General features: G+C 43.4%; 1 protein-coding gene across 3 annotated transcripts; it reads left to right on the top strand.

Annotated features, from left to right (window-relative positions):
• The first annotated feature begins 58,804 nt into the window (after nucleotides 1-58,804).
• Nucleotides 58,805-135,695, top strand: FGFR3 (fibroblast growth factor receptor 3). Of its 3 annotated transcripts, none has more exons than XM_073342754.1 (18): nucleotides 58,805-58,891; nucleotides 60,020-60,271; nucleotides 88,978-89,241; nucleotides 96,843-96,896; nucleotides 105,768-105,937; nucleotides 110,902-111,025; nucleotides 111,472-111,662; nucleotides 117,907-118,051; nucleotides 121,001-121,182; nucleotides 122,187-122,332; nucleotides 122,439-122,560; nucleotides 124,202-124,312; nucleotides 125,494-125,684; nucleotides 127,199-127,321; nucleotides 128,491-128,561; nucleotides 130,021-130,158; nucleotides 132,188-132,293; nucleotides 132,590-135,695. In XM_073342754.1, exons 2-18 carry the CDS (start codon nucleotides 60,091-60,093, stop codon nucleotides 132,752-132,754), a joined length of 2,484 nt encoding a protein of 827 aa, XP_073198855.1. In that variant the 5' UTR covers nucleotides 58,805-58,891; nucleotides 60,020-60,090; the 3' UTR covers nucleotides 132,755-135,695. The 3 variants fall into 3 exon arrangements, with proteins under 3 accessions (XP_073198855.1, XP_073198853.1, XP_073198854.1); XM_073342752.1 differs by having other exon boundaries at nucleotides 122,184-122,332; XM_073342753.1 differs by lacking the exon at nucleotides 58,805-58,891 and having other exon boundaries at nucleotides 59,658-60,271; nucleotides 122,184-122,332.
• Nucleotides 135,696-144,179: the final 8,484 nt, after the last annotated feature.

Raw genomic sequence — 144,179 nt, 5'->3', positions numbered from 1 at the left:
GTGTCATTTTCTTATGCAGAAATGGTTTTGGCTGACCAATTGCCAGCTGGATTAGAGATGGGTTTAAGCCACAGAATTCAGATCCCAACCTGTAGTTTGAACACTCCAAAGTTGGGTGGTGTTTGGATCTGGGTTTGCCATTATAGATATCAAGGCCAGTTTCAAAGTTTGTAGACAGGTTCAGATTTGCATTTTGAGAATTCATGGGGTGTTTTTCTCTCCAGGATGAGCCACTGGATTGTAAGCATCTTCTACATAAAATGTTTGTAAAAGAATAATTTGAACCAAATTCATCCTTGGCATGACTGCATTAACATCAGTGGAACTAGATCCAAGAGCAGCTAAACCCTTGGTGTTTTGCACAGAGCAAATATCAGGAGAGAAATGCAACAGGGAAACCCATTTGTATAGAACTTGGATATAGTTTGCTGTCATGAATTGATTGATTAAAATTGATTGCTGCATTGATTATAGCTGCCTCTTGCAATTCAGCTGGTTCTAAATTTTGTCATTAACTTACCAGTCAGACCAAATTCATTTCAAGGTTCACCAAGATTCATGAATCTTTCGAGGGCCAGTTACGCAAACCTTGCTGATGTATGGCTTTGCAACCAAAGCCTGAACAAAACTTGCAGTTCTGTATGGTTTCAGTGAAAAGCTAGGCACTGTGTGGCAGGTTTAACTGATTTTTTCCTTCAGACTGAAACATGGGAGTGGGTGCAAAGCTCCAGGGATGAACCCTAAGGAGAATGTTTGCAAGGGACCCCTGTGAAGTGAAACACCTGAGTTTTGCACAGCATGAGCTTCTTTAGAAATATGATGAAAATCCCAAATCATTTCAATACACCAAAGTGAACAAATTGCAGTTCTGACTGCTAATCAGACCCAGTCCTGCGGGGAGCTGAAACAGCACCTGAGAGTCTGTGCAGCCTCCACTCCCACAGAAGCTGAGGGCATGCAGCAGTGTGCAGGATCAGGCCCATTGTGAAGCTGTTCTATGATATCAATGATTTCACTATGGTCTGTATCCTGACATCCTTACTCAATCAAAGTTCCCTTTGGGCCAAATCCTGAATTAGATTTGACTCAGCTTTTACCGATGGTAATCTACCCAAGTAGGAATCTTGGGATTTGACCCATTGATTTCAGTGGCAGTTTACTTCAGTGGGAGTTTTGCTCGAGTACATGCTGAGAAAGAACTTCAGAACGTAGCCTTAGAAGAGGTAGTCGCTGTAATTTATGAACTAACAAAGCTGTGCAATGCTGATTAGACTGGAGGGCATCACAGTCTCATACTATTTACTTATCAGACTTCTTGACGAATGTTGATCATGATTTCCCCCTTCACAATCAAATGCCAAAATATAAAGGCATTTTTGCTTATCTGACTAGTGTGCTTGCATAGCAGACTAGTCCAAAAGCCCATTTGACGTGGTACATCCTCCAGTCGTGTTCATTTTGTTGTTGTTGTTCTCTAGAGAAAAAGGATGGTCTTGTGGCGAAGGCACTGGCCTACATCTCAGGAGACCTGCATCCTGTTCTTGGCTCACCCACAGACTTCCTGGGTGACCTTGGGCAAGTTACTTAACCTCTCTGGGTATCAGTTCCCCATCTGTAAAATGGGGATAATACTTCCTTTCTCCTATCTGTTGTCTATTTAAACTGTAAGCTCTTGGGGGCAGAGACTGTCTCCCTGTATGCATATGTAACCCGTGCCAGCTTGGTATGGTGCTCTGTCCCCCTCTGGTGGCACCTAGACTATCTAGAGATTAATGAGTCTGCTCCAGCCTTCATTAAGAGCCATATGGCTTTTAATTCATGTAGTAGAGGCTCATACACTGAGCTTCAGAGGCCTCAAGATCGATCCTGCTCAATGACAACTGTGGTCTGTCAGCATTACACATACCTCTACTATGGGACCTGTCCTGAGAGGGTGCCCTTTTGTACTATTGTAATACAGATAACAATCATATTTTATAGGAAGCAACTTTCCCTGGGCTTTAACTAAAGCTCTGTTGAGTGTTCCCATTCCACAAGACTGGCACGCTACCAACGCATATAGTACCTCCTAAGTGAAGGAAACAATATTTGGTTTGAATACGTTTTAAAAAAAACACACTTGTTGGCAAATTGCTCCTTATCTGTACCACAAAGTCAATCAACACGTACAAGGTAGATGCAAAGTAATTCTAATTCTGCTACACTGAAGACTGTGGCTATTAGGTGGGGCATGCATTTTAATTTATTTCAGTAGTGCTTCATCCTGCTCCAAGTGTCCCAGATAAGGCACTCAACATCTAATGACTGGGAGGAAGGAGTGGGGAAGAATGTAATGTGTTTCCAATATAATATGGTAATTTGTACTGTAACATCACACATGTTACAACATGTGGTTGATACCTGCAGAAATTGAACAGCAAACATCCACTCTGAATAGGCACAAACACCTGCATACTAGAATCTCTATTTCCTACTAAAGCAATTGACTTAGATTCTGACTCTGGGCACAGCCCTTAGAAAAGGCTTCTCTGCGGACAGCTCCACCTTGGGAGTAGACCCAGGACAGATTGTGTCTGAGGCCATGTCTACACTACCATTTATGCCAGCAAAATTTATGTCACTGAGCGACATAAATTTCACCAGCATAAGTGGCAGAGCTCTCTCCCATTGACACAGAGCGGCTACATGACCAATCTTACAGTGGCACAGCTGCATCGGGTACAGCTGTGCTGCTGTAAGCTCGCATGTGTAGACATGGCCTTAGATATATACCTCTAAGTCACAGTTCCTCCCCTGCTTCCTCCGGCGGGGTAGTAATTGACTGAATGTCATTACCAGCAGCAAATTACTACCCATACTGCACTAGTTTGGCTGTGCTGCTCAGTGGGGAGTGGAGCCATGTCTCTGCTCGTTCCTCATCTCACCCACCATGACCCACTTGCTCCAGAGAGGGAGTAAGCACATGAGTGGTCCCACTTAGTCCTATGCATCTGGACCCAAAGTCTGGGTAGCCGGCATAGGGGTGTAAGTGGGAATTCTTTTTACTGTGTGTGGTGCATCGTCGCAATCTAAACCTTAATAATAACAAGACTTTGTGCTCTTCAAAAGTATCTTCTATCCAAGGTTCTCCGAGCACGATACAACCATTAATAGTGCAAAAGGGTCACATGGCAACAGTGAACCTAACCCAGAAGTTCTCTCTGTCTTAAGTACTTATTGCTGGTAGCATCTGAGTATCTCACAATCCTTAATGTATTTATCCTCACAACATGCCTGTGAGGTAGGGAAGTGCTGTTTCTATTCCATAGATGGGAGACAAAGTGACTTGCCCACGGTCACACACTCAATTTGGGGAGGGAAGGAACCAAGCCTGGATCGCCTGGGTTACATGTGAGCACTCTTAGGCCTGGGCTACATTTGGGGGGCGGGGGGTTCGAACTAAGATACAAAGTATCTTAGTTCAACTTACCTGGCCATCCTCACGGCAGAGAGTCGACCACGGCGGCTCCCCCACCGACTTCACTTACTCCTCCTGCCGAGGTGGAGTACAGGCTTTGATTCGGGGGATCAATTTATCGCATCTAGATGAGACGCGATAAATCGATCCCCAATAGATGGATCACTACCCGCCAATCCGGCGAGTAGTAAAGACGTACCTTTAGAGTATCTTGCCCTCTAAGTCGGAAGAAGTTTTGGATGAGCACTCAGGTTTTGTGGTGTTTGTCCAACTATTGGGCCTGATTCTCCTATTACTTAAACCAGCTTTTCACTTGTACAATTCTGCTGATGTCTGAAGTTACTCCTGATTTGTACCAGTGTATGCAAGATGAGTCAACTGAAGCAGGTGTAAATGAAAAGTAACACTATAGAAGTAATTGGAGCAGTACTCGTGTTACTAGGCCTGGTTCTAGCACTGTAGCTCCAGTTACTTCAGTGGAATGACTCCTGATTTACCTCTGTGTAAGTGGAAAGGAGAATCTCTGAATATGTTGGGTCAGATCCTGAGTCGATGTAAACTGGAGTAGCTCTGTTGGGGAGCCATGCCAACTCATCCAACCTGAGCATCGGGCCCTTTGAAGTTCAGCTACCACTGCTTGATCACCATGCTTCCTGATTGCCTTTATTAAGGGTCTTTTCTATGCCATATTAGAGGACGAAATCTGTTTAGGAGATAGATTGTTCTCTCTTGTTTCCTCTGTAGGCAGAGTGGTGTCTTTGTTGCCACTGTGCAAAGTAAACATTTTTTTTCTGCAGCTGAAAGCCCAGGGCCATTTGGGCAGGGCTGCCTCAGCTCTGTCTTGCTGAGGCATTTGATTGAATGCTAGGAATTTAATTTGCCTCAGAGTTACACCCCATAAATGACTTTCTGTTAAATGTTTGAGCTGTTTGATGTACAGTTTTTTTAAAGACCCAACACCATTTTAAAAAAACTTTTAAAACAGCAAACAACGCAAAATGCTGTGCACCTGGAATACAGTTTTTCAGTGTTTTAATGATCACACCCACATACCTGAATCTCTTGGTAAATCCAAGCAGGTGCACCCCAGCTAGAATAGTGTTCTCCCCATAACAAATGCCACAGCAAGCATTCGTGCCCCATGTTTATCAGAGAGACAGGCTCCCGGACTCTGTGCTCCCACAGTGATTAGATTGTACTGTTGAACCAGTGGTGTTTGGACAGCTATGCGTTTAAATCATCAGAGACAGAAGACAAGCTCCAAGAGGAGAGCTAGCTATTCACGCTGCACAGGGCTGATAAGAACAAGAGTCTGGTTGATAAACCTGGAGAGACTGCAGGAATCTGTCAAATTTTGAAATGTTAATTATGTCACCATGAATTTCAAAAGAGGATGACACTGAGGTACTTGGAGGGTTCTTTTAATATTCTGGTCTCTGTCCCACTGGTGGAAATCCAGGAGTGCCAGTGGGACTACCCCAGAATTACATTGTGGTAAATGGGTCAGAGTTGGAAACTTCATCTCTTTCATTTAATCTCACTTGATCCCCACCACATATCCACCTGAACCAAGGTCAGTTGGAATTTAACTACAAGCTGGTTTCATTGCAATAAGGTTTAAACGATGTTTTGAGGCCATAAATCAGTTCAGAATCTGCAAGGAAGTTCTGACACAAGGGTAACCAGTGAGAGGCCTATGGGTGAAATAAAATGCAGCCTGCCAAGTCCTACAGAATGGCCTGTGGCCACCCTCACCTCAAATACAGAAGGACAGACTGTACAAAGTACAACTCTCCATATTCAACACTCCATCTGGATCAAAGCACTCTTCACTCAGCTAAAAGTGCCTTTCTGGAGCCTGTAGTCTTTTGGGGCTGAAAGCAGTTGCAATCTGTTCCATTATATGAGTTAAAATCAGCCCCCAGCGAGTTGTCAATGCTGCCCTTCATTGGATAAAGTTTGGATAAACCCCACTTCTGGCAACATTAATATATTGTGTGCACATGTGAAGGTTTCCCAGGATGTAATCCCAGCATGAAGCATCTCCACTGATCTATGATGTAAGGATATTGAATTTGCACACGCTCTCCAGAAACAGGCTTCCTGTGTTAGACATGCAATGCAGCCTTGGGCCCATAATACAAGCCTAGGATATAATGCATTGAGAAATGGACACACTTGAGGCTAGAAGCTATGATCTTAGCAGAATGGCTCCCTGGAGATTAGAAGAACAGTGTCTGGTTTTCCAGACTGACATGAAAACTCACAGCCACCAGCCATGCCTTTGCAGCAGACAGCTGTTGACCCCTTGCTCTGGGCGAGTGTTCTTTCCCGTCTCTCCTTGACCTCTCATACTCTTGCGAAAAGGCCCATTTCCAGTTCACACTGCCCAACCCTTATTTTTGTTTAATCTACATAAGACTTGATTCTCCATTACCTTGAGCCCCTGTGTTGTCATTTGCACCAGCACAAACTGAGGGGTTGAAATGCTGCCACTCTGATTCAGCAGCATTTTACACTCCCTATGCACTGGGGGAACTGATGATACAAGGTGCAGGGCAATAGAGAATCAAGCCCTTACCCAGGATGGTGAAAATTACACCTCCCAAGTGCTTTGCCAACATGAGTCATGACCTCGCTGATCCTCTCAATTCTCCTGTGGGGCAGGTAATTATTATTATTTGCATTTTACAGAAAGGGAAACTGAGGCTGGGAGAAGAGAAGTTACCTAAAATCACAAAGTACAACAGGGATTAGAAGGCTGGGATTCCTGACTCTGACTCAAACCCAATCCACTCGACAAAATTGCCTCTCAATGTACTACAGTAATAGTATAGTAAGTCTGCACAACACTAGCGCATACTGTAGTGTCCCTAGAGTGTTTCTGAACCATTGCTAGAAACCAATATTGTATTTTTATAAGGGAAAAGAGCACAGTTAATACACTAGCTAATTAAAAAAAACACCCTTTTAATATCTGTCTTTGTGACTCGTCGTTGGAGAGCTGGCTGTTGTTGCTGGAGTGAAATTTTTTGCTGATTAGTCTTCAAGGGCTTCCCAGATAATTAAATGAGCTGTAGCTCACGAAAGCTCATGCTCAAATAAATTGGTTAGTCTCTAAGGTGCCACAAGTACTCCTTTTCTTTTTGCGAATACAGACTAACACGGCTGTTCCTCTGAAACCTGTAATTAAATAATGATTTCTCTCACCAGTCATTCCAAGTGACGTGAGAGCCTGGCAAAGCCAGCTAGCATGGAAACCGGGTATGTTTTCCCAAGCCGGATAGGAGCTCAGCTATTCCCGTGGCTAATCTGGTGCTTAAAACCAAGCCGCAGACACTCTGTACCAAGGAATAAGTTGTGTCACCGTTCACAGTGCTCCAGGGGTTAGTCAGGGTTTGCCAAAGCCAATCTGAAAAACTCAAATGAGGGCGTGAGGGTGGGGTGGGCCTGTGCAGATAAATAAGGACTTTGGCCCGAGCCTGTGAACAAATCAAACCTTTCCTGAGCTTTGTAAAGGCACAATTACATTCAGAATAAATCTGCCTGCCTCCATGCTTTCTGGTTTTGTCCAGCACTGGTCCTATGCTGCCCTGGTGCCTGGGAGGAGTTCACTGTGAGCACCTACAAAACTAACTCATTAGCTTCCTTCAAATCCCCCCTTCAAAACTGGACTTTTTGCGATGCTTACAAAAAACCGCTTCATAATGGTCTGGCTGCTAGCGTGCAGAGACCGCTGCCTGTCGTGCTGACGAATATTGTCTCATTGTTTCTTTACACTACCAAAAGTAAGAGGGAAAGCAGGCCCTTAGGGAAGCAGCATGATCTAGTAGAGTGGTTTTCAAACTGTGGGTCGCGCCTCTGTACTGGGTCACGGAATGTAAGGCACTGGGTCGCGGCGGCTCTGATCAGCACTGTCGCCCAGGCCATTAAAAGTCCCGTTGGCAGTGCTGCCCAGCTAAGGCAGGTTAGTTCCTACCTGTTCTGACACTGTGCTGCATCCCGGAAGCAGCCAGCAGCAGGTCCAGCTCCTAGGCAGGGGGGTGCGCACACGGCTCCATGCTCTGCCCCCACCCTGAGCACTGGCTCCGCAATCCCATTGGCCGGTTCCCGGCCAATGGGAGCTTGGGAGGGGGGCAGTGTTTGCATGCCTCCGCCTAGGAGCCGGACCTGCTGCTGGCCGCTTCTGGGGCGCAGCATGGTTTGCGGTGCCAGGACAGGCGGGAAGCTTGCTTCTTCACCCCGGCTGCGCTGCTGACCAGGAGCCGCTGAAGGAAAGCCCGCGCCCCAACCCCCAATCCCTTGCCCCAGACCTGAGCCCCCCCCTCAAACCTGGAGCCCCTTCCTGCACCCCAAACCCCTCATCCCTGGCCCCACCCCAGAGTCTGCACCCCAGCCCAGAGCTCTGACCCCTTCCTGAACCCCAACCCTCTGCCCCAGCGCCCCCAAACCCAGAGCCCCCTCCTGCACCCCAAACCCCTCATCCCCAGCCCTACCCTGCTGCCCTCACCCCCTGCACCCCAACCCTCTGTCCCAGCCCTGAGCCCCTCCCACACCCCAAACCCCTCATCCCCAGCTCCACTGGGTCACAGGCATCAACAATTTTCTTCAATTGGGTCACCAGAAAAAAAGTTTGAAAACCACTACTCTAGTAGGACTGGATGGCAGGAACTCCTGAATTCTCACCCTGTTTCACCATGTAGCCATGGGCAAGTCATCTAAACCCGAATTTTCAAACTTGGGTGCCTAAGTTAGAAACCATCATACCTATTAAATACTGTAAGTAGCTTGATTTTTCAGAGAGGCTAAGTACATGCAATTAGTGAAGTCAATGAGAGCAGCGCATCGCTTAGTATTTCTTAAAAAATCAGGCCATAACTTACATCCATATTTACAGGTTTCAGAGTAACAGCCGTGTTAGTCTGTATTCGCAAAAAGAAAAGGAGGACTTGTGGCACCTTAGAGACTAACCAATTTATTAGAGCATGAGCTTTCGTGAGCTACAGCTCACTTCCTCAGATGCATATCGTGGAAACTGCAGCAGGCTTTATATATACACAGAGAATATGTGTATTTCATATTCTCTGTGTATATATAAAGCCTGCTGCAGTTTCCACGATATGCATCTGAGGAAGTGAGCTGTAGCTCACGAAAGCTCATGCTCTAATAAATTGGTTAGTCTCTAAGGTGCCACAAGTCCTCCTTTTCTTTTTTCATCCATATTTAGTCTCCCGAATACTCTGCGTGCCTGACTTCGGCACCCATCTTTGAAATGTTTGGCCTTCACCACCTTCTGTGCCTCAGTTTCCCAATAGGTAAACTGGAGACGATGATGACCTACTGCTCAGAAGGGTTTTATGGGGTTTAATTATATAGGGCCACAAACATTACGAAAGAATTACAACTGCCCCACAAGCTTGGCATGAATATATCAATTTAACCGGGGCACAGAGAGGTGAAGTGAGTTACCCTAGGACAAAGCAAGTCAGTGGCAGAATGAGAAATAAAAGCCAGCAGTTCTGATTCTCCTTCCCCTGCTCTAATCACTAAACTAAGTTTGTTCAAAATATCAGGCAATGTGGTGGGGGTGGGGTAGGAAGCTAGTTGATAGGAGGACGGTTTGGCTCAGACCGCTCTCCTAACCTGCAGACTATGGAAGCAATGTGCATTTCAAAACATTCAGTGAAAGGGGGTGGGGGAGAAGACACGTTTCCCCCATACAAAAACTGCATTCAAATAACTTTTAGAAGGACGGCACTCAGCCTGACAAAAGCCAGGAAATTCAAAGCAAAGGGTGACACTCTGTCTTTAACTTACATTTTTATGCCTTTTATTCCTTTCTTCTCCACAGTGCAAATTAAGGACAGGGGGTCAAAACCGTGCCTTGTGGAACTTCACTGAAGTCAATGAAGTTCCACAAGGAATGATTATGCCCTGCATAACAGGTCAACATTTCTGGGCAGTTTTGAAACTGAAGCTAGACCTTTCACTTTCTGAGCACAGATTTCCTCCTTAGCCTTCATTCTTTGTGAGGGATGAGATGTTAACTTTACTAAACTGCTTCTCCTCAGTGTGTCAGGGCGGAAGAATCTTCCCAAAAGGATTTTTACTAGAGTGCCTCACAATTCCTTCCTTCTGGAGAAGGGTTTGAGAGAGATGGAGGTGCTGGGAGATAGGAATCGAAAGGGGACCTTTCATGAATTGATAACATTCCCTTTGATCTGAGAGGAATGAAATAAGACAGAACCTTCTGAGATAACCTGGGGAAAGAGAGCAAACCAGAGCCCACAGGCTGTTTCTACAGGGGTATGGAGAAAGAGGGACCTTCGGTTAAACATCAATGCTGAGAAACACTCAGACTGAGGTGCCCAGCTGGGAGATTTCTTACCTACTGACCTTTTTAGTCAGATAAGGTATTTTTTTCCATCTTTTGAAAACACAAATACCTCCATAACAGTAACATTGAGGCTTTGGCTGAAGTCCCAAAACATCAGGAAGAAATTCAAAGCTAAGACTCAAACACCACTCGTAATTCATCTTTGCCTACACTAGAGAACCACTCTCAGGGACAACTGCCCACACACAAAAGAACCCCAACCTGTTTACATGCTTTCTAAGAACTCTTTGAATGAGCTTTGAGCAGGTTTAAGAACCAGTTCAGTCTGAGCCGATTTATTGCTAGTATAGAGCTGAAATAGCTCAAGTAGTCCTGCTAGCCCACTACCATGCACAAGTGGCCTTTTGGCATTTCCTAGAATCCACTGTTTCTGACATCTGTGCCAGGAGCTGTGGTATAGGTATCCAGAGTGCCCTGCAATTGAAATAGTTTAGAACAGTGCTAATGTGAGCATGAAACAAAAGTGTGAGGGTTCTAGCCAGCTGGTTCACACTGAATAGTGTTTAAACCAGTTCTGTCCAAAGAGTTCAACTGCAAACAATTTAGTGTAGATGCAGCCATTGTGCCTGGTGCAGTATATATGTGTTATAACATTATTGTTTTGAGCTGTTTGAATACAGGTTACACAGGAGGAAGGTTAGAAAATGGTGACATATTAGGGCCCAGCCAGTCAATTCTGATCTTACTTATACCAGCTGTAGTCTGCTATAACTTGTATATTTAATTCAGTGGCATCACTCCTGATTGACACAGGTGTAAATAACAACAGAGTCAGTGGGGTTAGTAGCTGCAGCATATTCTTCCTTAGTCCCTGTTGTGCTGCTATCAGTCATTGAGTTTTGTTTTGCTTTTAAGCCAGATCTATACTACAGACTTTTGTTGGCAGAGCTGTGTCAGTTAGCGGTGTGAACCCTCACTGACATAGCCAGCAAAAGTCCCTAGTGTAGGTGCATTTCTACCAGCAAAACTTATTTTAGCTTCTCTAGTTTGTGTTACTTGGGGGCGGGGGGAGGGAATAAACAGCGGCAAGAAGCGTGCAGTTTTGGCAGGTATAAGCGGTGTCCATACTAGGAGCACTTTGTTGCCAAAACAAACTGGTATAGCAATATTGGCAAAGCCTTCCACATGTAGACCAGGCTGGCCTTAGCAAAAAAGGATATGTTTCAGCAAAAAGAACTAGCAAATGAAATAAGCCCTTCTTTTAGGAGAAACCTCATCGAAAGGAATTGCTTTGGTTTTGCAAAGAGGGCGTAAGGGTAAAAATTACTGTAGGTCAAATTGTGGGCTTCCCAAACTTGACTGTCTCTTTAAGTACATCAGGGAATGTCTTCAGTGCTAGTAGCAAAGCAGCCAGCTTTTCCTCAGTTAGTTCACCAAACGCTGCTCTGGCATCATGACTGTCATTAGGCATGATCCATGGTGCCGTCTGCTATTAAGAGTGAATCTCCACTCATCTCATCTGGTAACATTTATAAAGTAATGAAGCTCCTGCTGTTATAGGAACAACATTGTCTTCAGCCTGTTTTATTTTTTAACCACTGGAAAGAATTATGGGCAAATCCCTTTGCATTAATAAAGCGAAAGAGAGTGAGATGCAAGAAATAATTAGCAGAGAGAACATACATTAATAATTTTTGATGTAAAGCCAGGATCACCCGTGCTGTATGAGCTACATATGTCAGATCATGCAGCTGCAGCAGCCATAAAGGATACAAAAGCAAAGGAGATCTCACACATCAAAATAATGCTACCCTCAGTGCCATAAAAGTGTGGTGTCAAAAAGGCTAGAGATTTTACACTTAGTGTCAGTGCTTTATAGTCATTAGCCTAATTACCTGGGTGGTTTTACCACCTTTACCCTGCTAATTGGCCTAAAAGCCAAACAGAGACATCATTACTTTACACAAGCAAGCAATTATTGGGCTATAAATGCACCCAGGGTTTGTGTTCTCTTAGTGTGTAGGCAGCAATCCCAATGCTTTCTCTCCATTTGCTGTCTGTGACAATAACATGGATTACAAATGCACTTGACTTTAGCTTTGTTTACAAAGAGGTTTCAAAGCTGCTGATTTGTTAGAGAAAATGGACATTTGTTGCCTCCCATAAACAGATTAAGAAAAATGGCATAAATCCAGGTTCATTTGATGTGCTGGTTTCTTAGTACCAGGGTAGCTTGGCTTGATTTTTGGTTGGGCTTGTGCTTCCCCGTGTATTTTGCTTTCCTAGAAAGTGACAGTGTGCTGATGTACCCAGAATGACATGTTTATAAGAAGCCTATGAGAAACTTTTTCTTTCCAAGCAATTTGGTCTCCTCACAGGAAATATTAGCAATAACTGCGAAGAATTCTTATTTCCCCGAGTCCTGTGAAATAGATTCATAGTCTCCAAGTCTGCAAGGGACATTGTGATCATCTAATCTGACCTCCAGTGTAACACAGGCCACAGAATTTTACCAAAATAATTCCTAGAGAATATATTTTAGAAGAACATCCAATCTTGCTTTAAAAATACAAGATACAAAAATATATCTGGTTCATCCAAAAGAGAAGTTTCTTCCAACATTTTTACAACCTACACTTTCACACTAGCTATTTCTGCTGCAACTGTGCTGGTTTCAGGGCAGGCAGAGGGATAGCACAGGGAGCTACTAAGACTCAGCTGGCAGCCAGGAAAGGAGGGTCCTAGTGCTTCCTACCTGCTCTCCATCCCAATCCCAGGCACCATGGCAGCTGCTCCACCCTCCCCATGCATGTACAAGTTTACATGCAGGCATTAACCCCTACTAACCCCCTGTTCCACTACCATACATGGTTTATAAACAAACACAAGTAATGTACTTCATTGCTTCTTGCACATCCATAAAGATCAACTCTGTTGTCCTTGTTCTTAGACCTGATGCATCTTACAGAGATACATGCTCGCTGTATGGGAAATTAGAGCTGACCCAAGAATGACAATTCTATTTCACAGCAACTTCTGAGGTTTTAAAATTTATTTTCATTCTACTTTCAAAGTATGTGGGATATGGGAGACCCACACAGAGCAAGGACTTGAACCTAGATCTCCCACATACCACACTCAGTTTCTTGCTCTCTTTCTGACCCAGAGAAACTTTTTCAATTAAGTGTTTGTTCAAATCAAAATATCTCCAGAAAACGTTTCTGTTTCAGTGGAACAGAGTATTTTGACAAAATTGCATTTCTGCAAAAAGATTCCAACCAGCTCTACCTGAAATCAATAACTTAACAGGTACTAGCAGGGACCATGTTAAGGACATCTCAGTCTTTTGCTCTCTGTTATTCTTATCATTACGCTTTGCTTTTTAAGATGCAGAAAAATATGTGAAAAGGTGAGGAGAGTAGAGGAGATAGGGACAGGGGTCCCAGGCATAAATATCTGAATCTCCTGATGTTTGAGAATCTTCAGATCTGGAGCTTTGGTGCAGGCCTCATTCTGCTCTATGCTGGGGCTAGATAACTCCAAGAAATCCGAAACTACATACTCATGTGGCATCCATCCGTATTGCATCTGGTTTACTAAAGGCACAAGAGCGTGTGCATATGAATGCAAATGCACTTTGGAGATGTGTGAAATAAAAAATGTGAGCTCCTTCAAAATATTTGCAGACTAAATTAGTATCATTATTATTTAATGCTTATATTGCAGTAGTGCCCAGCGCCCCCAGTCAGGCCTGGGAACCCATAGTGCTAGGGACTGTACAAACACATACAAGGATGTGGTGCCTGCCCAAACAAGCTTGCAATCTAAGACAGATTTTGGATGAGACATAAGACTAAGGTATCGGCCACTTGTGGTCATTGAAGAATTCACAGCAATTTTTTATAAGCATGGGGACATTAAGGGAGATGGCAGGTGTTTATAAAGAGTAGGTTTATCCTGGACAAACCAGGGGATTATATTATACCCGCTGAAAATTCAACACATACCTTCCATTAGAAATGGTATTTTTCAATCCCAGGGCTAAACTGATGTGTAGTATTATTGTGAGCCATTTGATAATTTGTGCTTTTTGCTAGAGCTAGGGGTATCTTAGTGATGAGTGAAGCGATCACTCTAAGCCACTATAACTCTTTTCCACCTCACATGATTTGGCGTTCTGAGGTTTAGTCAATGGGAGTTTTGCCTGAGTAAAGTTAGCTTTGAAATCGTGCTATCCATATAGTGCCATTGATTTTTAGCAAACTCCCCATTGGTTTCATTTGAGGAATTCTAATTTGCTTAAAAATTGATGGCACAATATGATCCATTATTATTCTCTTACACGTGAAACCTAAGTCAAATATTCAGCACTTGGTAAATGATTCCTGCAGTGTAACCCTGGATACTTAACTACTATTTACTTTATTTAGGTCCTTGTCTGTGCAGTTTCCAGAGTTAGCCAAGTACTTTTTTTAAAGTTCTGCAAATCCATTTAATATGTTTCCTTAAAAATGAATCAGAATTATTTTTAAAAACATTTTGTAAATGACATCTGTAACATGCAACAGGATTCCCGCACCCCTAGGAAAGAGAAACTGCAACCATAGTGACAAATCACTCTCTGAACAGTATCTTTTTTAAACAGCGCTGAGAAAATAAAGTCAATTTCCAAGTCTAAGGAGAATTTACACGTGTTTTGGCATCAAAGGTTGATATGAGCATATCAGCCAGAGACTGTCATGGTATCTAAGAACCCATGTATCAGTAGCATGATAACATTGTGTGGTTTACAGCTGTGGCAACAGCTGCATATTTTCTGAATTAACCTAGGCTAGGATTTATATAAACTATCCTTGATAAGATCTGACCAGAGTCCCCCTTTGAAAATGTGCTAAGATCGTGTTCAGCTACAGTGGGTTTCCCTTTTACAACATCTGATCTTCCAAAACACAGAATGAAATAAATCAAAATGAAAGTGATAGCAAAATATGCCTCTTGTGTGGCATTAGAAAGTTATATTTTATTGGATGATGATGATTTTAAGAAATTGCACAAAAAACGAAAACTTTAGTAAAGAAGGTAGAACAATAAAGATGTCAGGCGGCTTCTTGGGAGAGGGCTGGTATGTCTTGTCATGCTTGGACATGAACAGGGGAAAAAATGTCTTTATTACCCAGAATGGTAACCTTGAAGTGCAATGGCTGCCTGATCCTATAACTTTCCCATTAGAAGAGGGCGCCCGCAATCCTACTGAGGCACAATAAGTAGATTATGAGACTCCTTTTGTTTTGCTAAGCAGCAGCTTTTCTTCACAGAGTATCACAAAGGTGTGTCCGGGCCTCCTGAATGGAGCCACTGTGACTGATATGTCGATTTGTTCTGTAGAGCTGAAGAGAAGAATTGAAGAAGACAGCACTAATGTTCACTAGAGCAGTAGGGGGCGGGTGCCAGAGCAGCCTAAATTAGACTCATCAGTATTGAGGCTCTGCCCATTGTGTCCCAGGCTATAAAGCTGTCAGAGGCTAGCACATTTGAATGTTCTCCCATTCCTACATTGGCACTTTCTCTGCTCTCAGCAAAGAACTAAGCCCCAAGGTCTTTTGTTTTCATGAGAAGCCAATTGCATCTAAATTTATAAGGTCTTTTAAAGCTCTGGTATGAAAAATAATTTTGATTTGAAATTTAAAGTTTTTGGTTTTTTTAATTGCTAAAGAAGCAAATTGTGAATTTTAATGCTCCTCCTCGAGGCTATTATCTTTATACACAGACAGGAAGTCAGTCAAGATACACACCGCATCACAGTTATGGAGCTGTGGTCTCTTCGCCTTGCGTATTCATTCACATCTACACACCTTATGAAAAGGGAATGTCATTACAAATTAGAGCTGGGCTTAGAACCAGAATCAAATACCCCTGGTGTTGAGGGGATGTTCAGATTGGTTCAGGCCCAGTACTGTTCTAAATAGGCTTCTAATCAACCCTCCTGCAGCCAGTCCAGTGCCACTGCCAGACAAACGGATGAATGCTGAGAAAGTATTAGTGACAGGAGAACCACCTACAGGTCCAGGCAGTGGCTTTCAAAGCTGTCCAATGGATTGGATACCCATTTCTTATTAATTTTTAATGACCGCTGGGCATCTGTAGCCTTGAAGCAGCTTTGAAGATCCTCAGACATACAGTTCTGGGTCAGATAAGCACCTGAAAGCTTGCAGGTTCCTCTGGAAATAATGAGCCTGCACAACAGAGGTGTCAATTTCACAAGAGCACCCTATGGTGTGAGATGGCTGCTCCTTCCGGCTTCTGGCTGGGCTGGAAGAACCTGGAGAACAGCCCCTCTCATGTTGCTTTGGCACCGCTGTGAACCTGGCAGCACAAAAATGAAAAACAAAGCAGTAACTGTACTTTTCTGACCCTCTGAAAAGCTCCACTTTGAGTTGGATTTGAGCTCCAGCTGCAGCTACAATTCGGGGGTTCTTGGTCCCACTGGGTTTGTCTATCCCTTGTAGCTAGGCAAGGTAGGGTCTATTAGTAGTCTCTCCCTGGTGTGCAGCTAACCACACCTATTCATTTGTGATCTCCATTCTAGAGATCTCCATGCTGGGCCACCCTTTGGGCCCACCAGACAGAAGCTTCACCTGGTGGACAAGGAAGTGATCTGACTACTTGACAAACACATTATTCTAGTGCTCCACTAATGCACTGGCCTCTAATTCACTTGTGGGTATAGTTCCGGGCATTGCTATTGACCTTTATGGTTTTGGTCCTACCTGTCAGGCTCTGGCTTCAAGGCAGTCAGTCCTGGTGGTCAGAGCTGGAGTCAAGAACAGGTACAAGGGTCAAAGCCAGCTGTAGAGTCAGGACTTGGCAGAGGGCAGTACTGAAATTGAGGTATGGGGATAAGCTCTGGGTCAGAACTGAGATCACAGCCCGCAGACAAGCCAAATCAAGATCTTAGTTGGAGTCCAGATGCAGGCCAAAGGTCAAAGCTGGGTGGCAGTCAGTCCAAGGGTCAGGAGGCAGGTGCAGGGCTGAAGAACAGTTGAGTTGGGTCTGGGCAAGGCTGAAGTGGGCTGGAACAAGGCATGGTCAAGAACAAGAACTGGATCAAGGGCAGGCTGAAAGCCTAGGGCGTCTGTAACACCCTGAGGCAGCAGGAGGGTTCCTGGCCAAATAGTTCTGTTGTACAAACTAACTTGCCGTTCCTGTGGGGTCAGTGAAATACCTGTGCCTGGGAGTTATCTGACCCAGGCCCTGCCCTGGAATAGGCTGCTGCAGCATGCCTGAGTGATGAGTCACTGCAGGCTCTGTTGGAGGGGTGAATTCCGGTATCTGAGTAAGCAGCCCTGGTCTGGCTGCAGGTTTGTCTCTCACTAGCTCTCAGAGAAACTGCCTCTCTGACTATGCGCCAATGCATCTGCCAGTAAACTCTTGATTTAGGCAGCAAAGCACTTGAACACATGCCAAAGTCCTGTTGACTCCAATGGATGGCTGCAACATGTGTGTTCAAGTGCTTTGCTGAATAGGGGTGGGATTACTCACATGCTTAAATGCTTTGCTGACTCTGTGTGTTACTGTCTAGGGCAGTGGTCTCCAAAATGGGGGGGTGCGCAAGACGATCGATTGGGGGGCGCGGCAGGAGGAGCACCGCCGAAGGGGGGAAAAAAAGGGGGTGGGGGGGCTGAGTCCTCTAGCCCGTGGAGGAGCCGGGGCAGCCGTGCAGCCAGCGGCCAGAAAGAAGCGGTTCTTTCCTCCTTCAAAGCGCCGCTTCTCTCCGGCCGCTGGCTGCGCGGCTGCCCCTGTTCCTCCTGAGTCCTCCGGCCTGTGCACACAGGGCTGCATTCCGAAAGGGGCTTTAGAGCTGCAGGCCGGGGCCCCCTTAGCCCAGGGCCCTGAAGCCCCTAAAGCCCCTGCGTTCCTGGTGGCCCTGTCTGCCGGGGGGGGGGACAGCTCCCAGAATCGTGGCCACGCGGAGCCACCTGCACACCCCCGGCACCAAACAAGAGCTGCCCCAGGTAAGTGCTCTGCACCTCCTGCCTGCCCCAGCCCTGAGCCTCCTCCCTCACCCCCACCCTGAGCGCCCTCCCGCACCCTAACTCCCTCCCAGACCCCGCACTGCACCCAGAGCGCCCGCTGTATCACAAAGTGTCAAACCAAGATTTTCAAAACTAATAAAGCATATTCAATCACATTGCTCTCACTAAAAATATTAATCATAATTTTTTTAGTGAGAGCAAAAAGGCTTTGTGTGCAGTTAATAAATAAATAAAACCTATTTTTTTAAATATTGTTTATTTCATCTTTATCTCATTGTTTTTTCATTTCTATTTTTTGTGAATGTTTTATAATTTGCACAGTATATTAGTACAGTAGTACATGTATATAATTTATACATAAATAAATATACATATATTGGGGGTACGTGCTCAAAAATTTTGTACTGATAGGTGTGCGATCAAAAAAGTTTGGAGACCACTGGTCTAGGGGGTTTCAGGACCAATGTTTGATTGTCTAGTGGACCCTGGACTCTGGAATTCTCTCCTCTGTTGGTCCAACAGGGGCAGTTTTCTAATCCTCAAGCCCTGATGGGGCAAATCCTATCTGTTTAGCTGGGCTAACAAGATGAGAAGAGCAATATTAGACTTGTGGTTATTACAGCAGAATCTCTGGTACTATTGTTGTTATTTATGTGTACTGTGATAGCTGGGCACTGTTAACACACAGAACAGAAAGGCAGTTCCTGCCCAAAAGATCTAATTCTATATTAATGTGTTATTGTCTTTACCTGCACACAAAGATGCAGCAACAAGCATGGTGTTAAATCATTACAAAAGTTCTTCTATGTGCTTCTTCAGAAGGTGGAAAAACTCGTGTCTTTTCCCCACTTTGTGTCACTGAAATGAGGACTTTCCAGATGGTTTTCTTCTTGCTGTCCAAAATCCTCCTCTCCTTGTTTTTATTTTCCTCTCTCTCTCCAACGCTGCTCTAACCTTTGCTCTAGGCACTCTCCAGCAGGAGTTGGGGAGCAGCTAGCTGCCTTCTGAAAGGGCAGCAATAAGTAACACTGTTTGCAGTCAGTGGGCAGCCTCTATGTCTTGGCAAACACCCCTTAGAATCTCAGCATTTGGACAACAATCTTTTAAAAATGTCTCTGCCCAATACTTTCCACGGATTCTAGCAAAAAGGTTGTAGGCTATTTCTGACACCTGGTGTACCCTGTTCGTTAAAATAAAGCACTGGCTGGGTTTGGGTTTGTTTGTTTGCTTTTCCCCTACAGTAACACATGCAAGAAAATATCCCAGTAATGTTCCTCTGGGAGAGGAAGCTGTCTACCTAGAAGCCCCAAGGAGCTATTTGAGCTTATGCTCAAATAAATTGGTTAGTCTCTAAGGTGCCACAAGTCCTCCTTTTCTATTTCCCATGGTGTCATTTTTTGGTGTATTTGCTTGCTCTGTTTGAGCCCTTGTGGATGGACAATGCCCCCATCTCACACACACCCTCCTCTGTGGGTACATAGGGTCCTGTCTGCAGGTCCTTCTGCACAGGTGCTCCAGCACATCTGTAGAGCAGCAGCTCACTGGGGTCTAAGCAGACAGGAGGCAGGCAGGTCTGGGCTGATGGAGCCACCTCTGTCAGAGCCCCCAGCCATCAACCCTTCACACAGAGGAGTGAAAGGGCTGCAAAGCCAAATAGCCAGGGAGTGCTTCTGCTGCTGCTCCTTAGCCTAGAGTGGAGGAGTGCTCCCTATTGCCTCTTCAGAGAACCCATAACCCCACCCTGCCCAACCAGCTGGGATGGGTGCTGGGAAGAGGCATTGTCATGCAATGCCCACACTCAGTGGGACCTGACTAGGACAGGGGCCATGTCCAGAATTCCACTGCAGTATTTGAAAGAGGAAAGTTGCAGGAACAAACAGACTGTCCTTCCCAGCCCATCTTGTGCTTTTGGTGTCAGACTTCCAGAATATAAAGAAAGGGCCACTTCTTCATTCTCTTGGAAAGAGAAACACCTGCCTGCACAACAGGAAAGATGGTATACACACCATGTGTGTGTGAGCGCATGACTCCCTGTGAGCTGATTTACCAGCCAGGGAGGGGGGAAATTAGGTCAGTGTAAGGGTGTGAAAAGTTCACACCCCTGAGTGACGCAGTTAAACTGACCTAATCCCCGGTATAGATAGCATAGATAGAATTCTCCCGTCGACCTAGCCACCGCCTCTCGGGGAGGTGGATTACCTGTGCCAGCAGGAGAAGTCCTCCTGTCGGTATAAGTAGTGTCTTCACTGAAGCGCTACTGTGGGTCTGAGGAAGTGTTGTAAGTGTAGACAAGTCCCTAGCAGTTACTGAAGACTTCTAGGTTGCAGCCCAAGGATGCTGTGGTACTTAGAGTGGGGCCCAGTCAGGATTTGATTGAAGGAGCCTAGGTTATTAGGTCTGTCTGCACTTTACTCTTCCTTCTTTTCGAAGCTCTTCTGAAAACCTGATTGCCCTTAGAAAAAGCATCATGGACTGTGATGTAGTTCTGGGCTTTACTGTAGCATTACCTAAACTGTACGATAGGGTCAAAGAGTGCACACCAAGCAAGGTACTAAGCCCCACCTGAGCAATTGACGTCAGTGGGAGATGCCCACAATCAGTGCCTTGTGAGATGAAGCACTTTGTTCCTGGAAGTGACTTCAATGCGGGTATCCTGCAGTCCTCACTTGGATGACACCCCAGCAGAAAGCAGGATCGTAGGCCACACAATCAAGCCCTGTATTAGTTCTGTGGAGCATCTGGGGACATATTTTGCTGAAAGATACTATCTAAAATAAAACATGCTTATCTGTTTGTTTGTATTCACTTTCTTGGCAGATAATTGGTGGAGGGCGGGAAAGTTTGGCTGTTAGAAAACAAACCCAAATCTCTATTGTTAGCAAGGAAAACCAGATCTAAAATAAGGCATAAAACTTCTTAACCAACAAGCTATTTAATTCAATGGGAGTAGGCTAAAAATTGTGAAGCCCTGCTCCCAGCACACTGAATGCAGCCTTTATAAACTAAACGAAATTTAAAAATGGAGACATCTAGTTGTTTTCTTTCTTACCTTTTTATGCTGGGGGGGGTAATAGTGATCATATTTCCTTCTTTTTCTGATATTTTTCTGTAAATAATAATTGGTTCCTTTGTGCCGGCATTTACACATTGGGAGTTGCATGCAGTGTTTTCTTGGAGGTGAAAAGAAAAAGGGAGTGATTTGTTTCAATGGGTTATTGTTGAGTGAATGCAAATGTCTGCTACCACTGGAGCAAATAGGAGTGGGGGATTAGGAGAGGGGAGTTGGTTGAGTGGCATAGGCCATCTGTCCTGGTCCTGAGAAAAGAGGATTCTCATTTGCAGTGTATGTTAATTAGCAAGCTGATTGGCTCAGCTGTCACCTCTGTAGATTGAAAGCACACAGGCACAATTAAATGCATGTCCTTATACGTTTATCAAAGCACATGTTTTAGGCTGCACTGTTTGAGTTGTAATTTTGTCGTCTTAGGTGCTGGGGTGGTTCTTTGCTATTGTGCCTACAAATATATATAAAAAAAGAAAAGACATTAATTAAGATGTGATCTGGACTGTTTGCTCAAGCGTCTCTGGCAATTGCAGGCTGCATTCTTTAATGCACTCGAAATTACTCATTTGCATCAATAGGCATTAGCTGAATTTATTTCCATGCAAATGTGTTCCCTTGATGTTTCTGCACAAAGTGCTGGGCATGGAAATATCTGTATGGCAGGCTTGGGCTCCTACAGCGTCTCCATTCAAACAAAATGTCAATATCTTACTCCTAAAAGGACACCATTCGTTAAAATAAAGCACTGGCTGGGTTTGGGTTTGTTTGTTTGCTTTTCCCCTACAGTAACACATGCAAGACAATATCCCAGTAATGTTCCTCTGGGAGAGGAAGCTGTCTGCCTAGAAGCCCCAAGGAGCTATTTGAGCTTATGCTCAAATAAATTGGTTAGTCTCTAAGGTGCCACAAGTCCTCCTTTTCTATTTCCCATGGTGTCATTTTTTGGTGTATTTGCTTGCTCTGTTTGAGTCCTTGTGCATGGACAATGCCCCCATCTCACACACACCCTCCTCTGTGGGTACATAGGGTCCTGTCTGCAGGTCCTTCTGCACAGGTGCTCCAGCACATCTGTAGAGCAGCAGCTCACTGGGGTCTAAGCAGACAGGAGGCAGGCAGGTCTGGGCTGATGGAGCCACCTCTGTCAGAGCCCCCAGCCATCAACCCTTCACACAGAGGAGTGAAAGGGCTGCAAAGCCAAATAGCCAGGGAGTGCTTCTGCTGCTGCTCCTTAGCCTAGAGTGGAGGAGTCCTCCCTATTGCCTCTTCAGAGAACCCATAACCCCACCCTGCCCAACCAGCTGGGATGGGTGCTGGGAAGAGGCATTGTCATGCAATGCCCACACTCAGTGGGACCTGACTAGGACAGGGGCCATGTCCAGAATTCCACTGTAGTATTTGAAAGAGGAAAGTTGCAGGAACAAACAGACTGTCCTTCCCAGCCCATCTTGTGCTTTTGGTGTCAGACTCCCAGAATATAAAGAAAGGGCCACTTCTTCATTCTCTTGGAAAGAGAAACACCTGCCTGCACAACAGGAAAGATGGTATACACACCATGTGTGTGTGAGCGCATGACTCCCTGTGAGCTGATTTACCAGCCAGGGAGGGGGGAAACAACCCCATCTATAGAGCACTTCAGGGATCACTTCACTGTCAAAATAAGGTCCCAAAACAAGAGCAAATAACCTTAAAATACTGGGCTGCGATAACCAGAGGCGTTCCCACGGTCCAGCAGCCGGGAGGGGAGAGGACATAGCCTTCCTCTGGTATAGCTCTTCCAGGCGACACTAGAGAGGACTTCCTGGACTCTGCATCCTCTCTTGGCAATTGCTTCTGTCTAAGAGGCAGGAAGTTTCACATCTGGTCTCCTGCTTGCTGCTAGTCATGTATCCTGCAACTGCAGCTTCCAATTTCAGAGTGCCCAAGGGCCACCAGAGCCCTACTGGGAGATGCTTATGCACCCCAAACCTGAGTGTCCTGGTCCCCTTTCCCATCAAATACCTAGTCACTTAAAAAGAAAAGGAGTACTTGTGGCACCTTAGCGACTAACCAGTTTATTTGAGCATGAGTTTTTCTTTTTGCAAAGACAGACTAACATGGCTGTTACTCTGAAACTAGTCACTTAAGGGAAAGTTCACTGAGCAGGGAGCCATGAGGCCACAAGTTCATGGGCTGACTGTATTGGCTATTTCCAGCCACTTGTATTGTTTTAAAACGTGATTGTAATACACGGACATATTAATAGACACACAATATATGCACATAAATACCCATCCATGTATGTAAAGTTTTCCAAATCATGTAGGATGATATGGGCCAAAATGTACCAAATAAGTGTGAAATCTTCTATTAATTAGTAAAGCTAAAGACTTTGCTCCTCCTTTGGAGAGCTTATCATAGGTCACTAATTTAGAGCTCGGTGCAGAGCTAGTGAAAGAACAGCCTATGGTATTTGTGACTAAATGGGGCTTATCCATGGCACAGACCATCAACCATATTCAAGCTTGGAGATGGAGTCCCTCTGTCTGATTAGCTCACTGTTTACAGATCTGGTTCTAGGGTACTAGGGGCAGGCAACCAGGGTGGTCACCCTAGGTGCCAACTTCCAGGGAGTGCTGTACCATTGTGCCACTTGGCTTTTTTTTTTTTTTTTTTTTTTCCTCAGCCGCTCAGGGGTGAGCATCAAAAATGTTTTCTGCCCTGGCTAGCAAAAAGCCTAGGCCGCACCTGATTGCATGATCTATGAAAGCCAGGTTGGAACTGGTGAAATTTCTCTCCCTCGGTTACTGATGATGAATCCCATTAGGAGGGAGACCCAGGAGAGCGGCGCTGAGGTGGCCATTGATGGATGAGGTGTGCTGCCTTGTAAGTATGCTCCGTAATGGAGTTCCTCACAGACTAAATTCCATTTTAGCTTTTTTTTTTTTAGTTGCACTGTCCCTTTTTCTAATGATTCATGGGTGCTGGCCAAGTATGAAATTCCCAATCCTGTTTACTGGCAAAATTTGCAGATTTTTTTGGTTTTGTTTTTTATTTTTAAAGTAAAGCACTAAATCAGCTATATGTAGGGGGCTGGCAGATGGCTAATGCACTGTAAGAAAATGGTAATTGTCAGGATTAGAAATCTTAAAAGGGAATTTAAACAAAGCTCAGTGACACTTGATGTGATTGATCTCTGGAATTATATTTAAAATGTTTAAAAATAATGGCCAGAGGCCTCATCATGGTAGTACCTCAGTACCTCTCATGTGAGGCAGGGCAGTCCTATTAGCACCATTTTACAGAAGGGAATGAGGCACAAAGAGACTTGTTCAAGGTTATATGAGAAATCGGTGGCAGAGCAAGGAATGGATCCCAGGTCTCCTGAGTCATAATCCCGTGCCTTAACCACCACACTGGTGTTCCATGCAGCCTGCAAGGATCAGGGACTGGGACGGGAAGGCTATCTCCTCTGTGGGCAGCTGGGATATGTCGTGTATTGAGCAGATCCTGGGACAGGAAGTGAAAGGGGGCATTGGAAAAGGCAAAGTGCCACCTTCTTGGCATCGTTTCCCCTCACCCAACCCCACAGAAGCCCCTCTGTGGGTGCGTCACGAAGTGGAGGATCCGTTAGTGAGAAACGGGCAGGCTGAGGGGGCAGCACTGCTGCTGCATCCTGGATCCCGTGGGGTTTGATAAGTACAGTGGACCCTGTGATCATTAACGTACCGAGCAGCCCTTTGTGGAACTTTCCAGGGACACTGGCCCGTGGGAAGCCCTGCTGGAGCTCTGCAGCCTAGGCTCCAGGACGGAAACAGGGAGTAGGTACAGGCCCTCCTTGTAAGAGTCCCTCTACTTCACTGTATCTTGGATGATCTTCAGGCTTAGAAACCAGGAGCCAGTTCATCCAGAGGAGACTCAGGGTCTGTCTAAGCTTGTCTAAAACGTATTTCTATTTAAATCTGTTAACTAACACAGCTAAAAACCCTAGTGTAGACAGAGCAAGATGCATTTTCACATATGTCCGCTAGTCCAAGTGGACCCCAGGTGGAATAGTGGGTTCATTCCAACCAGCTAACAGATGCTAAAATACAGCTTGTATTGTTCTATGCTAGGGTTTTAAACTGTATTAGCTCAAATGTTTTAAAAATACGCCTTTTATCCTAATTTACACCAACCCACTGTATGGAACTGTCTTGCTTTAGTCTAACAGTTGCAATGGACAGTGAGAAATAAAACTGTTTTATTAAGAAGTTTAATGCTCAGCACCATGCTGAATAACATATCTATTTCGCCGTTGCAGTTGAAGGTAGAAGCATTGCTCCATCATCAGAACAAATGTCACTGTATGATCAGTAAAAAGAACAAGGAGTACTTGTGGCACCTTAGAGACTAAAACAAATTTATTTGAGCATAGGTTTCAGAGTAGCAGCCGTGTTAGTCTGTATTCGCAAAAAGAAAAGGAGTACTAGTGGCACCTTAGAGACTAAGAATGCATCCGACGAAGTGAGCGGTAGCTCACGAAAGCTCATGCTCAGATAAATTGGTTAGTCTCTAAGGTGCCACTAGTACTCCTTTTTTATTTGAGCATGAGCTTTCGTGGGCTAAAACCCACTTCATCGGATGCATGCAGTGGAAAATACAGTAGGAAGATATATATAGACACAGAGAACATGAAAAAATGGGTGTTCCCATACACACTATAACGAGAGTGATCAATTAAGGTGAGCTATTATCCGCAGGAGAAAACTGAAACCTGAATGATCAGTGATCCTGAGGCTAGAATACCTATGTCACAACTTTTGAGACCTGCCTGCTCTGTGGCGATAATTAACAAGTACAAAAAATGCTAGGTTGTTATTACTAATTGCACAATTACTTGATCTACCTCTGGCATTAACACAACACTAACACTGCCTTGTGTAGCCATTTACATGGCACAAATGGAGTGCAAAGTGGGTGTAAATCGATACTATCAATGTGAATGTGGAAGTCTGATTTACACTCACTTTATCCAAGTGTTAATGGCTCCACAAGGCAGTGGAGAATCAAATCCCTCTATTTTGGCTGCAGGACAATATCACAAAGAACAGCAACATAATTTTCTCAGTACTTTCTCACCCTGCTATCTCTGAGGGACCATTCCAAGGAGCGAGACTGTCAAGCAGACACACACACATATATGCTCTTTTTCCTCAGAAACACTTGTTGGGTCACCTAAAGTATTCACCCCTCTTGGCTCCTATCTTACACAGCAGCTTCCAGTTCATTTGTCTGCAAATTGGGATTCATAGTCACTTGCATTTCTATTTTGAATCCCTCCTTAGAGCATCCATAATTTCCCTTTTGGAAACAAAGCAGAACAGTTGCAAAAAATTCAAAAAAAATAAACAAGAGAGAAAAAAACTCTTAAGTCCCTCATTGAGAATCAAAGAGTTAAACTATCAAGGGAAGCTCATTTCATAGAAAACCTAGTGGAATTACTTTGAAAGCAAATTGCCCAAGGTATTCCAAGAATGTTGATATCCAAAGCTGTCATAATAGTTGACCCTCAGATACATAAATATCCATCCCTTGGGCATAGTCATGGCAATAATATTAAAAGTGAAAAGAAAAAGAAAACACTTGTTGTCTTTCAGAAAGAGGGGAGTGGTGTTTTACAGCAGGGATTCTGAGCAGAACATGCAGTGAAGGGAAAGTTTTTTGTTTTTTTTTTAAATAAGCTTCAAGCGCTTCCAGTCAGGAGTCTTTCATCTCCAGCTCTGTAACCATTTAAAGATGAAAGTCCTAAAGTTTCACTGGGAGTGATGAAAAACATTCCCTGGGGCCTTGCTTAAAAGTTTTGCTGTGCTTAAGAGTTTTTCCTCATACCTAAATTATAGGCAAAGAGCCAGATCTTGGAGGAGAGGCTCATCTGCACAGGTTAGGGTGTGTGCAAAAGTGGCTTAAAGCTCACATTTACACGACTCTGAACCTGATCCCCCTGCACCAAGTTAGAGGTGTAAATGGCCCCAAGAGACAAATCTGCCACTGAGGACTGGCATAATACCAAGGCATCCTGGTCACTTTTCCCTGCTATTCCAGCAGCAGGGGTGGGGGGGGGGGGAGCATAAAAGAATCTCTAGGCTGTCTACACCATCACTCACATGGCCCTGCTCCTGCAATGAACTGTATTCAGTAGATCCCTTTGAAATCACTGCAGGATCAGAATGAGGCACTGTATATTACAGGGGGAATTATCTCCTCTGACTGTGGGGATCTGATAATTTTGCTATATGTGACTGAGAAGATCATTTTCAGTAACCTAAAGTCTGAGATTTGACCTTTGACCCTTGTGACGGGGTGAACTCCACCCACACTGGATGGGGAAGGGTTGACTCCTCACTGTGGGAAGAAGAAGCCACACCCCCATGTCCCTACTGGGCATGCTCCAGGTGTAGCACCAGTATAAGAGGGAGCAGCCCATCTTAGTCTGGGCTGACTGATGGAGAGGAAGGATGCTCCTTGCCAGCTCCTGCCAGGATCCACTGGATCTGCAGACCAGGGAAGCCAGAGGTGCCGAGATCCAAGCAGATGTCCAGCTACCTGTGGACGCCCCAGGGAGGTCTGAGCAACAAGGGGTCACACCAGCCGAGGAACACAGAGACCCCGAAAACACTCAGACTGCTACTGCAAGTATCATAGTAGGAATACCGTGGGGGACTAGCCATTGTCCCGATGATGGTCAGCGTGTTGTGAATGGATCCCCACTGACCCAGTAGCAGACACACTCCCCACTGACAGGGCTGGGACCCTACCCTGGCTGTCACCCATCCCTCCCGGGTGGCGGCCCACATGGTCCAACTGGCCCGTAGGCCATACAGCCTCACCCCAGAGGACAACCCTATTAACTCTGGCCACTAGGCCATACAGCCCTGCCCAAAGGGCAATTCTATTGACTCCAGCCACTAGGCCATTACAGCTCTGCCCCATAGGGCAACTCTGTTGACTCTGGCTGCTAGGCCTTGCTGCCCTGTAAACCCAGGGTATTGCTATTGACTCTGGCTGCTAGGCCTCACTACCCTGCAGAGAAGGACTACCCCACTGACGTAGGTTACATGACCCTACTGCCAGCGGCGTATTAACGCCTAGGCTGACTAGAACTAGGGCAGCAAATTTGCAGGGGTGGCAAATTTATAATAGCAGCTACAGGCTGCTTCCCACCATGCTGGTTTGCAACCTCCGCCCCTGGCCCCACCCCAACTCCACCCCTTTCTCGCCCCCCTTCCCCACCCCCTCCCTGCCCCTATTGGTACCCTTCCCCAAATCCCTGCCCCGGCCCCGCCTCCTCTCCTGAGCGCACCGCAGTCTCCCCTCTTCCCCCCTCCTTCGCGAAGCTGTTTTGCGTACAAACACTGGCAGGGAGCGGGGAGAAGCAGGACCCAGCAGTGCGCTCAGGGGAGGAGGCGGAGGCAGCGCGGAGGTGAGCTGTGGGGTGGGGCTGGGAGCTGCTGGGGGCGGCAATTATTTCAGGGCCTAGGGGCGGCAAAATCATTAATCCGCCACTGCCTACCGCCCAACCCTGATGCCAGTTTGAGACACATAGGCACTGAGCAATTGAAGCACTCAGAATCAGGGCTGCTTTTGCAAATGTTGGCTATTAAACTATTCAGTGGATTCTCGCGAATAACAATTCTGTTCTCGGAAACCAGGATCAGTCAGTGTATGCTTCACAAACAGGGGGAAAAAGGAAGAAATTCATGGGATAATTTATTCAAAATGAATAATTCAGCCAGCAGTAGTGACTACTCCACAGATTGGGTCAAAAGTTGAGTGCTTGAATAAATGAATTGCCCTTTCACAAAAATAAAAAGCAGAAATTTCAATATTTATCATTTGCAGACACACAAATATCCCAGAACAACATTTTATAATGAAGGAGAGCATTCAAATTCTATTGATAACCGGCATTAGAAAAGCAAATAATAACTGACTGGCGCATGTTTATGTATGAAAAGTGACTTTTCAAACAAACTGTCAACAGTGGGCTACGTTATGAGGCTATTAGGAAATAGAAACTCTGTAAATAACTTTCCGACCCTGGCAATTATTGAGCCTGGTGCCAGTAAATAAGCATCGTCTTGAAACACAAACTAAGCTGTTGTGAGTTCTGAGATACATGGTGAAAGCAAGACTGAAAGGTTAGTGATCCACAGCTGAGACCAGGGGAAGAGCCGTTGAACCGGACATAAAAGTGAAAGCTTTCAAAGACATCTCAGTATCACAAGCCTAAAGGAGTCATATCAATCTATGGATTTGGTATAAAATATATTCTAAAGTGAAGGCTTATGAAAGGCACTGGATTGACAGAGTGGGAGACTGGAGTCGTCTTTTCATCCAGGTGGAGCCCAGGCAGTGCTTTTGTAAGAGTCTGTCTCTCTAGCTTGGGTTTTATTAGAGCTAGCAGAAAAACAGCGGTGGAGGGAGGGGAAAATCACAATTTTGGGGGGACATTTTTTGTGTGTTTTTCGAATTTAAAATAATTCATTTTTTTATATTGCACCCGTGATACCTATGAGGTATTTGAGCAACTATCCTTCTACACCCCACCAGCTTACAGAGACCGTAAAGTCTTTGGGTCAGGCGCCATCATTTGTTCCATGTTTGTACAGCTCCTGTCACAACGGGGTCCTGCTCCATCACTGGGGCTCCTAGGTGCTACTACAATACAATAAATAAATAAATTAAATTAAATAATAGCCCCATGAACATAAGAACATAAGACTGGCCATACTGGGTCAGACCAAAGGTCCATCTAGCCCAGTATCCTGTGTACCGACAGTGGCCAATGCCAGGTGCCCCAGAGAGAGTGAACCTAACAGGTAATGATCTTGTGATCCCTCTCCTGCCATCCATCGCCACCCTCTGACAAACAGAGGCTAGGGACACCAGTCCTTACCCATCCTGGCTAATAGCCATTAATGGACTTAACCTCCATGAATTCATCCAGTTCTCTTTTAAACCCTGTTATAGTCCTAGCCTTCACAGGTTGACTGTCTGCTGAGTGAAGAAGAAGTTCCTTTTATTTGTTTTAAACCTGCTATCCATTCATTTCATTTGGTGGCCCCTAGTTCTTATATTATGGGAACAAGTAAATAACTTTTCCTTATTCACTTTCTCCACACCACTCATGATTTTATATACCTGTGTCATATCCCCCCTTAGTCTCCTCTTTTCCAAGCTGAAAAGTCCTGGTGTCTTTACTCTCCCCTAATATGGGACCCGTTCCAAACCCCTAATCATTTTAGTTGCCCTTTTCTGAAACCTTTTCTAATGCCAGTAGAGCTTTTTTGAGATGAAGGGACCACATCTGTACGCAATATTCAAGATGTGGGTGTACCATGGATTTATATAAGGGCAATAAGATATTCTCCGTTTTATTCTCAATCCCTTTTTTAATGATTCCTAACATCCTGTTTGCTTTTTTTGACTGCCGCTGCTGCACACTGTGTGGACGTCTTTAGAGAACTATCCACGATGACTCCAAGATCTTTCTCCTGATTAGTTGTAGATAAATTAGACCACATCATATTGTATTTATAGTTGGGGTTATTTTTTCCAATGTGCATTACTTTACATTTATCCATATTAAATTTCATTTACCATTTTGTTGCCCAATCACTTAATTTTGTGAGATCTTTTTGAAGATCTTCACAGTCTGCTTTGGTCTTAACTATCCTGAGCAGTTTAGTATCGTCTACAAACTTTGCCACCTCACTGTTTACTCCTTTCTCCAGATCATTTATGAATAGGCTGAATAGGACTGGTCCTAGGACTGACCCTTGGGGAACACCACTGGTTACCCCTCTCCATTCTGAAAATTTACCATTTATTCCTACCTTTTGTTCCCTGTCTTAAACATGCCCCTCCCTATTCTAAATGGACCACCACTAGGGTTGAGAAGGAAATGTGTCTCCATGACTGTTCTGTCCTTAGCTGGTAAGCTGAGGCTACACCAACAAAGCTGATTATTAATGCTAGTTATGCTGTGAGCTGCTTGTTTGGAAGGAACTGATGTGACACCACCAAATCATATCTCACTGCCCTCCAAAGCACTGCCAGACAGCAGTGACTTTTGGTCACTACTGACCTGGTGCTAAATGAAAGCAGTAATTGAGCAGTCTGTATAGCCCATTGCACATACCCTGGGCCATCCAGCTTCAATCAGGCCATGATTCGTGTTTATCAAATCTACATTTTCAGTAGGATAAATTACCAAACTTGGAATAAGCAGAAATACCTAGGCAGCCTTTTCATATTGTCTATATCACAGCCCCAGCTGCTAGGCACTATCCAAACACATACAGAGCTCTGGGCCCTGAAGATCTTACAGCTTGACAGACAATGGGTGAGTGAAAGGAACTATCATAACCATTTTACACATGGGGAACTGAAACACAGTGAGACATGTCTTCACTGCAAAGTTAATTCAGGCTCTGTCCCCGGTGTTGCCTCTAATTCTCCTCTTAGCCACACCCCAAACTCTCTTGGCCAAGTTTAGCATTGCTTTAAATCTGAGCTAGCTGGGGGTATAGGATGGACTAACCACTCAAGTGCTCATGGTCCTCCAGTGCCTTCCAACAATTCCTCCCCGTGTGCCCAGAAGGACAGAAAGAAAAGGAGTACTTGTGGCACCTTAGAGACTAACCAATTTATTTGAGCATGAGCTTTCGTGAGCTACAGCTCACTTCATCGGATGCATACCGTGGAAACTGCAGCAGACTTTATATACATACAGAGATCATAAAACAATACCTCCTCCCACCCCACTGTCCTGCTGGTAATAGCTTATCTAAAGTGATCATCAAGTTGGGCCATTTCCAGCACAAATCCAGGTTTTCTCACCCTCCACCCCCCCACACACAAACTCACTCTCCTGCTGGTAATAGCCCATCCAAAGTGACAACTCTCTACACAATGTGCATGATAATCAAGGTGGGCCATTTCCTGCACAAATCCAGGTTCTCTCACCCCCTCACCCCCCTCCAAAAAACACACACACAAACTCACTATCCTGCTCGTAATAGCTCATCCAAAGTGACCACTCTCCAAGTTTAAATCCAAGTTTAACCAGAACGTCTGGGGGCGGGGGGGGCGGTAGGAAAAAACAAGGGGAAATAGGCTACCTTGCATAATGACTTAGCCACTCCCAGTCTCTATTTAAGCCTAAATTAATAGTATCCAATTTGCAAATGAATTCCAATTCAGCAGTTTCTCGCTGGAGTCTGGATTTGAAGTTTTTTTGTTGTAAGATAGCAACCTTCATGTCTGTGATTGCGTGACCAGAGAGATTGAAGTGTTCTCCGACTGGTTTATGAATGTTATAATTCTTGACATCTGATTTGTGTCCATTTATTCTTTTACGTAGAGACTGTCCTGTTTGACCAATGTAAATGGCAGAGGGGCATTGCTGGCACATGATGGCATATATCACATTGGTGGATGTGCAGGTGAACGAGCCTCTGATAGTGTGGCTGATGTTATTAGGCCCTGTGATGGTGTCCCCTGAATAGATATGTGGGCACAGTTGGCAACGGGCTTTGTTGCAAGGATAAGTTCCTAGGTTAGTGGTTCTGTTGTGTGGTATGTGGTTGTTTGGTGAGTATTTGCTTCAGGTTGCGGGGCTGTCTGTAGGCAAGGACTGGCCTGTCTCCCAAGACAAATTCTCCTACAGTTCACTGGGAAAGATTCATAGAGTGGTTCAGCTTACTGCAGCACAAAGACCCATGAGATATGCCCCCTGAAGTCTATGGGGGAGTGCAGCACTAATGAGGAAAAACAGCTCAGATATGGCTTTATAGGATGGCTACTCAGATCTGTGCTAGGCTAACCATGGTGTGGATCACCTACATTAACTCTGAAGACATAGCCTAAGTACCTTGGCCACGGTTACACTGGAAATTCATGGAAAGCCAGGAATTGAACTCCATCTTCTGAGTTCTTGTCCGGTTACTATAGCCACAGAATATCTATTCTCCTAGATTGCCAGGCCGTAGAAAAACAAGAAGGGTTCTTGTTTGGTTGTCTTTTTGATAAAACACCATTTTTCTGATTGGCAATAAGAATAAAGTATTGTGGACGTAAGAGAGGCTAATGCTGGCCTTTCCTTACAGAACTGATACAGAGGGGAAAGTATGATCTAGTAACTATAGCAAGGGGCTAGGGAATCAGTAGAAGTCTGGTAGAAGCAGTTTAAAAAAGTGTTAGCTGTAAAAAAGTTTCCTTTCAGTTTTATAGCTTAATCCACCAATAGGAGAAATATTCCTAACTTCCAGCAAACAAGAATGACTGATTTTAATGGGAATCAGCACCAAAATGAAGGGCTTGCTTTGTAAAATACGTAATATAATCTCTCACCTATTAAAGGCCTGTTTCTCCATTGCCCTGCGCCTTGTGCAGTTATTTAAACTGGTGCAAAGTGGGTGTAAAATGCTACCAAAACAGAATTTGCTACTCACTTATGTCAGTGCTAGTAATATACCCCCACTTGAAACAGGTGTGTGTGACTACTCAAGACTTCAGGCAAGGCAGAATTAAAGAGGCAAGATAGATAAAGAGCAGTTGAGCAGTGGCCTAGGACTTGGGAAACCCAAGTTCTGGTCCCTGTTATAAACCTCCTGAGTGACCTTCAGCAACTCTCTATGTTTCAGTCCCCCATCTGTAAAATGGGGTGAATCAGATTTCCCTGCCTCACAGGAGTGTTTTGAGGACAAATTCATTAAAGATTCTGAGGTGTTCAGATGCTGTGGTAATAGAAGTCATATAAGTACTTAAGACAGGCCCTATATATATATTTTTTTAAGTGCATGAGGTGTACATGACTTTAGAGACGAACAGTAAAAACTCGGCAGCAAGTAAGGTGTGGCTCTGAACTTTGCCTGAGGTAATCTTAAACTGTTTGACTACCGCTGAATTCTTCAGTTACCATACCGCCTAATATTCCACGGATTGTCAAGGGGATGTTGCAGCTGCATAGTAGGAATGTGTAATGCCAGCAATAAAAGGGTTAACTGGCCCTCCGGCCATATCTACACATTCCATATAGTGTAGCAATCTACTGAAATGTTCAATACAAAAAAAAAAAAAAAGGTACACTTAGGCTATGGCTACACTGTGCAGCTTTTAGCGACATAGCTGTGCCGCTATAGCCATGCCGCTAAAAGCCGCGCAGTGTAGTTGCTGTTTGTCGGCAGGAGAGAGCTCTCCTCTCGACAAAAAACTTCCAGCCCCACCTCATGAGCAGCAGCGGGTTTGTCGGCAGGAGAGCGCTCCCGCTGACAAAGCGTTGTTCACGCTGGCGCTTTTCGTCGGCAAAACATTTGTCGTTCAGGGCGGGGGGGTTAACACCCCTGAACGACAAAAGTTTTGCCGACAAAGTGCCCATGTAGACATACCCTTACAGTGTGTATAAACTTTCCATTTATAATCACAGTAGAAAATACATTACTAGCATGCCAGGGGGAAAGGGCCTTCATAGTACTTCAAGGAGCCATTGGGTTGAATCATTTTGTTGCTTTGTTCAAAAGAAAATTCATATTTTTTGTTTTATTTTTTTCTGTTAATATTTTGGGTAAAAAGAGAGTGGGGGACAGTAGAAGAGAAGAAGTAAAGCAGGGAGAGCAAGATCTGGTGAATGAGACATCTGTCAGAGGGGAACATGGCAGCAAAAGGTATCCCTGAAATAGTTCCCTTAATTCATCTAGACTCTAGAGCCTTGTGTTCATTCCTTTCGGGGGAGATGGATACTCCTCTCATTAACAGTGGGGTGGCCACACAAAGGTCAGCGGAGTTGCACCGGTGCAGAGCAGGTGGCCATAAGAGGAGAACTGGGCCCAAGGAGTTGGGCAGCTGTGCCCATGGGGCGATCTCTGTTTGGAGAGGCAGTGACTTTGGCCCCCACAATGAGCCACGTCTCCGCGAGTCATTTTAAACCAGCTTTAGTTAAGATATTGTTGTGCACACCTGCTGTGCTGGGTTCTGCAGGCTGCTGATCTCACCTGTGAGATGCTGGGTGTCCTCAGCTCCCATAGAGGTCAGTGGGGCTGAGGGTGCTCAGCACCTTGCAGGGTTGAACCCATTGAAGTCTCCAGTACTTGATACAATGTTGCCTTAAGCAATTTTTAACCTTTCTTGGATCGCTCGTTTCTAAGGCAGCTGCCCTGCCCTACTTGTGGAACAACCACCATTAACATGCTCTGAACCGTGTCACAGTGTTGTAAAAAAAGCAAACGTCATTCTGGGGTGTATCACCAGGAGAGTTGTGAGCAAGACACAGCAAGTAATTCTTCTGCTCTACTCCACGCTGATTAGGGCTCAGCTGGAGTATTGTGTCCAGTTCTGGGCACCACATATCAGGACAGATGTGGACAAATTGGAGAAAGTCCAGAGAAGAGCAACAAAAATAAGGAAAGGTTTAGAAAACATGACCTTTGAGGGAAGATTGAAAAAACTGGGTTTGTTTAGTCTAGAGAAGAGAAGACTGAGAGGGGACATGGTAACCGTTTTCAAGTATATAAAGGGTTGTTACAAGGAGGAGGGAGAAAAATTATTCTCCTTAACCGCCGAGGATAAGACAAGAAGCAATGGGCTTAAACTGCAGCAAGGGCAGTTTAGGTTGTACATTAGGGGAAAACTTCCTAACTGTCAGAGTGATGAAGCTCTGGAATAAATTGCCCAGAGAGGTTGTGGAATCTCCATCATTGGAGATTTTTGAGAGCAGGTTAGACAAACACCTGTCAGGGATGGTCTAAATAGTATTTAGTCCTCCATGAGTGCAGGAGAGTGGACTAGATGACCTCTTGAGGTCCCTTCCAGTCCTGCAGTTCTGTGGTCCGTGCTAATGCCAGGACAACATGCACTGTTTAAACAACGTTTTAATGCTTCTCTCTAGAACATTCATTGTTCTTTGTGATGTTGTAGCACCCAGATGTGCACTGGGTGCTTCACAGAACCTGTGGAGAGAGCCAGGGGCAGACTCATCCCTGCTTTAGGGCTGGGGCCTGCACAGAGGGAAGGTGGGTGGTGCATCCCCTATTCATGGACTCCCAGGTTCTGGATCCAGTACACAAAGAAGACAAGAAGTTGGTGTAACTGGGTACCTGGGATTCCTTTGGCATAAAGAGGGTACCTTGGTGGTGCTGACCCAGTGTAGTTGCTCTGTGTTGCCTTCCCCCCCCCCCACTACAGCCTGTCTCCCGGCATTGAGGCCATTTGGGGGAGGTGGCTGAGGGAAAGAGCGTGTGACTGTGGGAGGTGTTGCAGCAGGGAGCAACTTAGAATCATTCTGAGACTGCTCCATGCTGTGCCAGGGGACAAACCAGTCCCAACCAAGCCCAGGATCAGAGGATATAAAAGCAGTATAAAGCCACCTGTGCATCTCATCCATCCCCAACTGCACCAGACATATCACAAGCACAGCCGAGCAGCTGGCCTCAAGGATCTCTCAGCAGATTCAATAAACAAATGCAGAGAAACTGAAGAGAGAGATTTTATAGATTAAAGAGAACGACTGTGTCTCCTGTAGGTAAGGCACCTGATGCAATGTACGTAATGCAGTGTGGGTCTGAATGGAGGTCAGTCATGGGTGTGTTATCAGCTTAATGGGCTATCATCTTTTATAGCCAATAAGAAAGGAATTGGTCTCTGTCTGATGTATTTTCGTAAGTTGTCCACATCATACAAACCACCAAAACTAGCACCTTTTGTTGTCAGGCTCAGAATAGAGAGGCAAAGGACTCAATGGTCATGGAAACTAGCCTGCTTGCTCTAACAAACTTATCACAAGGCATCAGCAAGGACCTGCAGCAGAAGCCCCACGACATGAGGAAAGGCCCAGCTGTGTCTGCCACTAGAGGGAGACATGGCTGCAGACACTTGGCCAGCAAGGTACATCCCCTAAGATTAGTCCCTCCTGCTGGGGTTGAGGCACAGTGACATGTGAGGAAGTTTGCGCTGCTGTTTGCCTGTTTTATGCACATCAGTTTCCAAGGTGGCGCGCGTCAGGTACTGTTTATGAGCATAAGATTCATTTCTTTTAAAAGAAAGGAGGAATAATGTCCTGTCAGTGGATAAGCTCACACCAGTTCATTCCAGTCTGTGAGTGAGAGAGAAATGTGTCCATGCCCATATCAGTTTTGTACCTGACTTTTCCTGTCTCTGCCAGAAACACGCTCCTTGCTACTACAGCTAATGCTGAGCTGCAAATATGTCCTCCCCAGATCAGGTTTTGTTGTTTGCATTGAAGAAATGTATGTTGTGCTGGGTTGCTGTCTGGCTGCAAATAAAGGAGGAGTCCTTTAGCTTCTGCTGAAAGAGGGGAAATGGATGGCTCTGCTTGTGTACACAGATGACCCAGATTTTTGCAAACAGCCAGCAAAATGTGACAGGCAAATATATCCAAACCAAAATAACTACAGCCAAGGGAACGACTATGCCTAAGGAATCGTTCAGTGATACCAACTAACTAATGATCTCATGGAGAGCATCATCCTTCTTACTGGAGCACCATCCATTACTGCACTACTTACTTTAAGCTAATAAGAAACCTCCTTTCCCGGCTGAACTTGTGTGGGCCCCAAAATGCTGAGTGGGTAAATAGGAAGGAGAGAACAGCACAGTACTCACAGTAATACAGGAGGGAGAGGTCCACTGAGGTTGGACTGGGAATCTCTAGGGGAGCATGGAGACAAAATGTTTCTTGTATCTCAGTTATCTGCTGGGAGCCTGATGAGGGCTGTAGCGATAGGTTGTTTATAGATGGCCTTTACAGCCTGCCCTGAAGGGCCTAACTGGTGCACTTGTGCCCTTTGCATAGACACCTTAGGGTGAACAATGCTGCCTCGAGCTGGTTCGGCAGAGGGGAGGTTGGCGGGGGGATTTAGTCCTTTGATTACTGGCATGGTGGACAAGGCAAGGCTCAGCAGTAGGAGACCATGCTCTAAAAAGTGCAGTGCAGCTCCAGCCACTAGCCCACACACAAACAGCACCGCCACAGGAAAGGGAATCCTCATGGCCATGTTTAATTATTTCCCCTTCTTGTGTGTGCCCAAGAATTAAACAGATGGCAGAAAACAAGCCTGTCAAGCCACATAGAAGACACAGGACAAAAGAATAAACCTTCATGGAAGTCCAAGGGCACTGGACTAGAATCCACAGCTTTGTTTCCTTGCAATACCTGGGTGACTCTTGGATACATGTTTGGCCTCCATATGCAAATCTATAAGACCTTCTCAGCTGTGGCTCATTACAAAGGCACAGCCTGTTTCTGAATGGAAACTGTAGCAAAAAAGAAAATAGATCTCTGGATGTAAAACTTCTGACATCTTGAATTCATAAACTGAGCGACAGCATTCTTGTGCAGAGTCTGAGGGTGGCCTTTTCGGCACGACCCTCTTTTATACCAGATGAGTCTAACCTCAGTCAGGATGACTCCAACAAGTATCATTATGCTAAAATGAAGAAAAGAACATAACTCAAGTCTTCACTATAAATTACATAAATGGGGGTGGGGGGGTACGGCGCACAGGGGACTAAGACTGCTGCCATCAATCCATGCTTAAGAAATGTCCATTGACTCTGTGAAGGGCTCCTCATTTCTTGGCTTATGAAGAAGTCTCCAGAGATGGTAATTCTGTGCTAGAGTCAGACAGCTTTGCTCACAGAGAGAGATTTTCCCAGTGAGTGAAATGCCCAAGAAAAACCCAGTAAAACAGTAAAAATACATTATAGAAACAGAAGAATAAACCAGCAAACCATCCTGTTCCACCTATTGTATTACCAGACCACCTCCATTTTGCACAGGACACCCAGAGCCTCTCTTGTCAAGAGCCAGCACTGAAGTCAGGCACAGAGTGAGTGGGCTTCCTTTTAGAGTAGAGCTAGGGGGCACAGAGTCCCTAGTCCTCCAAGATACATACCCTCCTTCTCAATGATGCAGTGACAAAAAGTTCTTGGGCTCCTTCCAACCCCCCAGAGAGGGAGCATCTCCTTTTCTCTTCCATTTTAACTCAGCGGAAGGATAAGAACAGTTCTCTCCTCAAACAGCAGGTTCCCTATAGCAGATTTCCATGGGTATTTTGAATGCAGAACAACAAGGATTGTGCATATGCATGCTTATCACCTTCATACAGAATCATGTGAAAGAAAGAGATATGGTAAGAATGTCTGAGTAAGCATTTGACAGGGAGGTGGCCATGTGATTAAGGCACTGGGAGATCTCGGTTTTATTCCTTGCTCTGCTACAGACTTCCTGTATAACCTTGGGCAAGGCATTTAAATCTCTCTGTGCTTCTGAAAAATGGGGATGACGCTTATCCATGAATCCATCAATGTTGGTGAGGTGTTCAAATACTGCGGAGGTATGCCACCCTAAGTATCTGGATGCCCAGCATGTAAGGACAATTTGCAGGAGTCACCTGAGAGAGTGCTTAAAGAAAAAGTGACTTTATCTAATATGCTTATCGTGACAGTCCCTCGTTACCATGTGGAGGGAAACTGCCCTGATTTGATCTAATCCTAAACAATGTGTACCAGCCCATACTCTCACAGTAGTAGCAGGTTTCCTTCTTAGAGCTTATTCTGAAACTCCTCCAGCCTACCCCAAATCATGCTCCTCCGGCTATTCAGCTAAGGCATCACCATTTCCCAGCAGCTTTCAGTGTCTTCCCTAATGTGACCCAGTTTGGGTTCAGTGACAGTACGCACTGCCAGCAGGGCAGTTCAGCTAGCTCAGTCTGTGCTAGCAGTTTTATTTCACGATTGTTTTTTAAACTATCAGTAAAGAGAAGTGCAGGCAGCGCACGTCATTTTCCCACCTGAGCAGTAAGACGGAAGGCGCCAGCTACCCAAGATAAAAGCGCACAGAGCTGTGGTTGTGTGGGGTCCACCTACTGTCACCAGAGCGGTAACCATTTATTCTTCGTCTGTTCATCTCCTTTGCTCCATCTTTCCTCATACAGTTTAGTTGTTCACCTCATTCAATGAGTAAATCGTTCCCCTTTTCTCAATACTCTTATTCCTGTGAACCACATTTTTATGCTGGGTAGTTCGTTGCAAGCATAGGACTGAAATAATGGTTTATTGGCTGCAGCAATTCTCACTAGGTAGCTGCCTTTGTTTAACTTGAGTAAATTAGGACATTTTTCCTAACACCATATAAACAGAGATTTTTATGGGGTGGAGGGAGGGTGTGCCTCCTTGAAATCAACTTTCTGACCTAAAGCCAGAAGTGTTTTAACCTGAGACATTCCCAGAAGTTATCAAGAGACTTCCCCACTCTGTGGCATTCCCTTCATCATTTTGTAAGGTGAAATTGTAATTTTCAACCTATATTTTCTTCCAGAGTAGAATTTATACTAGTCATAGTAATAGTCATTAGCATAGCTGTCCATTCCTTGGGAGAGACGCATTAGTTGGTTTTCTTTCCCTCCTAGCAAATGTATCTTGCTGTATTTTAGAAAAGAACAACTATTAAACAGTTTTACTCAGAGAGATGCATCCTGGTGTCTCTCATGAAAACCAGGCTACAGCCATATTAGGATGCTCTTTTGTATGCTTCTATAGGCATAGTTTCACATGCGGTTTTAACAGACATGGTTTAGCACAGGGGTTCTCAAACTGGGGGATGTGACCCCCTCAGGGGGTCATGAGGTTATTACATGGGGGGGGGGGTCATGAGCCGTCAGCCTCCACCCCAAACCCCGCTTTGCTTCTGGTATTTATAATGGTGTTAAATATGTAAAAAAGTGTATTTAATTCATAAGGAGGGTTGCACTCAGAGGCTTGCTGTGTGAAAGGGGTTACCAGTACAAAAGTTTGAGAACCACTGATTTAGCACACGTGGCCTTATTGCAGAGCGGCAGTGTATGTAAACTGTAATACAATTTTCAACAAGATGGTAGCTGTCTTTCAAATGGGGTCAGGACTTGGGTTTCCAAGAAGCTCAAAGCCCAATATACTAGTAAACATTAGGTAAGGTACAGAGTTCAGTATCATGTGCCACACTGGTAACTTTCTGGGAACCCAGAGGCTTTATCTAACCTCCATAAAATGGAGTCAGTGGCAGATGGCCCAATCTTCCATGAGGAGCTGGGGTCCTTGGATGCTGCTTGGCCTCAAGAGCCATCTTCCATTTGGATCAGATTGGGCAGTGCATGCTGGGACTTATAATTTCCATGGGCTGTGCTTCTGTATTGAAACAGAAGACAGCTGTGGCCCACACTATGGGTCACCTTTAGCCCACGGATTGCATTCTGGCCACCCATATTAGATGGACAATTTACAAAGCTGGAGGCTTGGGGGGTCCCCTGAGAAATAAAAAAATGAAGAAATGTTGGAAATTCTGGCAGCTCTAAAGATGAATTTCTTTGTTGTGGTGCCCAACACTGGCACAGCATGTCAGCCACTGACGAAAACTCTGCACTCCCTCAGTAAAGGACCACCAACCAAGAAAACATATTGAACTATGAATGAAATTATTCTTCAGCTGTCTTAATTATACAAGTGAGGCCTTCCATAGCTGTGAGGGTGAGCCTTACCACCTGATATCCAACCTTCTTGATAAAAAAGATTGACACTTTTGCACCAGTGAAATTGAAAAAAGCAATGTCTTGGGACCAGAGTCTGATAGACTTGCTCATGTTGATTAGCACCTTACTCTGGAATTGTTCCCATTAAAGTCCACAGAGCTTTTTGCGGAAGAAAGCGCTATTCATTGAAAGTTAAGGTGACACAACTGGGCCCTCAGTACTTACTTGGGTGTAACTGCTTAGGTCACTTTGGCTTAAAACAGTGGTCCCCAAACTGTGGGGCGTGCTCCCCTATGGGGGTGCAGAGGAACGTTCATAGGGGTGTGGTGGGGCCCGGGCCAGCTCCCGCGAGTACCACCTAGCCCCATTCTGCCAAGGCCCCGGCTGCCACCTGCAGCTCCACTCCCGGCCCCAGCTCCACCCCCAGCCTCAGCCACCAGCCGCAGCTCTGCTCCCTTGGCCCTATTACCCCTGTCCGCGCCCCTAGACCCGGAGCCACCACCCCACTCAGCTTGGGGACTACTGGCTTAAAAGGACTTGTTAAATATACTTTATTTACCACAGCTATTGTTGAAGTAGCGATCCACTCTGCAACATCTTGAAGTATTATGGTAGGCCAACAAGAATAATTAACATCAGAAAGCCTTTATATAAAGGTACAGCTTGAGCAGTTAAATGAAATGCAGACTTAAACAAATGATTTAACATAGACAATGGTGTCAAGCTGAAAATCTACCACAGGTAGAGACAGACATCTAAATGCCTCCGAAAGTAAATGCCTCCAGAAAATACTCTGTATTAAATGGAAATAAATTTATAACAAATGGTGAGACCCATCAGAGCGTTCAGCAACTCTTCATTTCCAATGTTATCCAGAAAAGAAAATGGGACTATCAGGGACATGTGTTAAGAATGAAGCGAGAGCATCTGCCAACACAGGAGTGCCATTGGGCAGCTGAAAGAACATGTGACAGACAGAATCCTTCCATCAAACATTACTTAAGAGGGAGGAAACTTATGGGATTTAACATAGAGGGTGTGCAAAGCACAGTCCAGCATAGACAGGTATGGCAGAGCATTGTTTGTGCCCTAAGTGAGGTCCAGTGGCACAGGAAAGATTCAGATTGCTAAAGTCCTGCAAATAGGTAACTGGACTCTCCAAAGGATTAAATGAAAGAATGTCATTTTTCAACTTCTTTTAAAGAGACCCACCTATTTGAATTTCTTATTCTTGAACGTAGCGCCGTATCTCAAAAAATTCAGAACTAAATGACTGATATTCAATCTACTTTTTTAAAAAGGGCAGTTTGAAAGTGTCTTCACTAGATGCTAATTTCCTAACTATTCAGAAATTTGAAGTCTAGGCTGTGAGAAATGAATGGAATGCAGTGGCCACTCTTTCCAGCTCGCCAAGTGCCTTAGGCCCCGCCCTGGACTTCAGTGGGGCTCTCGAAAGGGTTCAGGGGTCTGCCCATGAGTTCAGGGTAGGACTGGAGCCTTCAGTAGTTAAAACATATATCCATTGTATGCATGATATTCCCTAAAGCTGGGGTGCTTTTAAGGGTGATCACTGTGCCTTTACTCTCTCATTCTTGATCTTATGTGAATTACAAATACTGTATTGGTGTAGCCTGACTGACTGCCTCAGGGAGTACCTGTGCGATTAGAAAAACTGTCAGATATGCAGATGTCTGTTATCTGTAAAGGTATCACCTGCAGAAAAATACTGAGCCTGGAATCTCAGGCCTTTGTTTTATGAAAGAGATAGCATGCCCCAAGTATGCGGTGTTTTCTCTATACATGTGCATTTTGTACTTTGCAAGTTCTGTCTTTGAGAGAAGCATTATCAAAATGTTGCCAGTTTAAATTCCATAGAACAGATCCTCAGCTGGGGGAAGTCAGTGTAGCTCCACTGAGGTCAATGAAGCTATACTGAAACACACCAGCTGAGAATCTGGCCCTGTTCTTTATGCAGTTCAAGTACTGGTGATAAATGAAGGTCATTTAAAATGCCATTATCAGTTTTACTGGAAGCAGGCTGATTGTGAAAAGAGAATTTGCAATGCTGACAAATTCTAAAGAATGCCTCAGTAGAATACAACATTAACTGAAAACCAGTAGGCCAAATCCTCCCCTTACTTAGAAATCCTGTGCAACTCCAATGAAGTTATATGAGGGAGGTATAAATTGATAGAATTTGACCCACAGTCACTGCTTTTGTGGTGCATGAGAATGATCCATGTTCACAATGTATAAAGAGATCCAACTTTCTATATGTGTATTAGCTATATGGTTTGCCAGATTTCTGGACAAGGTACATATGTTTTCCATATTGGAGGATGAAGACATTGCATTAGGACACTGTCTCATTTGCGTTGTTTTGTCATCATGTTGTAATGACTCTGGAAACAGTACTCATCTTCCTCTTAAAATCTTCTGTGCCCTGTTAAACAGTTGACACATTCCATGCATCACAGAGGTGGCTGAATTGTAGTGATGGGTGGAAATGATTTCCTGTAAAGAAAATGTAAGTATGGGTTAGTTTCCTCTCTACGGTCTCCCTCTGCCCACCCCACCCCCACTGTCTTTGTACCCTTCCTTTCTTCCAAAGATACGTTTAGATGGGACAGAGGTCCCGTTTATACTGTAGACTTGGACTTGACAGAACCTTGCTCTTAGGATTTTGGCCTCCTGGGGAACTGAAGTTATAATACAGAACACAGAAAACACACTCAAAATAACACCAAATGATTTCAGCAAGGCAATAACTATCTGTTAGAAGCCACCTACCTACTCTGAAAATCTCAGGCAGGTTTTCTTGGCTTTCTTAACCCAGATCCCAGATCCCCTTATTCAAAGGTGGTCTTGGGACACTTCAATATTACCACCTTACAACTTTACACCCCCTATTGCAGGTGCGGTTAAATAAAAGATGCATAAAACAGGGTAGATAACACCTCCTGGAATCAAATTATTTTTTCCAGATTATGTGACATTTTATGGCCTGGTTTTTTAGTTGGTAGTTAGTGCCTCTTGTCTAGTATCAGACAGATCCAGAAGAGTGTGTGGGTCACATTCTAAATATACAATACATACAGAGAGAGCCTGGGACATTTTTGAGACAGGTAGGGAGATAACTATGGAATAAAAGAACTAGAATCAATCCAAATGATTATGTACACAATAATAATACTTTATAATATTTTTCATCTCAAATGATGCATACAGCATCTTTGCCATATTAACAGTGAAAGTTCCAAGCCTTTTTTGTTTTTTTTTCCCCCCAGTATGATTCTGTTCTGGCTTTTGAAGAATATATTTCTCCATAAAAATTTCACTGACTCAGTTCAATTTGGTTCATGGATCTTTTAAAGTTTTCCAACATCATCAAACATAAAATAAACATTCATGATGTGAAAGGCTGCTTGATTTTTCAGGTTTTTCCTGTCCATTCACAGGAAGAAGCATATATTTACCATTTTTGTGTGTGGCTACAGTGAGGGCCAGGCTGCAAACGGAATGACACTCACATTCTCAACAAGTATCGACAATTTCTCAAGCTTTACTGGTTGTCTGTCAGAATGCCTCATTGAACAGACTATCTCACACAGATGTTGCAAACAAACTAGGTAGCAATTTCTCAAGAAGAAGAAAATCCTTCTTCCTGCATAGATAGATGTAGAGATGTGCAGTACGGTAATGCTGATATTCTGAAATGACTTACATGCTTCTAACTCCACATTGATTTGAGGACAGATCGACATGCCAGGGAGCAGGAAGAAAACAAGGGGAAAAAAAAGAAGACGATAATGAGCAAAGAATTTGAAAGGTAAATGATTGTTGTTGCCCTTTTTGGCCAAGCAGTAGCCAAAATTTAGGACCTTGCAGTGTGGTCTCCATTTGGATGAGAAATTGGTGACATGGAGCCAGGATATGTTCTTTGTGTAATGTGTTTATTTACACCGTGGGCACACATCCTATTTCCCTCCACAGTGGTAGGAACAAAACAACACACATGACACAGCTCTCTTTGTACAGAAGCCTCAGACCAGCTACTGCTGACATCTCTCTTGCTTCTTTCTCTCCAGAGATCCATACAGACTCACAGCAAAAAGGAGAATCCTCTCTGCTAACTGCTGACACAATAATTTTGTCCCAACCTTCAGCCTCTGGCTTTGAAATGCAAGAAATCCTGTTAGCTCCACATTCCCCTCTCAGCTGGCTGGTCTTGCCAGGTGGATCCAGACATCAGCACCGTCCTTTATCTGCAGCTGTTTTTCCTATACAAGGTAGCTTCACGCACCCACTTTAGTGAAGCCTGTGAAGCGGACCATTAACACCTCTTTCATAATGTTATTTGTATATGTAGAACCTAGAGTACCCAACTAAGTTCAGGGCCCCATTGTGCTAGGTCCTGTACAAACATGTAGCAAGAGCCATTTGTTGCCTAGAAAAACTTACAGTCTAAAAACAGACAAAGAATCAGAGAGACACAAAGAGGGAAAGTGAATTGTCCAGGTTTACAGTCAGTGGCAAATCAGGGAACAGAATTGAAGTCTCCTAATTCACAGAGCAGTGATCCACCCAAGTGAAAGTTACATCTGCCCATGGCCAGCATTTAAAGCACCTTTAAGATTTCCAAGGTTAGTACTAGTTGTGGCTGACATTTTCAGAAGGTCTTTACCAGATTTACCCAGTGTATTGGCCTGAAATAAAAAAAAAAAAGAGGTGGAAAGGAATGTTAGCTCATCTAGCGAATGCAGGGTTGATTCCCAACAATCTATATTTCCCAGTGCTTTTCCCAGGCCGATTGTAAATGACTTAACAATGGGGCTTCCTTCCCTCAGAGTCTAATAGAGCTCACCCTTGGCACAGTTCAAGAAATGGCTTCTGTGTAGAGTCTCTCCCTCCAGAGGCCTGCACAGACTCTCTGCTAACTGCCTGAACAATAATTTTATCCCAGCCTTCAGCCTCTGGAAATGCCAACAACCCTGTTAACTCCACACTTTCCTGTGGGCTGTGTGATCTTAACCAGGTCCCTCTGTCCTTCACCGTCATCCTCGGAGACAAAGCAAACTCTTATCTGTGAAGAGCAGCAACCCCAAAGCTTTGGATCCTGAGAGCTGGATCATGTCACATTTCTCATTCTGAAAGGATAATCAACAAGAGGGAATCCCTTTCCTTGGGAATACTCCCAGTCTTAGGGTATGTCTACAATGCAATTAAACCCCCCAGGCTGGCCCATGCCAGCTGACTCAGGCTTGTGGGGCTCGGATTAAGGAGCTGTTTAATGGCAGTGTAGACATTAAGGCTTGGGCTGGAGCCCAGGCTCTAGGACCCTGCAAAGTGGGAGGATCCCAGAGCTCAGGCTGCAGCCTGAACCTGAACATATCTACACTACAATTAAACACCCCTTAGCCTGTGCTCTGGGAGCCCGAGTCAGAGTCAGCTGGCACAGGCCAGCCATGGGTGTCTAATTGCAGTGTAGACGTACCCCTAGAGTCCATCTGTTACGAGAAGTTTTCTAGGCATTTTGCCTGTTTTAAGAACAAAAACTGTCCATTTTTCGAAAAGGCTGTGGTTCTGAACACATCAGAGCTACATGGACAACTGCCCTTTCCCACTGTCATCTTTCATTTCACAGCCACTTGCAAGTCTGTTTACTCGTTGCATACTGTGCTATAACTTGAGCCATAAATTACATCCATAGGAAACATGTTAGAGTATCTAAATGTGTCTTGGAATGCACGGAAATACCTGTCAAAACACGACTCTTGTATCATTGTTAATTCTACTAACATTCTAACTTTTCCCTTGTTGATTAACTGGCTCTGTGTAACTCCTTACCTGCCTCCTGTCCAATTTCTATGTAACTACTGCTTTCAGCACCACAAATATTTTTTCTCTAAGTGATGAATGAAATAATTTATGCCACAATTACTACATAGAGGCCTTTCAGTGTTGCACCAAGCCAAACCTCCAGGACCACAGATTGCTTTTTTTGTTTCATTTGATCTGGACATACAATACGCTGCATCGACAGAATCACATAGAAGCCACTTCTGCTGATGTTCAGGAGCAATGAAGACTTAATATACCCTGGTTATGACAGTGCTGTATTTGATGTCATGATGAGAGCAGAGGACTGAGAGCCAGTTAACCTCTGTGTGCCTCAGACTAACCACATGTAAAGTGGGGATAATACTTATCTGACAGAGACCATCATCTGAGAAGTGCTTGATAATTGCAAAATTGCTAGACATGAACATGGGATCTGTAAAGTCCACTTTTATTGTTTCATGCTGCAGAGCCAAAAAAACTCTCTTCATGATCATTTGATTTTAAAAATGGCTTGTATATTTAATATACTAACATGTGTCCAGTATTCATGGTAGAATCCACACACCCTCTTGTCACAGTAGTATACTCCAAGCAGGGTTTATACTGTGCTTCTAGTCAAAATTAACCTGCCACAAGAATTACCAAGGAGATACACATACAAATCAGCCACTAGATGAGGCTGGGATGGAGTCAGACACTGTACTGTATTGGCTCTGTCTTGTGGGAATACACTGTCAGTATTAAAGTGGCTTTAAGAATGATTGATTTGTCCCAGCGTTCAAGTCCTATCATAAAGTAAGAAAAAGTGCCACTGAGGAGAAAAGCTCTGCTGGAAGCAGTAGAAATAACATCATCATCTTGAGTAAAATTCTTCAGTCCCTAATAGATTAAAGACCTCAAATGGTTATTAATTATTGATAATTATTGTTTTAATTAAATGGCCAGTGTACAAACTTTAATAATAACTAATATTCCTCCCCCTCCCAATCAACCCACACTGTGGAGAGGAGAAGTTCCCCTGAAAATCCACAGTAAGGTGATTCCAAGGGAGAAACCAGTTAAGCAGAGTGTTTCCCTTGTAATTTACATAGCCATCTTCCCTTTCTTAGCAAAATATCTGAATGCCCAAGGAGCATGTGGATACAGTAAACAGGCTGAAAGGTTGGAGGGGGAGCCAATGAGCAGCGGCACTAAGCAGCAGGATGGCAGAGGAGCTGCAGGTAAATTAAGGCTGCACTGACTGACACCGTCTGTGCTTCAGAGTCGCAGCCCTGTTAGTCTGTATCCGCAAAACGAACAGGAGGACTTGTGGCACCTTAGAGACTCACCCATTTATTTGAGCATGAGCTTTCGTGAGCTACAGCTCACTTCGTCGGATGCAATCACGAAAGCTCATGCTCAGATAAATGGGTGAGTCTCGAAGGTGCCACATGTCCTCCTGTTCGTTTTACTGTCTGTGCTGTGATTGCCAGACACAGTCACCAAATGGGTGTCAGTCAGCACTAATGGCAGCACAGCCGCTGCCCCTTCGGTGCTGGCTGGGTAAGGTTGGGGCTGGAGGGGAGTGTGAATGGGGAGTCCCTCTATCCAGCTGGGCAGGATCTTTGGAGATGGGCGCCTGGATCTCCATAGCTCTCCAGCCTACCGCTGATGATATGGATAATCCTGCCACTGCCAGTTCTGCACCTCTGCCAGTTCTGTGGATTAGGACAGAAAATGCTTAGGCCCCACCCACTTTTATACAAGCGAGGAGCATGTGTGGGATGCTGAGGATGACTTACTGATGAAGATTTCAATAAGGGGCTGGGCAAACTGTGTCGACAGAGTCTGTGCATGGCCTCAAACCTCATCGGAGCGAGGTCCACATCTCCAACACACCAGAAGGCTGCTTGAATCAATACTTGAGCTGGTCCACAAAGCCGCTACCCTCTGCTCCTTTAAATCCCGCCTGAAGACCCACTTCTTCTGCGTCACCTACAAGAAGTGAGGTGGATGAGTGGTCTGTTTGCTTTCTTCCTGCTCACTTACTGTATAAAAAAGGGGGTCCAATTCTGGGAGGCAGGTGACGGTGGATCTGGAGCTAGAGATTGTTGGGGAGGAAAAGAGTTTGAGAGGAAAGGGAGAGGGGCTCAGTTGCTGGAGGAAATTTAATGAGTTTATCTTAGAGCAACAAACATCCAACAAACATCCAACTAATAAGCTTTAACCTGCCCAATCACTTTGCTGGCGTGTTGCATCCTCTTCCCCCTCCTTTGTCTAGCTTTTCAGACTGCATGTTCTTCAGGGCACAAAAAATACTTTGGACATTTAGGGCTCTACCTCCTTATTAATAATTAATGAAAATAAGATGGAGCTTTGTATTCTTGCATCTGGGACTGCACCACCATGCTCAAGAGCAGGGCAGTGGCAATCTCCTGAAGTGTGGTTTAGATCTCCTCTACACCAGGTAACAGTGCAAATATGGAGTCACTCCTGACCAGTGGAAGTGCTTAAGTGTGGCCACTGGGCTCCCAGTAAATGGACAACATTGACCTTGGTTTAGGAAAGTTTAGCAGATCCTGCTACAATGCTGCATTAGTCTCATAGGGATAGGAGTACACAAGTAGTCTGCCATTTCAAAAAAATATCCCCTGCCCCCCCCAAAGTAATTCTGTCTCTATGGCTATCAAAGGGAAATGTGGTGATCAAGGCTCATTTGAAATGAATATACACTGTGCATGGTGTATATTTGATAGGTCTGTCTGGCAGAAGTATCTTTACGTTCTTATTCCCCAAGCCTAGAAACAGAAGATAATTTTCTTCTAAGGGCTTGATTCACTCCCAGGCCTCTGGTAGCAGAAGCTGGTAGGATCTATGCTGGGGGAGGAAGGTATCCTACAGTCACACGCTCTAGGGGCCCAGAGCCAGCCCATGGCAGTGGAGGAGGTGACATGGCCAGCGTCCCCGGGAGATATGTTGAAGTAGGATTACTTCAGTATCCAGTTCCAAATCTTTGTTTTTCAAACCCTCCAGAGGTTCTCTCCAGCCTTGTGTCTTTCTCTTCTTCTCCCCATTTCCTCCAGTCATCCAGCACTCCCCTCCTCTCTGCCCTTTCATACTGTCTCACTGCTGCAAGAGCCACCTCCTCTGCAGCTGCTGCAGAAGAGCCTTCCTGTAGCTCGCCAACTCATCAAAGCCTTATCCTTTTACAAAGCTCATCTTAAAACTAGGGCTGTCAAGCAATTAAAAAAAAAATAATTGCGATTAATCGTGCTGTTAAACAACAACAATAGAATACCATTTATTTAAAGGTTTTTGGAGCTTTTCTACATTTTCAAATATATTAATTGCAATTACAACACAGAATACGAAGTGTACAGTGCTCAGTTTATATTTATTTTTGATTACAAATATTTGCACTGTAAAAAACAAAAGAAATAGTATTTTTCAATTCACCTAATACAAGTGCTGAATGCAATCTCTTTATCATGGAAGTTGAACTTACAAATGTAGAATTATGTAGCAAAAATAACTGCATTCAAAAATAAAACAGTGTAAACTTTAGAGCCTACAAGTCCACTCAGTCCTACTTCTTGTTCAGCCAATTTCTCAGGCAAACAAGTTTGTTTACATTTGCAGGAGATAATGCTGCCCGTTTCTTGTTTACAATGTTAGCTGAAAGTGAGACCAGACATTTGCATGGCACTGTTGTAGTCGAAGTCGCAAGATTTTTAAGTGCCAGATGCGCTAAAGATTCATATGTCCCTTCATGCTTCAACCACCATTCCAGAGGACATGCATCCATTCTGATGATGGGTTCTGCTCAATAATGATCCAAAGCAGTGCTCTACTCTATACCTCATCCCTCTTAGATTTTGGAAGGCACTTCAGATTCTTAAATCTTGGGTTGAGTGCTGTAGCTAACTTTAGAAAGCTCACATTGGTACCTTCTTTGTGTTTTGTCAAATCTGCAGTGAAAGTGTTCTGAAAATGAACATGTGCTGGGTCATCATCCGAGACTGCTATAACATTAACTGTATGGCAGAATGCAGGTAAAACAGAGCAGGAGACATACAATTCTCCCCCAAGGAGTTGAGTCACAAATTTAATTCATGTGTTATTTTTTTAACAAGCATCATCAGCATGGAAGCATGTCCTCTGGAATGGTGATTGAAGCATGAAGGGGCATATGAATGTTTAGCATATCTGGTAAATACCTTGCCATGTGAATGCCTGTTCTCACTTTCAGGTGTCATTGTAAATAAGAAGCGGGCAGCATTATCTCCCGTAAATGCAGGCAAACTCGTTTGTCTTAGTTATTGGCTGAACAGGAAGTAGGACTGCATGGATTTGTAGGCTCTAAAGTTTCACATTGTTTTGTTTTTGAGTGCAGTTATGTAACAAAAACAGCTACTTTTGTAAGTAGAAAAGGAGTACTTGTGGCACCTTAGAGACTAACACATTTATTTGAGCATAAGCTTTCGTGAGCTTCATCCGATGAAGTGAGCTGTAGCTCACGAAAGCTTATGCTCAAATAAATGTGTTAGTCTCTGAGGTGCCACAAGTACTCCTTTTCTTTTTGAGAATACAGACTAACACGGCTGCTACTCTGAAACCTATATTTGTGCATTCTCACAATAGAGATTGCACTACAGTACTTATATGAGGCGAACTGAAAAATACTGTTTCTTTTGTTTATCATTTTTACAGTGCAAATATGTGTAATCAAAAGAATAATATAAAGTGAGCACTGTACTCTGCATTCTGTGTTGTAATTGAAATCAATATATTTGAAAATGTAGAAAAACATCCGAAGTATTTAATACATTTGAGTTGGTATTTTATTAACAGTGTGATTAAAACTGTGATTAATCATGATTAATTTTTTTAATCGTGACTAATTTTTTGAGGTAATCACATGAGTTAACTGCGATTAATTGAGAGCCCTACTCAAAAAATAGCTCTTCTCCCTGATTTAGGCTTCTGACTTTCCCTCTGTTCATCTGCCCTTATTTATTACACAGTTTGGGCTGTGTGAAATAACTTTTATAAGACAAAGTTGCATTCTCACAACCTTTCAAAGTTCCATGTTTTTCATTTGCAAGCCCAGAGGAAATCTTAGCATGGTAGTTTAGCCTTATATGATGTTTACTCTGACAATCATTTGGACTCTTACTCTTAGCAACAATGAGTAACAGCTTGAAATTCAGTAAACCTGTTTGGAATCTCAATCTCTCAAACTGACGAGTTCAATAAAAATGGTTTAGCCATTTTCACATCCGTTATTGATACAAATGGATGCTGACATGATCTGTGGCAAACTTACTTCAGTATGCATTTCTATTATGCTAATTTTCTCCAACGCTTCAATTCTAAAAGTTAGGAAACCTTGACCTCTTCTCAAGCAGGCTGATGAAGTTCTGATTTTTGAACCAGTATTTTAGCCCAGTCTGATATTTAGCTAATGACTTTTTATCAGTCTGGAGAAATAACTTGTTACTGTATTATGTAGGTATGTATTGAGTGCATCCAAGCCTTCCGGTTATGACAAGATTTATTTTGGCCAAATTCATTGTATGTACATAATCTGATGTGATTCTGAGGTTTATGCAGCTGTGCCTCTGTATAATCCTGAAGCACTTGCTTCAATACATTAAAATGTTCATTAATATTTAACCTGTTTCAATGTTTTGTTCATCCTCCATATTGATTCACACTTGTTTTCTGTATACTAAGGAGACTAAATATGAAAATGTGATGATCCACTGAATGGGCTATTATATGATAGATATTACATGATGAGATACCAACCACTGTGCTACCTGGACACATTTTACAAGGCTTAAATTAGGTCCATTAACATTCCAGGTAAGAAGAACAAATCACCATACTCCTCTGCTGTCCACAGCTTTTCATCTGACTATTCAACTAGGAACCCAGGAATTAATAGTTTAATTGATTAAAAAGACCTGAGCAGACAGCCATCTTGCATCTTTCTCTTTATGTGACCAGATTCATACTTAAGCATATTTCTGCAGAGAGTAATTCCAGATCTGTGGGCCCGTGACTGAGAAAGTCCTGCCTCTGCCTGCTATGAGCATCATCCTGGGAGCATCAGGTTCAAAGGACAGGTCTTGCAGTGATTCAGAGACAGTGAAAAGAAAAGGAGTACTTGTGGCACCTTAGAGACTAACCAATTTATTTGAGCATAAGCTTTCGTGAGCTTTCGCTGAATGCATCCGAAGTGAGCTGTAGCTCATGAAAGCTTATGCTCAAATAAATTGGTTAGTCTCTAAGGTGCCACAAGTCCTCCTTTTCTTTTTGCGAATACAGACTAACACGGCTGCTACTCTGAAACCAGAGATAGTGAAGCAGTCCTTGAGGTAACATGGGCCTAGGACTTTCTTTATACCAACTGGTAACTTGAATTTCACTCAGACATCAATTGGCAAGCAGCACAGAGACCTCTTGTCAGCCAGCCCCCCCTACAGAAGACAGGCAGCTGCATGTCAAGCGAGCTGGAGTTTCCAGATGACTTTCAATGACAGTCAGAGATGCAGCCTGTTACAATAGTCCAACCAATAGGTTATAAAGATGTGGATGAAAATTGCATCTAACAAGATAAGGGGCAATGTCTTTGCCAAAAAAAAAAAAATTTCTGGGAACTAAAGCAACTTGGAAGTCAAGGAGCCGTGTTGTGTCTAGTAAGAACTCCAGTCTATTTGATGACAATTCGACAGACGCTCTCAACTGAGGGAACAGTTGTAGATTTCACCAAGTCCTCAAAGCCCTTCCAACTGCCAATCAGTATCACCTCCACCTTGCCTGAGTTGAATTGCAGTCAGATATCTTTCCAAATAGATCCTAGTTTTCACCAGACATTGGGTTGCCAGGAGACAACAAGGAGATGCACAGCAGAGTGACATTGGTGTAGTTATGACACTGCTGCAACCCTTATCATCTCACAATCTTATCTAGCAACTTCACATAGATGTTGAACAAAAGAGGTGACAGGATTGAGGATTGCTGAGAGTGGTCAGGAATGAGGAGAAATTACCCACCACCATAGGCTGAGAAAGGAATGAGCAGAACCACTTGAAGGCTATTCTATCCACTGTAACAAGTGCCAGCAACACTTTGTGATTGGTTTCAGAGTAACAGCCGTGTTAGTCTGTATTCACAAAAAGAAAAGGAGTACTTGTGGCACCTTAGAGACTAACCAATTTATTTGAGCATAAGCTTTCATGAGCTACAGCTCACTTTGTGATTGACTGCGTTAATGGCTGCTGAAAAATTGAGAAGTGTCTTCTTTCAGTAAGGACAGCCAGCGTTCATCCCTTGCCTTCTGAACCCTGATCAAATGGGATACAAAGAGCTTTAGGACATTAAATGGTTGGGAAGCTAGCCAATCAGCATCTTCTAAATGAGTTTTCTTGATAAGGGGTAGTTGGCGAATTGAGAGGTAGTTGGCCAAGATGCTAGTCCTTAGATTTGATTTCTCTAGTGGCTGCCTGACTATAACTTGTTTCAGAGCTGTCAACAGATTGCCCTCAATAGGAGGCATTGACAGTTTCTTCCAGGACAGGGTCCAGGCATATTAATATGGTGTTAGAACAAAACATTAATAGGATCTGTTGCTGAGAACACTGGCAACATACTTATGTCACGTATTCACAAGAACAAATGCAGCCCTTGCTCTAGCTAGAGCATCTTAAAGTGACTTGATTTTCATCACAGACAACTGTGGATATTAAAGGGCACTTAGAATACTAATGTACAGTCTGTGAATGCACTTTCTATAAAGAGTAAAAACTTAACAAATGCTTAATAATGTTAGTGATTCCTACAGTCTGATAAAGGAAAAAATCCAGTATATTTTTCTTTGTTAAATGTAGCAATAAATTAAGATGAAAGGTACACTCAGTATATCTGTTTGGGGATAGATACTATGTGTCTTTTGGCATAATGACTTCAAAATAAATTCAGAGTGTTGTATAGTGTTTACATGTGCATATAAATTGACTTTTTAGTAAGAATTTGACCAAGATACAAGTCAGAATCTTAGGTTTTAGCTGCATACACTTCATCTAGGAAGCTGTTACAGTTGTCACCACAGAATGCAGTGAGGCAGTTCCCAAAAATCTGTGCTTAAGTGGATCTGCGTTCCACCATTTCAGTTGAATGTACTGGGGGCAAGCTTTGATAAAAGGGAAACCTAAAAATATCCTGCTCTGGGGAAAACTACAAACTGTGAAAGTCTTCTTAGAGGACTATCTCAATACCACTTTGATTTTCTGTTGCAAAGAGCTCCCAAAGTGTTTAGTTTTCCTCCATATGAAAAACAGTTCAAAACCATTAATGTGTTGAGTTTATATGATTGCATGTTCAGATCTTTACATATCTCAGCTAGCATAAGAGGCAATCTCCCAATTCACTATGTTGGGATCAGATGTTATATTTTCTAAACACAACTCTTGCCCCAAGACTCTGTCAATAACCCCTTTCAGGGTTTATCTTGATCCAACATTTCAATGATTCAAGGTCACGGTAGAATTTAGCTTCATCTGACGTGGCAGCAGGATATAGTGTGCTGTGCACAGACCTAGGAGCAAGGAATTCTTTGTGCTGTCTCTAGCTGCCTTATGTGGATTTAGGAAATTTACTTAACCTCTCTGCCTCAGTGTCCTCATGTACCATGGACCATAATAATTACTGAAGTACTATGAGGGATAATTAATTGTGTTACTGCTCTCTGTGCAGCGCCAAATTCTGTACACTAATGATACATGTAAATGAGATCAGAATTTGGCTCAATGTCTTCAAAAAGACAAGGGCCTAGACATCTTCAAAATGACCAGGAGATCACAATGTGCCCCTTTCTGTGCTATGTTAATTTATTATTGTCATTGTAATTATTGTACTATTTATTGATTTTCTGGCACCAAGAACTTAGCATTTGTGAGCGACGCCATCTTGCAACTTGACACACCAGCAAATGATCTTTGTGCCTGTACAATAACCCTATTTTATTAAAGTGTGATTCCCACCCCACCATTGTTTTCAGTTAAAATTCATGTTCTCACATGAGAGGGCTGCTGAGATCTGGGGTTTCCTTACCCTAGACCCATATCAATTTTTCCTGACATGGTACGACAGTATTGAGACATCAATATCTCTGTGACTGATAAAGGTATCTTGACAGAATCTGATCTCAGTTACAATGGTGCAATCTCAGAGTAATTCTGCTGAAGTCAAGAGTGACTGACTCCAGACTGGCAAAGAGATCTAAACGTGGATCATCATCTTTAATTTGGTTTACTACAAGGAAATCTCAAAGCTGCCAAGTGCCAAAACATTTGCCTTAGATTTTTACAATTTTGACAATGCCCTGTATCTATTTGCTTTAAGAGGTTAACTATTACACCCGCTTGCTTTATTGGATCCCCCAAGAGCTTTCTCAGCTGATGTGGATAATATCTTCATCTCCCTATCTCAGGGATTTACTATGTCAAGAGGATTAAGACAAAACTATGACTTACTCCCAGCACAAAACAATTTGAATCACCTCTTAGCTGTAAATGATGCATGACAGTGAGTCAATTGTGGTATATTACAGCGCCTGAGATGATTATGATATATTTGTAAGATTTTAAACTAATTTTAATCTCTCACACATGTGGTGAAGAGGATGGTCTGCTGAAGAGCCTGGCTTCATTCTGGAGGAGCTGATTATGCTGAGAAGAATCTGACTTTATTTTAGGAGAGGGTGGAGTCTTTGAAAACTATGGCTTTCTGGAGGCTGTGCTTCTAATGTTACAATGCTCAGAAGCAACCTAGCAAAATGCTTTTGTCTCTTTTTGTTCTCCTCCTATTAAAAAGATACTAATAATTAATAAATCAGTGTAGCTGATGCCCACCCACAGTTTAGGAAGTTGTAGGACAAGTGATATGATCTACAAATATTTCTCTAGTGAAGATAATAACATGGGGGAAAAAAGTGTGGGATAAAAGAATAGACTGTCCCTGTTAAATAATAATAATTAAGCATAAACAATGAAAAATAGCACTTATGTAGCCTTTACTGTTGGAAAGCACCATATAAATATTAAATAATCAACTCTCATAACACCCTCTGTGTGCATACTGAGACTATAACAGCCTTTGAAAGGATGTTTTCTGTCATTTTATAAATATATATAACTAATGAGACAACAGAAGGAATCACTCAGACCCAAACATTTCTCTTCCCCTTCCCAACCCTCCTCCGCCCCACTCAGCAGAAGATGACCTCAAAGGCCTTTTCCAGCTTGGATTCCTATAACTCCATCAAATCATATGATGTAAGCAAAATAGTAAGAATAACAGGAATCAGCAAGGAGAAACTCCCTCTAGTCCAGTGGTTTTCAACGAGGGGTACGTGTACCTCTGGAGGTATGCAGAGGACTTCCAGGGGGTACATCAACTCATGTAGATATTTGCCTAGTTTAACAACATGCTACATAAAAAGCACTAGAGGAGTCAGTGCAAACTAAAATTTCATACAATGACTAGTTTATACTGCTCTATATTCTGTACTCTGAATTGTAAGTACAATATATTCCAATTGATTTATTTTATAATTAAATGGTAAAAATGAGGAAGTAAACAATTTTTCAGTAATAGTGTACAGCTGACACTTTTGTATTGTTATGTCTGATTTTGTAAGCACATACAGTAGTATTTAAGTGAGGTGTTGCTTGGGGGTACACAAAACCAATCAGACTCCTGAAAGGGGTACAGTAGTCTGGAAAGGGTGAGAGCCACGGCTCTAGTCTATCACCCCTGGCGGTGCAGGACTGTTCCTCATAGCATATTGTGCAGGGCTATGTCCATTCCAGTTTCAGGGGTTCCCAGAGATGTGGCACTCTGCTTGCTGTCTCTGAGAGGGAGCTTAACAGTCTAGCTCTCTGCTCCGTGTTTCCAAACCAACTCGTTCAGGGCCGTTGGGATCTGGGTTCTGGTCCAGCACATGCTCCGGGACTGGCGTTGGAGGGGCAGAGGGGCAGACCCAAACTCTCCCCAAGCTGGGAGGGCTCTGAAGTCAGCGTCTTGCCCAGCGCTTAATTTGTGCCAGGGCCAGGCGTGGCAGTTCCTAGCCCGGGCACCTCCGGGCTTGGCAGTTCCTAGCCCCCGCACCTCCGGGCTTGCTGCCTCAGTTATGAATGAAAAAAGTGGCTTGCTCCCCAGCACCTCTTGCCTTACAACTGACGCACTGCTCTTGCCGCGAACCCCTCTTTCAGGGCACCGCCGCTGACTCACTGGCCGGGCTCTGACGGCTGCGGCCCCACACGTGCCCTGCCCGGCCGGAGGGAGCCGGGCCGGGCCGGGCTGGGCTGCGGGCCCGGGGGCCGACGGGCTGGCGCGGAGGGGAGGAGCCGCCCCCTGCTCGGGGGCCGGGGCGTGGGGCGGAGCCGCCCCACCCCCGGCCTGGCAGCCAGGCGGGGGGAGGCGGGGTCAGCGCGGCGGCTGCTCCCCTGCGAGCGGCCGGGCGGCCGGCTCAGACGCGCTGGGGCTGCGGGAGGGAAGAGGCGGCAGCGGCGGCTCCATGAGCAGGCGGTGCCGGGGCAGGGAGCGCCGGGGGCTGCCGCGGGACTCGGGCAGGTAGGTGACCCGCGAACAGCCGGGCTCGGGCTGCAGCGGGAGCGCGGGGCACCGTCCCTGCCCGCTGGCAGCGGGCTGGGCTGGGCAGGGCAGCCGCCGCCGGGCGCCGCGTCGGGGGGCAGCTCCGCTCCCTCGGGGGCTCTTAGCGGCCCCCTCCCGGGGCCGGCTCGTTCTCCCTTTGGGGGGCCTGCATTGCAGCCGGTAAGGGGGGGTGCTGGCAGGGACCCCCCAGCTCCTTGCACTAGCTGGCGAAGGGGCTGCAGCCCATCAGCCCCGGGGATCCCCAGGCGAAGCCCCCGGGGCTGCTTTGCAGAGATCGAGGGAGCGCATCGCTGCGCCTGGCAGGGGGTTGCTGGGCTCTTGCCTGGGACTTGCGGGCTTGTTTTTCAAAGGGAATGAAAAAGAAAAGTTTCCCAGGGACGTGCGAGAGCTCGCAGCGCCTCTCTGTCGCCTCGCCGCTCCTGGTTGTGCGGCGAGAGATGCAGCCCCAGCCAGCTCGTTACAGTGTAGCCTCTCTCGAGACCTTCCGAAACGGGAGGGGAGCGGGATGGGGATGGAGGTTTCATTTGCACATTTTAAGAACAAGGCAGAGCGCAGCTTGATTGGGTTACATTTACCTTTGCTTTATTGGGCCGCAAAAATGGAAAGCTGGTAAACAGGGAAAGAAAGACAACCGAGTGCAACTTCTGTGCGTTAAAAAAAAAAAAGGTAGAGAAGCAGATTTTCCTTTAAAAGAAAAGGACAGATTGCAGCGTTGACTCACAAAAGTCTAAGGTAGTTTTTACACACCGCTAAAAAGCAGACGAGCTGGTGTCGTTAAGTGGCTTGCATCTTGGGTACACGACGCCGAGGAACAGTGGCGGCGGTGTTTCAGGCGATTGCCCCGTTAGTACGTGGTAAAGCAGCTCAGGGAAGGAGCTTTTGCGTGGCTTGCAAACTCGTGTACCCCGGAAAGCTGTTCATCGGGTGGTGTTTTTAATACCAGTCCTGCAACTTCTGCGCTTCAAAGAAGACGCGGCTGCAGATCGCAGCGCTTCCACGTGAAAGAGAGAGTCTGTTGCTTTAATTCTGCGGTGCTGCTCCCTGGGACTCACCGGTCTGCGCGCGTGTCTCTCACTCTCGTGGCAGGGCATTGGCTGGGCAGCAGTGATCCCCATCGCAGCCGGGACCCCGGGGAAGGGACAGCATGCGGCCGGAGGATGTCTGAGGCTGGCTGGGGCAGTTTTCATACTACTCTGCTTTCTCCGAGCGTTGCCAGAGGAATGATTGCTGCGTGGGGTGCCTTCTTTTGCTTTTACCTGGTGGTGACTGTCAGCAGCCTCCCAGAAGCCAGGCTGCCCATCTCAGACCTAGAAGACAGGATCACTCGGAAACCAACAGGTAAGGGCAGCTGTACAGGATGCTGGGTGCTGTGAATGTTGGTACCGGTCCCATCCAGCGGTTGGGTTTGCTCTTGCAATCTTCCAGGGGAGGGGGAATGGGGACAAATCTCCAAGGAATCCTTGTTGCTTTGCCAGCTTACTTCACCAGCAGTCATGATAAATGCACAAGATTTCCATCTCCTTGTGCAATTGCAATCCTGGTGTTCTCCCAGGCAAACTAAATGTAAACGTTAAAGCAGCAGGAGGAATAGCCCTGTTGCATGCATCTGAGCTGCACAGCTTTGCAGGTGCATTGTTTTGGCAACACAGTTCCAAAGTAAAAAGAACAGGAGGACTTGTGGCACCCTAGAGACTAACCAATTTATTTGAGCATAAGCTTTCGTGAGCTACAGCTCACTTCATCAGAAAAGATTTTGGTGTTTTGTTTTTCCGGCCACCTTCATCTGCATGGGCACACCAATGAGAACTGGTGTTACTACATTAATTGATAACTGAGGCTCTTCAAGGGGTAAAAATTAAGATATACTAAAACTGCAGTGAGTTCCACCTATACCAGCCAACAAACCCCCTGTCCTAAAAGGTGATTTTTAATTGTTCACAGGGTTTCCAGTAACATTGAATTTGACTTTCAGTTGACAGTCAGGTTTTTTTTTTGGTAGCTGCTTAAGAGCACTGTGACAGAGGTGGCCCACAGATAAAGTGAATATATGTCCATCCTCAGCAGAGTGATAGAGAGGGCTAGACTGTATAAATAATGATAATCTTTATTTATAAAGAGCCATGCCCACTAAAATTCTGGTTAGCAAGAAATATAAGCACCTTTTAAACTCACATAGAGTGACTACCATGATGTTTTAAATATTGGAGTCCAAGGTCAGGATTTAAACTTCAGTTAGAAATACTGTACAAATCCACTGTTCAAACATGCCCTCATGATCTATTCAACTTGTGAAATGTGTCCCATGCACTTTGTAGTGTTTGCTTTGTAGTTGGATTTTTGCTTATAGAGACTAGGAAAATAGTGAGCAAAAACAGTTATTAAAAGTGGTCTCATTTAGTGAGCGGGCTTGTTTTGCTTGCTGGCTGGAGTCATGACATGTACCGCTGTTACAGATTTGGTTCATGTCAAAATTACTAATCAGAACTTGGAAAAGCAAAGATAGTTACATGGACACCATACCTCTTATTCTGTATTAATTTAAAATGTCTCTTTATATATTTGTGTGTGTGTGTAAGTACACTTTGCAGGGATAAAACCAGAATCGTGGTTCTTTTTTTTTTTTTTAATTTAAGTCATGAAATAATGTGTGCTGAATTGTGAACATATTGAGAGGGAGAAAGAAAGTGTTTATGGGAATCCAGTAACTATCCTTTTCAAGTGAAACATTAACATAATCAGTGAGCAAAGTTAACATACAGGACAAAAGCTGTTTTAAAAATATACGGAATGTTTAAAATTGGTGTCTCTCCGATATGCCTCAGCTGCTACCTGAGTCTGTTTATTTTTCAGAGGCCTTTAATGGAAGGTCCTCTCTCTCTTTTTTTAAAGGTTCCATGTACCAAACAGAAAGTTTCCATTGTTCAGGAAAGGGTTTGAAGCATGTTCGCCAAAAAAGTGACAGGGGAATAAATGTGCTTCGTGGAGGCTGGGAGGTGGGGGCTTTACTTCCATACCCCTTTTGGTTAAAGCTATAAATCACACTGGGGGTTGGTTTTGTTTTCAAGAAAGTACTAATAAAACACTAGATTCTTAGTGTAACTCATTTGGCTCATTTTTCACAGCCAAAATAATTGATTTATGGGGCAACATCTCAGCTACTTTGTCAAAGCAGCTGAATATGGTGTTTTAAGAGGAAACAAGAGCAGCCTGTGCTAGTGAGCTTTTCAGGAGTTCACTCAGTTTAGCAGTCCAGATTTTTTCCTGTTTTAGTCTTTTAGTTTTATTTTTTGGCCTGTTTGAGCCAAATTCTGTTCTCAGTAACACCAGGATAAATTGGGAGTGCCCCCATTGCCTCCATTGGAGTACCTATGGGTTTATACCCACGAACTGAGATCTCAGTTTACAGCCCATGGCACTATTTTACCATGGTAATGTTCTGTTCTTTAAAGCAACCAGACTTGCATTTTAAGTTAATAGGATGGCATTTGAAATATATCAAATGATGCACAATCAGTGGCTTCCAGCGTGTCGCTAGACTGTAAGTGGTTAGAGAAAATGGTCCTACGCTGATGTGTTGAAGAGCTAAGTTACACTGTGGAATTTCCAAAGTTGGTGGTGAAAATTCTACGTTCAAGTCTATTTTTACCATATTAGCTTTTAAAAGTAATGACATGCTTCTGATCCTGCTGAAATCAATGCTGAAACAGCTATACAACTTCAGATGGGGCCGGATTAGGCCCCAGCTGAGTGCTTCTAAGGTAGAGCATATTTTAAAATATTTCTCTGTTGGTTTCAGTTGTTGAAAATAGCGGTGTTTTTGACATACATCATGTTGATGTGCAAAATGTAACAGCAACAGAGCTGATTTTGGGGAAAACAGGTACATGTACAAAGCCACTAAAATGAGACAGAAGCTTCTGACAGATCTGAAATATGGAGTGAGAATTTTTGGGTGGCTTGTAATGATGATTAATTGGCTGGTCACTCAAGGGTAAGGGACCTATTTTGAATGTACAGGGCACCCTTATTTTGGAAAAAGATTCTGCAAAAGAAACTGTATAAAGAATATAAACAGTTGGAGCCAAGTAAAAACACGTTTTACTTTTCAATCTTTAAATTGAATGGCAAAAAGCAAATTCTTTCTCCTAGTCAAATGGGTCATGGGTATTGGCTCATTACTGAAGGTTGTTGTTCACTAGCTTTCGCATTTACAGTCTAAAGCCTTATTTTCCATAAAGGGGCTTGGAAGGATTTTTCCCTAGTGATCTAATTCTCCACACGGGGCTGTGAAGGCTGTAACAGCTACTGCTTTGTGCCTATGCTCAGCTACATAAAACACACATTGAAGGGAGGCATTCTAGAGGTATGTGTATGTTTGCTAATATGAATACTAGCTATTAGTGGAGATGGAGGGGGTGCAAGTTTTAACATCTCCACAGGGAGGTGTTCTGCTGTTGGCAGGAAGAAGGCAGATGGCGGGGTTGTTGCTGAATAGAATCCAAACTGAAAACACGAGGGGCCTCATCTAGGCTGAGTTTCTCTTCTCTCCCTTTCTCGGGCTGCTGCAGGAAGAACAATGTCAATTTTTTTTTTATGAATGAAAGTAGAGAGGCAAGGCAGAATTGAATGTGTTTGTCATTCACTGGCTATGACAGAGATGATTAGGGAGGTCAGTGAACTCCTTTGCTGCCTTGAACATGCGGTCACTCTATTCAGCAGCCACAGAATAGACATCAATATAAAAAAAGCCCTTCCAATTTGCATTAGTATTAGGATAAAGATATTACTTGGTACGATCTGTGAATGTCAAGTAATGCTAGTTGCGTTGTTAGGGAACGGATTGATAGAAATAACAACATTTCACTTTAAATACTTCTGCAGGCTGTCCTGCCTCAGTTGAGCTTATCTTTCATATCAGCCTTGTGTGTGTGTGTGTGAGAGAGAGAGAGAGAGATGACACACGCACATCATATTAGAAAGGGAAATTTCTCTACATATTAGATCTCTATTCATCTGAATAGCACTTTGAGCTAGAAATCTTACATCAAGAAAGAAGTTTGCATGTGTGTGAGAGAGAGGAAAAAAGGCATCAAATCGGTCAGTGGAACTGAAGTTTAGTGCAGTGCAGTTGTTGCATTTGATCAAGTCCTTGCCAACAGTTGGTGAAAGTTCCTGTACTGCTCCAAATAGTCACTTTTCCAAGCCCCCAAAAAAGTGCCATTTTGGTTTGAACTTACCATTGATATTTGAATATTCATGGTCTCCTGCAACTTCTCCAGTTTGAAATACTGATGGCATACTTGGTTTGTTATTGTCTTCAAACAGCTAATAACAAGTTTGTTTTCCTTTCTCCTTCCCAGCTTCAAACTAGCTGAGGATACATAGTCTAGGACATAATTATCTAGGTTGATGGTCATTTTGTTTTATTGTGACTGTGTTCCAGAGTCCACCATGAAATTTAACTGCATTATTGTGAGTTTTAATGGACACATATAATGTCTATAGTGATGGTCAGCTTTTACACAGTCTCTTAAAGGTATTTTTAAAGGAACTATAAAACTGTGTCACATACAAATTAGTGTCATTCTCTACTTTGTAATTCAGACCTAAAATTCTTTATAATGTGCTGTTTTGAAGAGTATATCTAATCATACTTCTTCAGCTTAATAGATTCATTTAGTCCTTTTCAGTAGTAACAATTTAAAAAAAATGAAAAGTATATGTTAAGATTAGCATATTTCACTGAATCATAAATTAACAGGGCATTAGTAACAGATGATGAGAGTTTTGCACCATATCCTTTAAAGAGCAGAGAGTGAGTTGGCAAATCTGTTGAGTGCAGAGTGTTAACAGACTTGATGCTGGACTTGTACACGTCAGCGTTTCTGTGTCTGTCTAGATTTAGCAGGAGCCTGGATTAAGCCTGTGGTTGGTTGGTTTGATTTTTTTGTTGTTTTTTGTTTTTTTGAAGCCTTCATTAACAAATAGTAAATGAGGATGCTAACAAGCTGGGTTAAGTGTAAATCTAAAAATTGTGAAGAGAAATGTCAATCTGCAAATTAGCTGATGCAATTAAAATGAGCCTGCTTGACCGTTAGGATAACTTCCATGGGTCCATCTCTCAAAATTTCACCCCGATTCAGGAAAGCATCCATATTCAGGAAGGGTGCTTAAGCATGCACTTAAAGTTAAGCATGTGCTTAAGTACCGTTGAAGTCTGTGGCACTTACACTTGCGTTTAAGTAATTTCCTGAAGAGGAAATTTCCAAATCTGCACTCTTTCTCTTTGGGGTCCAGTCCTGCAGTCCATTCTAGGATGAAACTTCCATTTAAATGAATGGGAGTTTAGTCTCAGTACACACTGTAACACTAAACTCTTCTTTCTCTATCCAATGAATGAGTAGAACTTTGGCGTAAAATGTATTAGAAAATACTACATTCTTTTTCCCCTTCACAGAACTTCAATGCATGTATCTGCTACTTCAGATACAGAACCTAAAATTAAATGAAAGTGCCCCAGTTCTCTGTTTCTAACAGTTACGAAGATTTCACTATTATGAACTCCTTTAAAAGTTTACTGAACCACTCATAAAGGTACATACTGCTAACCAGGAAACAGTTTAGAATTGAAGACATTAACTGAACAATATTTTGGGATAAGGTAAAGGCAGGACCCGCTAAAATACCTTTCTGTGACAATCATTTTAATTTACAGTATTGAATGTTGTATAGATCTTATCAAACCCCCCAAAGACTTCTTGAAATGGGGAACAAAGCTATCTATCCTTGATTTTGTAGCTTAGCTGTTGATACCTTTAATATACATGATGAGAGTGCCCTAGGGATACAAACATGCTTTTGCTCTGAGGTGTTACTGGCATAAGCCAGGGTAGAGCTGGCAGTCATGTACCAAATTCAGAATTTTTGACAAATTTAGTTGGAATATCAAATCCAAAATCCAGGACAGATTTTTCCCAAATTTTTTTGACCAGGTAGAGTTAAGTGTGATTCCACTGATTTTACTCAAATTATACCAAAGTGAAAACAGTTTGAGATGGGAATCAGACTCTGGATATCTTGAGGAGGCAGGCAAGTACCCAGGCAAAGCGACCTGATTGTGGGTATAAATCTTTCAAAGATTTATGCAGGTGCTTTAATTTTTGCATGTGACTAGTGCCCACTGCAGTCAAGTTTTTGTAGGATCAGGGTCCAGCATGCTTATTGTTTTACACAGTATAATTACATTGATCCTCTGCTGATTCGGTAACCAGTACTATAAAGTGTAGAATATTCTAATCCTGGAAAAAATTACTACCATAAAATGGGATAAAAATTACCAATGTCTGGCAATGTGACTACTTTCTCTCAGCTAGGCTGAATCTGATAGCCAGGCAGCTTATTTAAACTGTATTGATCTGTAGTATTCCCTGTTTCCTGACTCCATTAAGTACCCATAACAGTTTTTCCACTGGCAAGTGCTTGTAACTGATCCTTTGTCAGTGTTGTGTGAATGTGTTTGTATAGCTTTCCACACTGTTCTGTTGTCTTCTCTCTCTCTCTCTCTCTCTCTCTCTCTCTCTCTCAAATCCAAAACAAAACAACAACCCACAAATAAATCTAGACCCTTAAAGCTGCTTGGTAGCTGTGTCAGATGGCACTTTCTCAGCTTCCCCTTTTACATTTCTTTTTAATACTGTTTAGTTTATAAACCTTAGTCTCCTCCATGCACCAGGCTGAATGCCAAAGAGGAAGGCAACTTCATAAAAATTCGACATACTCCCTTTCTGCAGCTTATTAGACTGCAGTTCACCAAATCCATTCACAGTGTGTGTGTAAATGGGCACCCAAGCCCAAGTGTGAATATCCAGCACCCCAACTGAAAACTCTTAAGATAGAATCATTATACAAGTTTCAGAATAGCAGCCGTGTTAGTCTGTATTCGCAAAAAGAAAAGGAGTACATGTGGCACCTTAGAGACTAACCAATTTATTTGAGCATAAGCTTTCGGGTTGCATCCGATGAAGTGAGCTGTAGCTCACGAAAGCTTATGCTCAAATAAATTGGTTAGTCTCTAAGGTGCCACAAGCACTCCTTTCTTTTTTCATTATACAAGGGATATCTATGCTGCAGACATGTAAAGTATCTTAGAGACTGCAAGCCTCTACACTGCAAAAAGAGCCTTAGATAATCTTTTGCACTTTGAATGTGCACTTTTCCTCATGCATATCTGAGCTCTGTTCCTCGTGCAAGCTGTACCTTGAGTGCTATGTATGCTTATCACTTTAATTTTCACTCCTGTCTGTTGGTTGTACATCTGGAGCCCTTATAAAAACCCGGTGTATAATTTTGTCTGAGTTATAACTATCTTCACTGTTCCCCTCTTTCTGATGCACTTTCAACTTATAGTTAGCAAATGCTGTGGACACTGTTTGAAGGTGCTGTGCTGTGTGTTTGTGAAGAAGGGGCTTCATTGTTGCTGAGAATGTGATATTCATTCTGTGCTGCCATCTAAAGAACACAAACTTGGCTTGAATAACCAGGAAGTTTCTGTAATATCAAAAACAAACAAGAATTCTGAGATAAGACCACAGTAAAACCTTGGGTAAACTTGGTAGTTAAAATGTGAAAGGTAATCAGTTGTAAACCTGCCCTGTCCTTCTGATAGACTATCTGAAGGAGTATTATAACACTGAGGAGTACTGAGACTAGCCAGGTGTTGTATTTGCTGTGAGACTCAAGTTGCATAATATATCAAAGCTTCAACTTCAAAAATCAAAACATTTTAAAATAGGAAACACTTCTCCACTGGAAACACTGGTTTAGTTTCAGAAGAACTGGATTAGTATGAAAGTTAGGGTATTTGCTACGGCCCAGCAGCTAGTATGAGATTTGATTTTTTTGTTTGGTTTTGTTTCAAAAAATGAAACCAAGGGAAAGCTATAGAATTTGTTGAAGACAGTAATTATTTAGATGTTGCATTAAATCTTGGACCTGCATTGTAGAGGGTTTTTTCAAGTATTAGTTTAAAGAAGCGTCTCAGTCATGGTCACCAAGGCAATGGGAACTTTCCAATTGATTCCATTTGGAGCAGATCTGTGTTCCAGGATCTATACCTTTAACTCAATGTAAAGTTTCACAAAGTATAGTTCATGTGGCGGTTGTAAGGTAATGCTCACTAAAAAAAAAAAAAAAACACCATGAAATATAGCATAGTGTAGTTTACACCAGTGAACACATTACTGATCTTAAAACCTCAGGTTGACATATGGCAGCTTGTCTTTATTTTCTCTTTCTTTCACCAAAGGCAACCAGGTGTGACTGCAATTTCAGCAACTCAAATTTGAGACTCTTAGGAGGATAAGCAAATTGTGGCTTTTCATGATGTATTGTGCAGTGATACATGGGAATTTGGGGTCAGAAGAATAGATTTCAAACTCTTGTTGCTTGATAATGAGTTTCAACATATGTTACACTTCTGGCCAAAAGCTGAACGCTTAGTAATGTGCATTCATGATCTAAGACTAGGGACCAGTCTATACACAATTTGAGCACAGTGATTTACTGAAATTAGTACAACTTCTGTGTGAGTAGCCCAGCTGTTAAGCCAGGGAGTTTGGTCCAATATCCTGTTGTAGTAGAGCAAATGATGATAAATGTCTAGAGTTTCAGGCTATGTCTACACTTAAAACACTGGTGTAGACACTCACTATAGTGATGGGAGGGGTGTCTAGGTGGACCAGAAGAATTCTTCTGTCAACCTAGCACTGTCTACACCAGGAATTAGGTCAGTGGATTTTTCACACCCCTACAGGAACTCTTCAGTGTAGACCAGCCCTAAGAGTTTTGAGTTGAGCCAACATGCAGTCAGGGAGCTGTGAAAATGCTAGGTGGTGTTATTGGGCTAAGACCCTCAGTTCATTCGATTTTTCCCCATTCAAGTAAACTCCCTCATTGAGGTCAGGGCGGAATTTCCTGAGCAGGAACCAAGTTCGACCTGAGGACCTGAAAACTCACAGGAGCAGCCTGAGAAAAAGAAAACGTCCACACACACACAGCTCCCCGCACTCAGCCCCACCTGAGTTCGGTTAAGGAGCAGGATCTCCATTTGCCCCCCTCCAGCCCCAGGCTTCCCCAGCCAGCAGCTGCTCCCGAGAGTGCTTTTACAGGGGGGATTCTAACTGTGGGAGGATGGACCAGAGCACGGTAGAGTAATGCAGCCTAAGGATATGTTACGTTTCTGCTCTGAGGTCCACATGGGTGCTGGAGGGATAATGTGCATCCCTTCTGGACCACTCACTTCTTCGCATGAGTGTTGGACCTGCATGCAATCAGCTAGGGAAAGGAGGAAGTGCTGCTGTGGAGGTTGCCAACACCCCCCCACACACACACACACTTTTTCATGCGGAAGGGCGATTGCAGCATGTAGAGGGCCCTCTCGCTGAGCAGAACTACGGGACAAGGCTGGTCCCAAAGTAAGGATCTCAGGATTTGGCTGACTATGAACTGAGGAGCTCTATAGTGTTTTTTTACAATACTCTTGACATTTGGTTGTGGAGCCTCTACAGCTCTGTCAGAGGCAAGTTTTGTCAGCTTGTTCCATGGGGTGTTTTTGAAGCTTTCTGTATTGCCAGCTTGTAGGTCCTGCCTGGTAAAACACAAACATGGGCCTGATTCTGTGCCCATTGAATTCTGCATCTGAAAATGCCCATTGACTTTCAAAGAAAACAGGCTCAAGCTTTTAACAGATTATAGTATGAGCAGCTATTTAGCATAAGCAGGGATTGTTTGGAAAGGATTCTAATGATCCAAACATTGTACCAAGCAGAAAAAAAATTAGTTTATAATACTAGCCAGCTGTGTGTTGTGCGTGCGTTTTGTTTTTTGTGCCTTTTTTTTTTTTCTGTCTGCTTTTAGAGTTTAGTATTGATCCTTGGTCTTCCATAAACTCCAGTTTCTCCAGAAATGTGCCTTAATATTGGGAAAGAATTCTTGTGATTTGCCTGTGGCTGTATTTGTTTGTTTATTTTTATAATTCTTATCTAGATTTGACACAGCCCCCATAACTACTTGCAGTTTGAATCTGCTGAAGCAAAGTATTCTGACAAAGCCACAAATATTGTTTTGACCTACAGTAACTCTTGGTTTGAAGTCTGAGAGAGAGAGACAGGATCAGAGGAATGTCAGTCAGTGTCATATTAGCAAGATTCTCATGTCAGTGTGTTTCCATCATATCAATGTCGCATGGCATTAGTACCCTCTGCTGTGATTTGAAGTTAGCACAAAACAACAGGGAAAGTGTTAATAATCCACCACAGGGGTCTGTAATTGAGGTGGGGCTCAGACTGCTCTCTGGCAGTCCACGTACTGGAAGGCAGGAGGCCAGCCTCTCCAGAACTTGGAGTGTGAAAAATACTGTAGCAATTTGCATAGGAACAGAAGATCAGCAAATGTGGTGGCACTCTGTGCCTCCTGCTAGAATAAACTGTGGTACAATGGAGAAGGCCTGGTACATTGCGTACCCTCTAAGGAGAGTTCCTCGGAGTTTAGAAGACAAACAGGCTGATGGGGTATCAAAGAGAGTTTTCTGAAAAGTTGGGTTTTTTTTGTTGTTGGGTTTTTTTTGTGGTGTGTTGTTTTGGGTTTTTTAAGTTTGGAGTCTGAGACTTAGAAATCCTCTCCCAACATGGATTTTAACCATTTATTTGGAGATTGCAGTAGTCCTGAAGTAGTTGGTAATCTGATTTTTATAAACAGATTACTATTGCAAATGTGGTGTTACTAACCAGTACTTGAATCCATAAGGAATCAGCACATTGGGTCAGAGCAATTTACCTCGTGAGATTAAATCTAGAATATGAAGGGGAAGGACAAAGCCAATAGAAATAAGTCGCATGTGTACCTAAAGACAAATCCTTTATTACCCCAGTCTCTAATTAAAATAATAACTGGAATTAGGCATAGCGCTATCCACTTTCTATCTGTGTGATTTGTGTCTGTAAGAATAAAGCTTTTTGTGGTGGGGGCGGGGGGTAGAAGAAAATATTTTAATCTTCCTTTGGCAGCTGGTGTTTCTGCTTTAGAACCGGTAAAAACCGTATTTCTCTCTGCCTTGGAATACACATGCTTTTTGACAGTAAACAACTGTCCTTTAGCACTTCATGAAAGAAGAATAAAGTTTTAAAGAAAAGTTCCCCAACTGAAATAGTAATGTTAATACACTGAGGCTGGGGATTAATGAGTAATTGGGAGGAGTCGATAGCTCAAGGTGCATAAATTAGCTGATAAATGCTGTGTTAAAAATAAAAAAGAACTTTGCTATTGAGCTGGGAGAACACTTACTGTACAAAGTGAATGCAATATTTTTTGCCAGTTTGTTATGCATGAGCACATAGTTCTTCCTCTTCCCCCCCCACCCCCCCGCCTTCTGCCCAGACAGCAGATTTTCATGAAAGGTGTTTTTACTGAAAACTCAGAGAGCCTGTTTCTTGCAAAATGTGGTGGAGATGGTTCCCTGGAGGCCTAGAGAAATGAGCCACAGGGATGGAAGCCCAGAACTCCCACTAACAGGCCTAATAGCGCTTCACACTACAGATACACTTGGGCGTCACAGCATGTATGTCATTAGTTCCCTTTTGCAGAGGTAGAATCCAGAGGTGAGAGAGGGAAAAGAGCAAATTTGCTGTGATTGCAAAAAAGTTTTGTAAAAATTAGCAAATGTTGTCCAACCTCTCTCCCCCGCCCCCCCAACCTTCAAAACAAAATTGCTACAAATATCTGGTTTCAGAGTAGCAGCCGTGTTAGTTTGTGTCCTCAAAAAGAACAGGAGTACTTGTGGCACCTTCAGCTTGTCCTGAGAAACCGGTGAATCATGGCTGAATGTGAAGTGGTCGTTCCAGGTCAGTCCTAAAACATCAATGTCAAAATTTTCATTAAGTGCCTTACTTTAGGCACTTGAAATCTATAATTAAGCACCAAATTAAGTGTCTGGATTTTTTTTTCAAAGTTTCTCGGCATCCACAGATCCGCTTAGCTTGGAGTTAGAGGCCTATATTTAATAATATTAATAATATTTGGGACTTTTCATCAGTAGATCTCCAGGCACTTTACAAAGGAGGTCAGTATCATCACCATGCTACAGAAACTGAGGCACAGAGAAGGGAGGTGCCCATGGTCACCCAGCAAGCCAGAGTCAGGAGTAGATCCCAGATCTTCTGAGTCTTGATCTGGTTCTCTGTCCACCAGCTCACACTGAGACCTCTAGATTTGAATATCTTGACCAGGGTTTACATTTGCAGGTACTTCATAAAATCCCTTTACAATTTTCTCTTCTTCGAAGTGAATCAGCTACAGTCTCAGCTGAGCTTGCCCCTCTTCAGTCAGTTGTTGCTCAGAGGCAGCTCATTGGGAAGACAGCAGTTTCAGAATCTAGCAGCTGATGCTCACAAGCTCTATTGGGTGGGGAAGAGCAGAATGACCATGCTGAGCAGGGGCCTCAACTCTGCCTCTATTCAGCTCTTTAGCCATTCACTGGCCAAATGCATTTCAGGGAGGGGAGCACTCATAGGGCTGCCTCTTCCTTCCCCCATTGCTGCTGCAATCATTATCAGATGGAGGGCGGGGTGGGGGGGCATGTCAAGTGGATGGGGCAGCAGAAGGAGATAGGGACTCCAGAAAGACCAAAGATGGGGGGAGGATTGTAGTGCCGTTTCTTTTGGCTACTGATTCAATTAAATAACACCATTATTTGGATCTGAAGCCAAAAGAAACCCAGCCATAAAACCTCTGTCCCCAAAAGTGTTTTGAAATCTTCCCCCCGCTAAACCACATGCACACACAACTCAGACGAAAATGAAACTAAGTCCCTGGATGTGTTTATTGATTTGTACTATGACTTCAACATGTGTATTATTTAGTGAAGAAATAAATTAGTCTTTGACTCACTTTTATTTATAGTTATGGTGGTAGATGTGGGTCTTAAGAAGGAATTTGAAAGAGAAGGTCATGGGCTACTTGATCAACTCAGGCAAGGATGCGTGGGTGGAAAACTACAGAGTAGATAGTTGTATATGAACAGACAGCTTGTTGAGGTTGGCGTCAGTGCCTGAATAAAGGGATTGGGGTTGATACAGTAGTTTGGTGTTCTGGAGAAGGGATATTTAGGTCCATATCCATAAGGTAATTAGGCTGCAATTTTCCATTGATTTCAAATACCTTTGTGGATCTGGGCCTTTGTGATTAAGGCCACTGAAGCTGGGCTTAGGGGAGACCTGGGTTGTGTTCCCATCTGTGTCACAGTTTGCATGTGTGACCTTAGGCAAGTCACTTGATCTCTCTACGGCTCGGTTCCCCATCTGTACAATGGAGATAATGCATCTTTTTGGTTACCTTTTGTTATCTTTGTTTGGACTGAAAGCAGCTGGGGCAGGGACTGTTTCGAACTATGCATTTGTAGAGTGCCTAGCACAGTGGGCTCTGATCTGGGTTGAGGCTTCTGGCTGTACCATAATACCAGAAAATACATTGAACTATCTATCTGAAATAATACCATGTGATCCAGTACTTCAGTGTGACTGAAACACAAATCCTCCTTACAAGGAGGCATTTAGAATAGGATAATACAGAAGATGGAATGTGTTAGTCCTGGCAAAAATGCCTGAAACTTTTTTTTTTAGGTATTCTCAAAAATGTGTAAATATTTAATTTACTGTTCCTTGGGGGAGGGGGAGAATCCTACTGTAGAATTAAACAAGTCCCTACACTCTTTACAGGAATTAATTTGCCAACCTACTGCTTGAGTGCAGCTACCTTTGGGGTGAAAAAGTATCAGCCGTTTAACGATGCAGAGCAATACCACACAATAGTTAAGGACAGAAAGTGAAGAAGAATACTGTATCCATATGAAATTGGGCAAAACTAGGTGGGCAGAATTTCATTAACCAGACTAGAGTTTGGCAGCTGAGGCTAACGCACAGCTCTGCCAAAGCGCCATTCCACATGTTCAAGACCACAGGTGGTCAGGACCGTAGTTTTATATCTCATTGGAAAGACAGTGTCTCCAGCAGCATGCAAACGCACCATTGGTTCAGAAAGGATTTGTAAGGCCATCCGTTGAACCACTAATGCAATTCCATACAGTACCGTAGGTTTTCCCAGCCAAGTTATGAGAAGACTCAACATGTCTCAGCTTAGAGATATGACCAAATCACAACCCAGCATGTTCTTTTAGGCCATTGTAAACCCAGAAACAATCCTCAGTGTGACCAGAAACTTCTATTTCTGTTGTTCAAGTAGGAAAGCAAATATGAAAAGAATCAATTTCTTTGTCGTGGACAAAATGTCCATTCTTGCTACTGTTCTGTTGTATGCAGGTTGGATTCCACCCCACAAGTGATTGCATCTAAGTCCCCATGTATGGTACAAATATAATTGTCAGGGAACATGGTGACAACGCAGTTGTCCCCTGACCTAGCTATAACACAATTACAGGTTTTGATCCTGTACTTACTGAGGTCAATGGTAAAGCTGCAGTTGATTTCAGAAGTGCAGGATCAGGCCCCAGAGTTGTAGCATGGCTGGGACCTAACTATGTCCTGGTAGTTGGGTCAGTCTTTCACCGTCTAATGCTTTAGCTTAGTTAAATCACTTCCACTCTACACATGCTGACTATGCTGAAACTGTGTTCTCAGTTATATTTGTAGCGTGGGTGAGCAATAAGTGGTGGTATATGTGAATATCTGGTGGAAAGCCTTTGGAGTTGGTAGTGATATCTAAACATGCAGTATACCAATCCATCAGACAAAGCCTGCTGGTTTTTGTTTTGGTCTTTTTTAGTCTGATAAATCACCTTGAAGTCAGAGACGGTTTTTCTTCGGTAAGGGCCATGGGATTTGGCCCAATCAACAAAAGATAGTTATAGTCTATATTCAGTTGTCAGAGGGCAAGAATGGCCTTTGTGGTTAAAGAACTGCCTTGGGACTCTGAAGATCCAGCTCTACCAAACACTCCCTGTGATGTTGGGCAAATTGCTTAATCTCTCTGTGCCTCAGTGGCCTATCATTAAAATGGGGACAACGATACTTCCTTCTCCCACCCTTTGTCTTCTCTATAAGATTGTAAGTTTTGGGAGGGCAAGGACTGCCACTTACTGTGTGTATGTACAATGAGGCCTTGATCTCTTGTTGGAGTGTTTATGTGCTGCCCTAATACAAATAATTTGTCCATTCCTAATTGAATGGTGAGGGGAAAGAGGTTCTCTGAGAGTTCATTCTCAGCTGTCACACAGGAGTGTTTTCAAAACTAGCAATTTTGGGGGAGTGGGAAGGGAGGTTTGGTGGTATAGAGAAAGGTTTGAAAAACTTCAGAGTGGGAAGGAAAGAGAAAGTTGTCAAAATCCGGAGATCACAGAGGGTAAGCAGGCGACTGAAAGTGTGGAGGGATCTTTACCTAAGGAAGTTAGTAAATATATTCAGAAGTTATATAAAACAGTGTACAAATGTCTGTAGATTACAGAAACAAAACAGACTTCTATTTTATTCCAGGACACAAGAAAAGACCAGTCTTGGAAAGTGCATTTCCTTACAGAATTATTAAGGGAGTTTGGAACAGAAGTGTTAAATTGAATCTGGCATTTCTGTAGCTGAATCTGTTTCAGAATTTTGGACTGATTTCTGAAAGAGAATGATTTGGTAATGTTAAAATTTGTTTTTTCGAGGGGTGGGAACAGAGACACGCATGACGTCCTTGAACTCTTTCTTAATTTATTACGTGCTGTTAGAAACCCATTGTAATAGATACGGTTACACAAGACCATTAAAAGATCAATTCTGTTGAACTTGATGCCCTGCTGCTGGAAATGATCAAATGTTACATTTGATCGGATTTGTGTGCATGTATGTAGTTTTTAAGCCGCCAAGTTCTGATAATTTAGGGTTTGTTTTCCACGTCTGTTTTGTATAACTTTGTGGACTTAAGAAAAATAAAGAACTGACTGTATTTCCTACTAAAGACATGGAACAGACATTACCATGGCATTTGAGTGCAGCAAGGTGAAAATAGAAATTCTTGTAAAAGAAAAGATCAAACAAGCTGAAAAAAATCTAGAGGCCAATTTAACAGAACACTGAATTTGGAGCTGTCTGCTCCCTTTATTGATTTTTTTTTTTTGAGAGAGAGAGAGAAATAAGAGAACTTCTGAACACCCACTTTTTATATAGTGTCAGAAAGCATCATTTTTTAAAGCTGAAGGATGAGAGCGAAGTTTTGCAGTAGATGGAATGTTGCAGCCTCTGCTTTTAAAACCCATCTCCACGATTTCTGTCTTAGGTTAAAATGGATAAAACTCAGTAAAACCCCACAGAAGGGGAAATTGGAGACTACAGACAAGCTTTTCAAACTGGGAAGCCTGGCATCTAAATCCACCCTTAGCACTGAAATAACTGGTGTGGTTTTGAAAGCTGTCGAGCAAACACAGCTTCCATTGAATTCAATGGATTCAGCACCTTTATAAACTCAGGCTACTAATTTTAGATTGGGATTTAGATGCCTAGCCTTAGACCCCTAAACTTGCAAAGTTTGGCCTTCAGTTTTGTTAAGTATACAATGAAAATACACCAAAATTATGTATTTTATTTTATTTTTTTACCCTATTAAATATAACTAGTAGAGAGGAGTCTAAGCCGTGAAGACACTTGCTCTGAGCTCATCCTTAAGAATAAGGAACTATGGAAGGGGCCCATTTTATATCATTACAGGAAGACAATTTTTTTGTTTGGTTTTGCTTTACTCCTAGTATATATAAAAATAAGTGCCAGAAACCTTTACCATCTCCTAATATGTGTTGTGAGAGTTTTTTAAAGGGTATTTTTTAAAATTGCTGAACTAAAGGCAATTGATAGTTTCATAATTACAAACACTAAACCATAGTCTCCAGGTAGAGGAGTTTCCCTCTTTATATGGAGGAGAAGGTAGAGTGAGGAAACAGGGCCAGGAGTTTTGAGGTTTAATGCTTATTAAAGTTTTAGTGGGTGGGAAAATTCAATCAATACATTTTGTTTAATGCACTGAAACTGGTGTTAGCTTTCATTAGCTGCACTGGAGAGTAGTTTTCATTTTGAAACTAGGACACTCGTAGTTGGAATGACAATTAATGCTGGGTGAATATGGTCCCAGTTGGAAGCCCATTTTTGAATAGAATGAAAACTCCCCCACCTCCAAACATTGGCTCCAGAGTGTAGTAGCTTCCGTTTTTAATTAGCAAGCCAGGCAAAATTTAGCTCATTGTGTCTTTCTCCTCCTTTGGCCCAGTGGATAGCTTGGATTTCTCCATCTTGTTGTGAGGAGGCTGTTCTTTTTATTTCGCTTCGTTTTTGGTGCAGGGGGCTTTCAGGATGCTTAGGATTAAACTCATTGTTCTGGGGTATTTACAGCCAGCTGCCTGTATTAAATGAAGATTAGAGGAGCGCACATTAAAAGTGCAAGGAAACTCAGAGGAACTGGGATTTGGTATCTGCATAGCTGTGAATTGAAGGGGAAAGGTTGGGGCTTTATGGCAGATTTTTCTGATGCCATGTGATCTCGAAGCAGACTCCATAAAGCATCACTAATAAATGCCCAGGCTGGTCCTGGCTGGGAGTGAAAAAGAAACTATGAATCTTTGCTGTTTCAGTAACTGCCTCAGAAACAAAACTTAAATCTAAACTTCTCCATTCAGGCCTGCTGAACTTTGCACTGTTTAAATGTTTGTCTCATGACACATCCGGAGCACTCACGTGTAGACATTAACTAATTGTCAAAACACCTCTCTGAGTTAGGTAAGTCTCAGTATGCGGGAGATTAACCGTTTTGGAAGGAGGTGGAGGAATTAAGGGAGGGAAAGCAATAAAAAATACCCCAAAACAGCCTTTAAATCTTTGCAATATTTGCCTTTATAATGATGATGTACATGTTTGAAAGATTTTATAGCAAGGTTAAAAAAAACTTGCATTTCCCTCCTTCTCCTACGGCTCTTGTACTACTTGTTTGCTTAATTGACTGAATCTTGTTGCAAGCTTCCCAAGAGCCTAGCCAGTACTCTTCGCAACAGCCCAGCTGTGTGGGCTGGTCCGGCAAAGGGAGTAAGGATGTTGTGGTTATGGTCAAGGTTTGGATGTTGGGATGCTGAGGTTTTGTCAAAGGTCACGAAGGAAGCCTGTTGCAGAGGTGTGACAAGTATGTGTCCTGCTCCCATAAAGATCAGTGACAAGACATCCATTAACTCCAGTGGGAACATGATCCAGTCCTTAACCACCGTGTGCCCTAATTTCCCTATCTGTGTTGTATGTTTAATATTTACCTACTTTGTAGGGATATTGAGAAGCTGAATCTAGCAATTGTTGCAAGGCCTTCTGAGATCCTTGGGTATAAGGAGAGCAAATCAAAATACTAACAATACATGCAACGTTGTGTTAGGGGCAGCCTCCTTTCCCCTTATGCTTGAAACATTGTGAGGGCAGGAGGCTGGTTGCTGCTTTTTCTTGTATTTATACAATTCAGCCTGCCTGTCAGTAGCTTCTCTCAGGTGCAGCAGGATATTCAGTCTTGTTCCTCCTTGTCACTTTGCCAGTCTAGCTTCCCCCCGTAAACGGCTCAGATCTTGAGGAGAGCTCCAGAATGTGCTACGCATGTGTTGCCACCAGCTGTTAGCCAACTTTGGAATGTATTAAAATGCAGCCTAAAACATAGCCTGCAAGTCAAACATGGCCCAAAGAGTTCTAAAATGTAGGTCTCTATTCCCTCATCTTTAATAGGGAGTTTCAATCCATGAGAGCTACAGGTCCCAGTATGTAGCGCTCCATCTTGGTCCAACAGTCGTCGTCTTGGATCGAGGCGGTGCATTGCATTCTGGGGCTTGTAGTTTCCATGGCTGTTTTGAGCAACTATGTCTGCAGTCCCAATTCAGGTAAAATGTGGGCACCTCACAACATCCTGTGCGTTTGCTATGCAAACGTGCAAGTGTCTCTGCCATATTCTTCTCGTTTACAGTATGACCCTTTAGGACTGTTGATTAATAAGTCGAGGATACTTCAGATCTCTTTTTAGAAAATGCTTCTCAATCATTATTGGGATAAAATCAAAGTTGGTCATTGCCTTTTTCATTTAAGTTCTGTTTGAGGATCCCCACATTGTGAAACAAATGCAAACACGTTTGAGCTATATAGTGCACCAGATTTTAAGAAGACGTCGCCAGTCACTGTGCCCCACTGCTTTTAAGAGAAAAACACAGATCCCAAATCCTGCCCTCAATTCTGGACACGCAATAGCCATCGAAATCCTGTGTCTAAGGGTAGATTTTAAATATTCCCAATTTGTTAGATGTATCTAGTTTAGTATAATGAGACATGTTTGATTTACTACCTTATGAGAAAGGAAAGTAAATCTGAGCTGAGTATGTCTGTAACTATTTTATATGTGTTACTTTATTTCTTCTTCTGACTCGGTATATCAATTAGGTGATTTAAGAAAACACTCCATTAAAAACAAAATACTGTAGAATCCTGATGAATCCTGTTTTCTACTTGGTTGATGAAACAGAAAGCTAATTGCTAGTAGTAAATCCATTCAAAGGAGGATTGGAGGGAAGGAGAAAAGTTAATATTACTCCTTGAATGCCACTTAATCTCTGAAACCTTTCATGCAGATGTAAATTAGGATTTGCACAACAGAGAGTCAACAGTGGCTCAATAGATGAGGCAGATTTGTAACATCTGCTTTTCCATCCTAGAAGCCCTTCAAAGTCAGTATGACTGTATCCAATCCAAACGCTAATGATTTTTCCCATCAATCCGAGTTTATAAAGAAAACAATATACAAACAAAACAAAATCTGCTTATCATTTTTAATTACATTTAATGTTGTTTGTTTTTTTTAATTAAGTCTTTACTAAGAGGACTAACATTTTTCTTCTTACGGTTGTGGTCATATGATGGCAGTTAATCTATTTGCTTTTTTTTAGTAAAAGAACATTATCTTCTTAGGAAGAAACGTAGACCAATAACAGTTCCAGAGTATGGAGGCTCCCATAGTGATAAACTGTTTTATACTGCAGTGGTTCTCATTGTTATTTTGAAATCCATTTAAAGCTTTTTAAAAACAAAAAAACACAAACTACTGCTGAAAGATTAAATTGCTTCTTCAGAAGACTAGGAAATAAAGTTTTTAAACATGTGACCTTAAAGTCAGGCCTCTAGATTGCTGTTTAGGCACCTATACAGATGACCTGATTTTTCAACAATGTGGAGCACCCAGGAGTTCCTGTTGACTTCAGTCAGGCAGCTGGGTGCTCATTGCTTCTGTGAATCAGGCCGCTTCAGTGTTCTATTGTAGATGTCTGTGATTTTCAGGAATGTTGGGCAACCCCAATCCCTATTCTTGTTGCCTGTGAAAATCAGACCACATACCTGGATTTAGGTGCATAACTTAGGCAACCAATTTTGTGAATTTTGGCCTTTTGTCCTTTGAAGAATTTGTCATCTTTCATCTGATCTGAGTCTTGTTTTTAAAGGTTTAAAATAGATTGCAGAATAGTACTGAGAGATGGCACCCTTTTGTTATTAAAGAAGCAGATATTTTTTTTTGCCCTAGTAGTCTCTGAACTCCTGAACAATTACTGATCTTTGTTTCTTCCAAAGAAGCTAATGCAGACACCTACCTAGTGAAACATCCCAGATGGCATTGTTATCTGAAAGGAAAGACACTGGTTTTTTGCGCCATCACTGGTTACAGCCTGATACTGTGGAAAAATGATCCATGAAGGTTGAGAACTGTTCATTGACTTTTTCCCCCCTTTTGTCAAAGATCTTACACAGAAAGCAACAAAATTGGTTTTGCCCGACAACGCTGCTCATTTGATTCCTAACACATGTTGGCACATTTATGTAACCATTATATTAAGTCTGTAATGGCATCTTCAACAAGACACTACTGCTTCATTGGCATTATAATACCAAATCTATGTAATGTGATCTCTGCAAATCAGTATAAATATCTCAGGGCAATGTCTAGCTGAGCCACATTGCCCTCAAGTGCGGGGAGCATTGCAAAAGGACTGGAGTTGTTGGGATCACAGCAGCCAAAAAGGGGCGGGGGCAGGGGGGATGGAATTTTGTGTTATGTAAAGTTGGAGAGCACTGCAGAATAATTTCATCATGATAGCCTGACAGTGTTTGGTGACATTTCATCAACATTTGATGTTTACTGCCCTGGATCAACTCCCCCACTCACTGCAAGGGTCATTCCCTTGACCTTATCTTTACTGACAAAATGTGCTTTATAAACAAGCATTCCCACAATCTTAATTGTAACCCGTTGCTCTCCTTTCCACCTCCCCTCTGTTTCTGTGTTACCAATTTTAATGTGATGTCTGGATGTAGATTGGGAGCTGCTTGGTTCAGGATCTGTTTCTTTTCCATGTTCTGTGACATACCTAACACACTTTACTCACCCACTTAGAAACATAATCATTTAGTATTTCCACGCTAACATGGCAATGCAGTGTTCATGTCGCTATGTATCTGTGATTGATGAGAACCTTGGATGCCCTTGTATTGGGGAGTGTGGCTAGAGCTTAACGTATGCAGGTAGAGAGGGGGTTTATAATAGGAGGAGGAAGGAAGAATAGCAGGAGCACAATCAGGTAGCACAAGAGTTTGCTGAGTTCTGTTCTCTCTGACTCTGATTTTTACGATACTGTAACTTCCTTGACTTCATGGAGTTACTCCTGACTTCCTCTGCCGGGAGATTGGAACTGGAATCTGGACCAATGGACTCAGTGCTCAGTTGTGTCTATTAGCTTCTGCCCTTAGATGGGTGAGGAGACAGTAAGAGCTATTTGAGACTTCCTGATCCTGGAGCTGGCCAGAGCTGCTCTAAATTTTTTTGGTAGGGTTATGGCCCTCACGGGACCAACTGCCAGCTGGGGATGGCTAGAACATAGATTCATAGATTCATAGATATTTAGGTCAGAAGGGACCATTATGATCATCTAGTCTGACCTCCTGCACAATGCAGGCCACAGAACTTCACCCACCACTCCTAAAAAAGACCTCACACCTATATCTGTGCTATTGAAGTCCTCAAATTGTAGTTTGAAGACCTCAAGGAGCAGAGAATCCTCCAGCAAGTGACCCATGCCCCATGCTACAGAGGAAGGCGAAAATGGTGGTGCTCTGGCCATGTCCCCTTCCTGGAACCACCCTTACAGGCCCTATATGCTGGGGAAGGCAGAGGAGCTGGCTATATCAGCTCTGTCACCCCCAGGCAAAGTCTGCTGTGACTCAGAGGGTTGAGTGGGCCTCAGAGCTGTGTTCTCATTGCTCCACAGAGTCATCTGTATAATTTTGAGCTCAATTTCCCATGGAGTGATCATAAATTAACTTCCACAGGCGAGCATACCTTGCATGGGTTGTATTCTAGGTGAAAGGTGGGTGGAGCAGGTTAGCTCCCCTGCAGGTAACAAAGTGTGTTTTTCACAATACCAAATTAATCAAACACTTTGATAAGATTGTGGAGTGACTATCTTTTTGTGTGAGGCTTCATGTGCAATATGAAATACGTCCACCTTAACTAGAAAGGAGGTGCAAATGATAAGAGGGCCGATAATTTCATAATGTGACTCATTGACTTCAGTGGAGTTTCAGCAGAAATAAATTAATTTCAACCTATGTAGCTTTCCCCCTAAGACAAGAATAGCTTTCAGTCAGTATAACGAGAAAAAACACAGGGAATGGTAGAACTCACCATGCCTGTGTCTTCTAGAACAGAAATTGCCTCCAGCCTGATTCACAAGTAGACGTTTAATGAGGGAAGCAAAGATGTTTGATGTGAAGGCTAAAAGTGTGTCCTATGGTACCTGGATATTTTGCCACATAGAAGTTCTATATTGAGTTAGTGAGTGCTGTGGGCAGATAATTATGACCCCCTATTAACCCTTGTATGGAAGTCACCTAAGAGAAGGGAAGTCAAATCTCAAGTCTGATGGAATAAACTGATTACCCAACAAAGGAAGGATGGTCTGGTGGGTAAGGAACTGGGCTGAGATGCAAGGGGTCTGTCTTCTAATCCCATCTCTGCCTTAGGCTTCCTGTACGACCCTGGGGAAATTATTTAATCTCTCTGTGCCTTAGTTTCTCTGCCTGTAAAATAGGGATAATACTTCCTTACCTCACGGGGGTGTGGTGAGGTTAAATTCATTGCTAGTTTTGGGGTGATGAGATTCTGTGAAGATATGGGCCATCTAAGTATATACAAACGCATTTCCTTACTTCTGGCTTCACACTGTTGGCCAAGTACTATATGAGTGTAATCCTCTGGAAACAGGACGCCACTCTCAGTAGGCAGATGGTCTGACACTGTATTTTACTCCCATGTTCCTACTTAATCTGTTGTCACAACAGATTTTGCATGATAAAATATAGTTGCTGAATTATGTAGTATGGCGTTTGTCTGTAGAATTAAAATGAAGCAAGGGATCGATACAGTGTAATTACCACGGTGCTTATTAAAATCTTGCATGTTACCTGCCCAGTTTTCAAAGAATAAAATATCCTCCATTTAAAAGTAAAATAGCAGAATCATTTAGTCCCTTGTTACAGAGGAACTGTAAAATGACCCTGTAAAACATCATTGTAGGGTTCAGAGGGTTAGCTGCATGATAGAGAGAGGGAGACATAGAGAGTGAGAGAGACACAACTCTAACTGTACTGCTGCAGTTTAAAAACAGCTGCAGGAGTTTAAAAAAAAATTGGTTTCAGGTTCATCCCAAAATGAGTTTTGATGCCTAAGAGGAGTAGACATCTGATGGAAATACTAGCACACTTAAACACTGGAACTAAAAACCACACCGAAAGGGAATTATTGCTATGGATGAGCCAAGCAAACAGGGAGATATGAAGTATCTTATAAATGAACGCGCACACAGTCATTTGAAAGAGCTGAGCCAGTTGCTTTTTATTGTAGAAGACATTTCTTTATTAGCTCTTGTAGCAAATCTTTTTTTAATTATCACCAGTCTGAAAATGGTATCTTTTCTCCAACAAGTTTGCTACAAGGTCTTTCTAGCAGTGACATGCATTACTACAAGAGCTGATCTTCGTTAGAAGGGCCTCTTGGTAATTCTCTGCTCATTAGTGCTTTGGATAAACTAATAAATGGTTGAATTTTAGTCATATCATGGGAGTCCAAAACCTAAATTACCTCCTCCTTATAAGAACCTATTAAAGCTTCATACTCATTAATTCTAGCACGGTTGGTAAGTGACATAATAAGCTCCCATAACCCTTGTGATAATTTATACCTCTGAAAGTATTTGTTTGTAACTGTCTGTGGATTTTGAAGACACACTGTTAGGTCATTTAGGTCCCAAATTAAGTTTTTTTTCTATTGGGGGTGGGGAGGAGTTTTATGACCTAATTGTAATAGAAATAGTTCATGAAAGTTTTTGAAAGAAAGGTAATTGAAAATGCTATTCTCTTTGGAGTGAGGGTGGTCTTGTGGTTAAAGCACTGGACTGGGACTAAGGGGATCTGAATTCATTTTCTGGCTTTGCCCATAAACTTCCCCTTTGACCTTGGGCAAGTCACGCTGAGAGTTGTAGTTTAAGGCCAGACGAGACCACCAGATCATCTATTCAGTCTGACCTCCTGTATATCATCAGCTACCAACACCTCCCAGCACCCGCACGCTAAACCTAGCTGTGCCTCAGTGTCTCGTCTGTGAAATGCTTCCAGTCTCCCACGCTTGTCTTTTCTTGTTTCAATTGTAAGCTCTTTGTGGCAGGGGTTGTCACTCTTACTATGTCAGGTTGCAGTCACTATTGGAACCTCTAGGCTCTACCATAGTACAAATAAATAACAATAGTAACAGATGTTGCAAGACTAGAGAGCCCAGATATGAAACTAATGATTATTTTGACAGTTCCCAAAGTTGTGCTAGGCATATCACAGGAGAGAAGACCAGAGAAACTGCCTACAATGACATGTAGCCTATTTGTGACCGCCAGTAGTAAATATCTCTAATGATGGAACTAGATAGGGAGGCCTGAGTTACTACAAAGAATTCTTTGCCAAGTGTCTGGTTGGTAGTGTTGCCCACATGCTCAGGGTGTAACTGATGACCATATTTGGGGTTGGGAAGGAATTTTCACCCAAGTGAGATTGACAGAGACTATGAACAAACTAGAAAAGAAGCCTAGAAAAACAGACCTGTCTATTTTCCATTCTCTATGCGGATTAAAATGTGTATATATATAGATAGATACAGCTAAGTAACTCAGTTGAGAACCAGTCAGGCAGCACTATAGGGGGGAAGGGCAAGGTACCTTCCTAACAACCCTCATCAAAACAAAGCAGTCAGAAATGACAGATGACGGTGCTGTGGCCATAGCAGAGACCTCAGACCCCAGCTGTTGCCAGTCCAGAGCCTAGAGTAAATGTGTCCTTTATTACAGTAACCCCAAAATGGCTTTTGTAAAAATAGTTTGTCGCTTTGTCATGAAACAGTTTCATTATCACTTTAAAAGGGAAGCTTTTTTTTAAATGGCTGTTCCATTCAGTGCAGTTTGCATTTAGTCTGGGCTTGTTCCTGTTTGGTGAATTTATGATATAAACGCCAAAATATACAAGTCTTGATCACTTGGCAAACAACTTGGGTAAAACCGAGTATTTTATATGGATGAATTGTGCAACTGCATGGAGTTTGTTTTCTAATGGATTAAATTAGCAAGAACTTCCATCAAGGTCAATAGACAAAGAACAGTACTCAGGCTTGCAAGTGTGAAGCTATATATGGGGTCCTTACATTGCAGGCCAGAAGTTAGCACTATTGAAGTAATACTCGGGTTGTGGTGCAAACCAGCAAAACCAAGGAAATTCATAGTTAAAATGGAAAACACCATAGTGGTGGTTCCTCTCCTCAGCTGTGTTCTGCCCAGGGGTCTCGCAGGTCTGATGTCCATGAGGAGTTTTCCTCAAAACTGTTGTTCAGTGGGAAACTGGGTTTTTGACAAAATGGAATTTTTCATGCAAAGTATGTGCCTTCTCCAGAAACTTAGGTTTTTTTCATCAAAAAAATGAACACTTGAAAACTGAAATATTTCAGCGTGTGAACGTTGCTGCAGTGCCTCTTGGGGATTCGAGTTCAGCTGCTTCATGTTCATATTTTCCTCTGTGGGCCAGGCTCCTGGCCAGATGACCTCTCCCATGAGGGCCCATGGCCAGGGGCTCACATGATGCACCATCTCCCGCTCCAAGAGCGGAGGCCATTGTGCATCATGGGTATGTCGTCTGAGCATGAAGCCTATAGAGAAGAATGGGAATGTGAGGCAGCTGACCTACAACTTCCATAAAACAACTGAGCAGCACTTAAAAATTTAAGTATTCAAGTTTATGGCTGAAATATTTTGATATTCAAATTTCCACTGAAAATGAAAAATATCCAGGGGAGGCAAATTTTTTGACCAGCTTTAATCCTAACGCTTAATTGCCACAGGACAACCTAAAGATAGAGGCCCAGAACTTCAGCTAGTGTCAACTGGTTTCGCTACATTGAGCACACTAGCTGAGGATCTGATCCACTGATGTCCAGTTACAAATCCAGACCTGAACTTCCTCCGATCTGGACAAGGATCTGAAGCTGAGCTAAATTTAAGGTGTATTTGAATCATAGGTTTGGACCCATCTTCGAATGATGGAGGGTGAAATCCTGATTCCATTGAAGTCAGTGGAAGTGTTGCAATTGACATCAGCAGGACCAGTGTTTCACCTTGAGGTTGAGTGGCAGTTTACTGATTATTCTCATTAATTGGTGTAAACTGGGAGTAACTCTGTTGAAGTAAATAGTTACACCAGAGTAAAATCAATGCCAGTGCAAAATCAGACCCTGGAATTGCAGTCTCAATGTGTATGTATAACTGTTGTTAAAATTGATGGAAGTTAAACAAACAGCTTACCTATGAGAAACATCAAGGCTTTAAACTTCTTTTCTTTTGTCACCATCTCATATAAAACTAAACACGGCAGATTTCTACTACAGTAAGTGCCCAATGTGCTGCAGCATTGTTGCTACGAGCTCTTGTGTTTTGGAACATCATGATTGAATATAGATGCCTGGGGCTTTGTGTCCAGCCTTAGGGTTGTTTTGTCTGTGCAGCTCCTGGCTGGCTGGATAGATAAAATTCTGCTCCATTTTGAATGCAGTGGCTATTTCAGAGCTACTGAATGGATCAGTTAACTTTTAAAACTCTTCCCGCCCCTTGTGCTCTGCCCAGCCTTCTCTCCTGGAGTCGTCTTCACCCATTCTGTGGGCACCATCACACCACCTCATATTTCTGAAACAAAGTCTCCATTAAGGTCCATGAGTTCCATGAAACATTCCAGTGGTACTAACCATATGCAAGTCTGTGTGTGTTCTACATTGTAAAGTATGACCACGGGAAGGGCCAAATCCTCAGTCACGTGAGTATCCCCATTGAAATCTGTGCAGCGACTCTCAGGGGACTAGGATTTGGACTCTGGACCATGAGCCCTTCAAGTCAGGGACTTATTAGTTTGCCCCAGCCCACCCAGCATGCAGCATCATATGCGGTTATGACTCCACTGCATTTTGTAGGCTATCCCACATTTTGGCCATTTTTCTAGCTTTTTCCTGCCTCAAGAAGGAGTGGAGACAGCCTCCTTGGCCCTGCCAGAAACCAGGCTGTACAATGGCGCTGTGTGTGCATGACTGTGATTCTAGTGATTTTTTTTTCTTTCTTTTTGCCTTCCTGCTTGCTGGGGGATCAGGAGGAGGGCAGGGCAGAGTTTAATTCTGACAAGCCGCAGGAATGGGAAGCTCTGGGCAGAGGAGAACAGCAGCAGCAGAACTTAGATAACTTATTGTAGAGATGACCCCCATGTTTCCCCTTCCCAGTTAAGCATAGTGGTTTATAAAGTGTTTTGAAGTGAAAGATAATACATTAGCCTAAGGGATGAAGTCTTGCCCCCTTGCAGTCTGTGGGAGCTTTGACATTGACTTCTCAAAGGCCAGGATTTCACCCTAGATATTAACCTTGGGTTATCCATTTGCCATAAAATACACAAATAAGGGAGCCAAAATCATCCTCCCTCATGAACTATTTGTCTTTTCTTTAAAATAAAATAAAATAAAATAAAAAAATAAAATTGGCCAAAATAACATTTTGTTTAATTGAAGAAAGAGAAACGGCCCCAGGCCTGATGCCTAATGTAGTGAGCTTCAGCTTACAGAAAATGTCTGTAGCTCAATTACAAACCTCAAAAAGAGAGAGGGCTTTGTAGGGGTAATGCTGACACAACTGCAAAAAAAAAAAAAACAACCCAAAAACAAAAGGCCCAATCCTGCCTAGTCCTGCTTCAGTCCTGTTGACCCGTGGCATGTTGTAATGTGAGGCTCTAGGGAACAAGTTGTAAACCTGGTGGCACTAATTCCAAAATCATTTATTTTACTGACAGCACCTACTGTTTTCGTACTGCAGCTTTGCTTGAATTTCATTCACTTCCTTGACCCTACTCACAGTGAGTAAAGCAAGCAGGATTTAGTGCCATCAGTACCTCTAAGTGAGCTGCTGTTAAAGTACCAGCAGCCCTCGGCTTTATGACGTTCGAGTTACGACAAAAGGCACTTAGGACGTTTATAAATCGTCATAGTGTTTTGACTTTACGATGCTCGATCCAAGATGGTTCCTATGGGAAATTCGAGTTATGACATTTTCGACTTATGGCTCGATTTTCAGGAACCAATTGTGTCGTAAGTCCAAGGACTGCCTGTACTCGATCTAAACAGCACCTGTATGGTGCTGAATGCTGTTATCTGACTAAGGTAAACCACTGATTGTCACCAATTGATGGTATTTCCGCAGGTTTCATCTCTTGGCTTCTAGGTGCATGAGATTAGCAAGGATACAAGTGCCATGGCTGTTGTCATCAGTCAAGCCAGGCTCTTTGATCACTGTTTGATCCCTGCGTTATTTAGTTATTTATTTTTCTTCTCCGTCACAGAATATCTGGGGAGCGAGACTGCCTTTCTGGAGGAATTGGTGTTTGGAAGTGGAGATACCATTGAACTTTCCTGTAACACCCAGGGCTCTTCCATGTCAGTTTTCTGGTTCAAAGATGGCATTGGGATTGCACCTACCAACAGAACACATATTGGACAAAAACTGTTGAAGATAATTAATGTGTCATATGAGGACTCTGGGCTGTACAGTTGCAAGCCACGGCATTCCAGTGAGGTTCTGGGTAACTTTACAGTCAGAGTAACAGGTGAGTGCTGTAATGCAGATTTTTTTTGTTTTGTTTTTTATTCTTGTTTCTACAGATGGCCAACATAGCTGCCATTTGTTCTCTGTATTCTGCGGGCTTCTACATGAACTCTCAATTTCTAGCAAAGTCAAAGTAGACAGAAGTAGAAACCACTTTTCCGTAATGCATGTTAGTCTAGAGATTCATATCATGGGAGCTTTGAAAATGCTGTTATACAGATTGAAACCAAAATCCCCCTGAATGCTTATAGATGTTTAATTCACAGCACTTGGTAAAGTACCATAAATGATACACATCCCTTTGAGGTATTTTATGGATGGGTAAACTGAGGCTCACTGAGAAATAGAACTCGGGAGTCCTGACTACTAATCCACAGTTCTAGCTGATAGACAGTACTTCCTCCCTAACCACATGACATAATTTTGCGGATCCATTTTAGAAATATCATTTTTGTACACAATCTATTTGGGAATCTTAGGGCATTAAATTTATTATTGCATACTACTTCTTTGCACTAGTGTTGGCACACAGGGTGGAAACACGGACTTTCACAGATTCTAAAGTCAGAAGGGACATTGAAATAATCTAATCTTACCTCCTGTATAGTACAGGTCATAGAACTTCCCCAAAATAATTCCAAGAGCAGACCTTTTAGAAAAACATCCAATCTTGATTTTAGAACTTGCCAGTGATGGAGAATCCACTGCAACCCCCTGTAAATTGTTCCAGCACTTAATTACTCTCACTGTTAAAAATGTACATCTTACTCCCTTGGCCCTATTCATCCCTCTGTCATTAGCTGCTACTTCCATCTGCTTTGTGGTGTTGTGATGGACTGTTTTGCCCTTCCCGCTAAGGGTTCTTCATAACATTTCTCTTGGGCACCCTCATTTCCTCACACCAGTTGGTTTCAACTTGACAGCTTCATGTGGAGTCTGTGTGTTGACATCCAGAGTATGTGCCCCAAATATGTGCAATGTTCCCCTTCTCATTCTAGTGGAAATGGGCTCCTGGTTTTCAGTGGCGTTAAACGGAACATATCAAAACTTTCAAACAAATATGTGTCAATGAAACAGCTCCTGTCATTTGCCTAACCTTTTTAGCATAATTAAGATAATTAGGGCTGCACAACCATAAACTGCTCCAAACATAGATTACTGAACTCTAAGGTGCCAGAATGTCTCTGTTTCTGACAAGTAATTAGTAGATAATTAGCTAAGAACACCCATCATTATTGAAAACTGCTGGACAGGTGGTTGGATAAACATCAGTGTCATTAGTTGATAATAATCCTGATTAAATAGATTAAGGCATTGGTTCTCAAACTTTTGTATTGGTGACCTCTATTCATACAGCAAGCCTCTGAGTGTGACCCACTCACTATAAAATTTTAATTTTATAAATTAAAAACACATTTTTTATATTTAACACCATTATAAATGCTGGAGGCAAAGCAACGTCTGGGAGTGGAGGTAACATCTTGCGACCCTCCATGTAATAACCGTACAACCCTATAAGGGGTCATGACCCCCAGTTTGAGAACCCCTGGATTAAGGCCTGGTTTTCAAAGTATCTACGGATTTTGAGTCACCTATGGGCACTTTGAACCTATCTCCGTTTACTTCCTTTGGAGTTGAGTGCTAAGCATTTCAGTAAACTAGGCCCTGGGCCCAGATCCTCCAAGGTATTTAGGTACCAAAAATACCTTTTGAAGATATTGGCCTGGGTGTCTCAAATTGGACACTCAAAAATGGAGGCACCCACTTCTGATCACAGGGGGTTTCTCACCATAGCTGGAACATTGTACAAATAATAAAATCCAAATTGTTTAAGGAAAAATCTTAATCTTGACAAACATCTGATTGTAATTGAACATTATTGGAGATCACTGTGAACATTTCAGGGTCATATCAATTAAATGGTTAAAGAAGTATTTGGCTCTTGAAAGATTTTCTTTAACTAGGTGCGATTATTGGGAATAGGGAACTTCAGGTTGTTTAGAAATGTTTGTATCTTTTTTTTTTTTTTTAAGTGTCATTAAAATGCTTTTGAGTTCAAGGGGCAACGGAGGCAGGAAAGGGCAGCTGGCTATACGCTCAAGTGAAACAGCTGTCAGACCAAAAAGTGGTAAAGTGAGAAATTGTTTTTAATAGTGGAAAGACTGATAATCTTGTGCTTTTAAAAGTTTAAGCCCCTGTGTTTTTCTTCTTGGCTAATAATAGCTAATAACCGCTTGAGAGCAAGTGAGTAACCTGAACCACCATTCTGCCAACATTATGCATCTTTGATTCTGTTAGCTCAGTGTCATTACAACCAAAGTGCTGCTGGGAGTTTCAGTTTTAGCTGTCAGCCATGTTTGTTTTAAACTTTGAAGCCTTTGCATTGGGTGGCACTAGTGGCTCCTGTTATATTCGCTTATGTTTCTTCATAATTACTACTGATTGCTTAGCGTTCAACTCCAAGAGTGAGACTGTAATCTGAGAGTGGGGTTTACATTCCTGCATTTTAAAAGTAACACCAGGGTTAGTTAGAATTCCTTAGATATCTAAATATTTGTTCGCTAAGATTATGTGGCATAATTACTCAGTTACCCTGGTATTGGTAGTAACAAACTGGAGTTTACTCTGTAACTGAGCAAAAGTAGGTCCTTTAAACTTATAGACATGCGTGTTTAAAATTTCCGTTTAATAAATGGTACAGGTACCTAGTGTCTCTGAGAGAGAGCTTCCTTCTTAGTGATGCTTCCAGACCCTCATTAGATTTACTCAGGAGGACCAGATTACTACGTTAATGTCCATCCCTTCCGGGGTAACTAAGTTCAACAAACAGTTCCTACACCTGGTGTCAGGTCCTGGCCCCTGACTGTGCTCATGCTGCTTTGCCAATGGTGGCCAGGCACTCCCCTCTACACTAGGTTCCAGCCCAGGGACCCTATAACTGTCAGCCATGGTTTACATAGTTCCCTTGCTGGTGTTTTCCTGGGTCTCTTCCTACCCAGCCTCTCTCAGCCTTTCTTCCCCACAGCTTCCCTGGGTTGACCCTTCTTTCAGGGTTAGGATCCCAGGGTTTATTCTTCCCTCCATCCATCCAGGTTTCTTCCGCTGTTCCTAAAGAGAGTGACTGTGCGCTCTCTTCTGCTCTTAGCTTCCTGGCTTTGTACTAACCAGCTTGCTCCTGCTCAGCTGGGCTTCATGATCAGTTAAGCCTGGTTTTCCCTAAAGGTGCAGCCAGGTACCATAATTGACCTGTCAGGTCCATATTAACCCTTTCGGGGCCTGTGTGAGGTGTACACCGTCTATCACAAGGAGTAAAACAAATCCACTTTTTCATTAAGGTGGTTTGGAGATCAGGTTCAAAATTATTGCCTTGTACAGTAAAGGTTAATCAAAGAATAGATTTGTGTATGAATAGACTTAGAACCTTTTAAGCTTTGTCTTTAAAACACAGGACCCTGGGTGTGGGTGGGATTCAGGACTTCACTAGTTAAGAAGTGACTTACCACCATTTCCCACCTGCAAACATTAATGCTTACATCTGTCTTTTAAAAAAAAAAAATAATTGATCCTGCATGCCAATTATTGACGCTCCAGTTCTGCAAGCCTCCCATGAACAGAATTGCCCATGGAGCTGATGGGTGAGTGGAGTCATTGCAGGACAGGATCTCAGGTTACTAGTACTTGCTCTTTTCTCACAGTGCCAAAATGCAGCTTTTGAAAACTCCAGGCCAAGATTTTCAAAAATGGGTGCTTAATGCTAAGGTCCTGTGATCCTATTTAGGCCCTGACACAAGTGACTTGATTTTTCAAAAGTAGTGTGTGCCCAGCAGGTCCCATTGAATTCAGTTCCAATCTGGAACTCTCAGCACTTCTGAAGTCAGTCCACTTCTTTAGGCACCTGAATATGAACTTAGTCTCCTAACTTTAGACACCCATTTTTAAAACCTTGATTCTAGTCTTTCTGAACAGACTCAGCATTGTGAGTAAGATGAGACAGACCGTTTCTTTCTGTCAGTGATAACACTTACCTTGATAGGAAAGGAAAACACCATCCATGAAATCTGTTTGATTTCTTGTCAAAGTATAGTATTTAGTGAAGAATGTGCTTTCCCACCCCCCCACACACAGTTAAGACTAGTATATTTTAAAGCATATAAATATCATTATAATCATGCATGCCAAAATAAGGATTACCAAACCTCATGCTTTCAAGATGCAGGGTGAGGAAGGATTTTACCCCTTCCCTCTCCCTTGTACAGCAGTGCACGTTTGGTCATGTTCTTGTCTTCATCAGGATCTGTAGCAGATATTGTCAAAGGACCCAGTTCAGCAAAGCACTTAAGCACATGGAAAACTTTCACCAAGTCCCATGGGATTTTAGTGGGACTTAGACACATGCCGAAAGTTGTGCACATGCTTAAATGAATCTGGGCCAAACACAGGATGCTAGGTATGATGTCCCGATAATCTAATGCAATATGGTAACTCCTGTGTTTCTATACAGTGAATATTTCTGCAGGTTTCTCCAGATTCTGTAGAACAGTAATATGTTTATTAGCTTTTTCACTGTATTTATCAGTCAACTGGGTAGAAGACGATACAAAAATTGCAAGAACTCATCTTGGAACAAAGGCTGTTCTGCCCAACTTTGGCTAAATTGGATGCATTACGTTTCTGACCACATGTTGAACGTTCATAGAATTTCCTACTGCCTAAAAATCTACTGCCAATTTCTTTTACTGCTATATCAAAATGTAAAAACAGCTGCATAATATTATGCCTTTTTTATATTTACTGGAGATTATTTAAAGTAAGAAGCAATGAATAATGCTCAATCTTACAAACAGGCTTCAGGGTATTATTTTATTGGTTGGTGGTTTCTAAACTAACAGTAGCCACTCAGAAAAAAAGAACTAACAACATTTTGTAGGCAGCTCAATAAATGCAAACATGGTGTTAGGTGATGTGAAATGGTAGGGGTGAATATAGAAAATAATATAAAGCCATTACATATTGGTAATATGCTCTCACCTGGCATATGCATTTTTGGTCTCAAAAAGAATATATCCCATTGCAGAAAGGATATAACCAAAAAAGAAGAGATCCAGAGAAGGGTAGTAGTGAAAGTGCCTAGAAGCATGGAGCGACTTGGATATGAGGAGAGATTTTGAAAGATTGGGGTTGTGTAGCTTAGAGGGGAGCTAACAAGAGGTGACATAACAGTGGGGTATTAATTTAATGAATAGTCTAGAGACAACAACTAGATTCTCCCATTTTCCCTTTGAGACCTAATGAAATGAAAAGAGCTCAGATTTAAAGCTGGCAAAAGGAAATACTGTATTTGTCAAAGAAGCTTCCCCTTTAGGTAGCCTTAGTCCATTGTTATGGGGGTTTTTTTACATCTGAAATACTTGATGCTGACCATTACTGGATGTGGGGTAGTGGACAATTGGTTGGATCTGGTCTGACAGTCTCAGTGTTAGTCAACTGTATGAGGAGATAAAGTGCATCGTTGGGCCTCACACTCGCAAGGTGCAGTGGGAGCAGTGGCTCTATTACATGATGCCACCCAGAGGCAGCACGTGACCTCACATGCTCTCCCCCTCCCCCCGATTTCTGCCTTCCATTTGGCCCTGCTCCCTGAAATGCTGATGTAGCAGGGCAGAGCCCACCCAGTCCCATGCTGTCTCTAGCCCCCCACCCCAAGAGTTACACATTGTCTCTGATCCCACCTGACACCCAGACACTTCAAAGCCCTTCTGCATGGTCAGGGCTTTGTGGCTCCTGGAGGCAGAGCAAGGGAGCAGCTGCTTTGCATGACATGGACTGTTTGGAACCAAGGAATTTTTCCATCAGAAATCTACCGAGCTGTAATAGCTTCAGAAGACTATCACGTGATTCCTCTGGGAGGGTTTTGTCCAGAACATCCATATAGACTGGACGCCCTGGCCGTGACCCCAGCTTTCCCTCAAATCCTCCCTCCCTGTGTTTCTACAGAGCAGCACAAAACAGGCAAGAGATGTAGAGCACCTGTACCCACTGCCCCCACCCGGTACTGCAGTTCAGCTGCTCATGCCTATAGGAGCATCATGACATGGCCATTGCAAATATGTGCGCTGAGTCTCCAGAGCTGAAAACGCTAACAACTCCACTGGCAGGCAGAGCTGCACTTACATAAAGTACCTGCTTTCCTAGGCTGGGTCTGCACTGCGTACTTACTTCAGTATGAAAAATCCACATCCGAGCGACACGGTTTTGCTGCCCTTAACCCCCCATGTAGACAGTGCTGTGTCGGCAGAAGACTTTCTCCTGCCAGCTGTCACGGAGGTGGATTTATTAAGCCCACAGGAGAGCTCCCGTCAACTTGAAGCGCCTTCACCAAACGTGCTGTAGCGGCGCTGATATAAATTTGTAGTGTAGACCTGCCCCATGTCACCTGATTGTAATGAAGGCACCATGCTGCAGTTGTGACCGAGTGGCAAATGGTGGGTTTCCCTGTCCTCCTATCTCAAGTATCTTCCCCTTTGTAGTACTTAGTTCCCAAGAGTGTTAGTGGAAAGACCTGCTCTGGGGAACAGGTGAGAAGAGTCTGTGTCAGAAAAATAAGGGTGAGGAGGATGAAATGAAAAGGAAATAAAATTCTAATTGAATCGCTCTTGTGATTTCACCATTGCAGTAGTTCACTAGTCATCATAGGCCTTCAAAGACTTAACACACATGCTTAATGTAATGCACCATATGTGATCCCATAGCAATGTGGAGTCAATGGGACTACTCAGAGTGTGTAATGTTATGCACACTGGTAAGTCTTTGCAAGATCAGGGATTCAGAGTCTTTCAGCCTAGACAGGAGCTGAGGTCCAGCTCCTCAAAAATATTGAGGCACCTGGCACCCATGAGTTAGGCCCCTAAATACTTTTGAGCATCTGGACCTGAATATCTAAGATTTGAAATAACCAGACAGGATCCTTCTTGGGGAAAATACTTTCCGGCAATCTTTAGCCACCATAAAGAAGAAGAAAAAAATCACAAGTCTTGGGGGTAGGAGGTTGTTTGTTGGTTATTTTGGGTTTTTTTGCTGATCATCTTTAACACAAGGTTGAGGGAAACAATTCACACTTCTGCTGCTTCTGCTGTTTGATTAGCTGTTCTTCATTGGCAAGTTGATAGCAGTGGAAAGGAGGAGAGCTTCCTTTATTATTCTCTTGGATGAAATCTTAGATTCTGCAGAAGACAGTAAAAAATCGCAGAAAGGCCTTGAAGTTAGAGTTTCTGAGACATACAGGGCCTAGTTTTCAGTAGGGCTGCAGCTGCCCTCCGTTTTGGCATGTGGTATTTGTCCATCAATCTCCATTCCCCAGAAGTGACTGATCCTCTTTTGGACAAATGTGAAAAATCCTCTCAGTTGTGCCCAAGAATGCAGTTATGGAGGGTGGGGGAAGGTGCAACGTTTCCCATACGGAAGCTGCCTCTCGAGAGTCTGCTCCATGGTCGTTTTAATGACAGAGTTTAATCTACCATTTCTCGTAGTGGTATCAAGAAAATGAAATACTGAAACACCAATAGTAGCAGCACAAGAAGTGACTTTTTTTTCTTCCCTTTCAAGATTCTCCATCATCAGGTGACGATGAAGATGATGATGATGAGTCTGAAGACACAGGTAATGGCTTGTTCCTGAATGCATAGTCTGTTTCTTTAAAGATGTCGTTCATACTATTTCCACTCAAGAAGATGGTGTTTTCATTGATTACAATATAGGGCATACAGCATATTATTATTATTATTCAGAACTGTGCAGCCTGGTGGATAGGGCACAATCATGCACTCAGGAGACCTGAGCTCTTGTCCTATCTGTGCTGTGGACTCACTTGGTGACCTGGGACAAGGGACAGAACATCTCTCTGCCTCAGTTTCCCTGTCCGTAAAACAGGAATGTGTTACCTACCTTTTGAAGTGCACTAAGGAGGTATCTTACCTCATTCAAAGTTGAAGGTGATAGCCTGTAGCATTGGAAATAAGAATTCCCCTAGATTTGGTACCTAGCCACCATAATGATGTGTGCTCTAGAAGTTCATAAATGATGGTAGGGCAGATATTTATTATAAGGTCTTTATATTTATGCTCAAATACCAGGGTGGTGATGACCTTCTAAAAATCTAGGTAGATTTGACCTATTGCTTCAGCTTCTTGAACTATGGTATTAAACCTGTCCTTATATTTAAATTCAGGCAAACTCATTCTACCTGTGTTTTTTATTTCAGTGTCGCTATGCTGATTCTACACCAGTGGAGTATCTGAGCCTGTATTTTCTTTAGCCAGTTTAATGCTTTCTTTACTAGCTAGCTTTTTGAGGGAAGGAGCAGCCTTAGGCAAGATTCATTGATGCCCTAAGCAAGTACAACTCCATTTGATCTACACCCTCTGATACTCATAGTGAAATCAGTCCCAAATCTGAACCTCACATTGTTTTCCTTTTTCAGTGAGGCTCTGTCAACCCTTGTGCGTGGTACTTTGAGTGTAATCTCATTAATCTGGATCATTACATGCTTCAGAGGCGTTAGTGTTGTCTTTTATTATTCACTTTATATTTCTGCAAGGCACATTGCCTGTGTGTGTATGTGTGTTAATAAATCTACGTCTAGTATTTGAACTCCAAATCAGCTCTGTACCTTGGCAGAAATTCAGCATGACTGGAACATTTCTCCTACCCACAGCATTAGATCTCTAGGACTCTGTAAAACAGGTCTGCCACTGTAATAAATTTGTACCAGGGTGTCTTGCAAGAGGTGAACAGTAATTGGGAGTTACGGTGCCAGCTGAGCCATCGGCAACAGTTAGTGGTTTTCTGATACCTGCTCGTTAAGGGCCTGCTACTGACCAGCACCTCCTGACAAACACTCAGCACCTTTAATGCTTTGAAGCCAGTGGAAGTGAAGCAAGTAGTCAGCACTACTCAGGATTTGGCCCTGACTTAGAGAAACTCTTGATTTAACACAATTTATCGTTCTTTGCTGGTTTATGTGTAGATATTTTTTTAAAAATATGGCTTATGGTAAACTGCTTCATCTCTTAGCACTGGGTGTCACAAAACACGGGCTGTGTGGTGTTACAAAAGGACACATTTTTCTTAAATTAAAAAGAAAAACCACACGTGTTTTGCCACATGTATTTATAGCTTATATTCTGGGTTTCTTTGACTTTCAGGGCTGCTTTTTTTAGAGCAGAAGGTAACCACTAGGTTTACACCAAGGCCTCGCTATGAAGAGCTGGATTCTCTTTGGCTATACAATGGTCAATTAGGCTAGTGTGCGAAAACAGAAAGCTGTGAAATCATGTGGCTTGTGGCAGTGTGAAAGTGCTTTTTCCACCAGATGTAGGCGGACCCGCCAGTTAATCTTTGTCCAGTGTTCCTGAGTTTATTGCATAAATGGGAACCATGTCGTCAATCCCTTTGCTGCTGTATGGGATGCTTTGACACATGACCATCTATGATATGGTAATCGTAAGTGCCAAAGATGGAAAAGATGTGTTTGATCATCTAGGTCTCCCCCTAACTTGCAGGGCAATGTATTCAGAGTTCTTCACCCCACGGCCTTATGTGTAGCCCTGATCCCACACTTCCCACTGGCAAAAAGCAGTAGGTACATGCCAGTGAAAACCATGCTGACTATTAGCGGAAACCTTCTGTATGTGCACGTGTGAAAAGGGGCCAATCTGGGGGGATGCCTGTTGTTCCTTCTCCCCCCACCCTCATTGGCTCGTGCAGCCAGAGCGCGAGCAGGGGTCAGTACAGAGGCCCAGTGCTTCCTCACAAATGACCCTGTGCCTCTTACAGAGATCTGCACAGATCACGAGGGAGCAATACCATGTAGGACCCAAGCCCCTTGCCTTTCCACAGAAACCTGCCCCAAGAATAGTCCTCCACGGGAACCTGGCAGAGCTTCTTCCCCACTCTCTCTCAGGTTTTCCCCACAGGAGAGAGAATATTGTGACCCTTCGTTCTCAGTCCACGATTTTATCAGGAGTCTCACAATACATGGAGTTTTTCTTAGAGCTCCAGTTCCTGGAGTCATGTGATAATGTGAGACTCTCAGCTTATTTCATTTTGGTTTTGGTTTTTAAATTGTTTCTAGCTCTTGTGGCTGCAGAGAAAAGCTTGAAAATGCAACCCCCAAAGGTTTCCAAGATCAGAAGGGAAATATAAGACCCATCCGACCCCAAGTGTATTCTTTTTCTAAAGTTGTGGGTTTTAAGCCAATCTCAGGATCTTTTGGCGCCTGACTTGTGATTTTTGAATGATTGGGGCTGGTAGCATCGGAGCTGGGAAACAAAGCAAAGACTCTCCTAAGCGGGACAGATACATGATGCAGAAACCCTGTAGAACGTTGAGGCAATGCATCTGCATAGAGTTCTCTGCTACTTCCATCTTCTTTTAATCCTCAGAAGTTTACCTGGCTAATACAAGTGGCACTTCTTGGATGTACTACTCTTTGGATCCATGCATATGATACGAAGGTATAGACAGAGATAGTCAGTGACTTCAGTGGAGCTGTAACAGTTTACAGCAGCTGAGGATCTCTCCCATTAAGTCAAGTTTTCGAGGACTAAGCCAAGCATGAAGTTCTAGAGATTACAGTCTGGGCACATCTAGTTCCATGAGAAGATACAAAACTGGGCAAAGGCCCAGAATTATTGAGGGCTTCAATGGAAATGGAAACCTAATAGTAAAATTGGAGGTGACCCCTCCTTAAAAAACAAAAAACATCTGGGAATAGCTTCTGTAACTTCAAATCACACCCAATTTGCTGCAGCCAAGTTACAAATTGCGATCTGTGCTTGCAGCACCTAAATTATCCATAGCTGATTCTAAAACTAAAATAAAACTTCTTTCAGACCCACCTCCCCTACCCCTCCAATTTTATCTATTTATTCAGAGTCCCTGCTGCCTAGCCGGAGCACCTTCAAAGAACCAGTGTAATCTCCAATTAAATCTGACTGTGTACTCAGAGGCATCAGATGGGGAAATTACACAATTAGACTTGATTCTGTCTAGTGCAGAATTTCATGGCAGTACCTAATTGTTAAATGAGCGCTCAGCTACATTAATTATTCCAAGTATCGCTCCTCTTTTTTTAATTAGCCATTCAGATAGAATGGGTGGCCAGAATCTTCAACAAATAAAGTAGATCATTAGGCTTAGTATGTGATTTGTGGGAAAGGATCTAGATAATATTTGCTGTTCCATTTTTTCACAACAGTGCGTGTAGATTTACTGCCCATAGTTAATTTAGAGGGTATTTATTTAAAATTTCACTTTTTCGCCCTCAGTGTTTTGTGCTCAAGGCACTCACAGGGGTTTGTGATTTGCATTTCAGAGAAGACTTAGCAGCATTTTCTCCCATACAATTAAAAAACGATCTACGTGCAAGTTAAACTAAAAGCGCTGGTATTCTGTCAGCTTCCCTGGATAGCAAGAATGAACACACCTTAAATGGGAGACTGGCCATGGATATTTATTCTCAGGCCAAGCCTGACGCTAGTTGTGTCCAAATTGCACAGGGGTGGGACTTCTTCAGCACAGGAGATCCCAAGATTTTAGAGGTCCTTTTATGAATGTGCAGTCATGTGGAATAGGACTCCAGTGAAGGAGGTAGGTCATGGAATAGAGCAATTAGTTTAATCGCTGTGGGCCTGATCCTGCTGGTGCCCACTGCACTGCCTCCTCTGCCTTGCAGGCTTTAAGGGCCCAATCCTGATCCCCACAATGTCCAGCAATAAAAAGTCCTTGGGTTTCAGTGGCAGTATTTGTTGCCAGTGATTGATGCAACCTGAACTTCTCTCATTAAATTCAAACGCGTCTTTAAGTGAATTTTGATCTGAGTGAAGTTCCTTTTGCTTGGGAAGTTTAGATCTCAACCTTGGCCTGCCCTGCTCCCCACAGATTTGGGAAGATAGAAATGGGGAGGGTCTAGAACATATGAAGTATAACATTGGCAAGGAGCAGTCGTCATGAAGCGTCCCCACATGTCTGTTGCTTCATGACTGACAAAGCAACAAAGCTCCCAGCACCTGTGAACTGTGGCTGTCTTATTACACCTCAGTTATTATATGGCATTTGAAACCTCTCTCATATTCATTTGCTGTGCACCCAAGTTTACTGCATCCGTGATTTCCAAAGAACATATTAACTGTACAATTCCTACATTTCCTTTTGTTGTTGTTGCTTATTGCTACACATGCTTTAATCCGGTTGTAGCTGGCACAGTTCTGATCCCCGTGGAGTCAGGGCCTTAAGCTGTCTACTCAGCATAGTAATGTTTAAAAACTAGGTGAAATGGGGGTGATTTTGCTGCTAGGGTCAGATTCTGACTTCTGAGATGCACAAGCAGCTCCCACGGGAATCAACGAGAGCTGTTCAAGCATGTATGAGGAGAGAGTCAGGCCCTCAATACTTAGTCTTCAGGATTACAGTTGTTGAAAGGCTGTTGAAGTATTTGGGTCCATGTGGTCTGCAGTCTGGTTGATGAAGCGTTAAAACAAATTAGAGTTGAGAGCAGTGCAAACTATACAACTGTTCTCCGCAAATAAAGAGATGTGCACTCCTGAGTCTACAGTTTCCACCGCCTTTCTCACAACCTGATGGCTTTCCAGCAAGGCAGGACAGCTACAATGAAGTGGAACTTGTGTCTCATGTTTGCAGATGCTAAAAATGCATGCTGGCTGGTCCAGTTTATGAAGCCTACGCTACAAGAACTTGCTTGCCAGTTCCTTGGGCCCTGGCATCAGCTAGCTTAAGGCACACATTTTTAACAGTGAGAGTAACTATCCATTGGGACAGTTTACCAAGGGTCATGGTGGATTCTCCATCCCTGACCATTTTTAAACCAAGTTACGATGTCTTTCTAAAAGATCTGCTCTAGGAATTATTTTGGGGAAGTTCTGTGGTCTGTGTTATACAGGAAGTCAGAGTAGGTGATCACAATGGCCCCTTCTGGCCTTCGAAAGCTATGCCCAGTTGGAGAAAGTAGGAGGGAATGGAGATTAGATAGTGAGGACTCTTAGTCAGTGAGGTGCATGTCACTTCAGTGAGCTATGCACTAAGCAATTGAAAATCTAATCTCAGCAGAGACAGTCACTTTGTCAAAATCTGCTCCTAGTTACAATGATGTAAATTCAGAGTAACCACCCCTGTGATTTTAATGGAAGGACTTCAGATTGTAATCATATTTATAGTACTTCACAGCTGGGGGCTAAGGGAGTTAGGCACTCTTGACTCAGTGGGATTCAGGCACTCGACTCCCTTAGGTACCTTTGAAAATCCCAGCCTATGTGTTATCAATATTAAGGATGAAATTCTTGTCACATTTGGATCGATGAAGTTCACTTTACAAGCTTGATTGTGCCCAGCTCTGCATGGGTGCATATGAAGGTGAAGAGGGTGCAAAGAGCATTCCCCACATGGTTGCACCCCTGTGTCCTGGACTCAGTGCAAGAGCCCGATGAGAATAGCACCTCTCCAAGGGGGCAGGAAGGGGTGGGATATCCATTCCTGCTGTGCTTCCTTGAAATCTGGGGGTCATCATGCTAGCACAGTGTCTTCAGCAGCTTTCCTCTGGGGTGGCGCATAGGGGTGCAGGTTGGGTGATGCCCCCAGCACATGGCCGTGGAGGAAAAGTGCTCACTAATTAATCCCATCCCCTACTTTATCCTTTGGGGCATAGCTTTGCAGGTTAGGTGATGCAAACGCCCAAGGAATTTGCAAGCAAGTTCTTGTAACTCAGACTAGATAAGCTGCAGCACCCAGATCAGGAAAAAATGACTTCATGGCCCCAGTGTTGGTGTGCTGTTATAGACTTGGGCTCTATGATGTAAGATCAGCCCTGTTTTTATTTTTTTAGATACAAGTAGAAACATGAAATCTGTTTTGGGGAGGAGTAAACTGGCAACTTAACAGAAGAAAAAATAACTCTCAGTGCTAGGTGTTGGCCCAAAGGGATTTTACAGCATTTAAAAGTTTTTTCCTGGAATTAAAATTAAATACTGAATTAAGAACCAGCAAGAGGGGAGGACTTTCCATGTTAGACATGGACAGTTTTAGTCTCAAAATCATCCAGTCAGTTTAGTTCAGGTATGTTTGTTAAATGTGTTGAGACCCCTCCGAGGAAGTGCAAAGTGTAATTGTTGCACCAGAAGTTTACCTGGCTAACACAAGTGGCACTTCTTGGATGTACTACTCTTTGGATCCATGCATATGATACGAAGGTATAGACAGAGATAGTCAGTGACTTCAGTGGAGCTGTAACAGTTTACAGCAGCTGAGGATCTCTCCCATTAAGTCAAGTTTTCGAGGACTAAGCCAAGCATGAAGTTCTAGAGATTACAGTCTGGGCACATCTAGTTCCATGAGAAGATACAAAACTGGGCAAAGGCCCAGAATTATTGGGGGCTTCAATGGAAATGGAAACCTAAGTGGCAGCATTTCTCAGAGCTGACGCGCGCGCGCACACAGAGTAGCTAGTTTCTAATCCTTTGGACGGTAGCTGCGATTTACTATTGACCCATGGCTGGCCTGTCGCAGCAAGCCTTGATTACACATCATAGCTGAGAAAAATAAATGAGAGTAACCCTGGCAGCCTCCTGCTGGGTGAGAATTGATGCCATTCCTTTATTGTGCTGCTGTCTGTAACCCGTCAGTGGAGATGAAACATTGCCTGGGAGGCAGTTTGGAACTGTGATAATGTCTCCCACAAGAGGATGTCTGAGGTACAGTGAAGCTACGTCCATGCTAGTCTTCTTTGCCAGCTAAGGTTTCCTATTGGTCTATGTATGGTCCTCAGCCCTGTAGTGGCTGGGTGCCTCTGAAATGTCAGTGATATTCCCCTCCACATTTTACCGATGGGAAACTGAGGCACAGAACGATGAAGTAGTTTACCCAAGATATACAATCAAGTTGTGACAGAGCCTAGAATTTAACTCAGTGGTTGGAGCCCTAATGTAGACAGTTCTCTAGGCAGCCATTGGCATGTTACTCCCATGTTGTCAAACCCTGCTCAAAGCATTTCTAGGCTTGTCTGTGTCTAAATTGCAGACAGTGCTTTGTCTGTGCTAATGCTCCCACCCAGGTGTCGGCACTTGTGTTAGCAATAAGGAAAATCTGAGGCAAAAAAAGTCTTAATGGAGACAAGACTCAAAAAAGGAGAGGGAAGGAGACTGGGTAACACTTTCAAAAATCCCGTTGACTTTCAGTGTCATTGAAGTTCATTGTGGGTGGCAGAAAGATGTTGGAATAGTGAAAACACTTGATTTTCAATGGAACCTAGGTGATTTGGCATATGAAATGTAGGCTCCTAAGCCACTGTGGTGCTTTTGAGAATGTTAGCAAGGGAAGGAGGCAAGGAGGTTCTCTTGCCTGTAGGGTCACATGAGGGGTTTAAAGGCCTTGCTGTGCTCAAACACCATTCTCACAGGTGTACCTGTCTGTGTCAGAGAGGTGTTTTGCTCTTTGCAACAACTGGTTTACATGCCCTGCATCTCCAGGGCTGGCATTCTGCTGCTGGACACTTCTTTTTGACTTAGATAGTGTATCATCTTAGCTGCCAGCCTTGCCTTCTTTTTCCAACCACTGCAAGCCATTAGGGACAGATTCTGCATGCCTGTGTCTCCCTCTTATTTCACTGGGAGCCGTATGCATTAAAGGGCAGAACGTAACCCGCTGGGTGACATGAAAAACACCCAGAAATACAACTGTGTAATGTTTCCTTAAGCAGAAATCACACTTTGGGAGACTTTTTGTGTGTGGGTCGTCCCCCACACACACACACACACAATGTAATAAGTTTTCTGCCAGTGTCTTAATATGTATATATGTAATGGTTGTAGCAATGCCAAGAAACATTGCTGTCTACTTAGGCAGATTATAGAAGTATCTTGTGTGAACAGCAGTATTTAACACTTATCCCTGTTCAATGGTAATATGAATCCTTAAAACTAAAACCACTTGTAGTTTAAGAAAGTGAACATGATAAACCAGTTTGGAGTTTGGTTTTTGTTTTTGTTGGGGGGTGGGATACAATCCCCTTCACTTAGAGGCAGACTCTTCCAGTGCTTCCTGCTAACATTACTTTACCTTGGCTCACTGCTTTCACAGTTCCAACACCTTCCTGCCACCCACAGTTCTTGGCTGCCATTCTGTTGAAGTTATATGGATGCATTTGTAGAGTCTGAGGGCCAGATTCTGATCCTAGTCTGGAATAACTCCACTGGTTGATTGCAGTGGGGTTACTCCAGATTTACGCTGGTGTTACCAAGAGCAGAACCTGTCTGTAAACAAAGTCTTAAATGCAACCACTCTGTCCGAATGTATGAGAATCATTTGACTGGAAAGTATTTCAGTATAATTCATCGTAACTACAGCAGGGAGCAATTTAGTTACCACTCCACATATGCTAAAGCTTCTTAGAAAGCAGCTGCTCCACCTCATGTTATGTTCTACAGAAATAAGTCTATTTGTTTTGTGTCTTTCACTTCTCAGGTGCTCCTTATTGGACCCGTTCAGAAAGGATGGAGAAGAAGCTGCTCGCAGTGCCAGCAGCAAATACCGTTCGCTTCCGTTGCCCTGCAGCAGGCAACCCCACCCCATCTATATACTGGCTGAAAAATGGCAAAGAATTCAAGGGAGAACATCGAATTGGGGGCATCAAAGTAAGGCATTGTGGGTCTAATCTTGACCGTGCTGTGTTCATTAGTCTCTGGATCTATTATTGATGGATCAATCGGAGCCAGAGTTCACTGAGCAATCCTGACAGGGCAAGTGAGCGTGAGATCGCTGGCTTTACGTAGTAAATATTTCCATGACCATTAGGGCTCGTGACATTTTTCTGCTCAAGATGTTTTTTCTAAAATACGTACAAATCGTGTTTCCCTCAGTACTGCCCGTAATCCTGGCAACTTTATCGTAAGTAAGAGAGAAGGATATTGGTGTATATCATCATGAACCACAGTGACTGTGCCAGAATGGGGATATTTTTGATATTCATACTAATTGTTCAAATAATTGTTAAAACTAGCTGCTGCCCATTTTGGTGGAATGCCAACTCTGAGCATTTGCTTGTGTTGCTAGTCTTTTTAAAAGTAACCTAATAAAAACGGATCAGGTGTATTGCTGTGCTAGCTGCAAGAGCTAGAATCAACAAGGTACAAAGAGGTTTTTATCCAAGTTACAAAAGTGCAAACCCAGAGTGATACCACTGAAATCAGTGAAGTGACTCCTGACTTACACCTGTGTAACAGAGATCAGAATCTGGTCTAAGCTCTTAAGCATACCTCTCTCTCTCATCATTCAGACATGTACCACGAGCCCTGCAGAAATACTAGGACTCTGTTCTGTTTGGTGGTCATTAACATTCTTGTGATGTAAATGACTGACCTGTGGTGAAATGATGGAAGCCCCTTTGCCTTGGGTAATACCAAAGAGGGACAGGTTGGCAGTGTGATTTCGAAGGTATTGCGGCCATGATGTCTATGAACAGAGCCCACAGACACCAAAAACCAGTAAATGAATGCCTAACCAGGCGACTTAATCTGACCAGCATTTTCCGTGTCACCTTGCAATTGTACATCAAAATAAGGTAGTAACTTAGCAGGAAAATCAGTTGCTCTTGATTTCCAACCCCCCCCAAGTAGTATACCAAATGTCTTCCCATTTACCATTTTGGGGAACAGAATAGCTGGTGGGATGGTTATAAACACAGCAGAGTCACAAGAAAGAAAAATCTCCCTTTTTCCAGACTGTTTTCGTCCTTCTTCGCTCAGGCTGCTCTCCTGGAAGAGCTGAATATGATTTTCACTTAAACCTTTGAAGCTTCCTAATCAGCACATTGCAGTTTGTTGACAAGGTTGAGGGCACAGAGGCAGTTTTAGATCTGTGCCACAAGTACTCCTGTTCTTTTGAGAATCAAGGAGGTAACTCCTCTTTGCAGCTGATCGGATGACCGATAACATTTCCAAGTCACCCAGTGCAGCGCACACATTTTGTACTAATTACATGCTGTGCAGATCATCATGAACTGCTTTCAGGCTTGCGTGTGCAGTTTTAACTGCTTTATGCAAAAATGTGTGATGACAGCTGCACTAAATTATGCTCGCAGAATTAAACCTAAAGTTAAAAGTAATTCCACTTCCCACTTTTCTGTGGGTTGAATCTACCCTTGAGTTCAGATAGAGAATTTTCATCCTCTGCATCACAGTAACATCTCTTGCATCATAGCACTTTATTTTCTCTAGAGGCACCTTCCAGCAATAAGGAAATGTTTAAAAAGCTATCACAGGCATTGTGGGGCCTGCTACAGCCCTATTGGTTTAATCCCTCTGTCTGTCTAGACACAGATCTCTCTTCATCTCTAGATACAGAGACATCACTCTGTTTCTCTCTTTCTTGACCCCTACCCTCGTAGAGCATAGATAGATACCCTCGTCTGCTGTAGATATGCCAACTTATATCAGGTGAGGCTCTGCGCCAGAAAGAAAGTAAAAAATAAATTAGTTCAGTGTATCATTTATTGAAGATTAAACTCTCCAGGTACAATTGAGTTTCTATCCCAGGATTTAGGCCCAATAAAAGTGAATGGTCAGAGCTTGGACAGTTTACACCAGCTGTGGATTAACCTGCAAAGCCTAGAATCACAAACTAACATTTCCTCTTTCTCTTTTTCTCCAGAGTTCAGAATAGTTTAAACTCTGCTGTTGGGAAATCTGTGGCCAGCAGAAGAAAGCTGGAACTTGCAACATGCAAGTTCAGACTTTTTTTTTTTTTTAATATCCCATCTGAACATCTAATTTTTGCCTCTGTTAAATGGCATTTAGATACCACCTAATGTGCATCAAAACTCAAAAGGGGGAGAAGAGAAGACTTCCAAACATGGATGAAATAAATTATATACAGTTCATCCTTAAATGGCAGAGGAGTGAAATTCATATGACTTACCACATGAAATTTCCCAAAGAGAATTAATAGTTAAATCCTTGCTGGAATCTATAATATTATAAGCCTGTGTGTGTTAAATGACCCTAGAAGGGAATGGTGGGTGGGGGCATGCTGGTGTGGGGGAGATTGAGGATTATCCCTTCCCCAGACCATTGCACCGGCTTGCATACCAGTCTAGCAAACATGGGCTGAGTTTTTAAGTGTGTCTGCAAATGTTTGTCTCACAAGGAGCCAAAAATGACAACACCAAATAAACCAGAGGGATTTCCAGTATCTCACTGATTTGATTAAAGTCTGCAATGAGTTACTTCATGTTTCTAATGGTTTATCAAGTACAGTGACTGCCCAAAATTGGGAACATCCTTCTTGTGATCCCTTGGGTCTGGACTCAGCTTTCGACTAAAACTTTTCCTTAGTTGTTTTTAAAAAACCTTTCCAGACCGGAACACAGCTCTGAGCCACAGTTTGAATCTGTATTCAGACCCCGTTTCCCCAGAACTCAAGTCCCATACAATGAGGTGATGGACACCTTATGTCTAGAATAGGCAAGACACATGGCTGGATGTTTGGAGTGTTTGGATCTAGGTTCATGACACAGCTTTGCCACGTGCTTCGTATCAGGAGCCAAGCTTTACCAGAGTTCAGATCCTAGATACTAACATGATGGGTGCTTTACAAATGCCTAGGAGAGCAGGATAAAGAGGGGTGTGCCGCTGTAAGGCTATGATACAAGCCACTATAGAGATAGGTCATTAACAGGTTTAGATTGAGAAAAAAACCCTTCCTCCCCTCCAAGGTTCTGGCATAAAGTCTGGTACAGTTTCATATGTAAATTACATGACAGACTGCCCAGTGGAATCTCCAGGAAGAGTATCAGGAAGAGATGGGCCAGTAAAGAGATGCTCTAATCACGGTGAAATTTTGGTCCAGATTAAGCCCTCAGATGCACGAATGTAGTCCTGCAAGAGCCCATTGGATATCAGGGGGCAGAACTGGACCCATAATCCTCAGCAGCCAAAACCTTTCTGCAGTCAAAACCTTTGTCTTTGTTACATATACATTTAAATGCAGTGACATGCTTTGATGTCAACACTTTAGAAACGAGGTTAGGAAAGTGGGCCAGTCAACACTGTTCCTTGTGCAGATGCTGAGATACAAAAGGTTGGGGGAAAGTATAGCTTTATGGCAAGAGCGTGATTTCCTCCATTAAAACCTTACACCCAATGCCCAGTACAGCTTTTGACAGTTTAATTGTGCTCTGATCCCTTTAAAACAAGGCATGGTGATCCAGAAAACAACTAGTGAAAGACAATTACAGCAGCTCCGTTTGAATTCACCTGCTGTAGCTAAAAGTGCTGACAGTTGACTACACTAATTTTCTGCATCAGCCCTTGGTCTTCTGTTGTGTGCAGAACTGGCATCACTGATGTCAGTTGGTTCTGCTCCAAAACGCATTGTTAAAATACTGTTGATAGCTATTTGGGGGCAGGTGGCTTCTAATTCATGTTTAGAGGCTTGGGAAGGTTAACGGACTCTGCTCGTGTGTGTGTGAATCACTTTGAGTCTTGACGACTCACAGTTGCTTTCTACATCAGTTCAAGATTTTCAGTGCTACCCACATATGTGATCTCACTTAACTAACTGAGAGTTGTCTAGTGAGTTATGCAAGGATGACAGCATTCATTGTCAACCCTGCAACTGATGGGCCCCTGTGACCTTGGCCAAGTCACTTAAAGGGGACACCATTGGTCTGAAATCCAATCAATTAAAAAAAAGATAGTTTCATGTCCTACACTTGAGCCAGTGTCACCCTGACAGTTTTGGGCTTTACACTCATGGTTTTCGTATGGGTTTTTAATGTGCGTCTCTCACTTGTTACCCAACGGAAGACATACCCAATGAGAAAGGGAAACAGATAATGATATAAAGGAAATAGTGAGGCTGGTTGTACATAAAGTGCTGCCTAATACCCAGAGTAAACAAACTGTCAAAAATATAATTTTTTTTTCTCCCTGGTCTTTCAGTTCTACTGATCGGTGGGTGGGTGTTACTGGTAACACAAGTAGGTTAAAGATTTGCCAAAAAAAACCCAAAGGTGTAGTTCTTTAAGCTAATGGAGTCCATTTAACTTCTCTGGCCCTCAATTGACTGGAGTATGTGATGCTAACTTATTTAGTGTCTTGGAAGCACTTTGAGGTCCTCTGATGAAAGGCACAAGATACAAGTGCAGCTAGCAATTATTTGTTTTACCGTAGCGCCTATGAGCTCTAGTTGAAGACCCGGCCCTCATGTGCTGGGTGCTGTACAAACATAGAACAAAAAGATGGTCCATGCCCCAATGGGCTTACAGCCCATTATTTATATTATGGGAACACTTACAGCCCCAGGCAGGATCAGAGCCTGTTATACAGCCCACTGTTCAGTTGATTCACTGGGCTTGATTCTCACATAAGGACCACTTTACACCAGGCAGGCAGTGTAAATTGTCCTTAAGGTGGTCATAATTTACATTTACAGACGTGCTGTAGCCCCGTCACGCTGGCAGAGTGGGGGTGAAAGAGGCGTGGGAATAAACAAGAATGAGGCCCATTGTATTTTGCTATTTGTTTGTTGATTATAATGGTCCAGTGAAATATTAGCTGGTGATGTCTTATGCTTGGCTGGGGTTTTTTCCTCCCTCTAGTTAAGGCATCAGCAGTGGAGCCTAGTGATGGAGAGCGTGGTTCCATCAGACCGAGGGAACTACACGTGCGTTGTAGAGAACAAATATGGCAGCATTAGGCACACTTACCAGCTAGATGTATTAGGTAAGATTTCTCTACTTCCTCTTAACTTCTGATATGCAGTCGTCATCAAGCGGCTGCTTGATGGCTTCTGTGCAACGTTGATTTTGGGCTTAATCATATACCCTGTCCCCTGAAGTGACTGATGCAGGTCCATGACCACAAACTCAGCTGGCACTCATGCTCAGTGAACGTTCAAGGAGCGAATGCACTGTCCTGGACCTGATGCTTCCTGCTCAGGACTGAGGCATGTTGACTGGGGCAGTGTCGGGGAAGCCTATGCTGCAGCTCCCCAGGCGTACCCCCTTTCTGTGGGTGAGCAAAGAGCTGTGTTCTCTGGGATTGCTCATCCAGTGCCTTTCATGAGCCGTAGTCCAAGCTCCTGTGCAGACACTGGTAGCGGTGCTGAAAGCCGCAGACATGTTCAGTGGGGAGAGGTGTTAAAAACAGGTTCCCCTTTTTCATTTCAGAAAGGTCACCCCACCGGCCTATCCTCCAGGCAGGACTGCCTGCCAACCAGACTGTGGTGGTAGGGAGCGATGTCGAATTCCACTGCAAGGTGTACAGTGATGCCCAGCCTCACATCCAGTGGCTGAAACACGTGGAAGTCAACGGCAGTAAATATGGATCCAACGGAACTCCCTATGTCACGGTGCTAAAGGTTGGTAGACGCCGTTTGCTTTCTCATACAAGGGAGGATGAACGCCTCCTCCGTGTTGGTCTCGGTATCTCAGTGATGCCATCTGAACTGCTTAGATATTTCAAGGATTTCCAGAAATGTTACCTTCCAGAAATGGATCCCTGTTTTGTCCCATGCTAATACAGTATTGCTAGAAAGTTATGGATCCTCATGTTAATCCATAGGGGTGTGCTCTGTACTTCCATGGCAGAGAATGTGAAGACTCCCCAGTTAGCCAAGGGATAGAGGTGCCTGTTCAAAACAACCAGTCACAAAACTTGAAGGCATAAAATTAAGGAGACCTTCTGAAAATGTACATCCATAGGGTAAAATCCTGACTCTGTTGAAGTCAGAGGGGATTTTGCCATTGACTTCAGCGGGGGCAAGATTTCAGCCATAATGGGCGAAGTAGATGAGATGGTTTTTATGTTCAGCTCTATTAATTTGCTGTATTACTAATACAGGTAAGGAATCTTCCTTTTGTGTTTCAAAATGTGATGCCAAATCCAGTCTTCAGTGACCTCTGTGCAGAAATCAAAGTTTGGCCCATGTTTTATACCTTGACAGTTTCACTTTTAATTAAATCTGTGCATTTAAAAAAAAAAAGAGAGAGAGAAATAGAAGTAAAAAACAGTTGTGTTCCAAGCCTTGCTCTGTCAGGAACTCCATGTTCTGCCTTTTTAGGATCATGTTTTTGCAGCTAGATGAGGCTTTGGTACCTATGTTGATGAGAGACAACCAATGATATCTAGTGTCATGTTAGATTAATTACAGCTAAGTATTGCCTCTGACTGTGACTGCCCTATCACAGTCAGAGTTGCAATGATTACTAGCTACTGTGCTTCATTGGTGAAATTTATAGCTGGTAGTGTGGGGGAGAGGAGAGACACAGAGCTGAGGACTGGGGAGAATACAGCACTGTGCAGGTGACATCATTATTTGACAGTTTGTTAAACCACCCACAAGTGTATAGATGAGGGGGCAAATAAATGCCGTTAAGGGTAGCATTTTCAAAAGTGACTTGTAGGCTGATAGGAACCCAACTTTCATTAAAACTCAATGGGACTTGTGCTCCTAAACTCCTGTGTCACTTGTGAACATGATCTTAGGCTCCTTAGTTTATTGAGTGGATCTGAAAATTTTGCCCTAAATGTTTAGAATCAGGAAAGATACAAGTTAGAGGGGTTGGTTTTCCTTTCCCTTGTTCTTCTCAAAAATCAATCTCTGCCTGTAGCTGTACAGCGCTTACACTGAGAGTTCAATCCAAAGATTAGGTTTTCTCAGTCGTGGTGAGACAGTAAAGCTTTATTTAGATATTAATAAACAAACTTGAAACTGGAATTCTAAAACACAACAAAGCCCCCCCCAGCAGCAGCAACAGTTCAACACCACAGGTCCTAGGGGGGAAAGTATTGTTTAAATCACATCATCTGTGCATTCCAAGTTTCCCTTATATAATTGTTCCAGTGTTTATAGGGGAAGGGATAATGAGAGTAATCTGGGCAGATAGGATATCTTTTTTTTTTCCTTTTTTCTTTTTAAACTATCTTTAAGTGGCACACACAGCCAGAACATTTGGCTGTAAAAGTCCCTTTTTACAGTAAAATATCACAAGTATGTCATTTAAAGTAATGTCCCCCCCATTTTTTTCTGGAAGAAGGATAGGAAAGTGTCTTGAACAGCTATGCAATGGTTTGAGCCCAAACGGAAACTGTCAGAACTTACCTGATTATGTACACTAGCCTGGATAAATACCGTGGGTAAGGAAATGGGCGTGAGAGTCATGACACTTGTGCGGACTGTGTTGTAATGAATGATATGCTGTCAGGTGAAATTTGACCTAAAATGGAGGAAAAACCCCATGTTTACATACATGTGTGCATACACATACACCCCAATTTTAACATATAACCATTCCACAGTGTTTGCACCCTAAATAACACCACATGGTGCCATGCCTGAGAACAAGGATGTGACCATGAGCCTGATTCTCTTCTCACTCCTCATACTAGCAACATAAAGCAGTTACTCCTCATCCAAGCCCAGATTCAGGAAAGCATCCCTAGTTGGCAAAGCACTTAAGTCCCATTGAAGCCTAAAGCTAAGCATGTGCTAAGTGCTCTGCTGAATAGGAATGAATTTGAGCATGTGCTTAAGTTATTTCTTGAATGGGGCCTTCCAGTGTTCTGAGAGAATACGGCCCAGCGACAGCAAACAAAACTAAAACCAACCGGTCCATTTTCCTGGATTGAGCAAATGCAAAAAAAAAACTGTGGAAACCATAAAAAGTGTATTACTTTTAAAACTCTTCGCAGTTTATTGAGGTTTATTGTAAGTACATTTAAAATTCATAGGACTCACTGGAGTTAGTCCAGATTTGCAGTTGTATATGAGAATAGAACTTGGCCCTTGATTGTCAACCCGATGATGTCCCTTTTACATAGCAGATCCAGCATATTGTCAGTTTCAAGGCACACTTTTTTCCTACATGTGAAGTTAAAGAATGATCAGGCTGTATGTACAGTACTGTAACTCAGCCAGTTACATGATAATGGAAGCCAGAGATCCTGGAAATCATTACCCAGATTGAACTCACACATTGGAAGAAACGGTTGGAGACTGTTCTTCAGTATTTGGCACCACGAGTTGATAAAGCTTGTTGTTTTTCTGGCCGTGCATAAAGATTTGCTTAAAATATGCATGTATTAATTTCCCAGTGATTTCACAGCAAAGTACCAAGTGCTGTGTCACGTGCCACTTGGTATAGTCCCCTATGTGGTCCTTACAGAACAAACTGCTGCTACCTCTGGAAGTTCACAAAGTTGTGCAAACAGCAGATTGTGTCACAAACCCAGGCTCCTACTCTGCTGTGGCAAAGAATTATACATATAAATAGTGTTTAAAAATTAAACACTGAGCAGCAGAGGTGTTAGATTATTAGAACTGCCAAATGTCTTCTCCTCCTTGGACAGAGTGAGCTATGCCTTCTTAAAGGTGTGAGCACAGGCAGGCGTTTGGAAACAGAAGTTTGATTTTATTTTTATTTAATGGAAGCAGCACACCTATCCTTGCTACCTCTGATTAATCGTGACTGCATCTGGTTGTGTCCACGCTGGTTTATGGCATCGGGGTTCAGAGTGTTTCCATTTCAGGACGCATCATTGTGCTCAAATACTGGGCTTTGGTTTGGTTTTGTCAGTCTCGTCTTTGTATGGGTTATTTTTAAAATGCTAAAGATAAGGCAAAGTGCTAATATCTTGGAGCTGAATTGCCCCTTCCCTTTGGAGCGTCCCCCACATTATTCTGTTACGGAGCAGGGTTTGTTCTGCTCCTGTGGGAGGAGACAGTGGCTCCAATCTCAGTCCCTAGCAGTGCGGCTCTGCTGGAGTCATGCTACTAAGATCTCCCATGGCCATGGTTGCCTTAAAAGGGATCCTGGCTATAAGTCTCTCCAGCGCAATCTCCACGAGGTTGGAGGGATGTGATGCACTTCCATGAGGCTGCCCAGTCTCCTGATTCCAGGCAAATCCCTAGTCCAGCAGAGGGGCTTCTGCGGAGTCCAGAATATGGGTTGGATGACACACTGAGGCCCCTTTCGTGCAGGAGGGAAGGAAGAGCTGCATGTCAGGATTTCCCTCTGCATGTGTCTCTGGGGGAGCACAGTCTCTCCTGATCATTAAATTTAATGCTACACTTTAATCCGTTCTGAAATTGCTTAACAAAACCAAACTGCCATCTGGATCAGTTACCACAAAGCTGGGCCTAATCTGCGAACAAAAAGAATTCTGTAGAACACAGGAGGAATTAGCAGGATGCGCCGAGGAATGTTATCCATGTGCCAGTCAGGGGGACTGAAAACTCCTCATTCCAGTCTCCAGCAAGGGATGGTGTTAGCCCAGGATAAACTGTACCCTCGCGATCAATACACAGAGAGTTTAATTATAAATAATGAAGCAGCAGCAAGGAAACTTGCTTGCTCGTCAATTTAAAGATGGATTCAAACAAACTTTGCGAAGTGTGAATATCAGCAATGAGATGGGGCCTGAAACTGCAAAGTCTACATCAGAATTTGAACCCTAGGCTCCTCTGGAATGAGCTTAAGTTCCTAATTATGGAGCTGATCCTGCAGTCCTTTTTGCGAGTCAGATCTGTGGAATCAGACCCGAACGTTGTGGCTGTAGACTGGGTCAGGCAGGGGAATAACACAGCGCTATCACTTCATTTTATCTTCCAGAATTGAAAGGGGTATTTTTCTAGCCTTTCAGGCATGTGTTGAGACCATCCAACAGGGTTGCACAGTTTCAGACAAAAGAAAAACAAGTGTTTAGAAACAAACCTATGTGCCATTGCAGCAGCTTGGAAGACAAGAAATAAAACCCCGTTTAATGGTCTGAAGTTGGATTGATTTATATGCACTACTTTATTTAGTAAAGAAGAGTCTCCGATGTGAAGTGGAAAAAGTTACAGCTAATTTCTGAAAGGCAAAGTCAGCAGTCGGCTTCAGACTGCCACTGCTTATATTTTGTCTCCAGATTCTATTTTGGAATCCTGATAATTGAAACAGTATTTGCCGAGTTGGGTTGCAAACACAAATCTCCATGTAAGCCCTTTTCCTGCTGCTTCAGTCTACAGCGTTATTAAGAAACCATAGAATCTTTGGCTTCCTGGCTGCCATTAGATGCAGGACAGGGTAATTATCTTTTTAAAAGAAAGATTATGTTTGCCTTTTAATTGGAGAAGCACCAGTAAAAGGAGAGGAGTGAACTTGTGCGCTGTTAGTGGGCCACATCCAGGTCACTTAGCTCACTCAAGTCTTCAGTAGCTCTCCTCACGTGAGTAAAGTGAGCAGAAATTAAAGTATAAAATGGTCATGCTCAATCAGTCCTAAGCTAACATAGCTTCGATGGAGGTATTGTTTGGTTTACTGAAGTTCAGGTTTCTGTCTGTTCCTGCAGTCTTGGATCAGTAAAAACGCTGAAGCCGATGCTAACCTAAATCTGTTCAATGTGACAGAACAAGATGAAGGAGAATATCTGTGTAGAGCCAACAATTTCGTAGGCATAGCCGAAAAACCATTTTGGCTCCACATTCGCAAACCAAAACCAGGTAAACTATAGACTCTGTCCCAAGGCCCTAGCAACTGCAAGAATGAGCTTTAACATTTTAAGACGCTAGTGATTAAAATGACTATTCATTTTGTATTAAACCCTGTCAACTGATGCTGAATGGCTTTACCTTATTTCCTTGCTAATTATTTTGAAAGAATTAAATGCCTGTACATCAATTGCAATGGAAAAATTCCCACAATAAAATGACTGTCAAATTTTGCTATCAGCTTTTTCTGCTCGTATTCCTTTCTCTTCCTAACAGCTGAGTGCTGATAACATGATTGCATACTAATGACCTTTGATGTTCGAAGCTCTAAGAAATCAAATTCACTTGAAGATTTTTGCCCATATTAGTATAGTCAGTAACCAGACTTTTTCCTTTCCAGTAGTTATTCACAATTAACATCGGTATTAGATCATGCAGGCAAACACATAAGTAGAGAACAGCAGAGTCCAGTCAGTCCCTGGTTTAACTCTGTTGGTTTACACTCCAGAAGAATTTTTGCCTGAGTCTTGAAAATTTTCAGCTAATTATAAAGTGAGAGGCAAGTCAGCCAGTCTATCTCTCTGATAATGTAGGAATGTTCCCTAAAGGACGCTTTCTAATGATGATCCAGAATTACATTTTCACATCAAGAGCTGTATTATTAATAGATAAGCTTTTGGTGTTGAAATTGACATTAAAAATGTCCTCCTGATTGAATATTTTTCTTTATTAAGTCACCATTTATCTGGTCAACACTTTACTCTTTCCTCTCTACATCTCTTCTTTCTCTTTTTCTTACAAGCTCTGCTTTTTTCCCCCCACACTCACCCTGCTAACCAACAGTCAGTCCTATTGTGGGGGCAGTTTTTCCTTTTGATGCTTTTGCTTGCATGCTTCATTAGTGGGACAGAGTAAGAGCCTGGTGAAGGGAACCTTTTGCTTTTACTACAGGTTGCAAACGGGAATGAATAAATAAATGTGGAAGACGGGCCACTGAAAACAAACAAAAAAAATCTTCATCTGCTTTTGAAATTTGCCTGTAAATCCGTGTGGTGTCCTCAAACTTGCTGGGAATGTGGCTTATCCTCTGTTTTTCCTCTTTCTATATATGTGTATTTTTTTTCCTCTGTAGACGGCAGGTGTTAACACAACGGATAAGGAGCTAGAAATTCTGTACTTGCGAAATGTTACTTTTGAGGATGCAGGGGAATATACTTGTCTCGCTGGGAATTCTATTGGGTTTTCACATCATTCTGCTTGGCTGACGGTTCTACCAGGTATTTCCTTCTGCGCTGTCCCCTTTCTTTCCTCTTGGTGATGCTTCAGTGTTCAATTTAGAAATGCCAAGTTTCTGCAAACTCTGCATTACATGGAGCAGTGAGTTTTGATCTTTAGTCGACTTCTCTGCAGAAAGAACTCTCCTCTCCAGTTTGCTGTGCAGATCTCTAATCCAAATGTGGTTGCATGTTAAATACTGACATGTTTCATGTGTTATCTGAGGCTCACAAAGCACTTTACAGATGATAATGATCTGAACATCTCAAGATCCCTTTGATTTAGGCATGGAGTATTATTCATACTTCAAGATAATTTCTCAGCCTGCTCATCTATAAATGGAAGATCACCGTGAGAGTCACTTGTAGAGATGGAGGTACAGAACCCAGGAGTCCTGGCTCCCAGGCACTGCTGGGCTGCTTTTCAGAGATACTAATGCTCTGAGCACCAACTGAAGGGAATGGAAGCTATGTAGGCTCTGAAAATGGAGGCCGAGATGACCACATCTTGTGCTCATTCAATGTGCAAGAGTTACATTGGCATAGGACAAGTTCAGAACATGCACTAGAGAGATCTGCACTGCTGATGAGAGAGCCTGCACTATCCCACGCCCTGAAAGCTGGCCTTGTGTTAAAATGCATGAACGCCTCGTGTGTGGGCTGGGCTGCTTGGGGAAGGTGCAGTCCTTCCTCGGGCAGCATTCCCCCTGAAGCTGATGGGGGTTCTGCCCCAGAACAGCTGCAGAAGCAGACCCAAATTCAGCCTTTTCTTTTTATGTAATACTCATTTTAATAGTCCATTGAATGGGCAGCAAATTTTATTCTCTCAAATTCCCTGGTTATAAAACACGTTTTGAGCCTCCCTACCACCACCACTGTTGGTAGCCCGTGCAAATGGACGTGCCCCAGAACATTTTTCTGAACCAGAAACGTTGGCATTTCTAAACCCTGACGTTAACTGAATTGGTGATTTTTTTTTCATGTTAATTGCCATTTTTAGGGGTCAGAGTATCTCCTCAAAGACGAGCCTTGAGGCAAGTGGGATCTGCTGGTTCTTCTCTCTGAAATGGCTGGTGTCTGATTCTGTTTCCGCTTCTGCCATCCCCTTGATTAAAAAACGTTTCTATTGGTTTACGTTCGGAGGTTTATATTATTATAAGAACCTGCCTAGATCGTATCATCAAATTGTTGCATTGGTTTTAAAATGTATGAACTCATAACATATTAAAAAAGAGAGAGAAAGGAAAAAAGCCCAGCTAAAGTGGAACTTTATAGTGAACTCAGATGCAAGGAAGTTCCAGGTGTAGCAAACTGGAATGTGGGCTCCAGACTGCACCAACGATTAGAGAGATGCAGATTGTAGTCAGTCTGCGGTGACTAGGGTGACCAGACAGCAAGTGTGAAAAATCAGGACAAGGGGTGGGGAGTAATAGGCGCCTATCTAAGATAGAAATCCCAAAATCGGGACTGTCCCTATAAAATCGGGACATCTGGTCACCGTAGCAGTGACCCTTCCACTTTCAGCAAAGGGAGAAAAGGGGATCAGAGACTTCAGAGCTATGAACCTTGGGGCTGTGATCAAACGCAGCAGAACCATCCCAACAGTATTTCATAGCATCTATACTCCTGGCCCTTTGGGTATAGGGCCTGATCCAGTGGGGTCCCTCAACTGCTTCTGACTTCACTGGGGGTTAGCAGAGCTCTGCTCCTGCCAGGGTCAGCCTCTGTACAAAGGTTCTCTGCTCATCTGGTAAGCTGGCTCACAGCCATGTAGCTTGCCGCACAGTGTATATATAGACGATAGCCATGCCCTGTTTATGGGTAGAACCCCCGTTTTTTGCATTGCCACATTCCTTCAAGGACACAGCCACTGAGAGCCTGATCCAAAGTCCAATAAAGTCAGTGGAAAGACTCCCATTGAAATCAATAGGCTTTGGGGTGGAGCTTGAGTGGTTCCATATCCCCTTTGCCCATGAAGAAGTAGAGTTCCCCCATGAGTTTTCTTCACTACTGCGCCCACAAGTACAGCTGCCTGGCTGCTTTCAAGTCACGTGCACCCAGCTCAGCATTTAGCCCAGAGTGAAGTGACGGTGTGAAAGAAAATAGTGATTTCACTATAAGGCGTTCCACTGCTGATTAAAGAACCATTGGGCATCCTCTTTCTGTTAGTATGATTTTGGTTTTGCTTTTGCTTTGACCCCTTGTAAATTCAGAAGTGCCTGGACTGAAGGGAGCAGATGGGGAATCAGTCTTGATTTGTGCTTTGCTTGAGGAGGGGTTGCAGAATTGAGCTCTGAGTGCATAATGCTAATTATGTTATAGCCATCAAAATGATTGGGCTCATGACTGTTCAATGGGCCTACGGGAAGTTCTGACCTTCTGGAATCCTGAGGTGGGATTTTTGCTAAAATAATTGGGATAATCTGTCCTTTTACTTGTCCAAACAAAATATGTACATTATGAATTATAATATATTAATGTATAATTAAGCCAAGTTTCCCAGTTATCCTCACCCAAGTATCACATTTTTAACCTCACTGTACTTTGGAGACAGGTGTGATTCAGGTGGGATAAACTGAAATCTTAGCTTGAGTTGTCATATTAATCCCTTGTCTGGGGCACATCTGTTGCCACCATTGGGGTCAAAACCGATGAGTGAAATAGAGGAAGGGCCCAATCCTGCATTGTTTGCAAAAGCAAAACACCCATTGTAGGCATTCAGAGCTCTGGGTTTGGGGGGGGCTCCTGGGTCAAGCCCAATGGGGTTACGCATATACAAAGATGTGTCCAACCTAGGCCTGATCCAACTCCCACTGAGGTCAACGGGAGGATTCCCATTGGTGACAGTGAGCTTTTGCTCAGGTCCTACCTGAATTTCTCACACTGCATGTGTACATGTTGGCTGCTGTCGCCTGTCCTCACTCCTCACTTCTGTCTCTTGTTACTCTACAGAGCTAGTGGAGATGGATGATTCTGGCTCCGTTTATGCTGGCATCCTCAGCTATGGGACTGGCTTTGTTCTCTTCATCCTGGTGGTTGTCGTCGTGATTATCTGTAGGATGAAAATGCCCAACAAAAAAGCCATGAACACCCCCACTGTACAGAAAGTCTCCAAATTTCCTCTCAAGAGACAGGTAACAGAAAGTAGATACAAGATTCCTATCTCCCCTATAGCCCCAGCCTACCTTTACATTTCATTTCTATGTTAGGAACCTGACCCTGTGTTTCTTACTCAGGCAAAAATCCCATTAATGTCAGCAGGGCCTTTGCCGGAATAAGGTTCAGGCCCCGTGTCTCAGTTTGTTTCACTTATTCGTTTATTTTTTTCAGTGAAAACGTAGTGTGTGCCAGTTAACTCTTTTTAGTTTGCAATTATTGTTTGTCAGAGGCCAGCAATTCCCCAGAGACCTGTGCTTACCTCGTAAACAGACCTTTAAACCAGCCCTGCTGGCCACATGTAACATCATCCTGGGGAAAATTGACCTTCCAGAGAATAATCTACCATCCTGCTCCCCTAGCCAGCGTGAAGGGGAGGAGTGGGAGAAGAAGTGTATTCTTGGACTTGTTCCCACTGAAGTCGCTAGCAAAACTTCCACTGATTTCTGTGGGTCCAGGATTGGGCCTTCTTTCTGCAAGGGACAATGATGGCACTCTGTACAATAAAAATCCCATCCAGTCGTGCATCAGTGACTGGCACTGCAGAGCAGTAAACATAGGAATTAAAAAGGACTGCAAACCCTGCTGATTCAGCCTCTCTGGCTGTAAACTGTTGGCTTTTACAGGACTGGGAATGGAAAGCTGGGACTGACTACATGGACACAAACACACCCCATGTATATGGGCCAGAACTTCAGCTGGTATAAACTGATGTAGCTGGTGTAAATCAATGGAGTCCTGGGTTCAGTGAGGCCACTCTGGTTTACACTGGCTAAGGATCTGGCTTTGCATGTCTAGATATATACACTCCTATAATGTGAGACTGATCCTTTTAATTTCTAGGTTACAATTTATTGTAAGTCTTCAATAAACAAAGATTAGTTCAAACTGATTTTCTTGGCTGGTTCCTTTTCAGGCACATCTGCAGGTATCTGACACAGAGGCAGTTGGCAATAACATTTTATTTGCTCTATTCAAGCAGGTGTCATTGGAGTCTAACTCTTCCATGAATTCCAATACCCCGCTGGTCAGAATCACCCGCCTCTCATCCAGCGATGGGCCAATGCTAGCGAATGTCTCGGAGCTCGAACTGCCTGCTGATCCCAAGTGGGAATTAACGAGATCTCGGTGAGTCAAACCCGCACGCTGAATATACGTGTCGCTCTTCTGTCTTCATTCCACTTCTCAGCACAATCACACATATTAATTCATTTGTTTGTGTCTGTCACTTCAGCCTGACTCTGGGGAAACCTCTGGGTGAAGGTTGTTTTGGTCAAGTGGTGATGGCAGAAGCGATTGGGATCGATAAGGACAAACCAAACAAGGCCATCACTGTAGCTGTCAAGATGTTAAAAGGTACAGAGAACAGCACCATGAAGGCATGGCAGGAGGTGGGGCTGTTAGAGAGGCATTTGCCCTTGGCATTTATCTTGGTTTGGGGTTTGTTTTTTATTTTAAAAATATGACTACATAAGAAGAGCAAACCTAAGGCCAAATTCTCCCTTTGGCTTCCATAACTGATGCTTGTTTCCACAGGTTCATGTTAGGGTGGGTCACAGGAAGTGATAAGTGTTACGTTAAGGATAGCTAAGTGGATACAGCATTGGGCTTGGCCACAGGAGACCTGGGTTCAGTTCCTAACTCAGCCCCAAATTTCCTGTATGACGTTGGACAAGTCACTTTATCTACCCTTTATCTGAGCACCCTGCCTTTAAAATAGGGATAATGCTTCCCTATCTCCCAGGGATATTGAGTATAAAATCCATTCAGGATTGTAAAGTGCTCATCTGCTTGGGGGATGAGGGCCATATAAGCACTTCAATAGATCTTCATATCAAATTGAACCCTGGCCAAGCTCCCTGAGGTTACATCTCAACAGTTTAAGAAGAGGCAAAACAATGAGGTTGGTTGGGCTCCTCCAGATTCTCCTCTTTTCCCTGCCTAAAGCACAGAATCTGCAGTAACTTGACTAGTTTTCCCTTCCATGCTGTGGAAAACATCTGGAGGGGAGTGGCATGGCTAAGCTAAAGCAAGGAGTGCTGAGGTTCTGCACCGTGTTAATACTAGCACCAGCTGAAACGTTTTTCTACTGAAAAATTTTTCCGTGAGAAAGTGGGGTTTGACAAAACCTCGTCAGTCAATTTTGATGAAACTTTTTTTGATGGGGAACATTTCAATATTGCCAAACTGAAACATTTTGATGTTTTGTGTTTTGGTTTCATTTTGGAAACTGAATTATTCGGGGGGCTTTTACCATATTTCCATTCTTTGTAACTGGTTTTTCTAACTGGAGAAAGTTGGAAACAGTAAAAGGTATGAAAATTGTTTTTCACCCATTTTATCACATCTTTTACCTGCCCCTGATTCTTTCCAGTACGAAAAAAAATGGGGGAAAGTTTGTATGTATGTATGTATGTAAAAAGGAGGGGTAGAGTGGAGGTGAAGCCCCAAAAATCCTAAAACAGAAATCGATAACCCAATTTTTTTTTCAGTTTCTAAATATCCAAACAAAACACACAATATTTTATTTCCCTATCAACATTTTTCAGAACTTTTTGTTTGGCAACAAGTTTTGATGTTTCAAGTTTTCACCCTGATTTGGGACACTGGAATAAATTGCCTAGGGAGGTGGTGGAATCTCCATCATTGGGGATTTTTAAGAGTAGGACAAACACCTGTCAGGGATGGTCTAGATAATATTTAGTCCTGCCCTGAGTGCAGGGGACTGGACTAGATGACCTCTCGAGGTCCCTTCCAGTTCTGTGATTCTATGATTAACATTTCCCACAGGATAAAAATTTAATTTCCTGACCAGCTTTCATAAATGCTCAGCTGGTCAGATGGCCAGCCTCCATTCACTGAGTGTATAACATATTGTATAGTACTAATGCACTCTTGTTATGCTTTTACTTTCTAGACTGTAAGAAATGCCTATTCCCTCCCTAACCATTTCTTTCTCCGCCCCACCCCCACCCCACCCCACCCCGTCTTCTCCAGATGACGCTACTGACAAGGACCTTTCTGACCTGGTGTCCGAAATGGAAATGATGAAAATGATTGGGAAACACAAAAATATCATTAACCTCCTAGGCGCCTGCACACAGGATGGTATGTTTCGGAGAAAGCTCTATGCTACCTCGTACTTCATGATTTCAGTGGTAAACAGTCCCATTCTGCTCTGTGGTGCACGATCGTACTAGCTCAGCCTTGTGTGCACACAGTTGCTCTTCCATACCTCTACTGCAGGTTCCTGGCCCAGCAAGCATCGGGGATTCCCCCCTGTAATGTAATATTGTGCTCCTGGAGCCTCTTATTTAGGTTGTGTCGAGGCCAGGAGGATTTTACCCTTTCCTCGTGCATCTGAATTGGCCACAAGATTAATTGTGTGCACAGACATAACTAACTGTGCTTTGCTCAGTGAGAAGTTGGGTGGCTTTTTGATATTGGAGCCAATATATGGTGTTAGGAAGGTCTCTACTTGTTATCAATACTGGTTCTTACTTTGTTTTTCAAATGCTTTTCCTTAGTGTCCTTCTCCTTTTTTTTTTTTTTTTTTTTTTTTTTTTGGGAAAAAAAATGGAGCTGGAAGCGGAGAGATTTGGTGGTTTGACTGTCATTTATTATTATTTACTCACTGAATGCCCAAAATATGCTGGGCAAGACTCGTGATTAGAGCTCTGGCTTTAAGTCCCAACTCTGTGGGTTTAGGCAAGTCACATAATACCATCTATGTCTAAGCCTCCCCAGCCATCAAACAGAAAGGATAATGCTCACCCACAGGGCAGTTAGGCGGGTGAGTTAATGTTTGTGAACGGCTCTGAAGAGATGTGTTTGTCAGAGGCCACTTGGCTAGGGAACCTGACTGGAAGTCAAGAGACCTGAGTGCTATTCCTGTCTAACTTTCTGAAGTACTTTGGTGGCCCTCAATACTATAGTATCTGAGCACCTCATAGTCTTTAATTCATTTATCCCCAGAACCTGTGTGGTAGGGAAGTTCACAGATGGGGAACTGAGGCACAGAGACAAAGTGACTCTCCCAGGGTCACACATGAACTTTGTGGCAGAGCTGGGGCTTGAATTTGCATTTACTAGGCTAGTGTTCTAACCACTGGCCCATCCTCCCTGTTCAATGCTACATTTGCTGCTGATTTGTCATGTGACTTTGTGTAACGTCACCTGACCACCTCATTCCCTTTCAGTAAAATGAGGCTAGTGACACTCACTCCGTTTTGCAAGGCGCTTTGTAATTATGATATAACAGCCAGCTTGTGACTGTTCTTTGTTGGCAGGCCCACTTTACGTTCTGGTAGAATATGCGTCAAAAGGGAACTTGCGGGAATATCTCAGGGCTCGTCGGCCACCCGGCATGGACTATTCATTCGACACCTGCAAGCTGCCAGAAGAGCAGTTAACATTTAAAGATTTAGTCTCGTGCGCCTACCAGGTGGCCCGTGGCATGGAGTATTTGGCATCTCAGAAAGTGAGTTGAGAGACTTGGAGTCTGTTGTTTATAAGATATGTAAATATACATGTCGTGCCATAGGTGTGCAAAGTGCATTGCTGGCAAATAAATGACTGGGTTCTGCCTTTAAGAGTCTACAAGTACAGGAGTTATTTTTTCAGTAAGAAATGCATTGCTACTTGCAAAGCAGCTCTGTTTAGGGACCTAGAAGTCCATTTGTGTATTATCACATCATAGAATTATAGGATATCAGGGCTGGAAGGGACCTCAGGAGGTCATCTAGTCCAGCCCCCTGCTCAAAGGGACCAATCCTGCGGGACCAATCCCCAATTTTTGCCCCAGATCCCTAAATGGCCCCCTCAAGGATTGAACTCACAACACTGGGTTTAGCAGGCCAATGGTCAAACCACTGAGCTATCTCCCCCCACCCCCCGTCCCATTTATGAGCGACTTAGCTGGGTGCCACTTTGCTGTAATCAACAATCCACCAGTAAGTGTATGAACACTGTGGCAATACGTGGACACTGCAGAGTCCGTATGAAAGGCAGACCTCAGTTGCGTGATTTCAGTGAGCAGATACAAAGGTCACACAACAGAAACATCTAAATACAGAGATAATTGACTTTCAGATGTCCAATCCTCAGTCAGTCTCAGGCACTATCCACGGTCAGATTTAGAGCCATGCTGAGCTGTACACTGCATCTTGGTGGCGTCAGCATGACAGCAAAATTGAAAGTCACTTTGAGAGGTAATCTCATCTCAGACAATAGAATCAGGAGCCTCTGTGGCCCCTTTTCAGTAATGCTGAAAGTGCAGAGCATCAAGGCCGAGGCAGAGACACAGCCTGTGCCAAACGTTCGTTTGTTAGAAGAGCAGTATCTCTGTTAAGTTACCAGGTGATCATAGACTCCCTTGGAGTTGCCCAGCGAAGGATTTGGCCCATTCATAACAAGACCTGACACTTAGAGCTATCCATGGGCTCCAAAAGAGCTTTACAAACATTGGACCTGACACTATTCTCACACTTGCGTCACTGGAGTTACTCCTGATTTACACTGATGTAAGCAGTTGGACAATCAGGCTCATTTTACAGATGGGGAAACTGGGCCATTAGTTTATACACAGTGAGTCAGTCGTACAGCAGGGAATCAAATCTTAGTGTCTTGATTCCCGTTGCCTTACTGTAAGTAAACCATAAGCCCACACTCTGCTCCCTGGTGGTGGCAGCTTGGTGTACAGCCCTGGGATCTCTCTGCTCTCCCGTGTAGGAGAAGGGGCCGGTCTCCAGTCGGAGTGTCCCGTCCTGAGAGAGCAGATGAAGAAGCCGTCTTGCCACTGGAGGCGAGTGTGTGTGTTAGATGTTGCTAAGAAGCAGTTTGTCTGAGACCGCATGTGGCAGCGATGACCTAAAGGGCGAAGAATTAAATGGTGCAGCTTTATTGGCTTTCAAGTAAATGAAACGGCACTTCATAAACCATGAATCGTAAGCAGCTTAACGAGCCCATATTTATCTCTGTGCTCACCTTTCGCAGTGCATTCATCGAGACTTGGCAGCCAGGAACGTGTTAGTCACTGAAGACAATGTGATGAAAATAGCCGATTTTGGCCTAGCCAGAGATGTTCACAACATCGACTATTACAAGAAAACAACCAATGTGAGTATACATCTGCCAAGTGCATGGGAGTTCCCAGTGGTGGTGGAGTCAGCAGCACATGCTCATGGTCCACACCTTCTTTTTAAACAAATTACTGCATTGAGAAAAACAGTTTGGCCCTGATCCAGCAATTGGTAGCAGACAGGCAGGCCCCCTGCACCCACAAGAAGCCCCGTTGAGATCAGTGTAGTGCTGCCTAGACACTGCAGTCCACCCATGCACTGTCAGTTGCAGGATTTGGTGCCTTCGTGGCATTTTATTACAGTTATTTCTAGTAGTGATGGGATCCATTACGCATCATGAGCTTTGACAAAGTGAAACTCACTTTATACTGAAGGAGAAAACAAGCCACCTTGGTTGTTCCTATTCACTGCTCATATTCATAGCTTTCCAGTACCTCTCACTTCAAGGGACATAACTCATTCTAGTACTAAAGTTAGCTGCATTTCACACACATCCCTCGCTCTTATAGCTGAAAAGTATTTGCATCAGATACAAAGAATCTTAAGGCTGAGGCTCTAGAAGGAGTTATTTACACTACAGGAATTAATCTTGCAGCATTTTAAGTTTCCTTGGGAATCATTTTCATATAACCCTCGTTTTGGGTCTCTGTCACACATTGCATTCCGCCTTTGGGCCCCTGGCAGGGTGAGAGGGATAGTCCTGTTGAAATGACAGAAACACCCTATTTGATTTCAGCGGGACCATAGTGAAGCCATTGGGTGAATCCACTCTGTGCATTTCCCCCTATAGTTCAGACTAAGCAGGATTTTTCCATTGAGTGAAATGGTCTCTTCAAGCCAGCGAGGCCCATGTGTGTTGGTCCCACTCTATTTTGAAAAGGTCCAGCCCCACAGCTGCCTTTGTACACGATGGATGCTGTTTTTCATACAGAGATTTAGATGCCTCAATACATTAAACCTGCCTTGGCAGTGAAATGCAGCATGCAAGAGGGAGGGTGTTTATAACACACATAGTCAGTGAAGACCGGAGATCAAATGTTATAATCTGTTTACATGTGGCCACTACAGCCTGCACAGTGATCAGGGAAGCAGATGTGGTTGCTAATGAAAACGTTTCAAACTGGATTAGAATGGAAGATTCAGATGGTGCCGTTGTGGCTGAGTGAATATGCTGATGGAACATTCCCTTTGTCTTCTTAATTACAGGGTCGGCTGCCTGTGAAATGGATGGCTCCAGAAGCATTGTTTGACCGGGTCTACACTCACCAGAGTGATGTGTAAGCATTACCCACATTAAAAAAAAAAATTGAAATAAAAGCAAAACAAAATACCGGAGGATCAGAAAGACAAATGTGCTGCTAAGCACAAATGGGACTCTGAACTCTGGGCTCAGTGCTGGTGAAGACTGACTGCAAAAAAACAAAGTTCTTCGCTCGACCATAAGCTTTGTAATTGACTCTGAAATACAGTTCTGTATGTGCGACATTGCTCTGCCCTCGGATAGCAGCTTTCATCCAAAGATCTCCAAGCTCTTGAGCTAAGCCTCTTAGTACCTATATAAACATAGGCAAGTGTTTCATACTCCCTTTGTAGATGGGCAGACTGAATCGCAGAAAGGCTTGATCTTGCAGTCTTTGCTCAAGCAGAATTACCATTGACTTCGATCTGGACGCTCACACTTAGCTACAGTAGGAGGCTCAGGCCCTATATGACTTGCTCAGAGTTACTGGAGCTGGTCAGACAATAATTCATTAAATACATTATCTGATCAATTTTGCTATTTTGGGGTCAACTAATTTATTGTACAAAACCATGTTTACTTTAACCTAGCTAGTTTTAAAGGCTGTACACTGTAAGAAAACAGCATAACTGGAATGAAGAACAGAACAGGCTGTTAAACTGTTTCGGGTCATGGCTGAACTCAGGGCTATCCACTTTAATTTATATGAAAGCTGAAATTGCCCAGCTAAGCATGATGGCTATTTTATTTTTTAATAGTGGGCTCCTTGCACCAGTTTAGCAGAAAATCTGTGGAACTGCCAAATACGGCTGTTTCTCTGCTTAGTTGCAGACAAATTTGTATTCTCTCTGTCTGTCAATTTCACCTGCTGTAGCTTCGGTGATCTGAAATCATAGTTTCAGCACATAGGTAATGCAGTAATGGACACGTCCGTTTACCTACATTAGAGAGAGAGCTAATCTCTCTTTTTCAAAATCTCTTTTGCCTCCTTAATTTTCTTTTTTTAAAAGAGGGCATTTAAATGTGGCACAGCTGCTGTGCTAGGGCATGTAACATTAGACCTTCTGCTGATTTTTTGTAGGCAGTGTTTCTTCCAGTCTGGCCAGTGAAATAAGGGTTGTAACAAGCAAGTTTTGATATCAGCTTGCACAGTGGCCTGTGATTCCTAGCCTGCAATTCAGTGAAGCTGTGCATGAATAATTTGATTTGTTCCATTCAGTGGAGCTGGTGGAAGACCTAACAAAGAGCCAGGGGTAATAAATGGGCTGTCACCTATCTGATTAAATGCTCATTTCAGTTTCAGACATGGTGCCTGGGATTTCTTTGCTATTGAGTTGGATCAGCAGAGATCTCCAAGTAACTAGTAAAAATGGCCTAGGCAATTAGTCATGCTATTGATGGCTGTGTTAGCTATGCATGGCTGCACCGAAAGAAAGCAAAAAACAAACAAACTAAAAAACCTCATTGAATTTTAAACACCTTTCTTTGGCTCCCAGCTGGTCTTTTGGAGTGCTGCTTTGGGAGATCTTTACTTTGGGTGGGTCTCCCTATCCGGGAATTCCAGTCGAGGAACTCTTCAAACTCTTAAAAGAAGGCCATCGGATGGACAAGCCAGCAAACTGCACTCATGACCTGTAAGTGAGAACATGGGAAGGAGTAGCCTTACGGCTTCATTTCTAGAAACCTTGACTGATGCAGGAGTTTATTTTCCTTCTTAATTCAGTTTTTCCAGTCCCCTTTCCAGTGTGTGTATAAATATCGCTGCCCATTCCTTTGTCTGACCCCCACTTGCTACTATTGAGCTGGCCCTGCTGTGCGATTGTCCAGCTGGCTCCAGATAGACTTACCGTGCCTGATGCCTTTAGGCTCATTATGTCACTGACAGACAAAATATGCAGCTACACTTGCTATGCTTGGTCGATTCATGTCAACCCATGCCCAGCTCAGGTCTGTGGATTTGCCTAGTGAGACTCAAGCATAAGCAGACTAAGCGATTGCTTAGGGCCCTGAGCAATATGTGTTGGGGGGAGGATAGTCCTGCTTAGAGCCCCCAATGGGCTAGTACCGCGTCTGGTGACTTACCCTTTGAATACGGCTTTTCCTGCCTGATGTATTTGTCTGATTGCGGCACTACCCCCGAAGCAAGGGTTTATATTTCATGTGACCCCTGTAATAAGGAACTTTGAGAGATTGCTCTTCAGAGCCTCTTTCCGTTCAATATACAGTTGCCTATATAAAGAGGGCCAAATTCTGTCTTTTGGTAGAGTTAAGTGAGGTGTAAGTCAGGAGAGGGTTTGGCCCACCCAGATGACAGTGACAAGTAGTAATAGGGACATAAGCTCTTCTGCCTGGTCCCAGCACATTGGTCACTGTGCAGATGAGAAACGATTTCTGTGGTCCTGAGACCATTGCTAGGAGGCGGGTTCTGAGCCTCAGAAAATGGCATCATTATGTTTAGTTTCCTTCCTTATTGTTTCAGCTTCAGTAATGCCCTAAACAAATGTGAATTAAATAACATTTAATTGCCTGTGTCTAACTCCAGTCAGTATGCTGGGACTGAGGCAGGACAAATCACTATGCAGTGAGTGTCGTGTTAGCAATACTCCATTTTAAGCCTGTTGTCTCGCCATTCCCTGCTGTTGTCTTTTAACTCTTCCCTGGTCCAGTTAGCTTTGCCTACTCCACACTGTGGACAAACCGGACCTGCTGTAGGCATAGCTTTCCCTGCCGTATGTTGGATTTAAAAGCAGACTAATCTGTATGAAATTAGTATGTGCTTATGTTTCATAAGTGCTGCATCTCTGTGGGAGGAATCCTTCTCCTGTAAACATCATTGGTTACTGAACAGGGGAGAGGGCACTCAAGACCAATAGGGCCTGTTGAGTGTCCTCTTGCTCCCAGCAAAGCTCCTTATCATTGTTTACCATGCAAACCAGATTTCTGACTAGGACATTAGGGGTTTCTGTTTGGATAATCCAATGGCTTCCTCTTCAAATGTGATCATTTATGGCCAGCTTTGTGATTTGTAGGTTGCCCACGTTTTGTAAAGGGGTGTGCGTGCATGTCAAAGAAATCAGTGTGAATTTCCTCCTCCTCGTTATCCTTTTGGGGCCTCCAGTCCTGCTGCCAAGACTATGAATGCTGGGGCTACGTAGAGCTCCGAGCCACTGGCAGCCTTAGGCCTCTGCTCCTGATGCCTGTTGCCAAGGACCGTGTGATAAGACAGCTACAGTAGTAAAGCTGCTGATAGACCCAGCTGCCTTTCTCGGTACTCCGTAGCCTGGGCTATCCCTCCTTCTCTACACCCAGTTTCCATACCTGCCCTTCTTGGGCTCCGGCACTGCAGGCTGGAGAGGTTTCCCTAGGGAATCCCCTTTCTTTACTTCTGCTGCAGGCATACCAGCTGGGTTGTGTTATGCCCTGCAGCAGTTCACTGACTGGTGGCCATGTCTGGGCTGGGCAGTGGGTGCAGGCACAGAAGGAGATGCATGTCTCACTTTGCTTAGGGCAATGCAAAGGAGTGGGGGCTGGCTCTGCCCCAGCAGTTGCTTGGGCCGAAGCCTGGCTGTGCTGGGCCATGTGTATCTGCATACATACTCTTATCTCTCCCCCCACACCCCTACCCAATCACAGGGAAGACCTCTTGCTCTTTGTTCTCCTCAGGTACATGATCATGAGGGAGTGCTGGCATGCAGTCCCATCGCAACGGCCAACCTTTAAGCAGCTAGTGGAAGACTTGGATAGGGTCCTTACTGTAACATCAACTGATGTAAGTGTTTCTCTCTGGTTAAAGATCAGTCCTGAACAGAGATGGGCCTGAACCAGAACCCTGCAGTTGATCTCCCTTGAGCTCTGGAGGTGGTTTGAAATTCAGACCTGGTCCCTATCTTTATGATGGACTAAGCCAAAATCCCAGAGCCCAAAACGCTCATGCTTCAAGGGTGTTCAAAACCTGGCTCTGGCATTTCCAGATCTAATCCTAATGCTTGTGGTAACTGCAGCATCATTAGCTATCTCTTCTCCCCAACCCTCAACCACATAACCTTGTGACTTTTCTCCTTGCAGGAGTACCTTGACCTCTCTGTGCCATTCGAGCAGTATTCCCCCGCCTGCCAGGACACACACAGCACCTGCTCTTCGGGAGACGATTCCGTGTTTGCCGACGACCTTCTGCCAGATGAGCCATGTCTTCCCAAACACCAGCAGTGCAATGGTGTCATCAGGACATGACTCGAAAAACACAGACGGAAAAAAAACTCACGAATGTAGGCTTGGGGGAGGCCGAGGACAAACCGTAGTGAAGGATCTTTGAATGAAACTGCTTGGTAATTCAAGAAGTTTTTTGTTGTTGAGCCGTAGAAGGGTTGTGGGGGTTTGGGGTTATTTTTTTTCCCATTTTGCTGTATAAGAAGTCAAAAAGCACTGTTTGGCCTGAAGGAACTAATCTCTTGCCAAGATGATTATTTTATATATATATATATATATATATATATATATATATATATATATATTTCAAAAAAAAAAAAAAGTTAAATCTAGGGGTGCTGATCTCTGGACCTCTGGTAATGTATTATCGAGTGCCAGAGTTGCCATTCTGTGCCTGCAATACAAAGAAGAGGAAAAAAAATCTTTCTTTTTCTGGGGAAAAGTGTAAAGAATCTAGAAATTCTTTGCTTATGCAATCTGTACATGAACCTTTTTGGTGAAGCTGAAAAGCCACATTGCCTGCAGGGATTAATATATTTATATAAATAGCTGTATTTTTGTTGGTTGGGTTTTTTATAGTCGCTTGATCGTTACCCAGCTACTTAGAATTCCCCTCCCCCCCCCCCAATTCCTTTTTTTTGACATAGTCAAAATCTCAAAGGAGTTAATGGTTTGGTAGCAAACAGCAGTTTGACTGTGACAGATCATAACCCACTCTTGCACTAGGGTTGCGGGTGACTGGTGTATATACAGAAGAGTCGGAACATTCCAAACGGAAGGGCAAATGCATGAAGGTCACTGTAACATGTTCATTTTTGGGTTCATAGGGAGGAAAGCATCAAAGTGGCAGGTATAAAGGTACCACATGTCTCCAGGGAATTGCTAAATAATTAAATCACAAGCAGAATTAGTCTCTGATCTTGCAACTTCTTACACATGGGCATCATAAAGCCCCCCATGAAGACAATGGGGCTCTTGATGTGAATGCAGTATTTTGCCAGTGTGCTGCATGCTGCAGGATCAGGCTCTAAGAATGTAAAATTCACGCTCTTCCGATGGAGATTTGAGTTTTTGGGTTTTGCCTTTAATGCCCAAGAGAAGCAGCTGTTTCAGTACTTCTCCCCTTTAAAGCCAGCAAGTTGTCTCCATTCCATCCGCAGTGACTTGGACAGAGAAATTACGGGTACCTGTAGGCAAGAGCCTTTAACTTATATCAAAAAGGTTTATTCCAGAGAATTGTGTACATATCTATAAATATATACTGTATGTGTGTGTATATATATATAAAAGAATGTATAATACTAATGCAAAATAAAGCAGTACTGAGAGGGAAATCTCTCAAAATAAGAGCATTGCAATCTAGGATATACTGATCTGGGCAAAAGATTTTGTTTTTATATCTTCACAGTTTTGTTTTAAAAATTGTATCTTAACATGTATATTTGTAAATTTATTTATAGACATTAACATATCTGTTCATTGATTGAAATAGCATAGCATTACTGTAAACTTTAAAATTTACTGCGTTTAAGTTCTTTAACTTATTAAATATGGAGAAAAATATATTAATCAAGTTTTTCTTTTGTGTTTTGGGAAATATTGAGAGAATGTATAGATGTACAGTCCTTTAACAAATTACATTTAATGTTATAAATATATATTCATTTAAAAAAATTAGTTTATCCTGGATTGCAGTGAGCAAAGGTAAGTTTATTTTGCAATACATAGTCAGTGGTTAAATCCAAACAAATAACAGAGAGATGATTTTTACATATTTGAAAAACTAAGGCCAAGAATTCTTCCATCAGTTTAACCGCTGTGCATTAAGGGGTTGTGGGTGTTTATTTTTCTATTTTTGAATGAAGGTATTCTTTGTGGTTGGTCTTAAAAACAAGTATGCAGCAAAGCTAAATGTTGATTTTGAATGATGCACATTTATTTATTTTTTTTCTCTCCTTGCTGGTATCATTGCATTTTTGGATTTAAGAAATAACACACTGGCAAAACAGCAAGAGGAGCCACATTCTTTATATGGGAAGTACAATGATTGTATATCGTTTTAAGTCTCATGCATGCTAAAAATGCCAATAATGCCTAATTTGCTGAACTTAAATTTGTATGCTATTTATGTGCCAAATCACTGTTTAAAAGCACACTAAATAAACAGGGGAACTTTAGTATGGACCAGGAAGGCATGGGGAAGTATTTTTATGAGAAGATTTTAGCTCTTTTACTAACACAAAGAGTCAAATATCATAATTACATGGTGGTTTGGTTTATTTTTTTCCCCTGTGCATACAACATATCAATGATTCAAAATAACAGGCCAACAGCATCTCACATTGGTATTATTTTTTTTAGCACCACAAAGCTCTTCTCATAAAAGTAGTAATTTATAGTTTGAGGTTATGTCAGTGGAAGTTCTTGAGAAAGTAGATTTCTATAGATTTGTTTTTCTTTTTTTTTTAAATTAAAAAGAAATTTTGGTATTTTCTTACAAATGTCTGCTAATTGTACATTCCAAGTACCTAAAGCATTAGGTTTCCCATTAAAAATGTACACATTTGTGCATGATTTCAGATGTTATTAGATATTATAAATATATATATAATTTATTGAGGTTTTTACAAGATGTATTTGTAGACTTGTTGACTTTAACATTTCTTATACAATGCTTATATAGTTTTATAGCCTGGACTGTTATCTTTTAAAGCTTTTTAAAAAAAATTTAAAATTCCGATTTTGTTACATTTTATACTGTTGATGTTACAATCCACAGATTTGCATAGTGTGAAATTTTTTTTGTTGGTGAGCAACTTTATTCAGTTTATTTTAATACTGTATTTCTTTTCCTGACAGCTGCAACTGTCAAAGGTGTGAAATGAACACTAAATAAACCTATTCTGCTTTTGTTAACATGAAAAAAAAGTTTTTACCCAAAAATACAAATAAATGAGTTGTTGAATTTGTTTTTCCAGTTTTAATGGGCCTGTTCAGCAATAAATCCTGTTTTCACGTGTGTCTTTAGTGATTGTCATGGTAGAGAGAGATTGTATGGTGCTGCCTTGTGATATTTATTTATAGGCCTAGTCTCCACCCAGATTTTGTGCAGCTCTAACTATTGTGGTTAGGGGAGTAATTTTTACCAATATCAGTTATTCCACTACAAGCCCTAGTCTACATACAGCGTACAGGTGCCCTATACTACTAAAAAGTTTATTCCCCTTCCTGTACTGGTATAAGCACCTTTACAGCAATGTAACTTCATCCACCGTGTAGGAGGGCACGTGTGAAGGCAGTTCATCTTTTGCATGGAGATAAAGCCTTACTCAGTTGGTGAAATCCTAGCTTTACTGAAGTCAACAAGAGTCTTGCCATTAATTTCAGTAGGGCCAGGATTTCCCCTAGATGAGTAATATTTACTCCCCTGGGTCAGTGAGGCTCCAGTGGTGTAAAATACTCTTCACTGTGAGTAAAAACATCAGTCTGGTCAGTGGAGACTATTTGGATTTGTCATTGTTGTCATGGGCTCAATCCTGTTTTCCTTACCCAGGCAAAAATTGCATTGATTGTAATGGCAGTTGGCTTTAATGTGGACGACAGGGTTGGTGCATTTAGTATCACGAAAAAAATCAAGTATTCTTGCAAGGTCCTGAGTGGCCTCGGCACCCATTGAGTGAGAGGTGAGGGCAATCAGACAAGGTCTTCAAAGGCATTAGATGCCTAACTGCCACTGATTTCAGTGGGAGTTAGGGTGCCTTTAAAGATCAGGGCCTCAGTACCTTGCAGGGTGGAGCCCTGCTACAGCCAGTCCTGCTGCCAGTGAAGGGCTGGGAGCTAGAGGGGGCCCAATGTTTTGCTTTGTGTTGAGGCGTGGGTTAGGTTTTTGCATTAAGTTGCCCCTAGTGGGATTTAAAACAACTGACCTATGTATCAGAAGCTTGAGCAGGCCTTTAACTGTAATATCACCGCTCTCGAGCACCTAGGTTTCAGCTGTGCAACTAGCCAGACCTACTGAGCTCCAGTCCTTCAAAGACTTGTGTGCGTATTTAACTTCAGTTACAGGCCATGTCTACATGAAGGAAAAGGTGTATTTTTCACATATGTTACATTCCCAGTGTAGACAAGGCAGCTGTAGTTTTAGCACTTTAGCTGGTCAGTGGAAATACTGCGGTGGGGAGCCCAGCCAGTGAACACAAGGCCACACTGTGTCAAGTTCATCCCATCCATAAGTCTCTGCAGAACTGGTGATGAACATGACAGGTGTTAGCTGCAAATACAAGGGGGGAAAAGGAAATGTGATTTCTTGGTTTTTAGAATTTCCTTTGCATTTTAAGGAACACCCACTTTGGGCATTCTATGACATGTTTTGAAAGGAAACTGGATAGCAGAGTGGCTTATTTTTCATGCTTTGGGGGCAGATTTTAATTACGTGGAGTAGTGCCGTGGGCTATGTCTACGTTATAGACCTGACAGCGGCACAGCTGTACGGTCTCCTGCATAGCCACTCTGTGCTGATGGGAGAGAGCTCTCTCCGGCCAGCATAATTAAACCACCCCCAACAAGCTGCGGTAGCTGTGTCGGTGGGAGACACTACAGAGCTACCCACACCGCCACTTCTGTCAGTGAAACTTGTCAGGCAGGGGGTGTGAAAAAACACCCCTGACCGACATAAGTGGTAGTGTAAACAAAGCCTTAACTGACAGTCCCCGCTGACTCCAGTGGGATGAGTTAGGCATTACAACTAAGGGTATTAGAATTGACCCTTAATTTTTATATTCCTGCTTCCTGTCCAGTAGGAGGGTGTATTCTCAGGCATAGCCACAGTCACATATGATCAAAGCTTTTTGTTTTGAACTCAAGTCATTGGCTGAGCATATTTGTCTGTGGTGAGTGAATTAGTAAATGTCTTCAGCTGAACATGAAGACTGTCAGGGCTTCCTTTTCTCTGCTTATTGGAGCTGTAGCAAAGAGAGCTCAAACCTACAGGTGTTTCTACTTTTGCCTAAAGGGTACCAAGACTATACATGCTTGATGAATGTGTAGCCTTGTGTGTTAATTAGCCTTGAGTCTCTAACTGGGTGTCCTGAAACATTTCAGATATTGCTGTCAGGACATGTTGTGCTAATGTGCTATTCTAGGCTACACCTTTAGCCTTAGATGTTAGGATTGAAAAGAATCCTTGATATCATCTAGAAGTCCATCCCTGAATCGCTGCAGATTTCTGCAAAATCCTTGTTTCTTTCTCTGTCAAATTTTGCCTGGAATATCTGCCAGCATGGAGATGGCATGAGCTTCCTGGCATGTTATGTCTTTGCCCTGGTGATTGCTGCTGCTTTGAATCCTACCCAGGTTACTAGTGCCTAGAAGCTATTATCATGTGCTGACTGCCTGGTGGCCAGTTTTGAAATGGTGGGGGGGTTCTGAATCCATCTCCCGGAGGCAGTCTATATCACAAAGAACTGTGATCACAGCCATTGCTGCCTTCGCTTTCCTCTCCTCCCTCTGACTGGAGGGGTGTTCACAGGCCACTTCCCCTTGAATGGTCCCTTGAAATATGTGTTAACTACTTACACACTAAAGAATCTGTTCAAATCTTGTATTTAGCAGTGATACTCTGAGTTAGGGCAGGGTTAGAGTGCTACCGTGGCATAAAAAACCCACCTCCGTGAGGGGAATAGCTACCAGCACAGCTCCCAACACTGGTGCGCTGTCTACGCTGCCACTTTGCAGCTCTCAGGGGGGTGTTTTTCCACACTCCTGAGAGAGAAAGTTGCAGGGCTGTAAAGTGCCCATGTAGACAAGCCCTTAGTTTCTCAGACCAGAAGAAGAGCTTGGTGTAAGCTCTGAAGTTTGTCACTCTCACCAACAGAAATTGGCCCAATAAAAGATATTACCTCACCCGCTTTGTCTCTCTGATAACCTAGGAGCAACATGGCTACACCAGTGCTACATGATGGTGACTGGCACTCAAGGGTGAGCAGCCATTGCAGCGAGGCTGAGATGAAACCGAGGTGGTTCCGGATCTTCTTTTTATGTTGGTTTTACACCTATACATCTACTGTGTTGTAGCCAAGACTTGCATCTGTTGCATGAAGTGTAAAATAGTCTGTCCAAGATGCTCCCCTCAGGTGAGGGTTAACCCACCTTCCTTCGCTATGCAAGACTCAATGTTGCCACCTGTGCTTGAGAGATGACTGCAAGATACAGGCTGTCAACCTCACACCAGCAGATTTCTCCCCTCCGCTCACCAAAATGAAGCAAGAAGGAATGGTTGTAAGTGTATATAACCCAACTACCTACAAAAGCTGGTCTGGAAGTGAGCATTCCTTGGGTAACTACTGTCTGTAAAATAAATACCCCTTCTGCAAGAGGATTGGCAGTAAGCTTACCTTTCCTGACACACAAATTCCTGTAGGCACTGACAGAAAGCATGGGAAAAACTCATGGAGAGTCAGCCCTCTGCCCAGACCACCAACCTGAGAATGGAAATGGTGTGATATGTACTTGCCATCTTGGGTCTCATGATGTCATTCTTCCTTTACTTACCTTTCATTAGCAGCAGTATTAACTTTGTGGGGTTGGGTTTTGTTGGGCAGCTTTGGGCTGAGGCGGAGCGGAGGTGAGCTGGGGTGGGGGGGGCGTGAGGAGGGCTGCCCGTGCCACAGCAGGTAACCTGGGGGCCACGCAGGGGAACCGCTCCCCGCCCCAGCTCACCTCCGCCACCCTTGGCCTGAGCATGAAGTCGCCGCCTGCTTCTCAACCCTCCCCGGCTTCCCGTGCAAACAGCTGATTCACGGAAAGCCGGGGTGGGGGGCACAGAGAAGCAGAGTAGGTTAGTGCATTCAGGGGAGGAGGCTGAGGTGAGGTGAGCTGGGGCTGGGTGGGGAGCTGCCGGTGGGTGCTCTGCACCCACCAAATTTTCCCCGTGGGTGCTCCAGGGCTGGAGCACCCATGGAGTTGGCGCCTAAGGCACCACTTTTGATGTGATCAGTGGGGGGAGCGGCTGCAACCCCCCCTCCCATCTACGTTACCCTGCCCCTAGGAGCCAGAGGGACCTGCCCCAGGTAAACACAACCAGGACTCCCCACCTCGCCCCTCCCCCCCAGCAGGTCCCTCTGGCTCTTAGAGGTGGGGTGGGCACCCACTACAGTGGCCCACGAGACCCTCCTGTCCGGTTCTGGGGGCAGTCAGGGGAGGGGGGGGGATGAGGCAGGGGTCCCGGGGGGGGCATCAAGGAACGCACGGGGTTGGAGGGGGCAGGTGTCCCAGGGGGCAGGGGTGGGCAATGACCCCCTCGTGGGGTGAGGAGGGAACCAGTTAAGATTTTGGCAGCTCATCACTGGGCACATCACCTTCAATGGTCCCGTAGAATACTTATACTAAACCACATGTGGGCATGGTGGTGTAGGCTGGCCTTGCTCCATACATGACTCCTGTAAGTGGAAGAGGGAGGCATGGCCCCAGCATCATGAGCACAGGAGAAGGAGACAAGACCTTTTGACTCAGCCCTGGTGCCACGTGAGAAGATGCTAGCGCTGCACCATGACCAAAGGGAAAACGGGAAGCGCCGTGCCCAGTTTTAATCAGTGGGAAGGCAGAAAGCTGCAGTAGCCAGCTGTAAAAAACCCTATTTTAGGGCTCTAGCAGTGCCAGCTCCCAAAAGACATGCTGGGAATCAAGTTCCCCTAAAAAGGCCAAGTAGTACTGGGGAGACTTTGTTGGCAGCAGGGCGTCACCAAGAAAGATTCTCCTCAGAGGGCATTCTCTGCTGTGTCTTATCACCACTGTAGTGCATTCGCCCACTGATACTTGCTGTGACCATGCCTTTAACTCAGTTTCCCTGACTATAAAAAGGGGTCGATAATCATCATAGGTTTGGAAATTCCATGGCATACGATGTATGCGGCATGTCAGCTAGAGTGTCACTCTCTGCACCCATGAACGTACAATCTAAGGGTATGTCTACCCTTACTGGGGCTCAGCGTTGTGGCGACTGATACATTGGGGGTCGTTTTAGCGGGTCTAGTGAAGCTCACAGATCGCTCTCCCATCGACTCTGGTACTTCACTGGAGTGAGAAGCGTAAGGGAAGTCGACGGGAAAGTACCAGCACCTAAGCTACGTCGACTCCAGCTACGTTATTCACTTAGGTCGACTTAGCTCCCGTAGTGTAGACCAGGTCTAAGACAGAACAGATAACACAACTGGCATCAGAACACCCCATAGCAATTTGGACCGTGAGGCAGTGAAAAGAAACTGGAGACGAGGTTGGTCTGCCCCACTCTTTATCTCCTTGGGCAAAACCATGATGCAATACAGGGGCACATGCACGGACCACTGAATGATACTACTTCCATAAAGCTCTGGCTCTGGGCTCAAGGCACATAGTCATAACCCTTGGTGGCATACAATAGGGACCATCACTTGCAGAAGAACCAGGCAAGATATAGTCCAGGGGGTGGTTTGTACTACACCCCTTTAGGACACAATGAGCTCAGTAACTCCAGGCAGCCTTTCCAAAAGAAGGCCTGGCATACAGATTCTGAAATACCTTTGCCAACCTAAGACAGGCAAAAATTAAGACAGTTCAGCTTGGGCAGTTCCAGGCCAGGGCTCCCCTGAGCCATGCTGTCATCAAAGACATCACGGCTGTCCCTGTCTCCCGTCCCTTTTTCCTTAGTTCCAGGAGAGAGCTGCTGAGTTTGTTCCACCAGCCAGCTATTAATACCTCCCTCCCCCTTCCCAATCAACCACTGCTGAGAAAACATTCGATTCCCATGGTACGTGTCAGTTGTTTGGTCTTTGTGGCTCAAATTGGCTTGGTGGATCCTCCATTGATACACCGGGGTTTCAGCCAATCCTTTTTCCAGCCCGTTCATTCCACCAACTACTTGACAATACCACATGCCTCCTGCTGAACCTCAAGAGCAGCTTTTTAATCTTTTTGCACACATTGGGTAGCGATGCAAAGTACAGAGAGAAACAGAGGCACACATAGAAATCAGAAAAATACTACAGGTATTAATAGGCAGCAGGTTTAAAACAGAACAAAAGGCAGTATTTCTTCACACAATGCACAGTCAACCTGTGGAACTCTTTGCCAGAGGATGTTATGAAGGCCAAATCTATAACAGGGCTCAAAAAAGAACTAGCTAAATTCATGGACGTTAGGTCCATCAATGACTATTAGTCAGGATGGGCAGGGATGGTGTCCTTAGCCTCTGTTTGCCAGAAGCTGGGACTGGGTGACGGGATGGATCACTTGATGATTACTTGTTCTGTTCATTCCCTCTGAAGCACCTGGCATTGGCCACTGTCGGATGACAGGATACTGGGCTAGATGGACCTTTGGTTTGACCCAGTATGACCATTCTTATGTAAGTTGTTGACACCCAAAAGGAGTCTCGACCCAAGAACTGTGAATCCAACCCATGAGCCCTCTGGCTTGTGAAAGAGAGTCATGACTGAAAATAGCCAACACCTTATTCAGGAAAAGCCTCTTCCCTTCCTTCTTCATAGCCTCATAGACCTTGAGGGGGCCATCATAATCATCTAGTCCAGTGGTTCTCAACCAGGGGTACATGTATCCCTGGGAGACTCAGAGGTCTTCCAGGGGGTATATCAACAGGCTGCATACCGAAGTCAGCACAAACTAAAATTGCAAACAGACAATGACTTGTTTATACAATATACTGAAATTTAAGTATATTTATATTCCAGTTGATTTATTTTATAATTATATGGTAAAAATGAGTAAGCAAGTTTTTTTTAGTAATAGCGTGCTGTGACACTTTTTTATGTCTCATTTTGTAAGCACATAGTTTTTAAAATGAGGTAAAACTTGGGGTACACGAGACAAATCAGACTCCTGAAAGGGGTACAGTAGTTTGGAAAGGTTGAGAGCCACTGATCTAGTCTGACCTGCACATTGCAGGCTACAGAACATCACCAATGCACGCCTGTAATAGACCCCTAACCTCTGGCTGAGTTACTGAAGTCCTGAAATCATGCTTCAAAGACTTCAAGTTACAGACAGTCCAAAACCTGCAAGTGACCCATGCCCCATGCTGTAGAGAAAGGTGAAAAACTCCCAGAGTCTCTGCCAATCTGATCCAGGGGAAAATTCCTTCCCAATCCCAAATATGGTGATCAGTTATGCAGTCTCATCAGACCATCAGCCCCTCTATAAACAGATATAAGCAGGGTCTGAATGAACTCTCCCCTGACAGCTAGCTGGGAAGTGGGAGAGACTTCAGGAGCAAACTGTATTTACATGAAAACACCTACTCTGCATAGATATCCAGCAGACAGGAGCTGTGTAGCTTCAAGTGATCAACTTTGCCTGGTGTTGGGTTACAAATCATTTTAGTACTGAATGCAGGGGTAGTGAAATGTTGTTGTCGATGTTATCTTTATTGCATGACTAAAGGGGAGCAGAACTGTGCTGAGCTTGTCTGGATTGCTCAGTTGAAAGGGACTCGCTAAGCTTGGGGCTCAAATGCCAGACTCCTTTGAGAGTGAGAGGGGTAGGGACAAGTATCCCAGCCAGGAGGAGTGGGTGCTCCCTAAGAGTCCCTGGTCTGGTTTAACCTGTTCCTCCCCCCTCTTCAAAGATAGAGCTAAATAGGTTCCATGAGAAGCCTTGTTACTTTAAGTTCTCTAAAGAGCTGACAATCACTTGCATTGGGACAGTGTCGCTCCCCAGCCTCAGAGCTGGAAATCATTAAGAGCTGGGTGCAACCTCAAGAGACTGACCTGCAGAGGTCAAAGCAGAGAGGCAGGTGGCAGAAGGTGACAGGTAGTGGAACAAGTGGCCGGCGGGGTGGCCAGCGGAGAGGAACCACAGCTGGTGGGGCGGCCAGGCGGCAAGGAGCTGCAGCTGGCAGGGCGGCCGGCCAGAGCAAGTGTTCAGATGGCAGAGCAAGCAAAGTGCCTTCTTCCTGAGGTGGGAGGTGAACTCACACAGATGGACCTCAGAACCCTGGGTCCTCACGGACCCAGGACATCCACTGTGAGTGGGGTGCGGTGGAGGGAGCAGAGAGGGAAGTAAAGAGTAAAGGAGAGTAAAGGAACTGTTAGTTGTAGAACTCAAGAACATGAGGCAGAAGATACGACCCCACGCATGCTGGGGGGGGCGTCCTGCTCACAGTTTTATGATCAGGAATCCTGCTTGCGGCATTTTCCCTAGTTAATGTCAGCTGACTTTCCTCCTTTCATGAAAAGTTTCTTTTCTACACTCAGACTCTGTGCTTGCGAATGGAGAAGCATTGCCTCTCAGAGGCACCCAGGGGTGGTGTGTAATGTTCCCAGGCTACTGGGCGGAGCGCTGGGCCGGTTCTGTGTCATATTGTTGAAAAGGAACCCATAGATATTGAACTCGGCCCTGGTTGCTGCTGGCACCACCTGGCAGAAGGGTTACACACACAACAAGTTGATCAACACTGAAG

The sequence above is a fragment of the Lepidochelys kempii genome, chromosome 4, assembly GCF_965140265.1.
Source record: "Lepidochelys kempii isolate rLepKem1 chromosome 4, rLepKem1.hap2, whole genome shotgun sequence".
Lineage (NCBI taxonomy): Eukaryota > Metazoa > Chordata > Testudines > Cheloniidae > Lepidochelys > Lepidochelys kempii.
The sequence above is the reverse complement of the archived record's forward strand: the minus strand, read 5'-3'. Positions and strand labels throughout refer to the sequence as shown.

Coding starts and splice junctions, on each gene's coding strand:
- FGFR3 (XM_073342752.1), top strand. CDS start 60,091: ATGTCTGAGGCTGGCTGGGGCAGTTTTCATACTACTCTGCTTTCTCCG. Junction 127,322..128,490: donor ATTACAAGAAAACAACCAAT/GTGAGTATACAT, acceptor TCTTAATTACAG/GGTCGGCTGCCTGTGAAATG. Junction 130,159..132,187: donor GCAAACTGCACTCATGACCT/GTAAGTGAGAAC, acceptor TGTTCTCCTCAG/GTACATGATCATGAGGGAGT.